This window comes from Pelodiscus sinensis, chromosome 24, assembly GCF_049634645.1.
Source record: "Pelodiscus sinensis isolate JC-2024 chromosome 24, ASM4963464v1, whole genome shotgun sequence".
NCBI lineage: Eukaryota > Metazoa > Chordata > Testudines > Trionychidae > Pelodiscus > Pelodiscus sinensis.
The window spans coordinates 16,578,332-16,719,417 of record NC_134734.1 but is presented as its reverse complement, the minus strand read 5'-3'; the positions used below and the strand labels follow the sequence as shown (position 1 = coordinate 16,719,417).

The window sequence follows — 141,086 nt, the reverse complement described above, 5'->3', positions numbered from 1 at the left end:
TGCCTCCAATGCCAGCTGTGGAAGGGAATGCCTGGCTGGTCCAGGTTCTGACCATGGCTTGGGCAGTGGATTCTGCCTCCCTTCCAAGCCCTGTGCACATGGGAGTTAATAAATGCATCTCTCAGAGACCATTATTATTATGTTCCCTGTCTTTCCTTCTCTGATTTCCTTCCAGCAATGGGCTCATCCCACCAGACATCCAGGCTCAGTGCTGACAAGACAGGAGAGGAAGCAACCCTATGTACCTGGCCAGCTGATTTGTCCTAAAACCAGGCACTCCAGGGAAAAAGCCAGTGTTCCAGGAACTCAGAATCTTGTCCCTTTTAAAGTCCACAGCCCACATAGCCTGGGGTTGAATCCTTAATTAGGTTCTCTGCATAGCAACGGGCACGACCACAGCTCAAGTGCGGTTTACAGCATGTAACTGGCTCTTTAAGGGCATATTAACAGTTCCCATGGAACACGCACACTCACCAAGCACAAGTTTATTTCCGGGAATGTCTATCATTTAAAATGGATCCACTCCTCCCGGCCCCAAATTAAACCACTTTGCAAACAGTGCTACAAACAGTCAAATAAAAATACATGGGACTTGATTCTCATTTACACCAAGATCCTTTTACACTGTACTGGCGGTGTAAAGGAGTCTTAAAGTGGGCATAAATTGCACTACCAAAAGTGTGCAAAGAAGCCTTGTGTACACATTTTTAATAAGTTGCACTTTGGCAGCTGGGAGAAGATTTTTTTTTTTTTTAAAAAGATAAATAAATTGCAAAATTTCTTGGAACAATGTCAAGTTTAAAAGAAAAAAAGAGGTTTTAAAGAAAAACCCTGAAACAAGTTTTTTTTTAAATTGTATATTCATATCTATTTTCCATACATTTTTATCTCCTGATCCTCAGAAAGCAATCATTCCCCTTTAATGTATCATGGGCTTGCATTGGCTTCATGCTCTCTATTAAACAAGGGACCTCATTTATAATCTTCATGCAGTGGGTTCTCTAGAGACTCTGGGCAGGCCTTTCAAAAAAAAACAACAAAAAAACCCAGCACCCATTCACCTAATTGAAGTGGCCAGGTTCTCAAAAGTGCATAGCACCCACCTGCCCCCCCCCCCCCCCCCCGGTGTCCTCAAAGGATGCTCAGTCGTTTCTTTTGGAAACCTAACCCCCACCTTCCAAACATTAAACAAACCCCAAAGGCATAACATTAAGCCAGAAAGAAAGAAGGATCCCCCATTCCTCAGCTGGCGTAAATCAGTGTGGTTGCACAGACTTTAATGGAGCAAAACTGATTTAAACCAGCTGAAAATGTGTTGACTCTAGATGGTGCAACGCTGATTTACCCCAGTTGGGAATCCAGCCCATGGCTACTTACCAGATTCCCAGACATTGGAAGCAACCCACCCTGCCTCCCCGCAGGCAAAACCCCTAGTGGGAGAACTGCAGCAGGTTTCTGTGTTTCCTTCCATCACTCCATTCACAACACTCACACTGCTGCATACAAAACAAATCAAAACACACCCCTTTTAGAGTTTGGGTCAGCGATGCTACCCAGACAGAAAACAACACCGGCCTCTTTCTGGCATCGTGTAACATCTCCAGTTTTGATTCGGCCTAACAAATCTCTCTCTTTTTTTAACTTTATTAAACAAAGGGGGCCTGATTCTTTATTATCGGGCACCTTGTGCAAACACTATGCTGCTGACCGTGCCCACTCTGTTCTGATAAAAATGACTGCACATGGTGCAGGGCAACTGAGGATCAGACCCAGGGAGATCTTCTTTCATACCAGTATGGACTCCCCCCCCCCCCATCCCCATTCCTTCTATTCACAAAGATACTGAGCCAGATCCCAGCTTGGTGGTATGAATCCAGAATGAAATCCCTTGACTTTAATGGAATAGCCCTAAGTTTACACAGAAACCAGACTCTGAGGCAATTTTGCCCTGTCCGGGCACCTCACTGATGGCAAAAGGCCTAACACGCGGGAGAAAGTCAAACCCGGGAAGGCCCTATTGTTCCAATACATGTTCCAGTTACCCATGCACAACCATTAGTCAGTCATATTTTTCCCTCTTCTCATCACCCTCCCTGATCCCCCCCCTACCGCTCTGGGAGCATCAATCTCAAGAAATGACCCCCTTTGCCTTCCCTCTCTACCCCCATCTGTCAAACAGCAAAACTCCCCGCTAATGCAATTTTGACTCACAACCCAAGAGGAGGCATTTGGGGGTTGAACTGCAGTTTTTAATCAGTCACACTTCCAGAGCATCAAGTTACTTGTTTAGAAAAAAAAAATCCTGCTTAGCCACATCCCCCCCCCCCCAACATAAAACTTCTCTCTGCCAGCCGTATTAATTTTAACCCTGCATTGGCACAGACTGATGGCTTCCAGCTATTCCCTCTACTTGGAAGACTGGAAGGAAAGGGGATGGGGGGGATGGACGACTTAGGAGTGGGTGTGGTATATATATAATTTTTTTAAGCCCTCCTCCATTCTACCTCGCTTCGAATGGAGCCCGTAAAGAGAACAAAAGCATCACTGTCAAAGAGCTTCTGGTCAGCTCTAGGGGGGGGGACTGAAAGGGGGGTAGAAAAAGAGGATGGAAATAAAGAATAAGGCACAAGCAGGATTGTTAAATTCCAAACCCTCCAGTCACATGATTCCAGAAAGAGTTCAACTTTCATTCATCTGTTATTTGAATCCTTGATAGGCCTTAAGAACGCCTCCCCCCCCCACCCCGCCGCACTACCCCTCGACTCGCAGCCCAACAAAGGGGATTTCGCCTCGCCTCGCCTGGCCCCCGCGGAAAGGGAGCGCACACGAGCGAGTCCCCAGCCGGGAGGCAGAGCTGTATTTCCCACCAGGAAAGTAGCAAACGGGCGCACGCACATTCCTCCAGATCCCAGCCGGCCGGATTTTAGTCCCAGCAAACAAACAAACAAACAAACAAACTCTGGGCCCTCCCTCGCTCGCTTCCCGCAGCTTCACCCTGGGGCCACGGGGAAGCAGGACCAGTAGCGAGTTTTAATCCCCCCCCCCCGGGAGTGGGGGAAGCAGGGGGCGGAACCTCCAGCTATTCCCCCCCCCCTTTGTTTCTTGGCATTATGAAACACTTGGGAAGGTAACGAGGGGGAAGGAGAAGAGACATGGGGGGGGGGCATTCCCTCCCCCTGCCATTGGGGGGGGGGGCATTCCCCTCCCCCTGCAGTGGCCATTATTCATAACCGGAGCGGGTGGGTGGAAATAACCCTAATAGATGGACCCAGTTGATAACAATGGAAGAAGAGGCCTCGGAATGGGGGGGGAGCGAAAGTGCACGCTATTTAACTTTGAAACCCACTTCCAGCCCCCCCCCCCGACATCATAAAGATGGGGGCAGTCACGTTGGGGGGGGGGTTTCCAACTGAGCGGGTGGTTCAACTTTTACCACTTCCAGGCATCCCCTTCCCCCCCCATCTGAACAAAAGAAATAGGAGGGATGCTAGAGGGCGAAGTTGGGGGGGAAGTGGCAGAGCAACGAGGGGGTGTCCCGTGGGGGTGTGTCTGGGAAGAATCAGGCATGGAGGTGCGGGGGAAGCAGGTGAAGAAAGGGGGGTGCTCGGTGGAGGGGTGCACGCTCGGGGCACAGACAAAAGCCCCCCATTACCACCCCCCCCAGCCCACGCGTACCTTGCCTGCCCACTATCTCCGCCACGTGCTCCGAGCTAGGCACCGGGACGCACTCGGTGGTGTTGGAGCTGCTCTTGAGCCGCAGCTCAGCCTCCTTGTACAAGGCGCACAACTTGCTCTCGGCAGCCCCGGCGGGGGACACGGAGGAGGTTTTCGGGGCCGGCGGGGGCGGCGGTGGCGGCGGCGGCTGCTGCTGCTGCGGCGGCGGCTGGCTCTGGGGCGGCTGCTGGGCCGGCGGCGGCGGCGGGTTATTGTTGTTGTTGTTGCTGTCCTCCGCGCCCACCACGGCGGAGGAGGAGGAGGAGGAGGACGGCGGCTCCCCCAGCCCGAGCAGGCACAGCTGATCCAGGGCGAGCTGCAGAGCTCGGTCATCCTCCAGCAGCGCCCTGTCCTTGCTGCTCCCGCCGAAGCAGCCAAGCTCGCCGAAAGCCCCGTTCCTTTCCATTATCCCTGATACTACCAGGCTAGGCATGGCTAACAAAGACTTGAGAGGGGGGCTGGGTGGTGGTGGTGGGTTGGGGAGGGTGTGTGTGGTGGTGGCGGGGGGGGGGGAGGGTGTGAGAGAGGAGGGGAGTCGGGGGGGAACAAAGAGCCTGGGAGAGAGAGAGAGAAAGAGGAGGGGGGGGAAAGGCAGAGGGAGAGAAACAGACAGAGGGAGAGAGAGAAAGGGACCCTCCGCCCACCTCCCCTGTCACTGGCCAAGCCCCTTTCTTTCTGTCTCTCCCTGCTCCTTTCTGTAACCTGATCTCCCTCTCGCTCTCCTTCCCTCCCGGACCCTCCCACCTCTGCACAGCAAAGATTCCCCTTTGGCAGACCCCGCCTGGCTTTCAGGGGTGTGTGTGGAGGGAGAGGCGCAAGAAACAGCCGCCGCCAGCGTATGCAAAAGGAGGGAGACGAGACTGGGGGGGGGGGGTCTCTTTTGTTTTAAATTCCCTGGCTGCAGCATGAAACTGACACGCCGGAGGGCCCCGCAGGCTGCTGGGGGATGTAGTTTCCCACACAGGCGCACACACCCCCTTTTGCGGCTGCTTCTGCAGGCTAGGGAAGAGGAGAGGCAGAGGGGGAAGGAGGGAGGCATGGGTGAAAGACGATGGAGCCTGGTCTTGTGGGCAAGGCACTAGCGAGCTCTTCCTTCGGCCCCTGGTTCCCCTTGTGACCTTGAGCCAGGCTGCACCCCAGGATGCTGTAAGGAAGTCCAGAGCTACGGCAGTGAGGACAGGAAACTAGAGCCAGAAAACGGGACTGGAGTAAGGGGGAGAGGGGACTGCTCTTTTTTAAACCTGGGCAAATCGGGACTGACTCTGCTGAGATCGGGGAGAAGAAGTCCCGGCAGCTGGAAGGAGAGGTGGGGGAAAAAAGAGGCTAGCTGGGAAGGGGAAGGAAGGCTTCTGCTTCAGCAACAGGGCTACATGTGGATGCTCTGTGTTTGCACGGACCCTAATTGACTTCAGAGGGGAGCTGCAGCTGACCAAGGACTGGGCACATTCCTTGCAGGATCGGGTCCGGTAGAGAAAGCCACACACAAACTATTGACCACGCATCTTGGTAGATTCTCCAGCGCTGACAATTTTCCAGTCGAGATGGGATGCTTTTCTAGATGACCTGCTCTAGAAATTATTTTGGGGAAGTCCTGTGGCCTATGTTATCCCAGCCAGACTGGATGGTTACAATGGTCCTTTCTGGCCTTACAAATCTGTGAATCTAGTGCAAAACACTACCAGATCAGAATGCTCCCACTCCCTGAGGGGGTAAATAACCACTCAAGTTGCAGGGCAACAGTGAATCGGCCCATGGAGAGAAAGAGGCTAGAGATGGGGGAGGAGCAGGGCTGAGTCTTCACTGCCTAGTGCTTTAGTCCTTTGTACTACTCTGGTAGCACCAGTATAAATACAGCACAAGGTGCAGCGGAATGGGGAATTGAGCCTACTAAGAGGTACCAGACCATTTCAGATAAGATTTTTTTTAAACCTCTTACTGGACAGAGTCCCAGCCCTCCCACCTACCCACCCACCCAAAAAAAATCTTTCATCATCGACCAAAAGAAGTGAGATCCATGGAAAGAAAAGACAAACAACCCTGCTTTCAGATGACTCCCCGATGAAGGATTCCCTACATGAGCCAGACTTGGCAGAGCTGCTAGGTTGGGGGATGGGGGCAAAGGAACTCACGTGCTGTTTGCTCCATGCAGGAAAAAAAGAAACCCCTTCTATTGATTGCAATAACCCAACCGCCCCCTCCCCCATATCTAGAGATGGGGGTGGAAATACAGTGGTCCCTTTTCTTATTGAAATGAGGGGTGACTTGCTGGAAGGGGAGCATTGAAAATCGCTTTTCAGCTCCAAGTCTGCAAAGCTGGTTTCCTCCCTCCTTCCCCTTTCTTCTCTTTGAATCAAACCAGATGTCTCTCCCATGAAATGAGATTGCATGAGCTCACACTTAAGAGAGACAATGCAGAAAGAGGCAAGACCCCCATGGAGCCACATTACACTGCAGCTTTGGCAGAGGGGACGGAGGTCTGCCTCTCTGGCTGGGGGGAATAGTGGGTGGGTGGGGGCGGGGGTAGCCTTCTTATTGATTCAGGAATTTGCTCCCCCCACTGTATTTTGCACGATTTCCTCTCTCTCCCTCTGTTTCTCAGATCCTTGCAAGTAGGTCTCTCTCTCTTTCTGGTTCTGCTGCAGCAGAAGATCTCAGCTTGCAAATGAACTAAGCAGATGAGGGATACTGCACAAGGAAATGTCTCATCCAGTGACTCACAAGGTAAGGTGTTGCTGAAGCTTTCTTTGCAACTTTGCCTGGACAGTTTGGGAGTGGGTATTTTGCTTCTTTTCCAGCCAACCTTCCTGATCTGTAACAAAAAAGTCAGCCAAATGCTGAAACACTATCAGCTCAGACAGCCCAGCATGTTATGTTTTGCTTCAACATAGGAAATTAATCCGATTTTTGTTTCAATATTCTCTGTTTGTGGTGTGATCATAAAATCCCCAAATATTACAAGAACAAAAAAGCCACCATGTCATATTTAATGACTCTTGTTTTGACCATGGTTTTAGAATTGTGTTTTTAAGTATATGTATTCATATACATGATGTTCACATATAAAACACACATCAAACACACACTGTAAACAACGCATGCTCATGTAAGACATATGTATATTATATATATATGTGCATTTAATAGCTATAGATATTCCTACACACATTATCACACATGCACATACACATCTGATATGTATCAATGGCACAAATGCATATATAGATATAGAGAGAATGAAGTATCTGTGTGTGCATGTATTGTGCATATGTATGTATAATATGTACGTATATTTGTGTGTGTGTGTAAAATAGTGCATGGGTGTACTTAGTGTGTACATTTTTGGGTAAAGTATGCATGCACATAATACATATATATCATTGTGTGCACACACACACTATAGGTTTTGGGGTGAGTGACAGAACACACATTTTTGAGAAGCAAGGTACTCATTTTCTAAATTAAAGCACTAAATAATTGTTTTTCACTTGGTCAAGGTTTGATCTCTTTAGATCGATGCCTTATCTTTAGGTATCATTTCATTTAGGGAGACAGTTTCTCTTCAGAGCCCCATTTTATGATCCACCCTGTAACTTCAGGAACAGAACGGTGCCCCCTAAAGCAATGAAAGCGGAGGAAAAAAAGAAAGTAGCACCGTTGCCAACTTGCAAGTGTTCAAAAATCACGAGGCCTTGCTCCAAAAGCTCAGAATTGGCTTAAAAACAATTTACTGATCTGTCTATTTGCCTTCTGGTGTCTGAGCCTTTAGGATCACACTCGGGTAATGTTTTCAGGCTATTCTGTGCAGCAATGCGATCTAGAAACCGGCTTGGTCTACACTTGGAGCTTATACTGGCATAGCTGGGTTGATCGTGATGTGAAAAAATCCCACCCTTGATCAACATAGCTATGCTGACAAAACCATGGGTAGACCTAGCTATGCCAACAGAAGAGTGTTTCTATTGGTACAGGTGACTTCGTTTAGCATTCCCATGCCTTCAGAAAAGCTAGTTTGGTCACTGTATGCTGCATCTCTGCTAGGGGGTTATGTCGTTATAGGCTCTGCAGTGGAGATGTAATCATGACCTTACTTTTGAAAAATGTCCGGTGAGAGTCTCACATGTTCCCATGAATCCAGGAACTGGGGCTTTCAGACACACACATCGAGACTTGTGGCAAAATCCCAAGCATTGACAATACTGTATGAATCATTCTGATGCTTATCGGCTCAGTCCTGCAAATACTAGCCCACTCAGTCGTTACTCAGGCAAATAGCCCCATTTGTGTCAGAGGGGCAACTTGCTTAGGACTTGCTGGTTACTTACTCTGAGTAAGTGTGTGTGTAATGAAGTGTTTATTTACTCCTTCACATGACAACGAGAACCAGGGGTCACCCAATCAAACTCATAGGCAGCACGTTTAATCTTCCTTCACTCAGCACACGGTCAGTCTGAAGAACTCATAGAGGGTATTGTGAAGGCCAGTACTATAACGGGGTTCAAAAAAGAGCTAGAGAAGTTCATGGATGGTAGATTCATCAGCGACTATTAGCCGGCATGGGCAGGGATGCAACTCCATGCTCTGGGCAGGACAGTCCCTGTGGGGGGAGGGGCCTGGGGCAACTGCCCTCAGTGCTCCAGATGTGGAGCCCAGGGCAACCCCACTACCGCAAGCCCTGTTCCCACCCTGGTTCTACTCTGCCCGTCCTGCTCTACCTCTTCCCCCTTCCTCTAAACCTCGCCTCTCTCCTTCCCGCCCCTGCTCTGCCACCTTGCCCCAAGCCCCTTCTCCCGAGCAACACAAGATGGCCTCCCTCACACTCTCTGTGATGGCAGGAGCTGGAGCGACCCAGCAGCCAGCTCCATTCCGCCCAACTTGCTGCGATCCGCTTCTCCATGGTGGCGGGAAATGGAACGCCCTGGGCAGGGTCCGGGGCATTCTGCTTCCTGCTGTCACGGTGAAGCAGATCACAGCAGGCTGGGAGAGGGTGGCGGGGCAGGGTGAGGTGGAGCATGCTGACGGGTCATTCTCGTTCCTGCCGCCACGGTGGATGTGGCGGGGAGGGGCCATTCCCAACTAGGGATGTAAATGAGACGTGAGCTAGCCAAATAACAGATAAGCCTAGGCTTATCCGTTAGTTGAGTCGACTACTCTACATTTCCCTCCCACTTGCTGCCTCTGTATTAGGGAGAGCTGCCTCTGTAATCAGTGCTGGGGAGAGCTGGCTTAAAAGCCGGTTTCCCCCCAGTACAGGCAGCCCCCGGGTTACGTACAAGATAGGGACTGTAGGTTTGTTCTTAAGTTGAATCTGTATGTAAGTCGGAACTGGCGTCCAGATTCAGCCGCTGCTGAAACTGATCAGTTTCAACAGCGGCTGAATCTGGACGCCAGTTCTGACTTACATACAGATTCAACTTAAGAACCCCAGGCATCCCCAAGTCAGCTGCTGCTGAAACTGATCAGCGGCTGATTTCAGGAAGCACGGGGCAGGGGCTTCCTGTAGTCAGCGCTGGTCAGTTTCAGCAGCGGCTGACTTGGGGACGCCTGGGGCAGAGCAGCTGGGGTGCTGCTGGGTTGGTCCAGTAGCGCCGCCGCTCCTCGGCGCTACTGGACCAACCCAGCAGCACCCAAGCTGCTCTGCCCCAGGCGTGCTGAAACTGACCAGCAGTGGCTGAATCAGGACGCCTGGGGCAGAGCAGCTGGAGTGCTGCCGGGTTGGTCCAGTAGCGCCCAGAGCGGCGCTACAGGACCAACCGGCAGCGCCCCAGCTGCTGTACCACAGGCGACCGGAGCAAAGCCGCGGAGCACGGGGGCAGCGGGACAGCCCAGACGCGCCGTGGCTGTCCTGCTGCCCTCGGGCTTTGCGGCTTTGTTCTGCTTTGCTCCCCGTCTCCCTGGTCTGCAGACCAGGGGGACGGGGAGCAAAGTGGCGGAACATGCGGGCAGCGGACAGCCCAGACACGCTTTGCTTCTTCTCCCTGGTCTGCTGGAGACCAGGGAGACGGGCTCCGTTCGTAACTGCGGATCCGACATAAGTCGGATCCGCGTAACTCGGGGACTGCCTGTACTGTCTCCGCGGTGCTGCCTACCACCCTTCCACATGTTGCTGCCTCTATCAGCAAAGCCACATAACAATACGTTTCCCTCCCCTGGGGGAAGACCCACACAAACAAAGGCCTCCCGTCCTGGAACACAGCAGTGCAGGCATCTGCCAACGTACGTGTAGCATCTGAGCAAGTTCACCATATTTAATAGACGTGTCCTCCTGTAAGGGGGAGCAGTGTTGCTATTCCCAGTTTACAGAGAGGGAACTTGTCAAAGGTGAGGTTTACTAGTTCTGATTAACTAGTAGGGGCTGGAGCAGCTCCCCACACGCCCTGGGCAGGGGGCTGCCTCAGCCCCTCAGGACCCACTGGAGCAGCTCCTGTCCATGGTGGACCCGGCTGGGACCTGGCCCCTGCCACAGGTTTCCCGCTGGCTCCCTGGGAGCAGGGCTGGCAGGAGCTGCCGGCCCTGCTCCCGGGAAGCCAGCAGCAGAGCCCAGAAGAAGCCTCCCCAGCAGCAAAGCTGGCAGCAACCTCCCAGGTAGGCTTTGCGGTGGGCTCTGCAGTATGAAGTTTATTTAAGCGCTATACTGCAGAGCCCGCAGGGCGGATTACCATGCAACTACTAGGACTTTTAGCAGTTACACGGTTACATTTTTTATCCCATTTGTACATCCGTAGTGTGGACATGCCTATGCTGCACACGAACAGTCGCACCACAATCTTTTCCCTCTAAGCGGAGTCGTCCTGCCCATCGGATGGTTCGGGGTGCCTGCTCACGCCCTGCACTTTGCGGCAGCCACCCCAACTCTCCTGTGGATGGGACAGTCTCTCATATGGTGGTTAGCCCAGTGAGCCCAGGGCAGCCTGGGGGACCTGGGGCTGGCAGCTGGGGTCAGGCCCCACACTCATCCCAGTGGCAGGTGCCATGGGAAGCCTGCTCTGCTTCACTGTTATTTCCTGGCTGGGTTGCTCCATGCAGGGCTCGGGGGAGCAGGCTGGTGCCGGGGTGCTCCACTTCCTGCTGCTACGATGAAGCGGAGCGACCCGGCTAGGAGATGGCCGCAAAGTGGGGCTGGCTGCTGGGTGCATCCTTCCACTTCCTGCAGGTCCTGCCACCACAGTGAGTGCGAGGGGGCCTGACCCCTGCTGCTGCCCTGCACCGGCCCCTCCTGGTAATGCCCGCATCTCTCAGGGAAGGGATGGAATCAAGAAGATTGCTTGAGAAACACTGATCTAGATAACCGTTACTTCCTGTAAGTAGTATGCTCATCTTGTGCATTTATGTATTTTAATGCTCTGCTTTTTCTTAATTTCTTGCCCCTTGTGGCAGAATAATTTGTATTTAAAAAAAACCCTCCATCTGCTCATATTTAAACTGCATTAGCTCCTTTCGGAAGATACTTTATTTGGTCCTTTCAGGCAGGGATGCTGTGGCGGGCATTTGGTGGAGGCTGGTTTTAGTCACCCGGTAGAGGCTGCAACGAAGTATCATGGCTTTCTTGCTGTTTTGGGTTGGCACAGGGCCCAGCATAAAGGGATTCAGGCTGCTCCAAAGTGCTACAGCAATAGTAAATAAACAATAACTAATAGCAATATTAATTAGTGTCGGTTCATCATGGTATTACTTGCTAATATTGATAATAGTGATTAGTGACTGTTGGTGAGTAATTAACCATTATCCAGGAACAGCCCCCCACCTGCGGCCGGTCCCCCGGCCTGCATGGGCTCATGAACTGGGAGTCAGCCGCCCAGTGCAGGGTTGGAAGCTAGAACAGCCCCTGCCCATGGTGCGGGAGCTGCTCCAATCTGGCCACAGTCCCCCCCACCTGCCCCCGTTTAATCAGTTAATGTTTAACTGGTTAACTAATTAAATGGGATTTTACATCCCTAATGCGTTTTGGCTGAAAATGTTCAAAATCAGCCTCAACCTTGACCCTAGGTGACCCCCCATCTCTAAGGACAGTCAAGTTCTCTGGTCCTTTCATTCCTCAGATTCTGCACTGAGACAGCTAATAAGCCACACAGGTCATGCCTGTTGTTTTGAAGGGTCTGGAGCATTTGTCTGCTAGGAGCTGGGCTGGGACCCAGCAAACTCATTTCAGAGAAGCTCCTGATGTGGAGCTGTCAGGTCGTGCCTGGAGCTGGTAGGCGACGTGGCACAGAGGTCCCCGAAATGAGCATCAGAAACGCAGCAACATGATGGCGATGAGCCTGGTTTTTACCGTTAATTTCAACCCCTGACTGTGGAGTTCGTTGGCCAGAGCTACCCAAGGACAACCTGTTAAAAAGACGTGCTTTGGTTTTGCATGGGCAAGCTTTGTTTGTTTGTTTTCAGAAACGATGAAGCTGTTGGGCATATGGAAAAATGGCCAAGATTAACATTGTGCAGCATCCTCGCATGAAACGTTTTCACGCTGCATGTTCCTAATTGTCAAAATATCGTAGAAGTAATTGTGATAGTTTTCTGTGTTTTCAGTTGAGATTTGCTGGCCGGATCAGCTTCCCAGTGAAGAGCATGCACCAATTTCAGTAGCTTGCAGGCCCATGGTTTGCACTGCATAGTGGGTAGATATAAATGGAGGTGAATTTCTATTGTGATGCATCTCCATATGTAAGCTTTTGTATATGCAATGCAGCATCTAGTCCAGTGGGTTTCAAATGACGTGTCGCGCCCCAGGACTGGGGGTGGAATGTCAGGGCCTGGGTCTCGTGGCTGCAGGGGGATCAGGTGAGCAGTGGGGGAGCTAAGGCAGCTTCCTGCCTGTCCCGGCACCACAGACTGCGCTGTGCCCCAGAAGTGGCCGGCAGCAGGCCCAGCTCCTAGGTGGGGGCAGAAGCTGCGTGCACTGCCCCTACCCTGAGCACTCCCATTGGCTACAACCTGCTGCGGGCCATTTATGATGCACTCGTCCTGCCATATATTTTGTATTGCACATGCATTACCAGGATGTGACTCTGTGTCACCCATATTTGCTATTGGGGAGAAAACCCGTATTTAATATTGTCAATAGAAAGGGAACCTTCAGATTCAGAGTTCTTGCCAAATTAAGAGAGATTGCTGGACAAGCTGAAGTTTGTACAGCAAGGAGATTGGTCGCAGCACTGTGTGACAGAGCAGGAAAGAAAAGGAGACCCGCAGTGATCTGATTTGTTTGCACCTGAAATTAGTCAGCAAAAGGGACAAGTCACTGGGCAAATGCCTCCCTTATGAGGACAGTTTTGAAGAGCATGTGGTAAGGCCATCTTGGCAAACACAGAGTTGGATGCAGGACTGTCCCTTGAGGGGTGCGGGGCCTGGGGCAGCCCCCTTCCCAGAGTCTTAGGACTGAGAACCAGGGCAAATCCTCAACCCCACCCCGCCGTAGGCCCTACCCCACCCTGCCTCTGCTCTGTCCTGCTCCCGCTCCACCCCTCCCCCTATGCCCTGCCCCACCCCCTTGCCCAAAGACCCCTCCCTCAAGCAACACAAGCCAGGGCATTACTGGGGGCCTAGCACAGGGCAGCATCAGAGGGTTGGACCCTCCCTTCCACACTCGCTATGGTGGTAGGAACGGGAGCAAGCCGAGAGCCTGCTCAGTGAGGGACAAAAAGGTATCTTTTAAGAAGTAGAAGTCCAATCCTAGTGAGATAAATAGAAAAAAACAAACACTGTCAAATCAAGTGTAAAAATTTAATAAGAAAAGCAAAAAAAGATTTTGAGGAACAGCTAGCCAAAAACTCAAAAAGAAATAACAAAATGTTTTTTAAGTACATTAGAAACAGGAAGCCTGCTAAAAAATCTGTGGGTCCCCTAGATGATCGAGCTATAAAAGGAGCAATCAAGGACGATAAAGCCATTGCGGAGAAACTAAATGATTTCTTTGCTTCAGTCTTCACGGCTGAGGACGTTGGGGAGATTCCTGAATCTGCACCGTCCTTTGTGGGTGATGAATCTGAGGAACTGTCCCAGATTGAAGTGTCATTAGAGGAGGTTTTGGAACAAATAGAAAAACTTAATGTTAACAAATCTCTGGGACCGGATGGCATTCATCCAAGGGTTCTAAAAGAGCTAAAATGGGAAATTGCTGAGCTATTATCTGTGGTTTGTAACCTATCCTTTAAATCGGCTTCCGTACCTAATGACTGGAAGGTAGCCAATGTGACACCAATATTTAAAAAGGGCTGTAGAGGCGATCCTGGCAATTACAGACCGGTAAATCTAACTTCAGTACTGGGCAAATTAGTCGAAACAATAGTAAAGAATAAAATTGTGAAGCATGTAGAAGAACATAATTTCTTGGACAAAAGTCAACATGGTTTCTGTAAAGGGAAATCCTGTCTTACTAATCTGTTAGAGTTCTTTGAAGGGGTTAAACATGCATACAAGGGGGATCCAGTAGATATAGTATCCTTAGATTTTCAGAAAGCCTTTGACAAGGTCCCTCACCAAAGGCTCTTGTGTAAATGACATGGCCATGGGAAAAGAGGGAAGGTCCTTTCTTGGATTGAGAACTGGTTAAAAGACAGGAAACAAAGGGTAGGAATAAATGGTAAATTTTCAGAGTGGAGAGGTGTAACTAGTGGTGTCCCCCAAGGGTCAGTCCTGGGACCAATCCTTTTTAACTTATTCATAAATGATCTGGAGAAAGGGGTAAGCAGTGAGGTAGTAAAGTTTGCAGATGATACAAAACTGTTTAGGATAGTCAAGACAGAAGCAGACTGTGAGGGACTCCAAAAAGATCTCACCAAACTGAGTGATTGGGCAACAAAATGGCAAATGAAATTTAATGTGGATAAGTGTAAAGTAATGCACATCGGGGAAAATAACCCCAAGTATACGTACAGTATGATGGGGGCTAATTTGGCTACGACAGATCAGGAAAGAGATCTTGGAGTTATCGTGGACAGTTCTCTGAAAACTTCCACACAGTGTACAGCGGCGGTCAAAAAGGCAAATAGGATGCAAGGAATTATTAGGAAAGGGATAGAAAATAAGACACAGAATATCTTACTGCCCCTGTATAAAACTATGGTACACCCACATCTTGAATACTGTGTACAGATGTGGTCTCCTCACCTCAAAAAAGATATTTTGGCCTTGGAAAGGGTTCAGAAAAGGGCAACTAAAATGATTAGGGGTTTGGAACGGGTCCCATATGAGGAGAGGTTAAAGCGACTGGGACTTTTCAGTTTAGAAAAGAGGAGACTGAGGGGGGATATGATAGAGGTATATAAAATCATGAGTGGTGTGGAGAGGGCCGATAAAGAAAAGTTATTTATTAGTTCCCTAAATAGAAGAACTAGAGGACACCAAATGACATTAATGGGGAGTAGGTTTAAAACTAATAAAAGAAAGTTCTTCTTCACACAGCGTGTAGTCAACCTGTGGAACTCCTTGCCAGAGGAGGCTGTGAAGGCTAGGACTATAATAGAGTTTAAAGAGAAGCTAGATAATTTCATGGAGGTTAGGTCCATAAAAGGCTATTAGCCAGGGGATAAAATGGTGTCCTTGGCCTCTGTTTGTCAGAGGCTGGAGAGGGATGGCAGGAGACAAATCGCTTGATCGTTGTCTTCGGTCCACCCTCTGTGGGGCACCTGGTGTTGGCCACTGTCGGCAGACAGGATACTGGGCTAGATGGACCTTTGGTCTGACCCAGTACAGCCGTTCTTATGTTCTTATGTTCTTACGCTCCGCTCTGCCCCCTCCCAGCCCTCTGTGCCCCACTGCAGTGGTGGGAAGTGGAGTGCACTGAGACCAGGGTGCTGCTTCCTGCTGCTGCGGTGAAGTGGAGCACAGGTGGGGCAGAGTGGAGCTGGGTTGCTCCAGCTTCCACTGCCGTGGTGAGTACCCCCCGTTACCACCCCACTCCAGGCCCCAGTAATCCCCTGGGCTGCCTGGATGGTTCCCAACCTTTTTTATACTGCGGACTGGCAAACCCATTCACAATTTTTGGCGGGCTGGTAACATTTATTTGCGTATTTGCATATTCATTATGCAAATAATGGATAATCAAATATGTAAATAAAACGTTGCAGGTCCACTTAGCGCCAACCCAGCCCCTTGCTTCCCAGTGCCTAACATGCTTTGACCCCATCCCTATGCCCTGTGCCCTTTGACCCTTTAACCTCTGACCCCTACTGACCATGCCAACACCCTCTTGCCCTGTGACCCCACCACGCCCTCACTCTACACCACTTTGCCCCCACCCCACCCCCACACTCCCCAGAGGGAGGCTGCCACCCGAGGGAACATGGCCATTGCTGCCATTTGGGCAGAGGGAACATCTGTTGGTGGCACACGTGCTTCCTCCTCTTTCGTCCCCCCTCCCTCCCAAAGCATGTCTTGCGCCCCCATGAGTGGGGGTGGGAGCGCAGAGCCCCAGCCAGGCCGCCATTACCAAGGGGAAAGGAGGAAAGGAGGCACCTCCTGTTCCACCTCCTCCTGCCGCTGCCTCAGCCCTGGTGCAAAAATCAGCCACCACAGCTGCCGGAACTGAGTCGCCACAAACAGCTGGTTTAAGTTCCAGCAGCTTTGGTGGCCTGGCAGCCAGCGGTTCCCGGACCAGCACCAGTCTGTGGCCCAGCAGTTGGGAACTGCTGATTTAGGTGGCTGCCATGGAGCCTCACAAAGCGCAGGGTCTGGGGAAGCCACCCCGAACAATTGTGGATGGGAAAGCTGGGGTTAGATGTTTTCGCACATTTGGAAACCAAATATTGGATCCTGATTGCAAGATGGATGAAAAAATGTGGGTGAGGAACAACTTTCTGTGTATTTCCAGGTCCCATTGGGATCTGAGTTCAACAAGACCTTATTTGTGTCTGTACCGGTATGGCCGGCTGACTGTGTACATGCCACGGCCATGAAGCCTGCGGCAACCCGCTCACTCTCGACAGAGAGTAGAACGATGAACAAGAAGTTGAGTAGCAATGTCACCAGCGTTCCTACAGTTCAATGATACGTCTCGGGGGCTACGTCTAGACTGGCATGATTTTCCGGAAATGCTTTTAACGGAAAACTTTTCCGTTAAAAGCATTTTCGGAAAAGCACATCTAGATTGGCAGGACGCTTTTCCGCAAAAGCACTTTTTGCGGAAAAGCGTCTGTGGCCAATCTAGATGCGCTTTTCCGCAAAAAAGCCCCAATCGCCATTTTCGCAATCGGGGCTTTTTTGCAGAAAACAAATCTCAGCTGTCTACACTGGCCCTTTTGCGCAAAAGTTTTTCAGAAAAAGACTTTTGCCCGAACGGAAGCAGCATAGTATTTCCGCAGAAACACTGACAATCTTACATGAGATCGTCAGTGCTTTTGCGGAAATTCAAGCGGCCAGTGTAGACAGCTGGCAAGTTTTTCCGGAAAAGTGGCTGCTTTTCCGGAAAAAGTGGCCGGTCTAGACACAGTCCATATGTATAATCAGATTTTGTTTTACTCTTTCAGTTGGTGCTGAGGTCACAAAGAAATCTAATTTTATGTCTTGAAATAATCCAGAGTCATTGAACATACTGGAACAAATGTGACTATTTCAAAGTGGTCTATTGGACATCTTGGTGGGGTCATTGTTTACCCTTGTTTCTAGGGTAATCACTTGAGAACTTCACATCATACCTCCTTTTAGAAGACATGCGTTCAAATTATGTATCTCGTGTACGTGTATTTGAAAGCTTGTGATGCAGAGTGTGTGTGTGTGTAAGTACAGAGGAAGCATTAAGTTGACCAAACCGGTACTGTCTGCTACTCATAGATGTGTAGCTACATTAACGAGGATTCCAATGGAAGTTACCTAATGCTTGAAAAGTCTAAGCCATTTATCGAAGGGAGAGAATTGTTTGAAAGCATTTTGTTCCAGGCAGATCAAGCCAGCAGTTACAGCATGCAGCTTCCTGGGAAATTCCCCTGCCCCACTTTCTATCAGGAGCAGGGCTGGGATGTGTCCCCAGAGCTCCCCCCTCTCTCATTTACAACCGGCCAAGGGGCCAACACAATGGATATATTTCATGGGCTAGTCACAGCGGCAGCAGACTCTCCAATTTCAGAGCTTATTGCTGATCATTGGGGAAATGGAAAGCAAATGGGCCTGATGTGTCTCGGATGTCAGTGGGGAGTGGGGCAATTAGCAAAACAGGTTTAACTGCTGGGAGAGCCCAGAACATACGAGTTACCATTCTGTTAGACTTGGGGTCTGCCTGCCTAGCCCAATATCCTGGACCTCGGCAGCAGAAGGTGTAAGAACCCCTTCGCCTCTGGGGTGACATGGCCTGAGGGGAGGCTTCCTCTTGACCCCACCTGTTAGAGGAAGGGATGTAAAATCCTGGTTAAAAAGTTAGCTGGTTAAACTTAATGTTTTAATGGGTTCACCGTGATCGTGCGCCAGGGGCTACTCTAGCCTGGCCAGGGCTTCTGCAGCCTGAGCAAGCCCACGGAATCATGGGCTGCTCCAGCCAGGCCAGGCTCAGCCGGAGCAGCCCCCCACCAGTTAATTGTTTACCCTGGTAAGCATGCCAGTAAGGGTCATGCTTACCCAGTAACCAGTTAACCCTTTACATCCCTAGTTAGAGGTTGGTTTATGCCCTGACGCAGCAAGATTTTCAACCCTTCTCTAATTCTTTGTATCTCCCAGTCATTTACGCCAGTGCATTTCACACTCACTTTGCACTAATGTCAGTGACCGTGCAAGACTCTGGGCAAGGTAGAATCAGGCCCTGAGTTGAGTCCAGCCGGGGATGAATCTAAATGTTCTTATTATCCAGATAAATGTCTGATTCCTTCCAATGTTCCCTTCCATCTTTTTCAGCCACGTGCAGACTTTTTCCATCCAGGTGTGGTATAAATATTATGTGCACCGAGGCCATGTGCACCACCACTATAATAAAAAACCCAGATGTGGGAGCTCTGCTAATCAGCTGGGCAGCATTTGAATCTCTCCTGAGTAGCCACACAAATGCCCAGCTTACATGGAACACCAATCCCTTCTGATTCCTGCTACTCTCTGGCCTTCAAAGGCTCTGAGGGTGGGCAGCGGCCACCCTGCCCCTATGCTCCCGTTTGGATGTGCCATTCTGCCCCAGCATGCACATCCCTGCACCAGATGAGCCGATCTCTGGCTGCTGCTGCTGCTAAATATGTTCCTATTTGCCATTATTTCTATTTTTAACCAATTATTAATTATTTGGGTCATTATTATTTAATTAATCATTTTAGTTAGTGTTTGCTGTTTCTGTATGTGATTCCATCACAACGTAAGGATGACGGTAAATTTTCAGACACATAAAACAGACAAGCTCCCTGCTCCCCAAAAATGCCGACCGGTTGGGTGTGAACTGGCCCTTTCAGAATGCTGGGGCTCCGCTGTGTCCATGCGAAACCTCAGATACAGGCAGGGGTGGCCTGTGACTATAGGCCAACCTGGCCATCACCTAGGGCACTGCCTTCAATGGGGCGCCCAGGGCGCCCGATGATGATGTCACAGGGCGTCCGGGCGTCCGATGATGACGTCACTCCATTGACGGCCATGCAGGCGGGGTCGCCGATCGTGTGTTCCACCTGGGGCGCCAGCTACCGCAGCCCACCTCGGGCTGCTCATGGATACAGGGGGAGGAAAAGATGCCAGCTAAGGGCAAAGGGCCAGACATTGGCCTGTCACAGACACCCATTGCTGTACCATCTGGGCATGTCCAAAGCTCATGGGGTCCACTCTGGGATCTGCAGGACGGGGGAGCAATCAGCTGACAAAATCCTGTGCCTTTGTATCAGCTTCTCTTTCCCCACACACATGCACACCCGTGGATAACTTTGCTACATTTCATCCATGTTTCCAGAACATGCTGCAACGGTACTGGGGCTGTTGGGAGCAGGGAGGGCTCAGACTAGTGGGGAACCCCTCCCGAAAGTTTTAGCATGGGACATTTGGAAGGTGATTTTGTTTTAGTTTCAGTAGGGGTGTAAAATAACATTTAAAAAGTTAACCGGTTAAACATTACATTTACTCAGCTAACCAGCTGACCCAATAAGCATGCTGGTTAGGATGATGCTTACCAGGTAACCGGTTAACCTTTTACATCCCTCGTTTCAGGATTTTGTGCATTCACCATAAAACAGTGTGGTCTAAGGTTCAACACAAGGTGACTTTGGGGTTCTGTTGTCTCATGCAAGCACTGCTGGAATACTGTGTCCACTTCTGGTGTCCAGAATTCGGGAAGAGTGCTGATAAATTGGCGCGGGGTCAGAGAAGAGCCACGAGAACGATTAAAGGAATAGAAAATAGGCTTCATGGTGATAGACACAAAAAGCTCAGCCTAAGCGAGGGGGTTAAGGGGTGACTTGCTCACAGTCTGCAAGTATCTATGTGGGGAACAAATATTTAATAACAGAGGAAGATCTAACACGATCCAATGGCTGGAAGTGGAAACTAGATAAATTCAGAGTGGAAATAAGGTGTAATTTTGTAATGGTGAGAACAATGATCCGTTGGAACAATTTATCCAGGGTCATGGTAGATTCTCCATTGTTGAAAAATTGAGATGGGATGGTTTTTTCCCAAAAGATTTGCTTTAGAAATTATTTTGGGGAAGTTCTGGAGCCTATGTTATCCAGGAGGTCAGACCAGATGGTTATATTGGGTCCCTTCTGGCCTTGGAATCTACGAATCATTTCCGGCCTACTCCAGAGCAGTGGGAAGTAGTGGCTAGAACATGAGGCATAGGGGTTGGGGGCTCTTTGTTCTATTTTTGGCCCTGGTGTGGAAACCATGGTCTATTGATTAGAGCAGTCAAGGGGGAGTCAGGACTCCTTGGATCTATGCCTTGTTCTGCTTCTAACTCTGCTTTGTGCCTTTGTTTACCCATCTCTGAAGTGGAGATAATCATACCTAGCAGGATAGTTTGTAGTGTAGGGAGAGAGTCTTTTGGTTTGGTGTTCATAAGCATCTTGTGCTATGGGATCCTGATCCATAAGTGGAGTGCTGTGGTGCTACTGTAACAGAAATAATTCATAATAAAAAATAACAGTAAAAAAGTGCAATGTCTATCCTGGAACACAAGCCGCTGCTGTTCGCTATGTTCTTGTTCATAATTAGTATGGGAGCCTTCCAAGCTTTTTAACGGAGTGTTTCTGTCTCCCTTCTATTTTCTGCTCTGTTGCAAAAGGGGAAGGCAGATCCCAGGAGCAAATGCTCAGCAATTTGGAGCATCCAGCAATTCCTGGGACCCACGATGGTGCTTGACGCTGATACAAAGATTTTCAGCGAGATGGTGCGAAGATACCCATCGTGTCCTGGTTGCTCTCATGCAGAGAGAACTCAGATCCTCCTGCTTCTGTTGGATGGGGGCCAGACAGACACCCAGCAGCTGCCGAGACCATGGGGGTCTGCACTGAGACAGAGCATCAGCTGTTGGTAGAAGAGTTCATGCCAGCTCCGTGGTCCCAGATGGTGGTACAAGTTCTGTATCGCAGGTAGGCTCACAGCAGGGCTGGGGGAGGGATGCTTTGTATGAGGGAGGGTGTTGGAAATGGAGCTGTTTTGTGCAAGGCAGTTTGGGTGGAACTGGGCATAAAACCCAGGCCCCTGCTCAAACGACCGCTGAACCCCCATCCCAGAGCTGGGAATAGAACCCAGGAGTCCTGACTCCCGCTTGCCTTGCACATGAGATTAGGATCAGTAGGTCTCTTTATGTCTCCGATTCTGCAATTTACATTTATTCCTATTTAGAACCTGATGTCCCATGGGGCCTGATTCTCCATTGTTCTGAACTTGGCATAACCATTTACACCAGTGCAAAGTGAGTGTAAAATGCTGAGACCAGTGAGTCTAGGAAAGACACATTCGGCCTGGGATGTGAATTCAAGACAGCTCAATACAGCGACTGGGAAGGAGCAGTGGAGAGGCTGGATGGGGCCATAGCTAGCAAAGGAGCAGAGAAAACCAATACAGGGCTGGAAAGGACCCGAGTAGGTGATCTAGTCGAGTCCCCTGCACTGAGGCAGAACTAAATACTGTCTAGACCAAGGGTGGGCAATAACTTTTCATGGGTGGGGGGGCATCCCAAGATTTTGGTAAGTGGTCGAGAACCACATTTTTCTATGCAGGGGATGCAGGTCTGGGATGAAGGCTGAGTGTAGAAAGGACCATGCATGACTCTGTATGGCATGCCATTGGTGGGGGGGAGGGGCTTCGTCACTCGCTTGCCTCCACAAGCATGGCTTCCAGCCAATGGGAGCTGCAAGGATTGTGCTGGGGGCGGGAGCAGCATGCAGAGCCTCTCTCCCCCTCTCCCATGTGGCATGTGCTGTGCAGAGACGCACAGGCTGGCCCCAGCAGCTGGCTGCTTTGAGCCACAGGTGGGGCGCGGCCGGCAGGGAGCCTGCCTCAGACTCTCCCTGGGCTGTTGGACATTGATAGCCCAGAGGACTGTGATGGATCAGATCCAAAGCTTTTGCCCGCTGCTGATTTAAACCATGTCTGGCTGATGTTTGTCTAACATGCTCTAAAAAGCCTCCACAGCCTCAGTAGGCATGTGTTCTAGTGCCTAACTATCCTGCCACGGGAAGGTTTTCCTAATGTCCAATCAAAACCTCTCATGCTTGCGATTTAGGTCCATTGCTTCTTGTCCTATCCTCAGTGGATAAAAGAACAATTGATCACTCTCTGATTGGTTTTGTTGCTCTTCTCTGGACCTTCTCCTGTTTGTCCACATCTTTCCTGAAATGTAGTGCCCAGAACTGGGCACAAGACTCCAGTTAAGGCCTTATGAATGCTGAGTAGAGGGAAAAATTACTTCTCATGTCTTGCTTGCAACATGCCTACTAATGCATCCCAGAATGGTGTTTGGGGATTTGGGGTTTTTTTGGTAGCAGCGTTCCATTGTTGATTCGTATTTAGTTTGTGATCCGCTATAATCCCGAGACCCTGGTCTGCAGTACCGCTTCCTTGGCAGTCACTTCCCATGTGATATTTGAGCAATTGATTATTCCTTGCTAAGTGTAGTACTTTGCTTTTGTCCTTCTTGAATTTCATCCTTCCCCCTCAATGCAAATGTAGCATATTGTAGATTCTTGAACTTCTTTAATTTGGCAATCCTGGGAAACAGGGTCTGCCGGATTAAAGATGTTGCCGGGCCAGGGAGGTAGGGTTGCCAGGTGTCCGGTTTTCGCCTGGACAGTCTGGTAATTGCGTCTTCTGTCCTGTAAAACCTCCCAGAAAATACCTGTATTTTCTGTTTCTCAGATGGAAGACTGGTGGGGACATTTTTCCCTTGCTGTGTCTGGGCAGGGGTGGGTGGAACGAGAAGCACAGGAATTTAAAGGCGCAGCAACCTTTTTTTTTTTTTTTTTTCCTTTCTTGTTGTTGAACCAATTTTTGTCCCGCCATGTTCTGGATTTTTTGTGCAAGTATCTGGCAACCCTACAGGGAGGACATGGTGGGTTCTGGGTATGAGTTGGTGCACTTACCCAGTGCCCTGCTCCCAGGGGCACAAGTGGATCTGTGCTCCTGCTACTCCCAGGCCTCGGGAGCATGCTGCATGCTGGTGGGGATCGGCCTCCTTCTCCGTACCACGGATTAGGGATACCCGGAGTAAGGAGGTGCAGGTGCATTATTACATAGTTATTACTAGTGTCCTGTACCTATCCAGTTCCTTTTCACCCCAGGGTTTAGGGTGACAGGGGTTGTGGGCCACCTTAAGGGATTAAGGTGCATGAAGCTCGCTGGCTGAGCTTTTAAAGGAGACTCAGTGGTGTGAGACACCTCGGTGGGGGGTGCAGAGCATTAGATACAAGCAGCAAAGGGGAACTTGAACAGCTGATCATGCCACCCAGTCCTGGGCAGTGGGGGTGGGAAAGGAAACCAGCCCCCTCCCCCCGCCACCCTAGGATCATTAAAACAAAACCTTTGCATGGTGGATTACTCACAAACAAGGTGTGGCACTAATTGGCACCTTGGCCTGGTGCTGAGGGGACCATGGAGAATAGCTCCTCGCATGCGCCCGCCTGGAGGGGGTCCCTCTGGGGCAGGAGTGAGACAGGCTGGCGGGGTGACATGCTGGCAGAAGCAGCTTCCCGGGTTGCGTGCCTGCTGGGTGTGAAAGCAGCTATTCCTGTCGGGGGAGGAGAGAGTCAGTGTGGCACCAAGAGCTGACAGTATATTCATGGGGCAAGTGCACAAGACAGGAACAAGAGCGGGTGCAGGCTGGTACATGCATCAGGATGCCAAAAGCAGCCAGTGCCATCACTCATTGATTGGGGCGGAGTCTCCTTTACACCGAGACCCCTCTGCACCATCCTAGAACCACACAAGGGTCTCAATTACACGTCCACCCGCTTCTCACCAGGGCAGTGTGGTGCAAAGGGGCCGTATTCATAGCATTTATGGCCAGAAAGGCCACCCCCGTGAGTAGGACACGGCATTACATTTCACCCTGTTATCGAGCACTCCAACTCAGGGGAAGAATCTCTTCCAGACAGGTGGACAGTCTTGATTTGAAGACCCCAAGAGATGGAGACCCTCATGGGTTCCCACTGTAGACTGGGCCAGTGGGTAATGCCCCTTGTGGAGAAGCTCTGTGTCCAATCTGAATTCGCCTGAGGCTGTGTCTTTCCTGCCAGAAAAGTACTAGTTTGTCTGGAGAGGGCTACCTATCTCGATGTAAAATCCTGGAGTGGAGACAAGGGACAGGTGATTGCTGAGGTCTACGGCCTTATCAAATTCACAGCCATGCAAAACATGACACAGGCCGTGAAATCTGGTGTCTTCCCATAAAATCAGGATTTTGTGCGCCTTGTCTCTATACTATACAGATTTATAATAATATATGGCGATATACCATCTCATAGAGCCAGAAGGGACCTTGAGACATCATTGAGTCCAGTCTCCTGCTGTCACAGCAGGACCAAGTACTCTCCCTGACAAATTTGCCCCAGATTCCTAAATGGCCCCCTCAAGGATTGAGCTCACAAACTTGGGTTTAGTGGGCCAATCCACAAACCACTGAGCGCTCCCTCCTCCCACAGGGAGGCCAGCATCTCGCAAATTGGGGGTCCTGACCCCAAAGGGAGTTGCAGGGGGATCACAAGGTTATTTTAGGAGGGTCACGGCGTTGCCACCCTTACTTCTGTGTTGCCGTCAGTGCTGGGCAGCTGGAGAGCAGTGGTTGTAATGTTGGCCGGGTGCCCCGCTCTGAAGGCAGCGCCCCACAACAGCAGCGCAGAAGTCAGGGTGGCAACATCCTACCCATGTCGTTCTGACTGCTGTGCTGCTGCTTTCAGCGCTGGGCACCCGGGGAGCTCTGCTGCTGACAGAGGTCCCAGCTCTTCAGGCAGCAGTGCAGTAATAAGGGTGGTAATACCATCCCATCCTTACTTCTGTGCCGCTGCTGGTGGTAGCGCTGCCTTCTGAGCTGGGCTCCGGGCCAGCAGCTACCGCTCTCCGGCTGCCCAGCTTGGAAGGCTGCACCGCTGCCAACAGCAGCGCAGAAATAACCCCCCTGCCATAACCTTCCAGCCTTAACATAGCTCCTTTGTGGGTCAGGCCCCCGGCCATGGCAACACCGTGACATTTCAGACTGAAATATCTGGACTCATGAAATTTACCATTTAAAAAAATCCTATGAAGGTGAAATTGACCAAAATGGACTGTGAATTTGGTAGGGCCCTATTGATACAGCGAGACAAAACTACACCTCAGGTGGTGTTGCGGCCTGGGGGTGATCTTGATTAGCTAGGGTAAAGTCAGGAGCGGCCTGAGGTGGGCTGTGGCAGCAGGCACCCCAGGTGGAAGGCGCGATTGGCGCCCCTGCCTGCACGGCTGTCAATGGGGTGACATCATCGTCGGGCGCCGTTGAAGGTGGCGCCCTAGGTGATGGCTGAGTCAGCCTGTAGCCATGGGCCACCCCTGGGTAAAGTAAACAACAACCTCTGCTTCCTCTCCAGTGGGATAGTGCGTCCCTATTGCTACCTCCATGTCCAACACAGACCATTTTTGTAGTGAAGACAAAGCCAGACTTCTATTAAACCAGCCCGCTTTCTCATCTAGTCAAGGGTTCAGATCAGAACCTGCCCTAAACTGAGCTGTGTCTCTAGCCCTCTGGCTATGTCTACCCTGGAACCGGGGGAGTAATTTGCAGCATGTGTCGGCCTGCCCGTGCTCACTTTCATCCAGCTACCGTGGCTAGAAATAGCAGTGGCAAGGCAGCAGTGCAAGGGATACCCCTGGGTCCCAGGCCAGCGTGGGCCACCCAGCCTGACGCTTGCATGGCCACGTGCTCCCTGTGATTGGTAGTGCGCTCGCGAGATCAAAGCTGTCATGGGTACATCTGCGTGAGTGGCACTCACGCCTCTAGTGGCAAGATAGATGAGCTTAGCCTAGGCCGCCCCCTCCCCTCCTGCTCTAGTCCTTGTCCCCCCACAGCACGCCTCCTCATCACTAATTCATGGCGCTTGCAGCCTGCTCCATTAGGGAGCAAGCCGCTGACCTCCAGCTGCATGTTACTGACCTGCCTTCCCCTCCCCTCTGCGGCTTGTCGCTTCCTTTCCTCTCCCCAAAGCATTTAACTCCATTAAGCGCCCCTCCCCCTCCAGCCAAGGATCTCTTAAGAGTCCCTTTCCCCGGCACCATCCATGCATCTCCTCTTAGTCCAAGAGGGGCATGTGGCCAGATGTTCGGAACATCTGGAGGGACGCCATGGTTTGGAGGGCCCAGTCCCGCCAGTGCCCAGCCTACTTCCCACTGTGGCCTGCTGCCCCCCTCCAGTGTGGCCACTGGCCCTTGCCCCCGAGCCCAGCAAGGAAGAGCACAGCAGTGTGCCCCAGCAACGCCGCTCCAGCCACCCTGACCATGCCTGCCGGCTGAACGCCTTACCAGGAAGTCCCCGCCTCCCGCAGAGCCAAGCCGCCTGCCCCAGCATCTGGGGCTCCGCAGCAGGCTGCAGGAGGAGCTCTTGGGGTCTCCGGTGGAGCCTGGGAGGGGCCAGGTGAGGCAGTTTGGGAAGGCAGTGCCTTCCCCGGCCTAGGATGGACACCACTGGGAACACACAAAGCAAGGCATCCCTAGTTGAAGCAGGCCTGCCAGATCACCACGAGAGGGTCTCGCCCAGGCCTGCAAATCTGCGCCTGCCCTAAGCAAGGTGAAGATTCTGGTGACAATCGTACAGAAGGGCCTGATCTGGCAAATAACCCTCCTGGAGTGAGTGGGAACGCAGGAGCCTAATCCACCCCCGAGTCGGGAGCGGAACCCAGGGGTCCTGGCTCCCAATCCATTCCCACTGCTACATCGCACATTCCTGCTGGACTTAGGAAAAGAACCCTGACTCTCAGTCCCCTGTTCTAACCAGTAGACGCCCCCCCCCCACCCCGTCCCCTGTTCTAACTAGTAGACACCCCCCCCCGTCCCCTGTTCTAATCAGTAGACGCCCCCCCTCCACCCCGTCCCCTGTTCTAACCAGTAGACCCCCCCCCTCCACCCCGTCCCCTGTTCTAATCAGTAGACGCCCCCCCTCCACCCCGTTCCCTGTTCTAACCAGTAGACGCCCCCCCCACTCCCGTCCCCTGTTCTAAATCAGTAGACGCCCTCCCCACCCCGTCCCCTGTTCTAATCAGTAGACGCCCTCCCCTCACCCCCGTCCCCTGTTCTAACCAATAGACGCCCCCCCCACCCCGTCCCCTGTTCTAACCAATAGACGCCCCCCCCCACCCCGTCCCCTGTTCTAACCAATAGACGCCCCTCCTCCACCCCGTCCCCTGTTCTAACCAATAGACGCCCCCCGCCCCGTGTCAAATAGAATTTTGCAGAGATTGATTAAAAGGGCCTGATTCTCAGTCTCATTAGACCCCTCCAGTGGGTAGAAATGGCCCTCTGAGTATCATCACCGGGGGGGGGGGGTCTCCTATCTGGTGGGGGGGAAAGGGGAGCGGGGCAGATGTTAGAGTTCTGTACTCATCCCACTCCCAACCCCGGCATAGAAGCAGGTTGGGGGATTGCCAGAGCACACTGCACCATGGGAATTCTTGGCTTCCCAAGGTTCATAGGGTGCCATGGAAGCAGAGTGTAAATTCGAGCAGCCTGTAGGCTGCCCTAACTGACGTTGGGTACTGGGCAGGGCCCCAGAATACAGAGAGCACAAAGGTTGTTTAAAGTGCCCTGTAACCCCTCTATCCCTGCCCCCCAGTGCAGGAATAGAGTAACTGAGAATCAACTCCATCGATGCAAGGCTGGATCTCAGCCAGCGTAAACTGGTGTGAGTCCATTAACTTCACCACAGCAAGGGCAATTCACACCAGCTGGGAATACAGCCCAAGTTCTAACTTCTACCAGTCTAGGATAGATTTTTCTCAGGTTCCCAGTGGGGGGGGGGGGGAGGAAATGATAAACCAACCCCCCCCCCCCCCCGGCTGCATTCCCCAATAAATCTGATCTCCACCAGCTGCTCGGAGGGGAGAAATGCTATCGACAGGTGTTTGAAGGGAGCCCGGGACAAAGGCCTTTATTTCCACATGTACCCCCCCCTCCCGCTGCCCGGCTCCTGGGGGATGCAGGCTTGGGGGGGGGGGGCGGGGTTGGGTTCACTGTTTCCTTTGCTTGCTGAGAAGTCAGGTGCATGCAATTATTGTCTAGACGAGTCTCGCTGGGGAGCGCGGTGGCGTAATGGTCCCACAGGGACACCCGCCCGGCTCCTTGCTGCACAAAAGCTGCCTTGAGAGCCCGCGCCTCCCCCTGCCACTCAGCAAAGTGGAGAAACACAAAAGAAAGAGGCGGGGAGGAGGTTGGAAGAGGGGCGGGAGAGATCCCCAGCCCCACCCCTCATGCCCAGCCGCTCATGCTGGCTTCGCTTTAAGAGGGGTCTCGAATAATAAGTGGCGTTGGGGCTGGCTGGAATTTTTGATTCATTTCAGAACAAAGCCATGGGCCTTTGGATCCTGTGAGAGCTCTCCAAAGGCACGATCCTCAGCTGGTGACAACGGGCCACCTGGCTTGAATTACACCTCGGCTGGTGCAATGCAGTTCTGCCGCCTTCAGCAGTGCTAGGCCCAGCTGAGGGGGCGGGGGGGGGGGGGGGGAAGAACTTGCTCTTTTCAGATCTCGTCTGGAAGTTGCTGCTCTTTCCCACCCCTCACCCCTCCAGATTTCCCTGGCCTGGCGCGTATGCGGGTCCAAGCATGCAGGGCCAGGCGAATGCGGCAGGGCAGCCACCCGCTTCACATAGGAAAGGCTAGGAGCCAGAGCGAGAAAGTTTTCAGGGAACTTGGAGCCACAGTTCAACGGCTCCAGCTTCCTCATGTGCTGGTGGCATGTGACTGCCACCGCGCCTCAACTGTGCGCCAGTCTGAGTGAGGGAGTAAAATCCCGTTTAATCGGTTAACCGTTCGGTTTAACTGATTGAGCTGGATTCCGGGTGGGGGAGTGCTCCAGCCTGTGGGGCTCCCGCTCCTGCTCCTTCCCCCCCCGCTCCTGCTCCTTCCCCCCCCCGCAGGGTTGCCGACTTTGCTGGTTCCACGTGGTGCTACCAGCTCCTAGCCTGTGCGGGGCTCCTGCTTCCGGCCCCATGCAGGGCTGTGTCTGTGGGTCTCTTAGGGGGCTGCTGGCCTCCACCCTGACCCACAGCATGGTCATGATGGGCCACAGGTGGGGGGCTGCTCCCAGGCACAGGTTAACTGTTACCCAGTAAGAATCACCCTATAAGGGGATGTTTACTGGGTAACCAGTTACACATTCACATCCCTGATCTGAGTGTTGGGAAGGCTGTGGACTGGCACCCAGGACACCTGGATTTCCTGCAGAACCATCGGCAAATTGCTTAGAACTCACTTCTCATTTACACTTTACATTGCTCTGGCATTAGAAAGGGCCCTTCGTGTTACTGGAGAATGGGGCCTCAGTTTCCCAACTGTAAAATGGGGATAATATTTCCCCCCCGCTTGCTGGAATTGCAGGTGCCTTGGGGCAGGGACTGACTCTCACTATGGCTACGTCTACACTGGCATGATTTTCCGGAAATGCTTTTAACGGAAAAGTTTTCCGTTAAAAGCATTTTCGGAAAATTGCGTCTAGATTGGCAGGACGCTTTTCCGCAAAAGCACTTTTTGCGGAAAAGCGTCCGTGGCCAATGTAGACGCTGTTTTGCGCAAGAAAGCTCCAATCGCCATTTTAGCCATCAGGGCTTTTTTGCACAAAACAGTACTGTGCTGTTTACATTGGCTGTGAGGGGGTCACTCACCACCGTAGCAGGGGTCCATCATCTGTCCCCGGAATCAGTCCATTCCGCCCGCACAGGCCTCCGCTCACGGGGCGTTTCCCCTCTGGAATCCTCCAATCACGTTGTTCTCTTCGCCACACTGCCCTCCGGCAGTGCCCAAGTCACTCGCTCTGAGCCCCCCTTCCGGGGGTTGGTGTCTCTCCAGCAGGCCTTGCCACAGGCCTAGCAGGCTGGCCGGTTGGCTGGCTGTCCGAGCGCCCTGGCCCAGCCTGACTCTCTAGCCCTGCCCTAGCTCCAGGGAGCATCCTGCTCCCTCTGCAGCCAGGCTCACACTGCCTTTGCTGAAGCAGCCCTTCCCTTTTATATCTCCCAGCTGGGCCTTAATTGGCCAACGCCGCCCAGCTGGGCTGAACTCCCCGGCCCTGCTCCAGGCTGGGGTTTGGCTCCTAAAGGGCCAGTACAGGGCAGCTGCCCTGCTACATTGGCCCTCTTGCACAAATGATTTGTGCAAGAGGGCTTTTGCCCGAACGGGAGCAGCACAGTATTTCCGCAAGAACACTGACCATCTTACATGAGATCGTCAGTGTTCTTGCGGAAATTCAAGCGGCCAGTGTAGACAGCTGGCAAGTTTTTCCGGAAAATCAGATGATTTTGCGGAAAAACTTGCCAGTCTAGACACAGCCTATGTGTACAGGCAGTGCCTGACACGATGAGGCCCTGCTTTCGGTTTCTCCAGGGGCTAACGCATGATTGAAGGGGATAACTGAGAGGATTCTCGGGACGGGAGGGCAGTGGCCGTAGTGGGGAATATGGCAGAGGGTAGAAGGTTGGGCAAACCGTGGGCAAATTGTTGTGGGCAATCGGGTTTTCTCCCAGCTCCTCCGAGGACTGAGAGCGTCTCTCCCCATGGTGTGTCTGAGCTTTGGTAATAAATCACGCTCTGGTCGGCCTTACTGCCTCATAAATGGAGGGTGAAGTTCGTGCTCCTGCCTTTACGCTCCCTTCCCAGCGGGAGGATGCCAGGAACTCAGCTCTTCCTGGCTCTCCCTGGCCTGCGGGCTTTTATGGCTTTCTTCCTGGCATGTGCCACCCCTTGGAAAGCAGCCACCTGCCCAGCTGCTCCTTGTGCCTGTGGCTTTCAGGATGTGTGGTTCTCCTTCCCCCGCCCAGCACGGGTGTGAAGCTGGCTTTGCACCCGCCTCGCTCCTGGTGATTCAAGCGGTTGGCTGAAATGCAGCGCGGTTGCTCTCTGATCCCTGTGGCCCGTAGAGAGCTGAGCGTAAGCTAGAGCTACCCCAAGGCTGTGCTGTTTGACAGCAGCAAGCAGGAGTCGTTGGGCAGAGCCCAGAATACCAGGGTTGCCATGGTGGCTTAAAATTTGCTTCCCTCCAGAAGCCTGCAGCAAAGATAGGGGGCGAGGCCCCTGTCTGGGTCAGAGGACAAGGCGTGGTTGTGGGTGCTAATCCCAGGGGGCTGGCTCCTTCTTGTGTGCTCCAGAAAGAGGAGGACGAGGCTCCTGGAGCAGAGCCGACGGTCAGATCGCCAGCCCCTTTGCCCGTGACAGCCCCCTTCCATCACAGGGCTCACAACCTGCTTTTGCAGCTGCAGGCGGGAACGCGGGGTAGGGAGAGAAAGGGGGCGGTGGCAGGGGAGAGAGCAGAGTGACCAGAGCTAATTCAGCTCCTCCTCTCCGCAAGCGTCCCCGTTGTGGTGCCCAGCCGGCCCCTTGCTATTGCTACCTGCTGGACCACGTGAGGCCCAGGAGGGGATGAAACGATCGAGGCCTGCCAGACCGAGGGGCAGCTGGCTCCCATCTGTGTGTGAATGGTGCTGCTTTGATGACACTCAAAACCCGATCCCCCCCTCCCCCTCCTTGGCTGCTCTCTCCTGGCTTCGTTACCAGAGAGCCTCCTGGGCAGGAGCCAGCCGCGTGCCACTCGTGGCGCCTGCCAGGTGGTGGCTGGGCCGGCCTGCCTCCCCGGAGATCATATTTCCTCCCTCGGAGGGGTCGAAAGCAGAGAGCCCTGGATCCTGCCCCACGCCTGCTCAGTGAAAAGGGACGTGCCCTGGTCCCCACGGAGCAGCCTGTTGCCGCGCTGCCGGCCCAGTAACTGGCCACGTTGAGGCCTCCTCGTGGCTCCTGCCTTGGGAGCAGTAACATCCCGGTGCCAGGGCACGCTGGGGTTGGGGCTGAGCAGAGGAAAGGGGCAGGGTGTGGGCAGCTGTCGTGGGGGAACAGTGAGGATGGGGAGCCCTTCAGGCACAGGCTGGGCACATGTTAATCCATCGGCTTTTGTGGCCATGGGGAAACCCCACTTCGATTTTTCCCTTGTGGGACCTGATTCTCACTTAACCTCAGGCCCCTGCCAGTCACTCCGGCAGCACAACGATGCCTGAGAGGGGGTGGAACTGGCCACCTGAGACTCTCCCCCCCACCCCCCCAGCACAGGTGTGAGGCTGGCCTAATGAGCACGGCGTGAGCAGAGGGCAACTGAGAGCCACCCCGAGGCTGTGCTACTTGACACAGAGAAGGGGCCGGGTAAAGCCCAGAAAATGAAGATTGCAATGGTGGCTTAAAATGTGCTTCCCCCATCCACCTCCCAGCCCCGTCTGAAGCTGAAGCACAGCATTAACTGTGAAGTAAGCCTGTAGGCTCTGGCTACGACTGTAGTGTCTCCAGAGAGCACAGGAACCAGCCCCTGCCACCTGCCCCCTATGCAGGGGGTCTCCCAAGCTGGGGTGGAGCTGGCATGAGGGCCCTGAACCCACACTGTTCCCAGACCCCAGTGCAGAGGGCAGATTGGTGGTGCACTGCACTGCGGCTACTCTCTGCTCCCCATAGCATATGTTACAGCAGCCCCGAGGTTGCTCTTCCTTGCAATGGAAATGGCAGGGCTCTGTGAGGCCCCACAGTCTGGGGGGTAGAAAAGTCACTTTAAAGCACCGTAACCCCCTCTGTCCCTGTGCCACGTGCAGGGGTGCAATAACTGAGAATCAGGCCCTGTTGTTTCCTCACCCGCCAGTGGCATGAACAAGCTTGGGGCTAGCACCTTCCCAGCCTTTAGGGAGTTCACAGAGCTGTGGGAATTACCGCCTTCCCCCCGCCCCGTATCCTGCAAAGAAAGTGGGACGAGAAACCTGCTTGGTGGAGGAAAATCTGAGCCCCCTGAGGGAGATGCCAGCTGGACTGAGTCCGAAGCTGCTGTCCGGCACTAGGGGGCACTGCCAGCCACTGGAAGGAAGCATGGAGGAAATAATTGTGTGGCTGTGTGTTTTATGGGGGATCCCTGGGGTTCAAACACAGGAAGCTCCCTTCCCATCTCCGTCGCGTCCCCCTCGCCGGTGCAGCCCTCGCCTGCAGCCCATTACACGGCCCATGGTTTATCGCCACGCTTTGCTGAGCTAACGAGGAGCAATTTTCCAGCCCTGGCACCGTGCCCATTAAAATGAATATGGACGTAGAGGCCTTTGCAGGCCCGACCTTTCCCCATAGACTGTCACGCTGCAGAGCAACAAGGCAGGAGCTTGTGGAGAGAAGGGCCTGGACCCCAGAGCAGCCCTGAAGTCTCATCCTCCACATGGGTCAGTTTGGAAATGTGGGCACAGAAGCCACTTACAGTGCGAGGAAGCACGTGGTGCTGCAGAGAATCAGCAAGAAGGCTGGCGTGAGTCTAAGGAAGGATGAGCTAGTGATCCAGCCACAGGGTCCTCGGAACTGTCTGCTAGTTCTAATCCCATCTCTGGCTCCTGCGAGCAAGTCCTTTTTTTCGTTGCCTCAGTTTCTCCGCCTGCAGACCACTAGGGGCCTGTGGATCACTGGAGAAAATCCACTGGACTAGATCAGAGCCTCTCGGCTTTTCCAGGCGACTGTACCCCTTTCAGGAGTCTGATTTGTCTTGCGTATCCCCCAAGTTTCCCCTCACTTAAAAACGACTTGCGAATAAAATCAGTCCTAAAAATACAACAGTCTCGCTGCACGCTATTCTTAAAACACTGCTGACTTTCTTGGTTGTACCATCTACTATATATTTTAGAGAGTTTGTGCATCTGTCTGTCTGTGTTAGGGATGTTAAGTAGCTGTTAATACACTAATCAAGTAGTGCATGGAATTTCCATTGACTACTCGATTAGGGTATGTCTACACTACCCCCTTAGTTCGAACTAGGGGGGGTAATGTAGTCATACGGAGTTGCAAATGAAGCCCGGGATTTGAATTTCCCGGGCTTCATTTGCATAAAGCCGGCCGGCGCCATTTTTAAATGCCGGCTAGGTCGGACCCCGTGCCGCGTGGCTACACGCGGCACGGACTGGCTAGTTCGGATTAGGCTTCCTATCTGAACTAGCTGTACGCCACACGCGGCACGGGGTCCGACCTAGCCAGCATTTAAAAATGGCGCCGGCCGGCTTTATGCAAATGAAGCCCGGGAAATTCAAATCCCGGGCTTCATTTGCAACTCCGTATGACTACATTACCCCCCTAGTTTGAACTAGTCAGTAAGGGTATGTCTACACTACAGCACTAATTCGAACTAACTTAATTTGAATTAGTTAATTCAAACTAAGCTAATTCGAACTTGTGCATCTAGAGCTAAAAACTAGTTCGAATTAGCGTTTTGCTAATTCGAATTAGCATGTCCACATTGAGTGGACCCTGAACCGAGGTTAAGGATGGCTGGAAGCAGTGCCGGCAGGGCATCAGGTTAGGACTTAGAGCGTGGAGCTGCTGTCTCAGGCTAGCCGAGGGCTGTGCTTAAAGGGACCCGACCCCCACCCCGGACAGACAGTTCTCAGGGGTTCCCTGTTTGCAAAGCAGTCCTGGCTTGGATTGCCCTGAGTGCCCACACTGGGCACATCACAGCACTTGGCCATCAGCCCAGCTGCACTTGCCGCAGACTGCCATCCGGGGGGGGGTTCAATCAGGGGGCTGCAGGAGAGCTTCCACCCTGAGGAGCCCGCAGAGCCACCCCAGTCCTCCCCATCGGGGGCTAATACCCCATTCCTCCCTCACCTCCTTCCACTTACCCTCCCTAGCCCCCCTTCCTGATGTACAAAATAAAGGACACGTGTGTTCAAAAATAGAAACTCTCTTTATTGAACAAAACTCAGGGAGACTGGGAAAAGGAGGTGGGAGAGGGGAAGAGAGAGGGTGGGAGAGGGGAGGGCAACTAAAATGATCAGGGGTTTGGAACAGGTCCCATATGAAGAGAGGCTAAAGAGATTGGGACTTTTCAGCTTAGAAAAGAGGAGACTGGGGGGGGGGATATGATAGAGGTCTATAAAAGCATGAGTGGTGTGGAAAGGGTGCATAAAGAAAAGTTTTTCATTAGATCCCATAATAGAAGGACTAGAGGACACCAAATGAAATGAATGGGTAGCAGGCGTCAAACTAATAACAGAAAGTTCTTCTTCACAAAGCAAATAGTCAACCTGTGGAACTCCTTGCTGCAGGAAGCTGTGAAGGCTAGAATTATAACAGAGTTTAAAGAGAAGTTAGATCAATTCATGGAGGTTGGGTCCATGGAGTGGTATTAGCCAGGGGGTAGAAATCCCTAGTGTGTGTGTCCGTCTGTCCATCTGTGAGTTTCTATTTCAAGAACTCTTCCTAAACAGTAAAAGTTAGGACCACCAAATTTAGCACACAGTTTCCTCTTATCATAACTTAAAGCAAGATCAGGGCATGTTTACATTAGGAAATTATTTCAAAATATCTTATTTCTAAATAATAACTCCCAAAATAATAATTTTGAAATAGCATGTCCATATTAAGGGGACACTTCGAAATTAGTCCAAGGCAGGCTTTGTTAATGCGAATGCGCTACCTCGACTTAGAGCCGTAGAACGCACTGGGGAGTAATTAGTTTGAATTACTTTGGGGAGTTGATATTTCAAAATACAGCCTCTCCCCGAGTTACGAACGAGTTACGGACCAAACGCTTGGCCGTAACTCGATCTGTTCGTGACTCGGACCCCATTGAGTTATATAGCGACCGTACTGTTCGTAAGCGCGGGTCGCATTTGTAACTCAGGGACCGCCTTTACGACCACTCCATGGGAGCTTTGGTCATAAATGCGAATGGTTGTAACTCAACCGTTTGCAACTTGGGGACTGGCTGTAGTGGCACTGGGGCATTCACACTATCACTGCTTCGAAATAACTCTTTCAAAATAAGTGTTATTCCTTGTGGAAAGCAGGAGTACAGATTTCACAATAATCAGCCCGTTATCTCGAAATAAACGGGCTTGGTAGTATGGACGCTCTGCTTGTTATTTCAAAATAAGGGGAGTTATTTCGAAATAACTCCTAAGTGTAGACCAGGGCATAGGCTTAGGGTGTGCCAGCATAATGGGATGTGCATAGAATGCAATTGTTTCTAATCTGGCTATGTCTACACTACAGAGTTTTTCCAATCCTGGAAAAACTCTGCCGGGTCCAGGGAACACGTCCGCTTTTTCGGAATACATCCGTTCTTTCAGAAGCCCTCTTTTTCTCATTGTATGAGGAATAAGGGATCTTCTGAAAGAGGAGGTTTTTCCCACATTTGGCCCCGTATAGACAAGCCAAATGTTGGAAAAGCCTCTTCTGAAAAAAGAAAGTGGAAAAAGGTACACAAATTGTGGTTCACAATTTGCATATCTTTTTCCGGAAAAAGCACACAGTGTAGACATCGTCTCAGAGAGGGGTATGACAGCAGGGACTGTTATACCCCAGAATGACCACAAGGGGAGCAAGTGCCCTGGCTCCCAGGAGCAGCCTGAAGCTGGGCCACATGGTTCCCACTGCCCTGGACCAGCCCTGGGGAAAAGTATCCCCATCAGCCCAAGACTAATCCTGGGGAGAAGCTGCTGGCTTCCCCCAACTCTTGCTCTGAGACCACCAGCCCTTCCCTTGAGCTCCCCCACACCTCCCAACCCCCCAATCTCCTGCCCTGAGCCCCTCTTCACTCTCCAAACCTGACTCCTGCACACCCCCTCTTCAGCCCCCTGCCCTGAAGGAACCAAGCAATGCTCAGCAAGCTTCTATTGTACGTATAAAAGAAATCAATTGGAATATAAATCTTGAACTTACATTTTAGTGTGTAGTATAGAGGACATGTCACTCTATGAAATTTTAGTGTGTATTGACTTCACTTGTGTTTTTCCTGGAGCCTGCTGTAAAACTAGGCAAGGGCCTAGGTGAGTAGATGTATCTCCTGGAAGACCTCTGCATGCTAGGGATGTTAAATATCGGTTAATTGACTAGACAATTAACCTCATGAATTCTTATCGGTTAGTCAACTATTCGATAGTCCCCGGGAGTGGAGCCAGCAGCCCGTGCGCTCTGGCCCTACTGCCGAGGATCCCCCTGCCTCTCCACGCTGATGCCCCTGTATTTGAGGCAGCAGTGCGGGGTGCCAGGTGGGAGCTGGTCTGCAAGAGAAGCCAGTTTAAAAACCAGCTCTCCTCATGGACCGGCTGCCTGTCAATCCACGCTGCTGCCTCTGATACAGAAGCAGCAGCGCAGGGGTGGCAGCAGCCCATGTCCGATGGGAGTCTGAGCTCCCTGACCCGTCACAAACCAGAACTGAGCCGGGCTGCCTGCCTGCCTGGCTCCTAATTCACTTTAAATGCAGAGTCGCAGCAGGGGGAGGTCCTGGATATTGCACAAGCCAGGACTGAATCAGGCTGCCTGCCCACTCAGTTTAAATGCAGAGCCACAGTGGGGGTAGATCCTGGACCTGGTGCAAGCCAGGACTGAGCCAGGCTGCTGGCCAGCCTGCTAAAAAATGTACTGGCGGTAGGGAGGGAAATGTGTGTAGTCTATAGCATTAACCTATATGCGTTTGCTTATCAGTTAATCGGTTAATAGACTACACTATTACACCCCTGCTGCCTACACGTGCCCCCGGTTGAGGACCCCTGGACTAGATGATTAGAATGGCCCTTTTGAGCCTCAAAACCTAGGCTAAATCAGGCTTCAGGTGAGCACCTGGAAAAAGTTATGCACTCGACGTTAGGAGCTGCCGCGGAAGATTTCACCCTGAGTGCCAGCCGTTCCTCTAGTGCATCGTTTGCGTTATACACTAGGTGGCGCGGTTACTCACTCTTGTGTGGGTGGCTACAGCAGTGCTCAGCCTGGGGAAGATTGGGCAGCTCAGCTTCTGGGATGTGGGTGGGAGACGGCGGTTGGTTTGGAGCGAGAGGTTCTGGCCCTCCGAAGGCGTCTGTCCTGGATGCCAGATCTAGACCATAATGGGCTGCTTGTCCGGCTGCTTGCTTTCTCAGCAGTGCCTGGCGCCATCTCCTGGGTGCAAGGAAGGGGCCGCTGGTGTTAATCGTAGATTTGGGGGCTTCATCTGGCACCCGAGAGATCTGGCTTTTCCCAGGAACAGGAGGCCCAATTCTCTCCTGACGCTGCTGATGAAAGTGCAGTGGCCATTCTGTGGGTGAATGGAGAGTTGCGCCTTGGGACCTTGGGAGTGTGAGTCCATGCGGTCAAACCGGGGGTGTGTGTCTGCGGGAATGGACGTGCATGTGTGTGAGCACAAGTGCACAGCTGCAGCTGGGGAGATGTGGGCATGTGTGATTGTGTGCAGCTGATGCAGGATTGTGTACACATGCGTGCGTGCAGAGTCAGGTGATTGTGTGGCTCTCTGTGTGTGCATGCACGACTGTGCAGCTAAGGGTGATCGGCGTGGGGGGTGGGAAGCATGAGTCCGCGCCTGTAGACCCAGGAGGTCTGGGTGTGCATCTCCAGGTGTGATTGTGTGGCAGTATTTGCAGCTGGGTGGCCTGTTGGGGACAGTGGTGCGGTGAAGGAAGGTGGAAGTGGGCATGTGCATGTGAGTCTGTGTAAGTTTGTGGGGTGCGTGCACAAGCACAGCAGGGGGAGATATGGGGAAGAGCGTGCGTGCATGTAGTGCCAAGACTGGGACTCAGCGTGTGTGCAGCAGGAAAAGGGGGTGATGCGTTTGGGGGAGACGCCCCTGCCTGCCCGCAGGTGGGTGACTGTCGCATGGACATGCATGCGGTGGGCAGGTGAGCATGCGGCAGCTGAATCCAAGCAGGGTGGGAGGGAGGGCAGAGCAGGAGAAGCGTGCGATGCTCTCGCACGTGTAGTGGGTGCGTCCTCTTCGCTCTGCAGCTGCAGGCCCCCATGGGATTTGGGGTGCGGATTGGCACGCCTTTGTCCACTGTTGGGTTGGGAAGCTGGGATGGTTTCTAGGGGTCCAAATAGTTTTCCTCCCTGCTGCAGGATCAGCCGGCTCATGGCCAGCAGGCTTGGTAAATGATCTCTCCCTTGTGCACAAAGGCCATGGCAAGCCCCGCCCTGCAGGGGGTGCACTTGTGAGCCATAAAATGCAACGGAGCCCATTAATGAAATCGCTCCAGACACCTTCTGCAGCAGCCAGGCGAACGCCTAGACTGCAGCACTTTTCCAGGATACCGGAGTTATCTCGGAAAAGCAATGCCACGTCCAAGGAACGCGCCCACTTTTCCAAAAACATTTTTGGAAAAGCGGACGCGTTCTTTCGCCGTCCCCCTAAACCTCGTTGTACGAGGAAATAGGGATGGCTCGAAAGAGCAGCTTTTTCCGAAATTTGGCACCGTGTAGACGCGCCAAATTTCGGAAAAGCCTCTTTCGAAAGAAAAGCGGAGAAAGATAGGCAATTTGCTTATCTTTTTCCGACTTTTCTTTGTGGTCTAGATGTAACCCAACCTATGCCCATCCATGCCTTGCTTCAACATGCTATAGTAATGGCCGATTCATTAGCATTTTGTCATGTGAGCTTACACAACCTATCTCAACTGGTATGAAGCAATGTATCCAAACACCTATGAAACAAGCAGAACTTAAAATATAAATCAGTCCAGGTGGCTTTTAATCTTACGAAAATAGGTAGAATCTCTTTGGCCTGCACAAGGTTGGGCTTAGGTTTATGTGGCCATTCTGTATAATAAGTCTGGGCACCAATGGCTAACAGCGGTGCTCTCCAAAAATGGCTTTAGACCTCAGACAGGGCTTTTTACTTGGCTCCTGTTTTATCAGCACCCCCAAAGTTAACAGGTTGCTCAATTGAACTGTTCTGCTTTTGGCCCAGTGCTCATGTTGACAGTACAAGCCAGCCTGTGCCTTGTAGAGTACTGTGCATTAGTGATCATACAGTCCTTACAGGGTGTAGGGACCAATATAGAGTTCGTGGGTTCTGCGGACTTTATACAGTGTGTGGGACTGTGCAAACCATTACAGATCATAGGAAACATGCATCATCGGGTGTACAGGCTGCACAGACCATGCATTATAGGGTGTATGGACTGTACGGACCATGCATTATAGCGCAGATGGGCTGTACAGACTGCCCATCCCCCAAAACCCCTTTGCAATGCCATAGCAGCCCAGAGAATGAAACCCGGCGGGTAGAGGTGGTTAGTAGCTGTACCTGAAAGCTGCAGGGAGGAGACCAGGGTTCCCTGTAAGCTGGGTGCTTGTGCAGCCACTCAGGACAGATTCCAATGCCGCTCAGCTGATTAGCAGAGTGCCCACAGCTAGGTTTGTGTTTCTACTGGTGGTGCACATCTGCACATACCTTGATGCACATAACAAAATTTAATCCACACATGGATGGAAAAATCCGCCCTTGGATGGAAGAGATCAGAAGGAACACTGGAGGAGACTGCTCCCAGCACTGGAGGCAAAAGCAGTGTCTGCTGAGGACGAGCATTCCTTGGTCGGAAAGACGGTCCGGTGAGGCAGCAGGGACGCACACAGTCCCACTGTGATTCCTAGGGGTGTTGCAGTGATCCAGATCACAGCTTTCCTCCCAACCTCAGCTAACTCCCGAGACGGTCTGCTCTTGGCTCTGTACTCCACCCTTTGAGTGGCTCTTCCTCAGCTACTGAAGCACACGTGGGTTGGTGGGGAGGAGGAACGGGGAGTCAAACCAGGGTGTGACTCCATTTGCATCCGTGCCCTTGTTTGCCCCAGCTCAGAGCTTGGCCTCCACGCTGCACGTTGCCTGCTTTGGCTGCGGTCGCAGGCGTCTAAGCAGCCAGCGGGGACCTGATTTGGAAAGGTCGCTTGGCTGAGGCACCTGGAATGCTCTTTTCCTGCTCATTGCCAGGGCTCTGCGACAGCGATTTAATGAGGGGGTGCTCCTGCCTTCCTCGCCTGGTAAGTATCACGCTCGTTACTTTAACGAGGGGGTCTGCTCCTCAGAGTCTTTCCCCCACTGAACTGTTAGTCTCTGCATTTCCTTGCAATAGAACCGATACTGGAGATGCTGTTGGATATGGAAGATTCCCCGCCCCCCCGGAGATGACAGGCATATAGGAGCTAGCATAGCCACTCCAGTCCATTTGTCTGGCTAGCTCAGTGGCCTGCCTCCAGCCTGGCTGGAATCCGCCTTTTCTTCAGTCTAGTGGGGTTACCCTGCGGATTCAGCCACTTTCCAATGCAGCCACCTCTGGGGTGGAACGCACCAGCTGTTGCAGCCGCACCCAGCAGAACTGCACAGGGATCGCATACCCAACAGCCATAACAAGGTGCACCCTGACTAAGCCCCCAATCTCTCTTCCCCCCCACACACACACTGAGGGGCTGGTGCACACCCCACACACCGGTGCTGCAGAGGCTCCTTGTGTGAGGGGGAGAGGACATCAGTAGGTTGTTTCCACCCAATCCAATGTGAGCCTTTGCTGCCCGGGTGGCATAAAGGGGCATCTGCATGGCTGAGAACCAAGCTTAGAAAGTATCAGAGGGGGAGCCGTGTTAGTCTGAATCTGCAAAAGCGGTGAGGAGTCCTGTGGCACCTTATAGACTAACTGAAGTGTAGGAGCATAAGCTTAGAAAGTGCAAGCAAATGAGAACAACCCTGAAAACAGCAGGCTTTAAAAACCTGCCTCTGACGTCTCCTCGGGCTCTGGCTCAGAGGGCCCTGTTCAGACTACTAGAGTCCATTGGTTTCTACTGCTCCTTGTAATGTTCTGGCCTCGCTCCCGCAGCTCAGCCATCCCAGTGTGTGCCGTGTGGTTTGGGGCTATTTTTATCCTTCTCGGCGTTGCTAAGACGCTGTGTTAAAGCCAGTCAAACCCAGCACTGAAAATCACAAACTTTCGATGTAAGAGGAACTACTGATGGAGATGGAGAGCATGTTGCTGGTAGTCACCGCTGCAAAGGAAAATGAATGAAGCACAGCTGCTTACGCGCAAGTCTGGGACTGGCCCGAGTGTTTTGGCAACAGGGCTCCGGCGTTGTTAGGTTACAGGGAACGGTGATTCATCTCCAAGAGGCACTGAAGAAGGGAGTGAGATGACTGCTGGCTGCTGTAGCATGTCCCCGCAGTCCACAACCGGGATGGGTGAGAGATATGAATAGATCAGTAGCAATTTGAGTCTGCCAGTGAACAGTAGAGGAGGGGGGTTATTCCTCCCTTGCCTTGCACCTCGTGTGCTCTTGTACAGCATTGCCAAGTGTTTGTGAAATGCACCCGGTCTCATCTAGCAGGGTGTGTCACCCGGTTAACATTCACTTCTGGGGTTTACCTCAGCGTGCTATCCCATAGCAATGCTGCAAGCTGCTTTGACTTCACTTACCTTGTGTTAGCTAGCAAGAGGGAAGAACACACCCTTGTAGAGCGAGAACACACCCAGGGCTAATCCCATGCAGTTTTGAATGTCTAGACCAAGCCTGTAAAGCAGTGGTCCCCAACCCAGTGCCCGTGGGTGCCATGGCGACCACCGGGCCATTTCTTTGTGCCCGCCAAGTGATCAGGGCCAGCCCCGCCCCCGTCCCAAGGAGGCCCCTGGGCACGTGTACGGGCGGCCTCGCCCCCAGGTGCACGGCCCATGGGTGCTGCCGGCTCCTGGGCATACAGCGTATTGGCGTCCCCACCCCTGGGCGTGCGGCACAGGAGCAGCGCCAGCTCCAGGAGTGCAGCGCATGGGTGGCGCCAGCACCGGGCATGTGGTGTATGAGTGGTCCCACCCCCAGGCGCGTGTGCGGCCCCGCCCTTGGGTGCCCGGCGTGTGAGTGGCCCCGCACCTGGGCGCCCAGCAGCCCCAAAAAGTTGGGGACCACTGCTGTAAAGCAGTAAGAACCCAATTCCCATTTACTCTTGATTTCAATTAGGGATGTGAAAGTTTAACCGGTTACCCAGCTAACTGGTAAGCATCACCCTAAAGCGGTAATGCTTAAGGGTGTGTCTACACTTGCAACCCTATCTTGAAATAAGGATGCAAATGAAGACATTCGAAATTGCAAATTAAGCCAGGATTTAAATATTCTGTGCTCCATTTGCATATTCGCATTCTGGCGCTCTTTCGAAATAACAGATGCTGTTAAGACACGGTTATTTCGAGAGAAAACCCTTCTCTCGAAATAACCCTTATTCCTCATACAATAAGGTTTACCAGTTATTTCGAGAGAAGGGCTTTCTCTCGAAATAACGCTTCTACACAGTGCATTTTATTTCAAAATAGCACCATAACGTGATTATGCAAATGAAGCACGGGATATTTAAATCCCGGCTTCATTTGCATTTCGAATGTCTTCATTTGCATCCCTATTTCGAAATAGGGTGCAAATGTAGACACACCCTAAGTTACTGGTTCCTGTTAACTGCAGGGCCTGAGGCAGCTCCCCACCCACCACAGGCAGGGACTGCTCTGGCCAGCTGGCTGGAGCAGCCCCTATCCATGGAGGGGCCACCTCCCTCCCCCCTCGCCACAGGTTATGTGCTGGCTTCCCACGGGTACAGCCATTTTTCCGACAAAATTTGAGGAACGTCCGCACTGCAATCACGTTCTTCCACAAGAAAATCGAAAGAACGGGTTTTTCCGGCATTGGTAATCCTCATTCTACGAGGAAGAAGCCTTTTTCTGAAAGAGCTCTTTCGCCAAAAGGCGTGTGTGGACAGGAAAGAGGGAGTTCTTTCGGAAGACGAGGAAAGAGGAAAAAGCACAGGTGCCCTGATGGCCACTCTGTCCATAGCTATCACAGCTGACATGCGAGAGCGCGTCCATTCAGTCTGGACACTCTTTCAGAAAAGCAGATCACTTTTTTGATGCGCTTTCGTGTGTGGACGCTCTCTTTCAGAAGACTTTTTTGGAAGATCTCTTCTGAAAAAAAGCTTCATCCGAAAGAAGCTTGTGGTCTAGACGTAGCCCAGGAGCAGGGCCGAGAGAGGCTGCCAGCCCTGCTCCCGGAGAGCCGGCTGCAGAGCCCACAGCAAAGCCTCCCCGAGCTCCGCTTCTCTTCCATCCCTGGCTCCGCTCCTGGGGAAGTGACTTTGCTGTGGCAGCATCCTGCCGGCCCCGCTCCTGGGGAGGTCTGAGTCCAAAACTCCCTGGCTGCAAATTAAGCCCATTACTTCTTGTTTTTTTGTTACTCTCCTTTGGGATCTCTCCAAATCGTCCACGTCTTTCCTGAAGTACAGTGCCCAGAACTGGACACAGTGCTCCATCCGAGGCCTCACCAGGGCTGAGTAGATGGGGACAAATTAGCTCCCGTATCTTACCCGGAACACTCTGGTTCATACACCTCAGAGTGATTCCAGCCTTTTTTGCCACGGTGTCGCACTGATAACTCATCCTCAGTTTGTGATCCATTCGAATTCCCAGATCCCTTTCGGCAGTTCTGCCGCCTCGCCCACTTTGTGGCTGTGCAGATGGACTTTGAACTAGTCATTATTCGGTTTTATCGTGTTGATTTTAGGGATGTGAAAGGTTAACCAGCAAGCCTCATGGGTGATGCTTACCGGTTCCGGTTAACCGGTGAGGGCTGTGATAAGCCTAGGGGGGCTGCAAGCCGAGGCTGCTCTGGCCCTCTTGCTCCCCATTTAATCAGTTAACTAGTTAAACACTATGTTAAACCGGTAAACCAATTAAATGGGATTTTACATCCCTAGCTGATTTCTGACCGATTCTCCACTTTCTCAAGGTCCTGTGTGATTCTTGACCCCACTTCACTCATAAGACCTAGTGGCCTCAGGCATTTATTGAATCTATTCTTGCCTGCTATCTTCAGCTGGCATCAGACTGTCCACTAGCAATCCTACAGGTTTCACCTCCAGAATCCAGGACTCTCTGGTCCAGCTACATCGGTGGTTCGACAAGGATGTGGATGTTGCTGGCCAGAGAGCCCCAGAGGTTGGGAGTGGGGCTATTGGGAGTCCAGTAGCAGGGGGGGCCGGCAGTGACTGGGCTGGCTGCAGAGGGGGCAGCAGCAGCCAGGAAACCCCCAGCTGGACTGGTCAGCCCGGGCGCAGGGGCCAGGAAGTCACAGCCAGGAGCGCCGGCTGGCCCTGGAAAGCGCAACCCCAGTGGCAGGAGAGCCAGCAGCCGGGAGCTCTGCTGGATGGGGGGGCGCTCACTGGGCTGGCGGCCCAGAGTGGGCCAGTGGCCAGCAGAGGAACATTGACCTCCCCTGGTCCAGCAAACTCCTTGGTCTGGGATAGCTCAGGTCCCGAGGGTGCCGGACCAGGGAGGTCCCACCTGTGCGCTAGCGTTAATCACAGCTCAGAGGCTTGAGGCTAGCTATGGAGGGTGCCTGGCTGCCTCGCAGGGGTCAGCCTGAGTGGGCTGTGGCCCCACCCGGTTCTCAGCCAGTCCCCCTCCCCACAGTCCCAACTCTGCTCTGGCCCCAGTGCTGGCCCTGCTCTGACGCTCCTCCCCCCCACACCCAGTGCTCCTGTCGGGGACTGGGCACTCAAGGGTCTTGCCCTGCTCTCTATGTCCGCAGCTCCAGCCTCGGAGTCGGGTTGGGGGCTTACTCCGTTCAGGGAGCCTGGAGAGCCGGAACAGGGCAAGCCCCAAGCACCAACCCTGCTCCCTGGGGGAAGGGCTGGGCAGATGGAGGGGGACAAGCCTCTGATCCCACTCCTCGACTGGAGGGCCTGACAAAGAGGGGCACGCCCCCAACCAGTGCTCCTTGGGCTGCTGCCCAGGAGAGATTCAGGTGCCAGCCAGATGATTAGCAGAACCTGTGTCTCTACTGGTGGTGCACATCTGCACAAGCCTTAGTGCACAGAACAACATTTATTCTGCCCATGGATGGAAAAAAATTAGAGGGAACTCTGCCCCCCATCGTACTCCCTGGCTGCAGTGCTGGGCAGAGGGACAGTGCAGGTGGGGTGCACATTTTTTCAGTCCCCCTCTCCCCCCTGTTTTCCCAGGGCCCCTGGCCAGAGTATCTATCATCCCTCAGGCACCAGAGGGGAGAGAGGTGGGCCTGATGGATCCTACCCTGCCCTCCTGTCATGGCCCGCCCACCCTAAATCAGGACCCAGCCAAGCGTCGCCATCTGCCTACACTGCTGCGGTGCTGCCAGGGTGAATACTTTTAATGGGTGCCCTTTGCCAACAAGGCTTAGCAGAACTCCGAGAGCGTGGGAGGAATTGATTTGACTCTGTGGTGTCGTCTCGAGAGGGTTTTCGCCCGCAGTGTGACGTGTGGTCCCCCTGCCGCCCACACACTCAGGGAAGCATGCGGAGGGGTGCACCAGAAACCACAGGCGTTGGGGTTTCCCTCTTGTCACTACGGAAACCAGCCCAAGGAACAACACAGCCTTCAGACTGTTGCTTCTGAGTCACTGCCGCCTGGGCTGAATTCGGATACAATCTGCCCTGCTGGGCTGCAGAAGTGGAGGCCAAGTAGTGTCTGCCGGGTGCCCCGGGGGACCTCGCAGAGTTGCCTCCCCCAGAATCATGTCCTTGGAGGCGTTTGCTCCAGAGAACCAGGCACACAAGGGGAGGGCTGGACATCAGCCTAGAAGCCAAAATGGGCATCTCACTGCTGGGGTGCACATACGCTGAAGTCCGTGCACCACATTGGCTTTAATCTGGGTAGCTGGGGCACCCAAGATGTGGAAGCTGCAGCAGCACAGCCAGCCTGCGTGAGACGCTGGGCAGGCCGCACTGAACACACGGCTCCTGGTACCGCGGGCGGGGGGTGTGTGTTTGCACACGCTACAGTCACACCTTAAGACTGAAATCCTGACAGTCCCGAAGGCGCTGGCACAGTGTCAAAGGGCCTTAGGGTGTGCCAGGAGGGGGGGCCCAGACAGACCAGGTGTTTGGCCCATGGGAGGGTCGCTGCAGTGGGCCCTAGAGATTCCTACAGCAAAACGATTCTAAGCAGCTAACAGACTTTTCCCCACGGATGCTCTTTGGCCCCTCACTTGAGCCCATGTGGGCTAACGGCCCCCATCATTCCATGGGCGGGGGGTTGTTTCCTTTGCACCGAATACTAGAACTGGAGGGACTTAAAAACCCAGCAGATGGTCCTACAGCACCTTAGAGACTAACAAAAAATGCAGGTGGTAACATGAGCTTGCGTGGGCACAAACCACTTCTTCAGATGAATGGAGCAAGGGGTGCAGAGGTACAAATAAATAGCAGAAAAAGAGGGGAAATAGGAAGGGAACTGGAAGGGACCTCAAGATGGCATCGGGTCCAGTCACCATGGAGAAGCCTCACACACATCTGGTGGCCTGGCCTCTGATCCCCCCAACTCCATTCCACTCCTCTGCACGGACCCTGCACCCCCTCTCGGAGAACCCGTTGGAGGCTCCTGTGGGGACATAGAGCCCTGAGAGTTTGCCTGGAGGGGCTGAGGTCCACTCCACACCACGGTCTGGTATCGGCTCCCCAGTGACTCCAGACTCACTCCTTTGGTTTAAATCAGGGGAGGGGATCCTCGGGCCTGGGGCGGGATGAGGCCCCCAGCTTGCCTGGCTCCAGCCTCCGAGGCCCAGGACTCTGCTCCAGCATTGGGGAACCGCACTGGCACTCCAGTCCCCCCGCCGCACACAAATTCTACTTGTCTGGGCCCCCCTGGGCTCCAATGTGCAAGGAGCATGTGGGGAGTGTCTTCCTCCTTTTCAGTCGGAGGCTACACCAGTGCGGGTTGGTTGGTTTCTCACTTGTGTGCGACTCCCGACTGATTTTTCGATGGGTCAGCAGCCCCAACCCAAAAAAGGTTCCCTACGCCTGGTTTAAAGGAAGTCACTCCGAATTGCCACTAGTAGAAATGAGATCGTAACCAATGTGCCTCTCTGCCTGTATTAGTCTCTGTGATAAACCCTGCCTCCCCATGGAGAAGTTCTGCCATTCAGTAGGGCCAGTATTTGGCCTGTAAAGCAGGCGAGGGTTTACCCATCCGCAGGTTAACGCCGGGTTTCCTGCCAGCACTTTCATCTGCAGCCACAAATGCCAGGGGAAGGCTGAGCACCATTAACACCCTGGACTGGTTCCAGCTCCGTCCTGCACAAACACTTCCCCCTGTGCCCTTCCACTTGGGCTGGTAGGAAATTGATAAGATGCAGCCTGGTGACTCACGCTGAATATCTCTGGCCTGAGACGGCCGGGCGGCAGCACCAGATCCTGCTCACAGTGTCTGGTGAAGGAGCCAGCGAGTGTGTGAACTAATGGTCGCACGAGGGTTTTGAGCACCAGGGTCAGAACTTGCACGTGTCACGTTTGCGTGTGACACGTACACGCTCTGATCTGCATCTGCAGAGATAGGGGTTGGTCTGGGAGCTGCTGGTGATGCTGCCAACCAGGGAGCCAGCCAGTGCCTCTTGCCTTAGCAGGCTCTGTGAAGCAGACTCGTGATCTCCTACAATATCTCCCTGCTAACCACCAAACCGCCGGCATAAGCTTGTAACCCCCCAGGCTGTGTGTGGTGAGCTAGAGGTGAAAGAGTCCAGAATGGCTTATCCTGGATTCGGGAACGATGAGACATATGAGGAGCCAGCGATTTAATACACGCTCCAAGTATCCCCAGCCTGAGGCATCCTCCGAGCCTGGTGCCCTTGAGCCAGCTCCAGATTCTTTGCTCCCCACTCCTGCCTTTCGAGCAGAGATGGAGGCAGCAAGGGGAAGGCAGCATTGAGCCTACCTCCAGGATTATGGGCCCATGCAGGAACCGGTGTGTGTTGGAGTAGCCTCGGGGCTGCTCTGATTTACTCTCTGTAGCCATTAGCTCCTGGGGAGTGTGGTCTGCTCCAGCTGCACCCCTGATCCATGCCCTGTGCTAGGGGTTGGGAGCAGGGCTGGGTAAGGCCCTTATGCCAACTCCTCCTCAGCTGGGGTGGCCCCCTGCTTGGGGGGCTCTAGGAGGCTGTTTCCCTACTTTAAGGCCCCTTTGTGCTGACAGAGTGCCTGAGACTCAAGGCCAAGGTGTCATTCGGGGACGACAAATCCTCTTCCTGGTCACGTGACTTTCCCCCTCTTGCTTCTTCTCCGTGATCTGTAATTTACAAGGGAACCATGGGCCTCTCCCAGAGCTGCCCGCAAACCGCAGTGCTGCCATTCCGGCAGGGAGATGAAAGGGCGGGAGCCTTAGCTAGAAAGGCGCCGTGCCAGGTCCCACCCTGCACGGGGCTCACAAGCCTGTCCAAGAATTGTCAGCTTGGGAGGAGTGGCGGCTCTCTGCTTGCAGCCCTCGTGCAGAACATGGTGCCAACAGAAGCCGCTTAGGGACTGCCGGGTTGTATCGGAACATGTTGTCTTTCCCAGCAGTTAAAGGGCCGTGGGGGGGCATGTAGGGAAGTGGGAGGGGGGGAGAGGAATCTTCATTAAAGGGCCAGAATAAAACTTTGGATCTTGCACTGGGGGAAAAGAATCATGTTAGAAAATGGGGTAACAAACAGGGTGTGAAACACTGCTCAGCATGGGATGAATCATATTTAAAAGCCTGTTAGCTAGCAGCACAAAGGGCCCGGATAGGGAGGTACAAGTAGCCCCAAGGCAATTTCCTTCCATTCAGAGTAGATGTGGCAGAAGAACCCAGTGCCCAGTGTAGAGGGTAGATTGAGAGTGTGGCTAAAACCAGTGTTCCCTCTAAGATATGCGTTTGGGTGGCCACCCAAGAGAGGTTCAGTTGCCACCCGGCTGATTAGTAGAGTGCCCACAGCTGGCCACATCTGTTTTATTGGTGGTGCACATCTGCACATGCCTTGCTTCATGTAACAACATTTATCCCGCACATAGATGGAAACAATGAGAGGGAACACTGGCCAGAACACACTGTTCTGTGGGTATTCTCTGTTTCCCAGGGTGCAGACACCAGAGTGCACGTTAGAAGCACTGGGAGGCAGAGCTGGATACCTGCAGTCACACATGGGCGAGCTTTACGCTCACTAGCGTGGGTCCTAGAACCGCGAAGCCGCAGCTGTTCAAGATTCAGCGTGGGCTGCACAAACCGGCCTGGAACCCTGGGTTCCAGGCTTGTGGGGCCAACCCTTGCCAATTTCTACGCTGATACGGCTACGCTGTGCCAGGACCTGAGCTCGTAGCTAGATCAAAGCTAGCTCATGTATTGCCTGCACGTGCTGTGATCTCACCCTTGAGCAAGCAGCACAGATGTAGCATGAGAATCAGCCCCTTTAGGGCTTCGCTTTATCTACAGGAAGCCAAATGTGTACCTAGAAAAACCTCTAAGGTTGGCATTTTGTATGGCACATCCTGGGCCAGGAGGCCTGCTTCCCACTGCCCCCCTCCCTCATGCACAGATCCAGAGCCAACTCATTGTATTTGAATTTTCCTGAGGTCTCCAAATTTGCTCCCTTGGCAGGCACAGAGGAAAAAACTGTGCAGTGAAATGTGAACTTAACCCCAGCCCACCGGCATTCCTGGCATAGGGAGGGAGGAGGGAATTTGGCTTGGTTAGGCATCTTCACCAGGAAACTGGCTTAAGTGAAACAAGGTGGTGTTGAGAGTGGAGAAGGCGGGCGGAGCTGGGTGTGATTGGTTCCTTTTCTCCACCCCCCTGGCACTGGCGCCACTGGTATGAATTAGTCATAAGCCCTTAGGGCTATTGGCTTTCTGAGCTGGGGCCTGATCCAACAGCTGGTCAAGATAATGGCGCCGAAGGAGAAAAGGGAGAAGAGAAGCCGTTGGCTGAGGATGGGAGCAGGGACAGTTCGTGGCTCCTAGTGAATGGCTGGAATTGGGGCTCCAAGGCAAAAGATTCAGCAAATTTTCCTTTAAAAAAAGCTCCCAAGGAGAAGGCGGCGAGGGTGATCCAAGAATGAGGTGTGGTTTCCGTTAGACGGCCTGGAATGGCCTATACCCCCCTGGGGCGTGGCTGCATTTGCCCGGCACCAGCCCGTGTGTGTTTTATGAGAACCCGGCACATCCACAAGAGACAAGGTCTCTGATCCCAGCCCCTTTCCCTGTACGCACACGGACGCTGCATTCTGCCCCGTTATGCACAGGATCCCTGCAGCTTGATCCGTTATCCATAACATCTTTTAGCTACAGGTCCCTGCATTCCAGTCCCTGTCCCCTTTGTCTCTTGATCCCTACCCCTTAAACTACAGGTCGGATCTCCCTGGCCTGGCACCCTTGGGACCTGAGTGTCCCAAACAAGGGAGTGCGCCGGACCAGGGAGGTCAGATCTCCCTGTTCCCACTCACCGGCCTGCTGACTGAGCTTTCTGCCTCCAGCCCACTGGTCCTGAAGGCTACAAAGCTGCTGGAAACCTCTGCTGGACCACGGATGTTGCCAGACCAGAGAGTCCTGGACCACAGAAGTTCAACTTGTATAAAATTCCTGCACCCCTTTATGCACAGGGTCCCTGCAAGATGCTCCCGTCCCTTTACTGACAGAGTCCCTGCCCCATGATACGGAAATGGCGAGGAGAGACGATCCTCTGGCCCCAGGTGTGGTTTTGCAGACGCCGCATTCCCCAAGATCTGCTCCCGCGTGTTGCTCTAATTCCCTTTAATTGCTCTCAGTTGTTCCAACCTGTTCACTTGGAAGGTCTCTCTCCTCTGCAGAGCTGTGATCCGTGACCCTCCTCCCACCGAACCAACAGAGCCCAGACGTGCCGGTAACCTGGGCACGTTTGCTGTGCACTCCCTGTCCCAGCCGAGCAGAAAAAAACTCCATGTGCCTCTGCTTCTGTCTCTGTGTGACTCCCCCACCCCATGCAGAACTCCGCCATTGCTGGCCCATGTCACTGCTCCTTTTGCTCAAAGGGCATCAGGAGGGAAAGTCACAGTCTGGAGAAGTTGCTTAGGAGAGGCTGATTCATGTACGAACAATGTCTGGGCCAAGCTGCCTCCCCCTCCCCCTCCACGCACGCTATTCCATATGGAAACAACCGGAGATTGACTTCACAGGGTGCTTGGTTTGCGGGAGGAGCAGGGCTTGTGTTTTGTTGTTTTGTTCTTGTTTTTCTGATTTGTTTTGCCTCTGTAGCTGCAAGAACAGCCGTTGTTTTTGGTAGGACCTACCCAAACTAGTGCTTTATCTTGTGGTGGATATTGGTGGATGATACACCGCACTGGCCCCTGACTCGCTAGCTTGCTGCTGCTGCAGAGACAGCCGTGTTTGTGGTCAGGTCCTATCAGAATTGTTGCTGTGGTGGGTTTTTCCCTTTTCCTGGCTAAATATTTTGAGCCAAGATTTTCAAGGACACCCCAGGGATTTGGACCACTGGGTTCCTGAAATCTCAGCCTGGCAGCGTAGAGGGTTATCTGAATAATTTGGCCATGCAAACTCAAAGGTGGATGGTTTATCCTGCCTGCCGCTGCTTGCCTTGCTTTGGGAGCAAGCAAAAGCCTGAAGTGGGAAAGGCACAGTGAAAAAGAACAGCTGCGAGGACAGACACCAAACAGCTGTGTCTGCGTTCCCTCCCCACCACGCAATAGGTTTTGGTAAGACCTCAAGGAGGCGGAGCTTCTGCCTCTTGCCAGGAAGCCCTGCCTTCCACCTGGCTCTCCATCAAAGGCCTCGCTTGCCTTGGTTACACTCTGATCAATCCATGGCCGCTCAGAACTTGGTGGAGCTAAAACTCAGCTCCTCCTGCTCCAAAAGCCCATTAGAGCTAGAGGCGAATCTCCACTAGCTGTTAAGGGTAATGGAGGAGGAGTGGGGTCTGGGATGGAGGTGGGGTGCAGAAGGGCACTGGACTGGCCAACTGCTCATTAGATGATTTAAAGTAACTTTCATTCAGAGAAGTGGCTGAGTGGACAAATGAGGGGCTGTGGGTTTCTGACCACTGAGAGCACTTGCAGATATGGGTGCAGGAGAGGGACAGAGGGTTTGGGTATGTGGAGTAGGGGTGCAGAGTGTTGCAGAAGGGAGGGGGCGGGGTGCCAGTGGCAGGCTCTGGTTGGGAGACTTACCTGCGAGACTCCCGACCAGCAGCCCTGCACGTTTCTCAGGCAGGCAGGGAGCCTGCCCCACCCCCACACAGGCTACAGGGCCATTGTGCGTGTGTGAATAACTACAAGCTGGAGGGAAGGGTAGGGGAGCATAGTCCTCTGTCTGCTGCCTGTTATTCAAACAGGCAGCTCCCATTGGCTGGTTTCTGGCCAGAAACTAGCCAATGAGATTGTGCTGGGGGCAGAGACGGTACCTGAAGCCTTCCTCCCTCCCCTCTGGGCTCACAGTTTTTAAAGAGAAACGGCCTGGAAGCCACTTTTCTGAGCAGCGTGCGGGTGGGGTGAGGCAAGCATGGAAGCCTGCATGGGGCTCCCCACAGCATCCGCGGGCCGGATCCAGTGGCTCGGCAGGCCGGATGGGCCATATTTTGTCCAAGCCTGCTATAGGGTCTATGATACACAGCTGAGCCTGTCTAATTCAATTCAGTAGAAGGCGGTGGTCTCAAAAAAGTATCCTACCCCTCCCACACAATCACTTCACTGGAATATTTTCCCTTCTGCTGAAGGATCTCAAAGCACTTTGTACAAGTGGATGAGTTCAACCAGTGAAGTGGGTAGGGATTATGGGAGGTGAGTGGGAATAATTGGGGGAACGTGAATCAAAATACCTTTAAACTAAGGATCAAACATGTCTATTGTAGCCTGCATTGGTGCTGAAGGATCCTGGCCTGAAAGCCAGTTACCCTTCCTGTCTCTGGGCATCAGGGATTGTCTGCATTTGGAAATTAATCTGGATTAAGACAGGGTGTAAATTTAAAGCATAATAGCTATTCCTGAATAACTCCATGTGTGGACAGTCTTATCCTGGTAAAAGTGCCTTGTTCTGGTTTCTTTAACCCACGAAGCTACTCCTGAATAAACCCATGTTTAGACTACACCCCAAGAGGGAAATCCCTAAAGAAATGCAAAGTGTTATCAAAGCCGGATCAGCTGTGGAATTGAAAAAGGATCCACAGCGCTCTGGGTGGTGGGAGGTGAGATCGATAGAGGAATAGATGCCCTGAGTTCTAGGCCTCCCATTACAGAAAGGATATGGACACACTGGAAGAGAGTCCAGTGGAAGGCCACAAAAATGATGAGGGGGCTGGAGCACATGACTTATGAGCAGAGGCTGAGCTTTTTTAGTCTACAGAAGAGAAGAGTGAGGGGGGATTTGATAGCAGCCTTTAACTCACTGAGAGGGGCTTCCAACGAGGATGGAGAGAGGCTGTTTGCAGTGGTGGCAGATGACAGAACGAGGAGCAACGTGGCAGTGGGGGCAGGTCTAAGTTGGATATTAGGACGAACTACGCCACTAGGAGCATGGTGAAGCCCTGGGATGGGTTCCCTAGGGAGGGGATGGAATATCCATCCCTAGAGGTTTTTAAGTCCCAGCTTGACCAAGCCCTGGCTGGGTTGATTTAGTGGGGTTGGTCCTACTTTGGGCAGGGGGCTGGACTCTGACTCCTGAGGTCTCTTCTTGTCCCAATATTGTATGAATCTAAGTTCCGGGAGAGGAAGTTCCATGGCAGAGTTATTTAAGGAGCAGCCTGGGCCATTCCGTGGGTGGCTGCATTCCTCCTTTCTCATGTGGAGGCGGAGGAGGTAGGGTGGGAAGGGCAGGTCGGAGTGGATGCGGGTGGACATGAAAGCTTGCACACAAGACCATCCTGGGAACAAATCCAGCTGCTGCTGGTTGGACCCTCTGGATTAATTAGGAAGGAACAATCAGTTCCATACATACAAGATGGGAAGCGACTGTCTAGGAAGGAGCATGGCAGAAAGGGATCTAGGGGTCATAGTGGACCACAAGTTGAATATGAGTCAACAGTGTGATGCTGTTGCCAAAAAAGCAAATATGATTCTAGGTTGTATCAACAGGTGTGTTGTAAGCAAAACTCGTGAAGTCATTCTGCCGCTCTACTCTGCACTAGTTAGGCCTCAGCTGGAGTACTGTGTCCAGTTCTGGGCGTCACATTTCAAGAAAGATGTGGAGAAATTGGAAAGGGTACAGAGAAGAGCGACAAGAATGATTAAAGGTCTAGAGAACATGACCTATGAAGCCAGGCTTCATGAACTGGGCTTGTTTAGTTTGGAAAAAAGAAGATTAAGGGGGGACATGATAGCGGTTTTCAAATATCTAAAAGGGTGTCACAAGGAGGAAGGAGAAAATTTGTTCCTCTTGGTTTCTGAGAACAGGACAAGGAGTAATGGGCTTAAAGTGCAGCAGGGGAGGTTTAGATTGGACATTAGGAAAAAATTCCTAACTGTCAGGGTGGTCAAATATTGGAATAAATTGCCAAGGGAGGTGGTGGAATCTCCCTCTCTGGAGATATTTAAGAACAGGTTAGATAGACATCTGTCAGGGATGGTGTAGGTGGAGCTTGGTCCTGCCTTGAGGGCGGGGGGCTGGACTAGATGACCTCTTGAGGTCCCTTCCAGTCCTATGATTCTATGATTCTATGAATGGCTTCTCAGAGACGGGACAAAGGGGTGGGGCATTGCAACAGGATTGTCACTGTCCTTAGGGAAAGGAAAGATTGTTCACTGCTGCTAAATGTGACGGGAAAGCACATTGCGTGGGGCAAACATCAGTGTGCAGAGACCTTATGGATAAAGGACCAGGGATCCGTGTACAGGGATCCGATGGGTAAAGTGGTAGGGAGCAGTGTATAGGAATCAAATAGCTCATGGGGCCAGGATTAGGGTGCAAGATTCCTATAGCTAAAAGGGGCATAAAGACAGATAAAGAGATAAGGATTCTATAGATAAAGAGGCAGGGACACAGTAGAGAGACCCTGGCTATAGATACCCTATGGCTGTGTCTAGGTTGGCCAGTTTTTCCAGAAAATCAGCTGCTTTTCCAGAAAAACTTGCCAGCTGTCTACACTGGCCGCTTGAATTTCCGCAAAAGCACTGACTTCCTACTGTAAGAAATCAGTGCTTTTTGCGGAAATACTATGCTGCTCCCGTTCGGGCAAAAGTCCTTTTACGGCCAGTGTAGACAGCTGAGATTTGTTTTGCGCAAAAAAGCCCCGATCGCGAACATGGCGATCGGGGCTTTTTTGTGCAAAAGCGCGTCTAGATTGGCCACGGACACTTTTCCACAAAAAATGCTTTTGCGGAAAAGCGTCCGTGCCAATCTAGACGTGCTTTTCCGAAAATGCTTTTAACGGAAAACTTTTCCGTTAAAAGTATTTCCGGAAAATCATGCCAGTCTAGACGTAGCCACTAGGTAGATCAGAGGGAAGGGATAATATCGATAAAGGGAAACTGAAATCTATATGCAGGGATCCCATGGATAAAGGGGCAGGAAGGCCTTATGCTGGATAGTACGGACTAGGGAGCCAGTGTTATATAACACTGTTGAACACTATAACAGAGTTTAAAGAGAAGCTAGTTAATTTCATGGAGGTTAGGTCCATAAAAGGCTATTAGCCAGGGGATAAAATGGTGTCCCTGGCCTCTGTTTGTCAGAGGCTGGAGAAGGATGGCAGGAGAAAAATCGCTTGATCATTGTCTTCGGTCCACCCTCTCTGGGGCACCTGGTACTGGCCAGACAGGATACTGGGCTAGATGGACCTTTGGTCTGGCCCAGTACGGCCGTTCCTATGTTCTTATGTTCAGTGTCTTAGGGTACGTCTACACTGCTGTTAAGATTCAGGGCTGGTCCGGGCCAGCTGACTCGGCCCTTGCTCTTAGAGTCGTTTTAATTGCCTTACCAAGGTTCCCATTTATGCTGCAGCCTGAGTTCTGGGACCCTCCCATCTCGCCGCCCAAACTACACTGCCCTGAAGGTCTAACCATGCTCCGCGAGCCCCCGTCAGCCAGCCCAGGCCTGCCCTGGATTTTTAATGGCACTGTCGTCACATTTCTTAGCGCTCCTGTTCAAAATCCCTCTTGGGGCAGCAGTGCCTCCTAAGCGCTCGCTTCTAAGCATGGGGCGGGTGGCCAAAAGCTTGCTCCCAATGGGCAGCCAAGCACCACTAATCCTGGCCTCCACCGTCGAGTCTTAGCAGAGACCAAATGGACTGTGGAGCCCAGAGCAGGAGAGGGTGTGCTGAAAGCATGCCCGGTAGGGATGTGAACGGGTAACTAGGTAAGTGGTGCCCAAGAGCAGATCCTTGCCTGCAGCCTGCCATGGGCAGAAGGCTGGCCCAGTCTCATGGGGAGTGGGAGACAGCCCCCCTCCACATGTGGGGTGGAAGGGCAGGAGCAGAAGCCAGTCGCCCCACATGATGACCCGCCAGCTCTTGCTGCTAGGTGTGGGAGGGCCTGCAGTTGCTGCTGGCAGCCCGGCGCATGGGAGGGAGGGGGTGGGAGTGGGATCCTGCTTAATTGATTAACTGGTTTAACCAGTTAACAGATTAAGCGGGATTTTACATTCCTATTGCCCTGTGCCTGCCCTTTGTGGTTGGAACAGCAGCTCCTTGCCACCCCATTGAGGTAGGTGCTGTACGGACACAGGCCTGCCCCAAAGGGTTTAGAGTATCAGTAGACAAGGCAGACAAATAAAATATTGCTGTGCAGCTGGGAAACAGTGTCACCCATCACCCAGCAATTAAGGCCTGGTCATCACCTAACTCCCACGTGTCTAAACCCCCTCCTGGATCTGGGCCTAAGTGATTTGCCCAAGGTCATACGGGGAGTTTGTAGCAGAGCAAGAAAGTAAACCCAGGTCTGCTGAGTTCCAGCTAGCTCCTCAACTTCAACAACAGCCCTGGCATCTGTAGCATGTTTCTCCAGCCTTTGACCCCTGCACGCAACTGGCATGTTGGCTTTGGTTTGCTTTATCTGTGATTTCTGTGCTTGGCTCAGGTGGCTGGGACTTTAATTGGATTCCTTGTTGAATTAGCCACGGTCTCGCTGTCACGTTCTCACTTCCGCTAGCACAAGCGTCTCCAAGCAGACGCTTAGACAGCCGTCCCGACGGCTGCTGCTGGCTGGAAGTTTCAGCTCTCTCTCAATAAATACAAATGGTAAATCTATTAATTTCACAGTGCTAATTGATGTATTGCTGTAATTACCTTTTATAACAAGGCAATTAAGCCCTAGTAAAGATTATTAGCTAATTAAAGCTCTTCTATACATGCACATGCACACAAGCCCCTTATGTTCCCAGGCTGTTAGTGGATAGAATTAAAAGTCCGCCAAAGCAAGATGAAGAGTACATTGGTCATCACGGCAGCTATCCTCAGCCTGGCCATGGCATCACGGGGAGAGCACGGGACGGGAAATTGGGAGGTCTGGGTTAAATTTCTGGCTGGGTGGGATCTTTTCCAGTTCTCCATCTGAGTAAAGCGGCTAACATTCAGTTTGTCGGCCCTGCCTATTCAGATTATAAGTACTTCAGGGGAAGAGAGTGACTCTTACCGGAGGCTTCTCTATATGATGCTTCGTTTATGGGAAGCCGGGACGTAAATCTGCCTTGAGCTAACTTGTGGCATGCTGGCTGGCTGTGTAGCCCTTGCTGTCCCCACTTAAACTTCCATGGTGCACTTGGATCTGCCCCATAGTGAAGGTGGAGGAGATTGAAGCAGAGGGGTAGATTTACATCCCAGCAGGCCATGAACTAAGTGCTAAGGTCCAGTGCATGTGTACAGCTGCTAGTGCAACAGGGTTCTGATGGGTGTGGGGCCTTTTAGGCTCTCCAGTTAGCCATGGGATGAGATTGGGGTGGGGGTGAAAGGTGTAACGGGGGTTGGAGGGCAGCGATTGGAGTTTTGGATCCTGGTTTTGCTGCGACCTTGGAGAGTGTCTTGTTCCATTCAGCGGTGAAAGGGGGAATGGCCGGCCCTGTTCTGCCACTAGAGTCTGCTCTGGATCCCACCCCTCTGTCCAAACTCGGACTGGCCGGTAGCTCATTCCTGGATTCACCCACCCACTGGAAAAGGCGCTGAACATTCCCAGCCTGGGTGTTGCTGGAATGACGCCCGCTAGGGCTACTGTGCTGGGGTTGCTTCTGGATGGAAGCCAGTGGAAAATGTCGAAGCAGCAAACACTCCCGGGCATCCCACCCACTCCACTGTCTCCAAGGCAGCAGTGATCGCTGGGGGACTTGTGATGTTGGGGGACTGCTGCAAACATTCGAGGCTGGGCCAGCAGTGGGGTTGTCCAGGGAATCCTCTCCCGGGTTGGGTCTTTCTCCTCCACTTCCCGCCCCAGCAGGCGGGGAAAGCACCTCAGTGAAATCAGTCCCTTCAGTCAGCATCCTGACAGACCTGATCAGCCTCCCCCAGCCCTGGGACTCTCAGGTCCCCCGCGTTGCAGGAGCTTTGCTTTTGTGCTTGGAATAGCTGCACAGAGGGTTGGCTCCAGTGCTTAATCTGTAAGGAGAAAGGTGCCGGCGATTTTTGTACATTTATAACTGAAGAAGCACGCCCAGAGGTGCCAGGCTCTGAACAGCCAGGCCCAGAGGTGCCGGGGCTCTGAACGGCCAGGCCCAGAGGTGCCGGGGCTCTGAGCTGCCAGGCCCAGAGGTGCCAGGCTCTGAGCTGCCAGGCCCAGAGGTGCCGGGGCTCTGAGCTGCCAGGCCCAGAGGTGCCAGGCTCTGAACAGCCAGGCCCAGAGGTGCCAGGCTCTAAGCTGCCAGGCCTGGAAGTGCCGGGCTCTGAGCTGCCAGGCCTAAAGGCGCAGGGGCTCTGAACGGCCAGGACCAGACATATGAGGCTCCGAGGTGCTGGGCTCTGAGCTACCAGGCCCAGAAGTACCAGGCTGTGAGCTGCCAGGCCCTGAGGTGCTGGGGTTCAGCCCTAAGCATTCTTGACTCCCCAGAAGAGCAAGAATGGATGGAGCAAGTTCCTGCTCTGCAGCCTGTCCAGAACCCTGGAGCCTACAGGGGGACCCCCCCCCCACACTCTGTCAGCAGAGAAGCCCGGGGGCCAGGGCGTGGCTGCATGGGCAGCATGATCCCTGAGGATGGGAGCAGGGGGGCCTGCATACAAAAGGGAAAGAACTGCCCAGCCTGGGGTCCGGTTGCTTGGCTCTTGGTTTGCTTTGTGCTCACTGGAGATGGGTCTGGGCTGCACGCCGGCTGGGGTTTAGACAGTGGGATTCTTGGGCAGGATGACACAACGTTGGCATGTCAGTGGAAACCCCGGGGTGCGGGGAGGGTCGTTTAGTGGGCGGCTGATCCCAACAGCCCAGCAGGGCGTGAGGGGGCTGCTGTTTTGCAGGGGGAGAGATGGGGGGCTCTGTCAGGGGGGCTCTGCCCACGGAGAGCTGACGCCAGGGGCGCTGTGCTGCAGGAGGGGGGTGGAGTGACAGTAAAAGGCACACCCCTCTGAATCTGCGCTAACCCCAACACCTCAGCACCGTGTCTGGGGGGGGGGGTCGGACTGCAGGTTTGCAGCTGGGCAGGGAGGCTCTCTGGATAAAACACTCAACCCCCCCCCCTCCCCGAATACCCATGAGAACAGTCATTCACTGCCCCTCCTCACTGAGCAACAGCCGTAACATTGGCTTGCATGGCTCTTGGGTGGTGCCCCAGAGGCAGCTGCATGGCAGTGGTTGGGGGGCGATGAGCGTGGGGCAGCTTTTAGCCATGCTCAGCTCTTCGGGGCTGAAGAGCGAGTTAGAAACAGCAGAAGGCTATTAATACCATGGAAATGACTTGTTTTCCTTCTGAGTCACCAGGGTTTGGCTGGGAACAGCTCTTTGACAGGCCTGTTTGGAAGAGGGGGAGAGGAGTTTGAAAGCAAAATCCAGCTTTCATCTTCCTGCAGCGGGCTGGGCTCACCCCTCGGACTGTTTCACCCCCCAGCTCCCCGCTCTCCCGGCGTTTTAAGAGCTAGGAAGGCAGGAACAAATCCCCTGGCCCCGCAGGAATTGGCCTGCTCTGGGGAGTTATGTAGGTCTCTGTTCTGACTCACCCAGGCCAGGCTGCTTTGAGGGGGCTGGTTTGCCTGCTGGAGGAGCTGGCAAGGCAGGGGAGAGGGCGTGGCGCAAGGAGCTTGTCCTCATGTCCCAGGGAACGTGATGCATGTGATTCGCCTGGCCTCATCTGCTTCGCATTACCCACTAAGTACAGCTCCTGCATGTGAACGATAAAAGCTTCGTGTTGTTCCCCCCCCCCCGCCCCGCTCTGGAGTCCTGGGTCCAACCATCGTAAAAAGCTGGGGCCCTGCTCTGCTCTGCTCTTGTTTTGCAATCGATGTTTTGCTGAGCCAAGCCTGGTCCCACGTAACTTTCCCATGTGGACAAGTCCTAGAGGTTTGCCCCGACTTGCTCCGTGCCTCAGTTTCCCCACCTATAACATGGGGACGATAGCCCTCAGCTGCCTGCAGTGTTGTGAGGATCAATAGCTTCCTGATGGTGTGCCCAGACAGTACGATATACGATCCTTAGCCAGAATCACCAAAGCCTCCTAGTGCCATCGCCCATCACCAGACCGTCTTGGCTGCAAGGTCAGACAGGACCTTCCCCAAAGCAGCTTGACTGTCACTGGCCACCCAGCAGTGTTGTCTAGTGGGTTCTGCACTGGACTGGGACTCATGACACTTGAGTCTTGTTCCTGCCTGTGTCGCTGGCCTGCTGGGTGACCTTGGATCAGTTCCTTCCCCCTTCTCTGCCTCAGTTTCCCCATTTGTACAGTGGGGATGATGATACTGCTCTCCTTTGCAATGTGGTCTGAGATCTACTGATGGACAGTGCTTGAGTATTATTTCAATGAAAAGACCTCTCCTGGTAACTGAGTGTAGACTTTTTGTCTGTAGCATCACCCGTAGTGGTGCCCCGTGCCTCAGTTTCCCCACTCACCACATGGGAACATGCTTACTCCACCTAAATTCATGTCTCCAGAGGGCTGGGAAATCTTTGTCTGAGCAGTGGTACGCAGTGGCCATGCAGGAGTAGAACTGTCTCTCTCGGTTCCCTCTCCATTTAGGAAAAGAAACAAAACAAAACCAAACCCCAGCAGCTCTGAAAACCAAACTTTTAACATCCTGTAATACTCCGCCACCTTAACTTGGTGCTGAATTCTTGGCAGTGCCGCTCAGGGCCCCGCCCCTCTCCGCAAACAGGGGCCACTTTCCGTGGGTGATGGGGGGGGAGGGGAGCATTTCCTTGCGCTGCAGGGAAATTTGATCCAGAGTAAACCAGTCCTGAGCTGGCAGAGAGCCGCGTCTGCTGGCTAAAGGTGCTGCCACGTTACCGGCAACAATGGTGGGGCTGCTAGGATCCCAGCCTACCACATGGGGAAACCGGCTCAGGGAGCGGAAAAAAAAGGTGCCCATCATGGCAGACTGATCCCAGCTGATGGGGGAGGAATGAGCTGGTGTGAGGTTCGGTGCTGCAAGGGACTGCGTGCTCAGAGCCCCACGCAAGAGGCAGCTGCAAGGCCGTTATCTTAATAGAAGGAGAGAATGAATGGAAGGCCAGGAGAAAAGAGCAAATAAGGAAGGAGTAAAAGAACACAAAAGGCAGGAAGCAAAGAGATGTGTGAGAGAGGAAGAAAGAACGTGATAGCGTCCAGGAGAGAGGAAGCGCCGAACTGGGGAGACTGTACAGTCCAGCCAGCCAACTACCAGCCGTGCTGGTGCATCCGGAGCTGATGGAATGAGATAACTCTAAAGCCGCCGAGCTAGCCACAGGACTGCAGGCTGCTGCCCCACTGGGCTGGGGGAGCTTTGGGCCCTGCTCCTCGGTGCCCTGCACCCCAAGGAGTCCTTTACGCCAGCACACAGACAATGGCCAGATTCCCATTACACTCAGGCCGGGGGACACTGAATTGGCGGAAAGCTCCGGGAAAGTGGGTGGACATGGCACAGATGCCAAATCTAAGGCCCGTGTGTGCTGCCAGGGTGGTGTAAAGGGGCCTTAGGGCAAATGACAGTCTGATCCACTGGGTTAAACTGGAGATGAGCATTTTGCAGCCACTGTGCATGGCAGGGCAGCAGGGACTCAGGCCAGCTGTGAGCAGAAGGTGGGACAAATGGGTATGTGTGTGGGTGACCGCTGAGAGGCAGTGGAACCTAATGGCTAGCTCACTCAGGAGCTTTGGGGGTGGGGGTCTGTTCTGTGCCCTGCCACTGGCCTGCTGGGTGACCTTGGGCAAATCACTTTGCCCTCTCTTCTGCCTCAGTGTCGCCACCTGTGAAATGGGGACAGTGATGCTGCCCTCCCCTCACCCCCTCTCTTGGGATCATGCTGCATGATCCACCTGGCCAGTACTGGTCAGAAAGCCCCCTCCAGTGATGACTACATCCCTCCCACTGTTCAGTGAACCCCAAAATGTTTCCATGCTGGGATGCTTCCCCCTGCACCCTAGTTAATTACAGGCTCTGTGGCCACATACTGGAGCAAGGGGGGCTTTTGGCATGTGAATGGATAGGCTGTGGGAGAAGCTTAGAAACTGCTGAATAAAAGATGTGGGGGAGAGACGCCCCAGCTGATGGGTGTGTGGGTAAATTCCCTCCCACCTGCCCCCCAACAGGCTGTCAGACCTCAGACCCGCTGGCCCCCTCTCCATGGTGCCTGGGGCTGCAGAACTTTCTGATTTACTGGGGAATTCCCTCCCGCAGCTGAGCAAAGCTGCCGGGATTCCCCCCCCCCCCCCCCCCACACACACACTACTCCACCTTCCCTGGGAAGGGCTGCCATCGGCTCTCCCATTCTGCTCTCAGGCAAATCCAAGGGCTTGGGAGGAGTCGTTGCAGATTGACACCACGCTGCCGTAGGTCTTTGGCCATGCATTGCAGCCCAGCTCCCTGCCAGGCCCAGTTGGCAGCTGGAGCCACCTGCTCTCATGCTGGTAGGTGGGGAGATACCAGCCTGGCACACAGCAGCCAATGGTTAGATGGATTGCATGCAAAGGGCAGCTTTGCAGCCCTCTCCGCCTCCCAATAAACCATGCCAAAGGCTGCCCCCTTTGCCCCCTGCAGCTGAGTATCCCGTACATAGGAATTTCGGGGGGGGGGTGCTTTTTTTGGACATGTGGACCGCAAGGGTGCAAACACATCCCCCATGGTCCCCAAAGTAAGCATGCTCTAGCCGGCCAGGGGAAAGCTTGGGTTCATTTCCCCTGCCTCCCTAGGAGCGAGGCCAGGGGCAGGGCTGGGCCTCTCTCCGGTAGTGGGGGGGTGGGGTGGGGGAATGAGCCCCAGCCTTCGCCCAGCACGCACCTCTCCTTGCTTTCCCTGGCTGGAGCACGCTTACTTGAGGGCCCATGCGGAGTGCGGGGTTTTGCACCCTTCACACTCCCTCTGCATACGGGCCTGAACCCATGGACAAGCCCTTGGACGTCGGCACTAGACAACAATCCCGCATCGGCCAGAGTAACCTGTTGGAACTTGCTTGTCTGCAAGCCGGCGTTTGTGAGACGAAAGCTGCCTGGCTCATCACCCCTCCTCGAGCTGTGCCAGGCCCGTGGCTGTGGTGTCAAACCCACGTGGCTTCCCGGCCTCAAACTGTTGGTTTTTGAAAGTTGGACCTTTGATCTTTGCTCGGATTGTGGCAATTCTCCGCTCTGCCGAGAGCAAACCCCCCCCCCCCCCCCACACACGCCACCCCCCACTTCTGTTTGTTGACAATCCGTGACTCACTGTTGCCATGATGGAGGGAAATCAGATTACTTATTCATAAAAAATGGACTGTGTGTCCGTTGCCGTGGCTGCAGGAGTGAGTCACTCCCGGCTGCCAGGGAAACCAGTGAGTTTGGCTTCTTTTTCAGTGGTTTGGGAGGGAGTTCTGTGTAATCGCTCGTGCCAGATTGAATCAGGGCTCCTGGAAATAACCCACATGCAGCTCTGCCAGTGCCCCTCAGGCTTGACATGCAGGTCCCCCTGCTCCCCACATGGCGGGAGCCCCTCAATCCCCACCCCCAGCTGCCCCACGATTGGGCTTCTCCCCCCCCCCCCGATCCCATCGTGCAGCACCCACCCGACTGTTTCAGCCCCGAGCCTCCTTTCTGCCACGTGGCGTCGTGGAGCAGGTGAATCCACCGGATCTGACGCGGGGTGGGCGCCGCAGAGGGGAGAGGGGGAATGTGCCACAGCCCACCCCCGGGACATGACGTGCCCAACGCTGCAGCCATTCTGGGACCACCGTGGTGGCGTGAATGGCACAGCTCCATTTGACCAGCTGTGGATCTGCCCCTCCCCTTCCCTAGCACGGCACGCTGCCTGCCAGCTGGGGAATGGCCAGTGGCATTGGGAAACAGGCCAACGGGAGCTGCAAGATCGTGCTGGGGGCGGGGCTGGTGTGTGGAGCCCCATCTTCCCTGCACCTCACAGACAAACAGGGCCCCGCTGCCGGCTTTTCGGAGCGGCATGCAGGGGCGGGGCAGGCAGGGAGCCTGACTGAGGCTCGTGCTGTGCCCACAGGCCGGGTCCAGTGGCTTGGCAAGCCAGATCTGGGCTACAGACCGTATTTTGCCTGGCCCTCATCTAGATGGGGCTTGGTCCTGCCGTGAGGGCAGGGAACTGGACTTGATGTCTTCTTGAGGTCCCTTCAGTTCTAGGATTCTATGATCTTCTAGTGCAAATAATAAATAATACTCATGTTTTCCAGTTTGCAACGCCCCTCCCCTCCCATAGAGTCTCCCCTAATCACAGGCCTCCAGGAGCTGGGTCCTTAAGAGAAATGCCAATGACACGAGGCTGGTGACCACAAGTGTTGTATTTTTTTCGAATTATAATAAGCCCTCCCGCTAACCTAGCACGTTTCATCCAAAGCTCTCAAAGCACTTTACAGAGAGAGTCGGAGTCATCGCCTTCGTTTTACTGACGGGGAAACTGAGGCACCGAGCGGTGCTGTGATTTGCTGACGATCACCCCGCAGGATGGTGGCAACACTAGCAACAGAATCCAGTTTTCTTGAGTCCTAGCACTAGGCTGTATGGCTTCTTAGGGGGAAGTCAAATACAAGCTGGCGTTTATGAGTCCCTGGTCACGTGGCTTGGGGGACGGCCTCCCCTCTACCCCCACCGCCTCGCAATGCTGCACGCATACAGATGTGCAGGTGTGAGCCAGCTGTAAACATCTGCCACGGGGAGTAGCACAGTCCCACTCCAGCTTCGCTCTCTGGGGAGCTTGGCATCAACTGGGAGATGGCTGTACCTACAGGCAGCCTGCTTCTACCCTTCCCAACCTGTAGCCCCAAAAGCACCCTCTGTCGGGCACACCCACAGATCCCCCTGCCTGGGGGGTGAAGAACTTGCAACTGGGGGCAAGTTACACGAGTCGCCTGTACCCTGGCGGCCGTGGGAGAAGCGGATCAGCGTTCCCTGTAAGCTGAGCACTTGGGCAGCCACTCAGAAGTGATTCAGTGCCGCCCAGCTGATTAGCAGCGCACCCACAGCTGGCAATGGGTGTTTCTACTGGTGGTGCACATCTACCATGCCTTGGAGCACACAACAAAATTTATTCCACACATGGATGGAAAAAATTAGCGTGAACATTGACTGGGATCCTTTCCCACTGCAGAGACACCCTCCCCCACTAGCACCCCTGAAGCCCAGGCAGTGATGCAGTGAGGTCCCCCAACCTCACATCGCAGCAATTTCAGCAGACACTGATGGTGCAGCTGCAGTATAATCATGGGGTGTGACAGCACCTCGAGGTAGCTGTGAGCTAGCTGGCGAGGATACTGCTAGCCATGCAACTGCAGCCTTGTGGCCTGTCCGAGCCCCACTGAAGCCCTGGGTTGTTCCTCCACTGGCAAGTCCCCTCCACTGGAGCCAGGGCTGGTGCCGGTAAATCCACACCTGCTGCAGTCACACCGGTGTCTTTGTGTAGACAAGAGCTAGGTATTGGCCTTCCTGGGTAGGGAGAGGTGGCTGCTCCTTGGAAATCCAGGCCCAGTGTTATTCATTTAGCTCCCATCCCTAAAAGGCGCCTCTGTCTGGTGCTGGGAGGGAGGGATATGACTGGCCAGAGCACCCAGGCATCTTCCTGTTACAACTGCCCTGTGCTATGGGACAGCTTCCTGGGGCTGACATGAGGAAGGGGGATGCCTGTTTTCCAAAGGGCCTAGATGGGAGAGCAAAGGCAACACCTGAGAGACCCTGGGTAGCTAAGGGGCAGAGGGGACGCCTTGGAGGTCGGATGAGAATCCCCAAACTTATCTCACTTATGGACTTATGGCCAGGCCTGCCCCCTTACCCATTAGGGGTTCATGCACCTCCGGGCTACACAGGGGTCTTCCTGGGGGTGCATCGACTCATCTAGATGTTGGCCTAGATTTACCACAGGCTGCATAAAAAGCATTAGCCAAGTCTGTACAAACTAGTTACATACAGCGATTTGTTTATGCTGCTGTATAGACTAGACACCGAAAGGGAAGTACGATATTTATATCCCAATTCAAATTCAGAGTAAAACCGAGAAAGCCAGCAATTCGTCAGTAATAGCGTGGCGGTGTCGCTTCTGGGGGTGTCTGATTTGGTAAGCCAGTCGTTTTTAAGTGAGGTGAAACCTGGGGATACGCCAGACAAATCCGACTCCTGAAGGGGAAAAGGTTGGGAGCCGCTGCTTTAGGGTATGTCTACACAATACAAATTGGACCTCCCTGAGCTGGCACTCTGGGGACCTGACCGGTCCCAGATGAGGGATTTTGCTGGACCAGGGGAGGTCATTTCTGGCCCTCCTGCCACGGGCCCCTCTAGCCCTGGCCTGGCTGCTGGCCAGAGCCTGCCATTGGCCCTGCTGGCCCCAGTGGGCTTCCTGGCCCCACTGGAGTATGCCAGGAAGCCCAGCTGAAGTGTGCTGGGCTTCTGGCCTGCTGAGCAGGCCTGCTGGGATACACCAAGCTCCCAGCCCCTCTGGCAGCTTGTTGCCAGCAGCCCACTGCCCTGTCAGCCCTCCACTGGGACTCTCTGGCCCTGGAACCTTTGCCAGACGAGAGACAGAGTCCCGGTTTAGAGAGCTTCAACCTGTATCTCAGGGTAGGCTTCTTGGAGTGTGCTGACAGCCACGTGCTACGGCACTAAACAGAGCTGGGTGGCTGTGGCAGCACCCACTTTGGCCCCGTCTAGCCATCCAGCTCACACCCACCCTATTCCCTGGCTCCGGGCCTGACTGCCTCGTCCAAACCTCCACCAGTGCCACACCACTATTGTCCTGTTGGGAGGTTCACACAGGCTGCAGTGTAGACGTACCCCCAGAACAGCCAGTCTCCTCCACTGAGCCAGGCTGCTGCCTTCAACTCCCACCCCAGCACCCTTTAAGTCACTGTGCGAGTCACAGAAGGCAGCTTTTCTAGCCCGTCTTTTGTGCCTCCCTCTGAGAGGCAATTGCTCACCTCCCAGGCTCTTTTATCAGCCGCCTCCAGATTGCAAACCACCTCTCTCGGTGACAGGCACCCTGTGGCCCAAGGCCCACATGCGGCCCACTGGAGTTCCACGTGTGGCCCGCGATATGCTTTGTGGACCAGTACCCAGGGCTGCCAGGTTCTGCTGCTTTCTATGCATGTAGCTTTTTGCCTATTGTTATTATGGAAAGAGGCCGCATTGGTGACCACAGGCTTGCAGCCCACTGAGACGGCTCCCTCCCGAGCCCCTCTCGAGACTGGCCACTCGCTAGCCTGGGCGGCCCATCGCGGGTCCATGTGGCATCAGGGCCAGCGAATCAGCAGGCAGAGCCCCCCCAACACTCATGAGGCTGGCGTGGCACCCAGGAAAGGTCTGTCTTGCTTGTGTCACACTATTTACACTTTTGCAGAGAGCGAAGTCTCCTGATGGGGAAGCCAGTTCCATAAAGGCTGCTTCCCAGCTCCCAGTGTGTCTTGGCCATCTGTTTTGGGGGGGGCTGGGGGGGCTGCCTGCTTCATGCTTCCAGCTTTTTCTCTGCCCCCAGGAGCGCTGGGATTTGAAACACAACAGCGGCCCCGCTCTGGCACCTGGCTCCCAGGCGAGCCAGGGGAAAGCGGAGTGTGGGAGAAATACAGGGGGGGGGGGCAGGGGGAAACAGAGGTAGAGTGACAACCCAACCAACCAATGAGAGGCGAGAAGGAATCGTGGCGTCATCGGCACTCATTGATGCCAGAGAGCGCAAGGGGCTGGGCGCAGGAGTGGAGGAGTTTAACCCCTTCGGCGCCGGCAGTGCTGCGCAGCTGCTGCGGATAAAGGGGTGAGCCAGGCGCGGTGGGGCAAGGAGGCAGGCTGTGGGGGGAGCGCTGGGTGGGGTAAGTATCGCTCAGCGGTGGCCTGGGGGGGGGGGGAGCTCTGCCTCTGCAGACGAGAGAAGCTGTGACCAAAGGCTCCCTCCTCCCCCACGGCTGCAGGGGGGCCCTGCCCCACGCCAAGCCCCCACCGCGGGAAGGGGGACAGGCCCGCTCCTTTCTGCCCCCCCCCACAAGCCAGCCCCTCCCTGCCTCCCACAGCCCCTCTGCCCAGCTTGGGGCAGCGCTGCTGCTGTGTGGAGCCCCCTCCCCATCTCCCCCTAGGGCTTCACACGCCCCACGCCCTGCCACACCCTTGCTGGCCATGGCCCTCTGGGCTGCAGCAGTGTCCAGGGACCCCAGTTGCAAACCCAGGACCTCAGGGTGCTAGGTGCTGTACAGAACAAAATAGTCCATGGCCCCCAATCCCACCTGTGTAACACTGAGCTTCCTTTGCTTCCCCCTGACCCCAGCTAACCTCCTGCCACCCCTGCGCTTCCGTGTTTAGTGGAGGAGGGGCGGCTCCACGCTTCCCAGATGCCTGAATCTGAGAGGGGCTTTGTTCAAGCTGGGGGGGGAGGGGTGTGATGTAGAAGAGGTCGCTCCCTGACTCTTTATGGGGGTGTTCAGGGGCAGGAACTTGGGAGATGCCTGTTCCAGTTCTGGATCAGAGCAGCGCAATGTTCCGTCTAATCGTGTCCATCCAAGTGCAGAATAAATTTTGTTATGGGCACTGAGGCATCTGTGACTGTGCACCACCAGTAGAAACCCAAACCTAGCTGCTAATCAGCTGGGCGGCATTGGACTCTCTCCTGTGTGGCTGCAGGAGGGCACAGCTCACAGGCCCCACTGGAGCTGTGGTCTTGCAGGCTCCTCGTTTGCCTTTCATTCCATGCTGGTAGTAGCCTGGTGTCTCCCCTCCCTCTGGGGCAAGGCAAAGCCCCACCTGGCTAACTCTGGTGCATTCCCCCACCCCCTTTGCTCTTCTGCAGTATCCCTGGGCAAGGCTTGCACTGAGCTGCCTACACAGCTGTGAATAGATCTGACCTAGCTAAACCCACCTCCTCTGTGGCAGACCCAGTCCAGAGGTGCTGAAACAACGTGCAGAATAGGGGTGCTGAGAGCTGTTGAGCTGTGTATAATGGAAACCACTTCAGCCCTCCCTCCCCCCAGTTCCAGCACCTATCACCAGGGGGATTACTGGAAGCAGCTGGATAGAACCGATTTAGCAACAAACCTGCCTGTCTGCACTGGTGCATGCTGGGGCAGTGCCTGCTTGGCTTGATCATGGACAGTGCAGGAGGGCTTCAGTAAACCTGCCCTTTTTTCATGTGGGGGCCTTTCTAAGTGGTTAGAGCCATAGCCTGGGTGTCTGTCAAGGGGTCCTGTCTTCTATTCCTGGTTACAGAACGGGGTCTGGTCTAGTAGCTAGAGCTGGGGACTATTCCCAGCTCTGCCACTGATTCATTGTGTGAGCTTAAGCAAGTCACTGCACCTCCCTGACTTAAAAAGTACACTGGCCTGGGAGCTGGGCATGCCCTGATGCCCTTGGGGCAATCCTTTCTAGAGGTAGGAGCTAGCTGGGTAGTTATGCCTGAGTCTGATCCTGCAGCCAGTGGGAGAGGAAAGAGGGGCGGGGCGGGATGGGAATCCTGTTGTCCTCCATCAGGTAACCATTGTAATGCGCTGTGAGAGCTGGGAGAGAGGAATGATGAGCCAGTGGTCCAGGCACTAGCCTGGGACTCAAGAAACTGCAGCTCAATTCCCTGCTATGCCTTAGTGTCCCTGTGTGATGGGGGATTTAGTTTCTCTGTGCCTCAGTTTCCCCATTTGTACACTGGGGATATAAGCACTACCCTGCTGCACAGAGTGAGAATAAATATGTGGCAGATGGGGAGGCACTGGCAGTGATGTGGACCTGATAGTATAATTTATTACTTGTCCTGGGGTGGCACATGGGAGCCCCGCTCGAGCTCCAGGCTGCTAGGGGCTGTCTAGACACAGCCCATAAAGAGAACAACCTCATCTGGCTGCTAGCCAGATCTCGGTTAAAAGAAGTGCTATCAACAAGTGCTTCTCAATCCTGCCAGGCTACTGTACCCCTTTCAGGAGTCTGCTTTGCCTTGCCTCCCATCAGGTTTCCCCTCACTTAAAAAGTACTTGCTTACAGAATCGGATATCAGAATACACAATTGGCACCCCACGCAATCCTTTGCAAATTGCCAAACTGCTGACTTTCTCATTTTTACCATGCATCGTGTTGCTAAAAGTCAGACAGGGTAAATACTGTTTGTTGCCCACCAAAAGCTTTCAACCCCTCGCACCAAGAGCAGCATTTTGCTCTGTGGGCAGAAGAGGTGTTGACACGAGTACTAAGGTACTAAATATTCTTATCGGCTTCATCGAGCATGGATACGTTGATAATTTTTCCTCTTTTTTTCCTTTTTCCTCCTCTTCCCGCCCCACATTCCCCCCTCCCCTGTGCTATTTATTTGAAAACTGGTCCCCCCTTAAACAGCATTCATCTGAAGAAGTGGGTTGTGCCCAGGAAAGCTCATGATACCATCCACATGTTTTGTTCGTCTCTAAGGTGCTACAAGACTTAATTCGTTGGTTTTTTTTTAAGTTTTTACCCTAGCACTTGTCAGGGCAAAGTGGGTTTTTTTTGTCACGGGGTGGGTGGGAGGTTTAAGCAGCTGTGAACGACAAAAGTTGTCGCACAATTGCCAGTGTAGACCAAGCCAGATCTTGCACTTACATTCCAGTGTAAACAAATCACTGTTTGTATGAAATTTAGTTTGTGCTGGTTTTTACGAGGCCTGTTATGAAATTAGGCAGATCTCTAGATCAGTTGATGTACCCCCGGACAAGCTCTGTGCCCCCCTACAGCTACACATGGTAGATACCCCTCTGCAACAGTGGTTATTACACTCGTAAGCTGATGAGCAAAGACTTCCAATAAGCTGGGGGGCTGACTGGGGAGAGGGGGAATCAATGAAGAACGTTGGGCACCCGCTTCCTGTGCTAGAAAGGTTTGGACAACGCTGTGTCTGTGTCGCCTTTGGCCTAACAGTGCCCTGGCCTCCTCGGAGTTGCTGCTGCATAAATAAAGCTAAGGAACACTGGCCTGGGAGCTGGGCAGTTTCCTGATGCCCTTGGGCAGGGGTAGGGGGGGGCAGTCCTTTCTAGGGGTAGGAGGTGGCTGGGTAGTTATGTCCGATTCTGCTCCTGCGGCCAGTGGGAGAGGAAAGGGGGGAGGTCCCATTGTCCCTAGTGACAAACCACACCCCCCCTGCCGCCAGCTCTCAGCCGCATGCGCACACAGCTGTTTGCTCTGTCAGGACATTGGGCTGTCCTTGGCAGGCAGGCTCAGGGCTCAGCTGAGTGTCAGCAGGCTGAGGCCATGCAGTGTGTTGCTGGCCTGCTGTTTCCGTCCCGCGGAGCCGGATGGGATTGGGATCCAGAAGCCATCACATAAGCACTGTCTGCTGCAAGCAGCTTGGGCCATATCTGAATGGCAGCAGGAGATGGGGAGGAAAATGTCCTCTCTCTCTCCCCTCTCCCCACCATCATCTGGAGCAAACATGCTGGCCCGCCACCTGGCCGGGATGTATATAGAGACCGCAATCAGATCCACTCTCAGCCCACGCTTTGCCAGGCTCAACAGCCAAACTCTCATAGTGTCCTCTTGTAAGACTGATTTTCTGTTCCCTGGAGTAGCGAGGCGTGTGTGTACCCCTGTGGGTACGCAGAAGTCTTCCGGGGGTACAACTACACAAGTTGGTATTTGCCTAGCTTTACAGCAGGCTGTCTAAAGAGCACGTGCGAAGTCAGTACAAACTAAAATTCCATGCATGTTTATGCCGTTCTGTATATTCAACACTAAAATGTTAAGTCTCAGAGGGGTCGCTGGACCAGATGCATCAGATGAAGTAGGTTTTACCTGCGGAAACTTATGCCCAAATAAATGTTAGTCTTTAAGGTGCCACAGGACACTTTGATGTTTTTACTAAGATGTAAGTATAATTATAGTCCAGTGTATTTATTGTGTAAGGTAAAAATGGGAAAGAGCCATTTTTCAATAACTGGGCACTGTGACTGCATATTTCAATGTCTGATTTGGTATTTCTATGTCTGATTTTTAAGTGAGGTGACACTGGGGGCTATGCAACAGAAACCAGACTCCTGGAAGGGGCACAGTGGTCTGGAAAGGTTATCACAGAACACGAGAACTGGAAGGGGCCTTGAGAGGTCGTCGAGTCCAGTCCCCTACCCTCATGGCAGGTCCAAGCACTGTCATCCCTGATAGATGTCTGTCTAACCTGCTCTTAAATATCTCCAGTGATGGAGATTTCACAGCTACCCTAGGCAATTTATTCCAGTGTTTGACAGGAAGTTTTTCCTAATGTCCAACCTAAACCTCCCTTGCTGCAGTATAAGCCCATTGCTTCTTGTCCTATCCTCTGAGGCCAAGGAGAACAATTTCTCTTCCCTCCTCCTTGTAACGCCCTTTTAGATACCTGATAAATTGAGTGTCTCTGCCCTGGAGCATGCTCACTTCCCGTCTATGTGGCTGCTCCTGTTTGAATTTGGTCCCGAGTCCCTTCTGTTCTTACCACTAGACTACACTCCTCACCTGGATCCGAGCCCCCTGCTCGAATGAGTGGCTTCAGATCCTGCAGCTGCAAAGCTGTAGTCCTGATGATATTACCTGTGCCGATGGGAGCGCTTCTCCTGCCCGGATACTTAATCCACCCTTCTGAGGGAGGAATTCCCCCTTGATCTACAGCTCATCCCCCAGCAATGAAGCTACATCAACCTAATTTCCTAGTGTAGACATGGCCTACTAGGCCACACTCCCACCTAGCACTTGGAGGAGAATGCAGGAGTTCTGAATCCATGAAGCTGCCGAGGCTGGGCAGGAGAACCCTTGAGTCTTGATGTGCGTTACCCACTGGGCCATGTGCTGCTTATTCCAACGTGGATTAAAAGCTACTTACATTCATGTGTTTTGTTAATTTGGATAAACTTTCCTGGGCCTCCCACTGTAGGCAAGGCCTTCTTCTGGAATAAAAATACCCTCCCGGGTAGCCAGTCTGGTCAGTTACCCTAATCTGAACTCCCAGGCTGTGTCTAGACTGGCAAGTTTTTCCGCAAAATCATCTGCTTTTGCGGAAAAACTTGCCAGCTGTCTACACTGGCCGCTTGAATTTCCGCAAGAACACCGACGATCTCATGTAAGATTGTCAGTGTTCTTGCGGAAATACTGTGCTGCTCCCGTTCGGGCAAAAGCCCTCTTGCGCAGATCATTTGTGCAAGAGGGCCAGTGTAGACAGCACAGTGCTGTTTTGCGCAAAAAAGCCCCGATGGCTAAAATGGCGATCGGGGCTTTTTTGTGCAAAAGTGCGTCTAGATTGGCACAGATGCTTTTCCACAAAAAGTGCTTTTGTGGAAAAGCGTCCATGCCAATCTAAATGCTCTTTTCCAAAAATGCTTTTAACGGAAAATGTTTCCGTTAAAAGCATTTCCGGAAAATCATGCCAGTGTAGACGTAGCCCCAGTGGGAATACTCTTATTCCGGAGGCAGTGTGTTGTAGGGGATAGATCACTGCCCTGGGACTAGAGGGAGGTCTGGCTTTGCCGCTGCATGACCCTGCAAGTCATTTCCCAGCTGACTGCCTTGGTTTTCCCATCTGTAAAATGGAGATCGTGCTCCTGATCTCCTTCGTTAAGGGCTTTGAGATCTACTGATAAAAAGGGGCTCTGGAAGAGCTGGGACGAGAGTGGCACTTCGCAGTTCAATTTAAATCCCTCCCAAAGCAGCATACATTAAAATGCAAAATTGCTCAGGGTCCACAATATCCATATGGGGATGATGCTGCTATCTTCAGTTGTCAGAGGTGCTGGGAGTGGGGGAGGGGCTGCAGCACTCCCTGCTTTGAAGGGGTTTCCATTATCCAGGGTTTACAATTTGGCTCAGTGGCTCCCAGCAACCCCTCCCCCGCTAGCTGTTGAAATTTACATCTGAGCATATCTTTCCCATGTGAACAAGCCCTTATTTTAAAAGCAGCCTCTGCTCCTTTAATCAAGGGAGGGGGAGGCGGTCCTATTTTGCGTGGCCCCGCCCACTTCCCCGTCTCCTACTTTCCAAGGATATTTGAGCTGAGGTCCGTGACTCAGACTGTCAGTACCCGCGAGGCAGACACGGGGAGGGCAGCTCCAGAGATCTGAGTCCCTGGCCCGTGCTTCTGTCTCTCTGCCAGGCTGTGAACCGCGATGGAAACCCCGTCTCAGAAGAGGACCACCCGGAGCGGTGCGGGTGGCACCCCGCTCTCTCCAACCCGCATCACCCGCCTGCAGGAGAAGGAGGATCTGCAGGAGCTCAACGACCGGCTGGCCGTCTACATCGACCGGGTGCGCTCCTTGGAGTCGGAGAATGCCGGGCTCCGGCTGCGCATCACCGAGTCCGAGGAGGTGGTGAGCCGCGAGGTGTCCGGCATCAAGTCGGCCTACGAATCGGAGCTGGCGGATGCCCGCAAGACCTTGGATTCGGTGGCCAAGGAGAGGGCACGACTGCAGCTGGAGCTGAGCAAAGTGCGGGAGGAGTTCAAGGAGCTGAAGGCACGGTAAGCACCCTGCGCAGTGCCCACAAAAGCTGCAGCCATGTTAAGCCCTGGGGTAGCTGGTAGTGGAAGAATTCCCCCCTCTCCCCCCACTTCCAAGGATGGGGCAGTCCCTAGAAGCTGGAGTGGGAACAGCCGGGGCTGGCAGTCTTGGGATAGAAGCCACAAATATCCCGAGGCCATGGGCCAAGCGAATAGCGTGTTGTAATAGGCTTGGCAAATGGTGAGGGACGTGAAGAGGGGGAAAACCCGATCCGGAGGAGGAAGGGAAATATCTGTGCCCTGGCTGGGGTGTTACAGAGGCAGTGGGTGTAAGGGGGGTGTGATTCTTGGCTTCCCCTATCTCCTGGCAATATACTGCTACATGGACGGCGCAGGGTGCTTGGGACCCGGCGCTGTCCTTGTGGGGGGGGGGGGAGGGGCGGGGGAACTGTCTCCGCAGCTGTCGGCTAGTGCGTAGAGCTCCTGGTGAAAGTGCCTTTAGTAACGTGATGTCGAATCAGCAAGGGATCTGATCCAAATTCCCAGGCTTCAGAGGGAGCGGAGCCGGGTGCAGGATCTCAACTCTGCGTCTGGCCTCCAGTTCTCTAATAGGCTGGATCCAATGTCCCATGTCCAGACGCCCCCGAATTTGCATCTCGAGACCTACCTCTGCAGACTGTCTCTGAGGCTGTCCAGTAAGCCAGGCGACAGCTGATCTAGCTGGCCCCGGCTCCCCTGTCTGCAGATTTTGCTTGCCTGGCACATTCGCCCGCCTCCACCTTTGCTAGCCAGTTAAAAACGTGCTTCGTGTGAGCGAAGGTGTCCCCAGTGCAGACAGCATGGGGGCTTTCCTGTGCGTTGTCCTGCCAGGTGCCGTGCGGGAAGATCTTTGGGAAGGGGCTGGAGCACAGATCCACAGCTCTGTCGAGCCTCTTTCTGTTCCCCTGCGTCTCATTGGAATCTAGTCGGAGCCTGCGCAGCCAAACAGGATTCAGAGGCTGGGTTTGGGGGGAGCTCTTGGCACAGACCCTCCTTCCCATTGCTACACTCTGGGGTGTGATTGGGGGGGGGGGCAGTTCTGTCTGTTTGGTAGCTTCAAATTCTCTCCCCCTTCATGTACTGTGTTTTATTTTCCCCTGCTGCTATCAAGTTTGCCTAGCCCCGCTGTCCTTTCTTTCCCCACACACACACCTCCCTGCCATGCTCATGTTGGCACCAGGGAGCTTGGTTAGCACACGTGGTGGCAGTCTGCCCATCCCATGCTTTGCACCTGGCACCCAACCAGGCAGGATTCCCCAGGGACTTGGGTTTTCCTATTCTGTGGCTCCTCAGCCCATATGGCAGGGGTGCTATGTTTTTCCCCCCACGCGTGGTGGTGAGGGTCAGAGAGATCCGAGGGGCTCCTGTACTTGGAAAGCTTCAGAGCTCTGCTGCTTTGCCCAGCGGTTCTGGTCCAAAAGTGGTGGACACCTGTTGACTTTGGATCAGGACAATACCCTGTAGGGATGCAACTCTGGTTTCTGCTGAGACCCGATTCCTGCTAAGCACCAGGAGATGCTCCCATAGGGTGGAAGTCTGCTGCCTCCATCCCACTCTCGCCCACAATCGGTTCTGAGCAGGATTTGAACCCAGGTTTGCCGGATGGCAAACACAGCCCGTCTTCCATTCCTGCGCTAGAGCTGCCGCGTCCTACCTCCCTGGCATTGCGTGTTTGTTTTCCCCCCGAAAGGGACGTCCTGCCATAAATAACGAACCCGCCTGGAAAAAAAGAAGAACATTTCATAGAGATCTTTAAAAGCTGCCCAGGATTTTATATTTAGTGTCCTCTCTCCAGCTGTGAATCTGTCTGTAGATAGCTCCGTGGTCATCTCTGCACTAGAACTGCTGCTAAGTCTACATTTAGATCCTAGGGGCTCATTGCTATTTGGAGAGGATTTGGAACGTGGCTTTCTCTGGGCTGAGTGTCCGGGTCTGTTCTCTCTTGGCAATGTGGGCATGTTGTAACGGGGGAAGTTTTTGGAGAGTGTAGGGAGGACAAGATTTTACTCCTACATCAGGGGCCATGTCATGTAGGGGGGTTTTGCAGCCTTACATTTTAAAACAATCTCCTTGAACTTGTTCGCAAGCCATCCATTATAAGAGCAGCCAGCTCCTGCTGCTGCATGGCTGTTGCATAGCTGCCCTGCTCCTCTCCAGAGGTGGCTGCATTGCAGGGATCCCTCTATCATCTGTGTGATCTATGGCTTACTGGAATGGAATGTGCAGTCTTGCAAACTGGGTGATCTTGCCCGTCTCTGACACAACAGCCCCGCCTGGGAAAAGCTCCCTTCCCCGAGGGGTTTCCCAAATCACAGCTCCTGTCCTGAGCCTTGTCATTAACAGTGACTCTGGGTGACTCAGGCCATTTATCTTGAAATCTCTGCTCCTGCCTTGCCTTGTGCTTGGAGAGGTGGTGGTTACCAAGAGAGACCAAAGGGTTGTGATGTCTCAAACTGAGACCCCGTGACTCAGCAGCGAGAGTGAAGAGAGTTTATTATTTCCCCGGCTGTCAATATTGAATTATTCATTTGCTTTTCGGAGAGTGACTCTACTGGTAACCGCGAGCGTGCATTCTGGGAAGAGCCAACCAGTGTCGGGGTAGGTGTGCGTGGAGGAGTTGTGTTGGGTTTCAGGAAACTTTCTGATCTGAAAAGCCCTTGTTAGGGACTTTCCCCCTTGTAATGAGCAGGCTGGGTTGCATTCTGCTCTGATTGCTTCCTCGGGGCTCACAAGATGTGCAGAGTTGGGCACAAGCCACATTCATCAGAACGTAACTCGGCTTTGGGGGGCATTCCAGTAGAAATAGCTGTCCGTGCCTCGCTCTCAAAGCACTTTCGACACGCGCTCCCTGCAAGGTAGGAGCCACTAGACTCGCTTTACACAGGCGCACAGACCCTGGCACGGCGCTGACGTGGTCTGGTTCGAGGGCTTTCCCCGCGCTGGGAATGGAGTCCTGACTCTCACCAGCTGGTTCTAGCCACAGGCATTGTCCAGCGTTGGAAGGAGCCTTTTGTGGCTGGAGTTCTGGATTGGGCAGTCAAGGTTGCTGGTCCCTGCTGGGGTGCTGTGACCTATGGAGCACAGCCCATCCCCTCTTTGTTGCTCAGTTTCCCCCTTGCAAAAGGTGAGGAGGCAGTAATGTTTACCCAGATCCTATAGGGGCTGTGAGCAGGGCAGTGGAGTCGGGCCCCTCTTCCAGTCACTTATCCCATTGCTAAAGGGCTGGGGCTGGGGGTCAGGACCCATTGGCTGTGAAATGCTTCAAGGGAAGCTGCTGTAGGAACCCGCCTCACCCAGACCACGTGCACTTTCGGTTTTGCATCTAGCGCCTAGGCAGGAACGTTTCCTTCGTATCTTCCCCCACCAGGATCCCCGACCTCCTGCGCGTGCCTTATCTGGGCCGAGCAGCCGCTGTTCTATTGCACAGGCTGGTCCGATGTCATTGCTGCCGTGCGGCAGATGCTAAGAGCAAACCAAGTGTCTACACTTTCAGGCTACTGGGTGACAGCCCCCGGCGTTCCTTGAACCTGAACTCTGCTGGCCAAGTCATTCGTGTGCCTGGGTCCACCCTGCAGGGCATGGGAGGAGAAGGGAAGCGATGCTGCTACTCCTAGCGCTTGGCTCTGTTTCTGGAAACGCTGGCTTGGTGATATTTTGGGGCTGAGGACGCTGGTGCCCTCAACAGAGATGCCCTCCCCCTGCCGTCGCTAGAGCTCTGCCTCCTTCCAGGGGTGGTGTTGCTAGTTCTTGCTGGTTTCATTAACACTGGTGAATGGGCCATGCTGACCCAGGCCAGGGGCTGAATGCTAACTTAGTGCTGCTCTCTAGCTCCCTTCCTCAAGCGTGGTGGCTTGGCAACGGTTCACTGAGCCTCCCGGCAACTTTGTGCAGAAGGAGAGATGTTATTGGACCCATTTTAGAGATGGGAAAACTGAGGCAGAATGCAGCTCTGTGATTTGTCCAAGCGCACAGTGCCTGGTTGGAACAGGACCTGTAAGTTCTGACTCCCCTATTCATCCCTCTGCCCTGGCACTGATCATTAGATCACACTCCCCTCCCCGAGATGGGGAACTGGGCCCAGGAGTCCTCCAAGTCCTCTGCTGTAACTGGTAGGCAACACGGAAGGCATTCCAGATGCTTATTTGCTGAATCCGCCCAGTGCAGGCCGTGAGAGTATAAAACCAGGTCTACCCTAAGAAGTTAAGTCAACCCAGCTACATTAAAATGAGGTGTGAAAAAGCCACACCCCCAATTGACAAAGTTAGGCAAACCTTATCCCCAGTGTAGTCCGGGCTAGGTCACCAGGAGTTTCGGGAAGATGAAATGACTAGGGAGAAGGAAGAACCCCGCCCGTAGGTTGAGTAAGTGTCTCCCGGTGCTCGCCAATGTGCTACTGCCCTGCCTGTCTAGGCCCTAGGGTATGGTGTCTCCTTAGCCCGTTCTGCCCTGGGGACGTCGCTCTCACGTCAGCACGTTCCATATGGTCCAGTCCCCATGCCCTGACTTAGTGGCTTGTCACTTGGCTTCCAGCAACACCCAGCCCTGACTTCACTCCCCGCCCTCCCCTTGGGCAGAGTGCCCAGGCGATCTCCGTGCCAGGTCGGGCTCGCCCAGCGTGACTGACGGTGTCAGACGGGCACGAGGCTCCTTCTGCGTGGGGTCGGCTACCAGAGCTGATCCCCGGTGGTGGGCAGCAGCCTAACGCCGCCCTTGCAGGAGAAGGCGCCTCTTGTGCACCTGCTTGGCTGGGCGGGCGGCAGGGAGGTGAAAGGTGGTGATACAAGAGACCGAGTGCAGTGCGGCCTAGGTTATGATTAACTAGCCTGCTCAGGGCTCAGCTCACTTTGCCAGGGCCTGCCTCCTCCCAGGCAGCTACACCAGCAGGAGTCCTCCAGGGGACCGAGCAGGGGCATCTTGTTCCCGACTCGCTCAGGTCTGAGCAGGGCTGGGTGGCGGGACGGTAAAGACGTCCGGGCCCAGAGGGGCTGTTCCGAGTGGCCGGGGCTGCCCCTGCTCGAGCAGCACGGTGGGGTATGGAGAGCATAAGGCACAGGTCTCTGCTCCCAGCCCTTCCCATGTGTGCAGAGCCGGCTCTGGGGAGGGGCGAGCCGCACGTGTCCCTACCAGCCGGGTTTGCCCCGCCCTAGCAGCCAGCATTTTTCCAGCAGGCCAGTCGCACACCAGAGCATTCCCTGGCAGCTTGTAATTGGCTGGCGGCGTGGTAGCCCGCGGGCGTTCTCGTTGGGCACGAGGGCGTGGCAATGCCGGGACGGCCCTGGGTCTGACTCACATCTGCAGGCGGCAGCCAACGCCCTTCTCCTCCAGCTTCACAAGGCCTGGGACTCAAAGGGGAAGCCGGGCCTTGCCTCCGAGACACAGCCATGCTGGAGGGATTGCAGCCCCAAACACACACCTGCCTGGTGCCCTTCAGATTCCCCCTCCCCGCTCCCGGTGCTACGTCATAGCCGTTTCCCTGCACCGTGGTCCCTGCCCCTTTTCCCCAGCCCCGCTCTGTCGGCTCGCCCGGGCCTCCACAGGATAGCTGCCTCTGCACTGGTGCATCCTGGGGAAACCGGGGCGGCTCTCCCAGCCTGCCTTGGCTGCCGGTGGAGAGGGTTGTGGGTCTGTGGTTAGCCAGATCAAGCGAGCGGCTGTGGGCTGCCCTCCCACGTGGAGCTGGGGTGGGAGCAGGCTGAGGGAGGTTGGTGGTCCCCGTGCGAAGCTCTGAATGGCAGCATCTTTGGGACTCATGAAAGGCAAGCCAACCCGGCTCCTCCAGGAGGTGACTGACAGCCGCCTGGGACACGTCACTGGGGGAATAGGTTTGGCAAACCTGGCCACGGCGGAGCCTGTCCTCTCCATGGTTCTCGGCTCTTCCACCAGCACGTCTCAGCCTGGCCTGCCTGCTCCTTCATCTCCCCCTTTCCCAGAGCGGTGCGGGGTTCTGCCTTCTGGGGAGGGGGAGCCAAAGTCTGCACGGGCCATTGCTGAAAGGCGGGAGAAGGGCTGGGCGGGAACCCTGCCTTGGGTTTACTTTGCAGAGGTGCCTTAGCTACAAATGTTGCTCCCGGTTTTGTTCTCCCTTCCCTGCCACCCCCCTCCCCCCCCAAAGCCACACGGGAGGCAAGGTGGCGCATGCTGGGTATAGCTCTCTTCCCTGCCTTAATTGGATCCAGCTGCTGGGTTTAAACCCCCTTTGGCGTGGCCCTCTCAGCACCCCTGGTCTGCCAGTAGCAGACCCCAGCTGGGTGGCCCGGAGCCTCCCTCGGGAGCTAGCCACTCATGCTGTGCACCCTTCCCTCCAGAGCTAGCCACTCATGCTGTGCACCCCTGGCTGCCTTGTGTTGGGCAGAGATGGTCTGGCTATTTCCGGGACCCCCATGGGAATGGATCTGGACACGTGGCTCTAGGAGGCATTTTCCTCTGCTGAGCGAGGGGCTGTGTGGCCAGAGGAATGGGCTGGTCCGCTCACTCTTGTGCAGGTGAATTAGCCCCTTGAAAACAAACAAAAGGAAGTTTTTCTTCATGCAGCGCACAGTCAACCTGTGGAACTCCTTGCCAGAGGAGGCTGTTAAGGCTAGCACTTGAACAGGGTTCAAGAAAGAGCTAGATAGATTAATGGAGGTTAGGTCCATCCATGGCTATTAGCCACGATGGGTAGGAATGGTGCCTCTTGCCTCTGTTTGTCAGGGGCTGGGAATGGATGATGGTGGAGGGATCACTTGATGGTTCCCTGTTCTGTTCACTCCCTCTGGGGCACCTGGCATTGGCCACTGTCAGCAGACAGGACACTAGGCAGGATGGACTTTTGGTCTCACCCAGTGTGGCCATTCTGATTTTCTTATGGTTCCCCGAAATCTGAAGCCCCTGAACTGTTCATCCCACGCATCTGGGCTAATAGTGAGCTAGTTCCATTCCCGCCCCTGCGGGGGGTTTTGCTAAGAGCCCGATGGGAGATGAGGGAAGATAGAGGGTTTGGGGTTTTTCTCCCCCTCCTGTTCCTTCTGCAAAACAGGAACCAGACCCTGCTGGTTAGAAGATTGTCTGAGCGATTGCTTCCTGAATTACAGCCCTTAACCTGATTAAGCCAGTAGCTCAGGATCTCCGTATCGATTTTTCTCTCCCTCTCCGGCCCAGTCCTCCTCCTCCTCCTTGATGAAGAATAGTCTCTCGGCCTTAGAAAGCTGCATGGACGTGGAGCAACCAAGCAGCTGCCCCTCCCTGGCTGCGAGTAAGGGGTGTTTAGTAAACACCCAGAACCGATCTCCCCCTCCCTGCCAGACCTGAGCTGCAGCACTTCAAGTTGGTTACTGGTGGGTCTTTGTCTGCTGGGGATTTATTGGGAGACTTTCAAAAGAGAAAGCAGTTGAAGAAGGGGGCTGGGTTGCCACTGCTGGAGAAGGGGCAGCTGCTAATTTTCACGGAACATGCTGGCAACCATGGGGCAAGCTGGCCCACTTCTTGCGTGGCTTACCGGGACCGCCTGCCATCATGGAGGTGAGGAGTTCAGTCTCCAGTGCTCTGACCTCTCCGCCAAGTGATATTGGTTTGTGCCAGGAAACACTTTTGCTTTTTGAGTGCCATGGACACTGGCTCTGTCCACTAGGAAATCCACGGAGCCCCTACCAGACTCATTCCACACAGTGGGTCCCCAGAGCTCCCTCCGGTGTTTGATCCCCACTACGCTCATTTGGACTCGAGCAGGCAAACTAGAGAGTCCAGGCCCTGCAGCACATGGCCAACGCCCCGGGCTGGCCAGTTCCTTGGAACTTCCACTTTGACTTGTATAGAGAAAATTACGTGGCGTGTGTGTGCTGGGGAGGGGGAGGGTGTTTAATCTGAGGACTCTTTTTCTTTGTCTAATCTAGGGATGTGAATGCTTCACCAGTTCACCAGCAGCCCCCCGCCCACTCCAGTGGAAGCAGTTAACCGTTTAAACAGAACGTTTAATTGGTGAGCTGATTAAACAGGATTTTACATCCCTAGTTTAAACAGCCAGTCTCAGCCTTGATCCTAGATTCACTTCCTAGTTCTGGAAGGGGAGCGTAATCCAGTGGGTAAAGCAAGGCAAAAGCAGTAAGGACTCCTCGGTTCTGGTCCCCTGCTCTGGGAAGGGAGTGGGATCCAATGGTTAGAGCAGGGGAGCATGAAAGTCAGGACTCCTGGGTTCTGATCCCAGTTTGCTACTGACGTTGTGTGACCTTGTGCAAGTCCTAGTGCTGCTTCCTGCCTCAGTTTCCCCATCTGGGGATATGAGACTTAAAGTTCCCAGAGTGCTTTGAGAGCCTGGTGTATAGAAGCTAAAAAAATCCCCATTCTTGGAAATGATTTTGCCTCTTCCATTCATCCTGCCAAAGCTGGGCCAGCCCCTTTCGGAAATGCTCCCCCATGATAATGATGATGTGGTTTCACTGGAACGTTGCGCGTGGGGAGAAAAATTTGATCTTTATGGAACATTCCTCCCCCAACCCCCCCCCCTCCCCACCCGCTTTATAAAAGAGGAAAAACCGTTTTTCTTAGGGGAAGATCTGCCCTTTTGGGGACGAACAAAGAGCAGATTGTACAGTTAGGCAGGACTTCAAAGCGCGGCTGTGGAGGAATCACAAGAGCGGCCTGCTACCAGTACAGTACATTGGGCGGGGGAACTTGCTAATTTCATTGCCACTGGGCCTGATTCTCATTCCTACGTGGTCCCCTTTTCACTCCTCTGGCAGCTGTAGAGCGGGTGTCAATGCGAATCGAGCCCAGGGTGTGAGTTACAAGCCCCATTCAGTCACTGACCCTCCAGCCTGGGCCCTACAAATGGGAATTGGCCAGGCTGGGTATGAACGAAGGTCCATGGAGTACAGGATCCCATATCTGACGGGTTTAGCGGCGCCTGCTGCTCCTAAGGAAGGTGCAAAAAACCCGGCAGGGAGGGGGTAACCCACAGGCTACTTATTGTGCAGATAAGGCCAAATCCAGCTTTTCGTTCTTACGGCAGCAGCCCTGACTCATCTCAGCTGGCACTGTTGGTGCTGTGTACCGAATGAAGACTCCGGCTTGCTCCCCCAAAGCTTCCAGATGCACGGGGACTATAGTTCCCCTGTCTCAGACAAATCTGACCCACACCCAGACAGGGAGATGGGATGCAAAGTTAGGAGAGAGGCTCCTTTTTCATGCAGCCTGTGAGCTCTTCGGCACAGGGACATATTTTGTTCTGTTTGTGCAGGCACCTAGCGCCATCGGGGTCTGTGTGCCGCCACCACGAAATAACAGGGTAACCTTTTCAAAAGCACAGAAACCACATTGACCTGTAATAGAACTTAGGTTCCTAAGTCACTTAGCGCCATTGTAGTCAGAAAATCACCGTAGGATAATGAGGGACTGAATGAGAAGGTGGTGGGAGCAGGCGGGCGAGGTTGCATGTGGTCCAGGGGTGAGGTTTGAATTCCCACTGTGGGTTTCTTAAAGAGCCATCAGCAGCCAAGAGGCGAGTCTGGGAAGCAAAGCTACCTTGGCTTGATTCTAAACTGGGTGTGGCAGAGATGTGGCTCCTGGATTGGAGGAGAGTCGAGAGGCTTCCTAGATATTTGCAACTGGACAAGACTTTGAATTCTATTATACCAGAGTCGAGAGGTCCTAAATGAGAGCCAGGCCCCATTGCGCTATGTGCTGTACATAGACACAGTCAGAGTGAATGGACAAAAGAGTTCATGATGCGACGAAAAGGGGGAAACTGAGGCACGGAGAGAGTAATTTGGCCACCATTGCCAAGTAGGTCACAGGGGGCGTGTCTACACTGCACCCTTAGCTCGAAATAAGCAACGCAATTTGAGCTATGCAAATTGCATCGCTTATTTGAGTGCATTTCGAAATAGCTTTAGTCATTTTGGTGCCAAATTTCGAAATAAACCGCTAATCGGAAATGTCCCTTAATCCTTGTGGAAGGAGGTTTACGGGGACACCGGAATAGCCCGCCCTTTATTTTGAAAGCTGTTTCGAAATAATGGGCGTGCTGTCAAGACTTGGAATAGCTGTGTTGGGATCCCGGAAGTATCCTGAAATAGCACCGCAGTGTAGACGCTATAATGCAGCCCTGGGAATGGAAGCTTGTCTCAGTCCCCCTGGCCCTACCCGCTGGGCTATGCCCCCATACTGATTGGACAGGGTTCCAGCAATGCATTCCCTTCTGCCGAGCTTGCTCCCGTCGCTCGCGTTTCCTGCTCCTCGTTGCCTGGCCGGGATCTTGTGTCCCTGAAATACCCGGCACTACGACAGGCGCTTTAAAAGACTCTATACATAGCCCCTGTCAATCTGACCCTAGCCTCGTCACTAACCAGGGAGTGGGGACTGATTGTCCACCTGTCCTTGTGTTCTCTCCCTCCCCAGCACGCGCTCAATAGCCCCAGTGTGAGGCTAAACAACTGGTGGGCAGACAACTGCGGTGGGGGCAGGGAAGGGGAACCGGGAGGCAGGGGGGTTAAAGAGGATCCAGTGACGAAGCGGGCAATCTGTCTCCGTTTCACATCCACAGTTGTAGTGGAATGCAGCAGCCTCTCTCCAAGTAAGGCCGGGTAGCTGGGCTCAGAAGAGCAGTGTGTGATGATCTCAGGATCAGGGCTCCGTTCGCCACTGCCCTGGTACGTGCACACTCATACGCACCAGTGCTGATTTAGTACCACTTTGCACTGGTGTGAGGGAGAGCACCAGGACAGCAGGGCAGTGGAGAGTCAGCCCGCATGGCGTTGTCCTGCAGGCCCTAACGACTCTCCGTAGCAGGCTCAAAACATAGCTACAGCTTTGCATTTATTAGAACAGGGACACACACAGATCCTGGGAAAATACCTCACTGGAGTTGGGAGCCCTCGTAGCGTGGCTGTGTACCACTCCATGTGGCATTGAACTGAACTAAACACATGCCATGCCAAACTGCACTGCGATCTTGGAATTGTCTGTGGTTGTAACACACTTCTGCCCCATTGAACACTGCAAGAGCAACTGTTCTGAAGGTATCTGTGTGGATATCTGTGTTGCTAATGCTCTCCCGCATGGTACGTTCTGTAGTAATGCTGTTTGGTGGTAGGTTGTAAAATAACTGCCTGGCTGGCAGAACAGCTATTGGAGAGCACTTGTTAGCCACCCTTTTCCTAGGGAGGATGATCTTGTGGTTAAGCACCAACCTGGGATTTGGAGACCTGCCTTCAATTTCCTGCTCTGCTACAGACTCACTTGGTGACCTTAGTCAAGCCACTTAATCACTCCATGCCTCAGTTTCCCCAGATGTAAACTGATAGATGATTCGGACCTTTGTAAAGTGCTTTGAGACTTACTGATGAAAAGCACCATAGCAGAGCTATGGATTATTATTTATTTGCCTTGACTAGGTAGACTGTTTGAGGCAGGGATGGTCTCTTACCGTGTGTATGCACAGTACCTAGAACAATGGGGGTCTTGATTGAAATTGGAGCCTGTAGCCATTGCTGTTATACCAACAGAACTGTCCTTGGAACAGTGTTGCTAACACCGTTCCGTCTATAGAGGGAACAGACTCTTATTATCTACGGTGACGAGGGCCGTTGGTTTTTGTTTAAAAATTGTCAGCACCATTAGCATATCAGCTGGAGCAAAGTCCTCTGGGGAACCAGAGGTGCAAGAGATTAAACACTCCCACCTGGAGATCAACATAGGCAGGTGTCAGATTGGAGCTGTTGCACTTTGCCCTGTTGTATTACCTGATTCTAGGTGTTCCTGCTTTATTTTGCAAGAGCATAAAGTGTAGTAACAGCCCGCATGAGGTGGTGGAGTTTGTAGCAGAGAATAGCTGGAAAGTATGACCTCTAAAGGCTCAGAAACTGGAAGGTTAAAAACCCAGTTACGCACATTTAAAACGCAGCCTTCATGATTTGTAGGCCAATTTAGTGGGGTTTTTGATCCCTTATGGTGGCAGTAGTGAACTTTCATTGTAAGCTCTGTCCCTCTCCAGCCCTCCTGGTACATGTCCCACATTCGATTCCTTAAGATCATCACCCGAAAGCAGCAATCCCCATTCAGGCTCTGCTCACAAAATCTCCTTCCTCCCCCCGGTGTTTTGTCTTGGCTTCCTACAAGGGAAGGAAACCCCTGGGAATGAACAGCGCGGGGGCTGATGCCAGACTCTGTGACAGCAGCCGCAAAAGAGACTTGGGAAGCCCTTTGCTCATTAAGGGGTGTGGAGCGGAGTGCTCCTCTCCCCCCATCCTGCTTTGAACGTGCTGAATGCATTGATCTTAGTCGCTGCCAACCCTCAGAAGAACCATCCTGGATTGGGCCAGCTTGTGATGCTGTAGGCACAAGACAGTAACAATTCTCCCTCACCCTCCTGTATGACATGGTGCCTGGAGACTTCAGTTGAGCTGGGTGCTCCACTGCTAAAGCTTACGATTGAGACGCGACAAAGGGTGGCAGGGGAAACTGAGGCACGGGGAGAGGGGCGCGGATGACTTGCTCAAGGTCCCTCTGAGTTTGTCTCTGCAGCAGTAGCTCTGCATTGACTCGTTTACCCACACAAGCCTGAATCCATCCAGCGCGAGGGAGAATCGCAGCCAAGACGCAGCAGTGATCAAACCCGGAGGCATGGCCAGCTTGCCAGCCTGTGGCCAGACCAGCACTTCATTACTCTTGTGACTCGTGCTGGCAGGAGTCAGGCTGGTTCCCGCCGGCTGGCTCTTGCACGCCGATTGCTGGGTAGATAACCCGCACATCTGGGGCCAAGCAAGGAACTGACCCGGGACTCCCAGTCCCGGTGTGTGCCCACTGGGCTGTGCAAAATGGAGTGGCCCCAGGAGCTAGTGGGAAAGGTGAGAGGAACCTAGGAAAGTCTGTGCTCTGGGGTGGTAAAAGCAGCATGGAGGGTGATTCATGTTCAGCTGCCTGTGAGCAGAAGCTATCTAGGGTGTGGCTGCTATCTAGGCCTGGCCCAGCGGGTAGTGATCAACGGCTCGATGTCAGGATGGCGGTCGGTTTCTAGCAGAGTGCCCCAAGGTTCGGTTCTAGGACCGGTTTTGTTCAGTATCTTTATTAATGATCTGGATGAGGGGATGGATTGCACCCTCAGCAAGTTTGCGGATGACACTAAGCTGGGGGGAGAGGTAGATACGCTTAAGGGCAGAGATAGGGTCCAGAGTGACTTAGACAAATTGGAGGATTGGGCCACAAGAAATCTGATGAGGTTCAACAAAGACAAGTGTAGAGTCCTGCACTTGGGACGGAAGAATCCCAAGCATTGTTACAAGCTGGGGACCAACCGGTTAAGTAGTAGTTCTGCAGAAAAGGACCTGGGGGTTACAGTGGATGAGAAGCTAGATATGAGTCAGCAGTGTGCCCTTGTAGCCAAGAAGGCTAATGGCATATTAGGTTGCATTAAGAGGAGCATTGCCAGCAGATCCAGAGATGTCATCATTCCCCTTTATTCGGCTTTGGTGAGGCCGCATCTGGAGTATTGTATCCAGTTCTGGGCCCCCCACTACAAAAAGGATGTGGATGCATTGGAGAGGGTCCAGCGGAGGGCAACCAAAATGATTAGGGAGCTGGAGCATATGAATTATGAGGAGAGGCTGAGGGACTTGGGTCTGTTTAGTCTGCAGAAGCGAAGAGTGAGGGGGGATTTGATAGCAGCCTTCAACTTCCTGAAGGGAGGTTCCAAAGAGGATGGAGAGAGGCTGTTCTCAGCAGTGACAGATGGCAGAACAAGGAGCAATGGTCTCAAGTTGTGGTGGGAGAGGTCCGGGTTGGATATTAGGAAAAACTATTTCACTAGGAGGGTGGTGAAGCACTGGGATGGGTTACCTAGGGAAGTAGTGGAGTCTCCATCCCTAGAGGTGTTTAAGTCTCGGCTTGACAAAGCCCTGGCTGGGTTTATTTAGTTGGAATTGGTCCTGCCTAGAACAGGGGGCTGGACTTGATGACCTTCTGAGGTCTCTTCCAGTTCTATGATTCTATGCTGCAGGAGGGAGGCATAAAACCTGAATGAGAAAGTGGTTCCCCCAGCCCCTCCCCACACACACTGTTGTTTCCTTCCTTAAATATTGCAGGAGCCAACACAATGCGCCTCAGTGAAAACATGATCTAACTAGCGGGCCACTCACAGGAGCGTCTCTCTGGCAATCCAAGCCGCTCTGGCTACTGGCTGCTCAGATGCTGGGTTTTGATTTCAACGGTTTGTGCCCCTGCAGCTGCCCCCTGTGATGGAGGGGGTTTGCCGGGGCACGAATCTGGCTGCACCAGGGTGAACAGGCAGCGCAGCATAAACCAGAGCCCAGGGCGTGGCTCGCTGGAGAGCCTGCAAAGGGCTGTCGGAATGTTGTGGCCAGCTGTGAGCGAGCTGTTCCGGCGTAGGAGGCAGAATTGCCAGTCTAAGGTCATTGTGTTTTGAGCTAGTAAAGCAACCTGCTCCGTCGCTCGGGGGGGGGGGGGGGGGGTTAGGAGCCCTCAGCCAGCCAAAATTGCCCCGTTGGGCTGAGTCCCTCTCCTCTCTTATGTCACAGCAGCCAAGCACTTTGCCTTCCCCCAGTGCAGCCCAGCTTGCTTTGTCCTTTCTGGCAGGAGGAGGCTCTGAATTCCAGAGCCCCGCCCTGCCCTGCCCTGGGGGGCTACTCCCACGCTGGACACACAGTATAGGCAGCCCAATGAGGGCAGTTGGATTCCGGGCTGCAGGGCGTGAGAGGATAATTCAGTGAATCAGAATTTCCCCTTCTGGTCCCCCTGCTCCCAGGCTGGAATTCAGGACTCCTGGAGGAGGGGAAGGGAGTCAGATGTTGCTGGGGGTTCTAGTCCCAGCTCTGCTGGTAGTTTTCTGTGAGCCTGAGAGGGGCTAGGCCTGAACGTCTAATGTTATGTAGCAGGCTTGGGAACACGTGGAGGCTGATTTTCAGCAGAACCGTGGTGCTAGAAATTGGGCCCGGGTTCCCCAAAGTGAGAGGGGATGCTTCTGTAAATGGAGACGGCTAAGACTTGATGCCTCTGTTTTCCCATCTGTGAAATGGGAACACTGGTTCCCCTTCCCCCACCTTTATGGCAATTGGCGAAGGTGTATAGGTCCCCAAACTCACTTTCCTCTGTTGGGCATTGGCGCTGCTTATTGCCGGCTTTGGTCGTGAAGAGAATCAGAAACCTTAAGGAACTTGTTTGAAGTCAACCTCGAGCCATTAACATTGCTCCGAGGGCTGGCTCCTGCCCACTCTGCTTAGAACATTACCCAGGCTCTGCCAAGAGATGCCTGGAAAGGCAGGGTTGGCTGCCGCTGGAATGGGGCAAAAAATAATCACAAGAGAAATCCGTGGTGCTGTCATGTCTCCCCTGGGTTAGCCCCGCCTCCAGCAGACATGTCCGAGAATTCGATTGTTCTGCGCTGCACGAGTCGCGGTAGCCCAGCCTGGCTGCGTTCCCTGTGCTTTCGGTTCTCTCCCGCCAATCTTTGCCCCATTCGTAAAGCAAGGTGCTGTTCATAGTCCTCCAACGGCTCTAGGCGACTGCACCCGGAGTGCACAAAGGTCGCTGCAGCGCTGTTGACTAGTCTGTTCCTGTACATACAGCAGAGCCAAGTGCTGCGCAAACAGCCCCAATCGCGCCTCCTTGTGGCGTGCGCCCCACCAAAGAGCCGCGGTAATGAAGGCCGGAGCATGTTGGGAGCACCTGCCGTTTTCTGTAGGTGCAGAGGGCAGAGCCGGTTTGACCCCAGCACAGTCCATGGAACGAAGGATGGGCTGGTGGGTGGGACTCAGGACACTGAAGTTCTCCCCTGGCTCTGCAAGACCCCCTGTAAAACCAAATCCCCCTTGCCTGTGAAATGGAATAACCCTTCTCTGTCACCCCCAGGGAGATAGGGAAGATAAGACACCATCATGACACCTAGCTCTTTTCAGCACTTTAAGAGCAGTCCCCCTTGTTTATGAAAGGGGAAACTGAGACGCCAGGAGGGGCTGTGACTTGCCAGAACTCAGATCTCCTGAGTCCCAAAGCCCCAGCTCTCTATCCATTAGGTCACACTACCTCCGTGGACCATTATGCCAGGTGAGATGCCTGCATTGTTGAGGGCTGTGTTAGTACCTAGCCAAAAATTAATTCTTTCTCTCCCCTCCTCCTCTTTTTCATTCCCTCTTTTTCCCCCCTGCCTTTGCTTGCTTCTGGATGTACCGGCCTCATTTCTGCAGCAGCCGTTACTGTCCGCCCCACAATGCCATGTTAATAGACACAACAGCCGCGGAGAGCTCGCTTTTAAAGGGGAATGACTCATCCACAGACTATCCCGAAATGGGCAAACAAGCAGGCTTCTCCCTCTTCTGCTGGCACTGGCTTCTGTCGGGCCTTTCTTCCCCTGCTGCTGCTGCTCCGTCTCATGCAAAACAAATGCCTCCGCCTTGTGTAAATGCAAATAATTCTCCTGCATTTATCTGCCTCTTTCCCTGCCAGCCAAAATATAAAACCCCTTTTGTTCCAGCAAGGCCGGTTGTGGCTTCTCTTTAAACACACTCCAACCCTGCTCCCCCCAAACCGATATTACCGACTGGAAGTTTGCCTTTGAAGATCTATGCGGAAGGGGGAGGGAGGAGAGTTTGTCTTTTATTGCAGCTTGATGATGAGCTAGAAGTGGGGTTCCTACATCTAGCCAGGAGCTGCCTCTCCCCATTTCCCAGGCTGATCGTTGCCATCCTTTGAAGCCTTTCTGGCAAGTGTCCCCAGTTCAGAACTCCTCCCTCATGGTAGAATTTCAGGTCTTGTCCACTCTGCTCCCAGATGACCCCTGGAGACCCAGAGGAGCTCTGGTTATAGAACCAGTGTCCTGGATCCTGTCTAAAGGTGAGTTGCTTCATGGACGAATTAACTTCGGCTGCGTCAGAGGGGTGGCTGAGTTAGTCTGTAACTGGAAAAACTTAAAAAAACAATGAATAGTCTTGCAGCACCTTGGGGTGTGTCCACACAGGAGGGCTTAACTTGAAATAAGCTACCTAAATTGAGCTACATCAATGGTGTCGCTTATTTCCAAATTGGGAGCGTCTACACAGCACTTATTTGGAAATAGAGCACTCTTCCTCCGACTTCCCCTACTCCTCGTACAATGAGGGTTACAGGACTCTGAGTAAGAAGTCCTCCACCTTGACAGTATTTCGACAGTATTTTGAAATAACTTAGTTTGCATCTACACAGCAGGTGGTTATTTTGAAATAACGTTGCTGTGTAGACGTACCCTTGCAGTGGTCCCCAACGTGGTGCCTGTGGGTGCCATGGTGCCCGCCAGGGCATTTATGTGCGCCCACCAAGTGACCAGGGCTGGCCCAAAGCATTCATGCAAAAGATTGGGGACCACTGCCTTAGAGACTAACAAAACAGTTCGTTGTGCCCACGAAAGCTCATGATACCATCTACTTGTTTTGTTAGTTTCCAAGGTGCTGCAACACTATTTGTTGTTTTTTATCTTTGGTGGTGCACATCTGCATATGTCTTGGTGCACACAACAAAATTTATTCTCTGTGGCTTATAAAAATTAGAGGGACCATTGCTGGGCTCTGCAAAGATCCCTAGGGAGGGACAGTCCCTGCCCCAGAGAAAGCACCATCTACAGACCAGATGGTGCCAGAAAGGAAGGATTAAGTTCTCATTTTAGGACTGGGAATACAAAGTCATAGAAGGACATGATTTGACCAATAGCACCCAAGGAGTTTGTGGCAGTGCTGAGATTCAAACCCAGCTCTTCAAAGTCTCAGATCAGTGTCTGGGTTACTACGGAGGATTCTTTGCCAGGTATCTGCTTGGTGGATCTCCCCCAGGTGCTCAGGGTCTAACTGATTGCTGCAATTGGCGTGGGGAAGGAATCTCCCCGCCCCGATCAGTTTGGCAGAGACTCTGGAGAGGTTTTCACCTTTGTTCGAAGCATGGTAAGTGGGTCAGCTGCAGGTTTAAACTAGTGTAAATGGTGAATTTGCTGTAACTCAGGGTGAGGGTTAGGATTTGAGGCCGTTAGTAACTCAGCAGAGGTCTGGCATGGAAGTCACTATTACAGCTCCCTTCCCACTCCCGCTTGATCTCGTCTCTCATGCTCCTTTACTGGGTGTCTCTGGTCTTCTGAGTTTTCTTGTAAAAGGGATCACAAGACCTCGGTGGCCAGGCTGTCCTAAATCTGACAGCTTCAAAGATCACACTCCGCTGTGTGACCTGCATGACAAACCCCAGCAAATGCAGGCTGTGTGCAGAGAGGCGTGTAGCCGGAGTAAACTACTGCTCTTCCCCTCGCACTCGCTTTGTTGCGCCGCGTGAGAGATGATCAGTGGCTAGCCAGTGACGGGCACGTTAGCCGAGCACATCTTTTGTCTGATAAATCCATGTCTGCCAAAGCCTTTGCATCTGGAGTTGTGCTGCATGTTGGGACTCCAGCAAGAGTGGGGATCTGGTCTAAAATCACCTGGGCTACAAGAGAATCCCCGTTACCATTACAGGGGATATGAAACATGGTTGGGCAATTCTGATTCCACCCAGGAGAGGGCAGCAGTTGTACCTTATCTTAAAACCTGGCATGAGATGGATAAATTAGCTGGGAGGTTTGAGAACTGCCTTGTTTCTCAGCTACCCTGCTCCTGTGCTCAAAGCTAGAATGGAGCACTTCCTGTATTCTGGGCCCTGCCTGGTATGCTGGGGGCTTCTGGGATGCAGAGAACAGATGTAGAGTGGTGTGCTCCAGTGGGGCCGCAGTGTAACTGTGAATCAGACCCATGACCTCTGAGCTAACCTGTAAGCCCCGTCTGTTACATGTGTGCCCCTCACCTCTCCTGGGAGCCATGTGTGGGCGATGGTGGGAGTGGAAGCAGGGGATGGTCTGTCTCCCTTTTTTGCTTCAGGAACATGGAGTCAAGACTGAGAGAGGGTCGGGTTCTCCGTTTCAGTGCCTCTGTGTTGACTGTACTAGACGGGTTCTCTGGTATGTGCCCAGCTGTTCTGTATTTTCAAGGCAAGGCACTGGAAAGAGGGGCTAACCCACAGCGTTTGCATGTTGGAAGTAAGTTTTGTTTACTGCAGGGCCATCTGTCCTCAAGGGGGTTGGATGAGGCTTCTGCATTCTGGCGTTTAAAGGATTGGTATTTAGTCGTTAATATTTTTTGCCAAGCTGTCAGTCTGTAAGGTTTGGAGTTTTTCGGCTCTTACGATTTGAGTCTGTGAGGTTTGGAGTTTTGCGTTCTGTTCCAGATGCTGGAGTTGTGATTGTATGTCAATCTCAGTTTTTTTTTTTTTTTTTAATGTAGTTTTCCAGCTTTCCTGGTTACAGAGGGAAATGAGAAAACATGACTCCTAGAGGCTCAAAACTCTTTAGCCGATGTAGGGGTGTCTTGGGGTGTGACTCCGGATTGTCAAATCCTTGAGGTTCGCAGAGCCGAGTTAATGACCCCTCAGCATTTACACTGATTTGATCTTCTATTTGCTGCATTTGGCTTTTTACTGCCACATAGATTCTAAGGCCAGAAGGGACTACTTGGATCATCTCATCTGAACTCTGGCTCTTGATGGCTTTGTAAGGAGAAGGACTGTTTGAGCTCTCAAGCTACCGTCCCTCAAACAGCTATGTTGTGGGGAGCAGAATTACTAGGACTTCAGTTTCCTTTTAGGGCTTATTAGTCTCACACACTGCATCAGTTTAGCTCCAGCCTTGTCTATATGAGGAAACTGACCGGCATGTACAAAGTGGAATATTTATCTGGCATAAAACTGCTTTCATGCTGGAATAGCATCTATAGAGGGGAAGTTAGTCCACAAGACCTTAATAATAATCCACAATAAAAGTCTGAGGGGTAGCTGTGTTAGTCTGTAACAAAACAAAAAAACCTACAAAACAACAATGGTCTTGTGGCACCTTAGAGACTAACCAAAATATATAAATAGTATCATGAGCTTTCGTAGGCACAACCCAATTCTTCAGATGACAAATATGGAGGAAGGGGCACAGATGTTGACATTTTGTAATCTGGATTAGTTATGCTGGCCAGTTTGCCATGTGTAGACAGGGCCTGAAATCTTTGGTTTTTAAACTGATTTAGATAAACCTGTGTAGTCTCTTTTGTGGACTCTGATTTCACTTTAAGAGCACTTTATTTTGATTTCGCTTAAACCTGTCCCTAATCGATTTAAACTGCCCTGAAATAAACTTTCTATAAACTGCAATAGTGGGGTCTGGTCCAAAAGGCTGCCTGTTAATTGATCAGTTTTGGGTCACACACTGGTGTAAATTTAAAAGAATTCTACATGTGGACTACCTTTTAGCTTGGGTGCAACTTAAACCCTCGTCTGTCTTCAGAATTATGTCTGCTGCCTTAGAGATGCACTTTGAGTTAAACCAAATCAGTGTAAACAGGTTTGAATCCGATTAAGTGCATCCACACAGGGATTTGCAATAATGATCACCCCTAAATCTCAAAGCACTGGACAGAGGCAGACAGTATTATTATCCCCATTTGACAGATGGAGAAACTGAGGCACAGATAAGCGGCACTGATATGCCCAAGACCACCCAACGGGCCGGTGGGACTAGAACCCTTAAGTCGACACCTACTTAAGTCGACCCTTAAGTCGACGCCTACTTAAGTTGACCATTACTCCGTCTTTCCCCTCCTTTAACCTTGCAAGGGTGGGAAATGAGGCAGGGCATAGGAGGCAGATTGTGAAGGGCTTGGCTGTGTGCAGTGTGGGCGCACTACGTGTTGGGAGCGATAGCAAGTCTGACGCTGAGCCAGCGAGCCGGTATGTGTGGGGTGGAGGCCTGCGAGCTGCCGGCCGAACTGTACATAAAAAATTGCCTTGTCTTCAGTAACTCGTGGAAGCAGGAGGAAAGCCGGGGGGAGGAGTTTGAAGCTCCTGTCTGGCGGCTGGCACATGTTCTCTCTGGCTGGCACGGCTCTGCGAGAATAGAGAAGCCCATTGACAAGGCGGGAGCCTGGTGGGGGTTCTGTGCCTGCTTTGGCGCAGGCGGGAGAAGGTCGTAGCGCAGGGAGGGGAAGGCTCCTTTGCAGCCAGATTGCCTTGGGAAGGCCATTGGCCTGGGCGTGTGAATGCTCAGTTTGTCTGCCGGGGGCAATCCCAGGGAAGCTGGAGGGCGGGTTTGCACCGGCTGGGCTCTGGGCCTCTCTGTGAATCTGGAGGAGCTCCGTACATCACTGGGCTCTGCCGTATAACTGAAATGGGGGTCAATCAGTAGAGTGACACTGGATTTACAGCACCAGAGATCAGAGCCTACCTGTGCATGGCTGGCTTTCCCCTCGGTTGCTCCCAGATGCCGTGCGGACTTCAGGGAAGTCGCATGGGGTGAACAGAACTCGGGTGTCCGGGCGCTCGCTGGCTAGAACCACTGGGCTATGTTGTCTCCCCTGCTGTGTAGATAAGCGCAGGCGTTTAGTATTCCCTGTGTGCTTTGCTGCGTGTAGGCTGCTGAACTGTGGGGCACGGCCAGGGCTGGCTGCCGCACTCAGGCCGAGTGAGCTGCAGCGTTGGGCAGCAAAATGTCCCAGGCCAGTCACAATGTCCAGTTGTACAATGGCCAGTGGGAAGGTCAGGGGTTTCCACTTGACCTGGAGAAGCAGCGTTGTCTGTTGGCATTTTAATGAAGGGCTGGGAACGTTGTCTAGCAGTAGAACTGGGCTTTGGGTGGCTCTGATTCTATTCCCAACTTTGCCACAGGCTTCCTTTGAGACTTGGGGCAAGTCACTTCCCCTTCTCCCACCCACTGCCTCAGTTTCCCTGTCTGTGAAAAGGGGTATCAGTATCTAGCTGACCCTGGGGCTGAGGGAAGCTGGTTCGATAGTGAAACGCTCCCAGATCCCCTGTGACAAGGTGCTCCATGGGCACAGACGAGTGGAAGCCTGTCTCAGCATCTCCGCTAGCTTGTTCTTTCGTCTCTCTCTCCTGGTGGCATGCCGCGATTTGCATACATCTGGCTCCAAAGACTCACCACATCCTGCCAAAGCCAAAAAAAGCCGCTAAACGGGTTCCCTGGGCATTGAGCTGTCTGATAGACCGTGACAAGGAAAGAGGAAACTGTGTTACTCCTGGAGTCCATTGATACCTGTATGCTGGAAACCAGGCCTGATCCTCTGTCGCTTGTGCCTTGTGTAGTTGTTCCCACCGGACCGGCAGGGTCGTGTTCTGAACCCACCTAGCACTAGGGATGTAAACGGGTAACTGATTAACCAGCGCCCGGGCTGGCCACCCATAGCACGCTGCAGACGGGGGCTGCTCCAGCCCAGCCGGCCCTGCCAGTTAACCGTGGAGCAGACAGAATTATTGGTTCCATGGATAATATTTGTATATGTATTTTTACATCCACCATTAGCACTAGTGTGAATGGTCGGACTAAGCTTCTTGTCTGTGCTAGGAGCAATGTTCTGCCCCCTTGCCTCTTAGCTGCCGCGTGGGAGGCAGAGGTCCGGTGTCTTTTTTCCCCTCAAAACCGTCCCAGCATAGCTGGGTGCTTGCTCATGCTTAAAACTCTGCGAAACGGTTACAGTTCAGTCCGTCGTGGCCGACTCCTGACACAACCCAGCTCAGGTCTCTTCCCCGTCCCTATCACCATCCGCCCTGCAGCAATTCCTTACCACAGCCAAAGCCACTCTGTTGCTAGGGGCACAGCCCAAACAGCGGCAAACCCTAGTGACTCGGGATTTCCATTTCTGGCCTTATGGACGCACATTAAGCGGCTGGGATGACTCATCAGTGTGGGTGTGGCAGTGCCGGGACGGGTGATAGAAACAGGATCCTTTCCAGCTACTGGTCTGTGGCTTTTTTATTTTTAATGTAGTATTTGTTTTAAAATCCTGTTTCTTGTTCTTACGTGACTGAAAAAAGCTCAGCTGCTCTGTGCTCACAGATTCTGATCTGTCGCAGCAGCGACTGGTTCCAGTAATTAGTCGCGCAGTAAGATTTGTTGAAGGCAGCTGTGTTGAGGGTGCGTGCAGATGTCTTATGTTGGGGAAGGAGGAAGGATGGTGCAGTGGTGAGGGGGATTAGACTGGACTTGGGAAATCCAGGTGCAGTGTCTTCTGTGCCACATACTTCCTCTTTGACCTTGGGCAAGTCACTTAGTCTCCATGTCGCAGTTTCCCATCTGGGGTCCCAGCCCAGTCCTGACTCATAGGGGAATTAAAAAAAAAAAAAAAAAGTCTGGCGCTCAGAAGCGACATTAGCCTGCCAAGTACCGAAGTTTATAGGAAAAACAGCAGATCAGACACATGACTTTGGGCATCTCCTGAGTGCTGTGCTGGCATCTGGAAGCCCCGATTGAAATCAGAGCTCCAATCCTCCGCAAAAGACAGGCCCTGTAAGGTTCATTCTGTGCTGGGTTTGATCGCTAGTAAATTCCACCAAAAAGTTTTAAAAAGCGAGAAGCTGTTTTCATTTGGCATCTTTAGAAAGGGGACGTGCCTCCTGCTACTTGAAGCTTAAGATTTTCCCCTCAGCTCCTTTTCTCTCCCTCCTCTCCCCCCCATTTTGTCACTGAATAGGGGCGAGGCAGGAATGTGTTAAGGGAAACACGAGTGGCTGGCACCCAACGCAATGGCTTTGTTTCCCCGTTTCCTTTGAAATCTTCCTTCATTTAAAAAAAAAACAACCCCAAAACCCAAAAGCTTTGCTTGCGATGTAAGGAAATGGGGAACGCCGCTAATGTTGGGGGAGGAAGCTGCTGTTTGAATGGGAAAATGGCTTGTTCAAAACATTTCCATCAGCCCTGCCAACGAGCCGGTTGCATCCTGTGAGAGCCACACACAAATCCCTGTCTCGTTGTAATGAAACACACATGCCTATAGGTGCCGCTTGGGCGTGGTCCACGGGTGCCTGGCATGGAAGCTGCTTTCAGCTCCGGGTGGGCACCTCGGGTGCCCTACGTGGGTGAGTCTGGTTCTAGAAGACATGGTTGCTCAGCAGCCTCTGATCCCAGGGTGGCTTAAAATTGGGGCTGGGTTTGCTGCCCCGGCAGGATGCTCCCACTGTACAAACGAGGCACTCCTTGGATACCGGCGTCTGTTTACCCAGGCGATTGGTAACGTCTCTGCCAAGCTGAACGGGATGGATGAGTCAGAAGCCCAGAGAAGTGGTTTCTCCCCATTCCCCACTGCACGCTGTAACGCTTCCCATTCCACCCTTTCCTGCTTTCCTTATTGTTCTCCGAGCCGAACGACATGGTGACAGGGACTCTGCGCCCCAGGGAGCCCTTCCAGCTTCCCAAACTGCTTCCCGCTGGTTTCCCTCAAAATCAAATTGGAACTTAGGCACCGTGTGCTCTTATAGGAGGAAGCCGGCCTGGCCCACAACATTTTGGCACCTGAGGCGAGGAGCTCAAATGATGCCCCCATGTCTCCTTACTTGGGCCAAAACTTTGAAAGGTCTCAATTCTCTGGGTCCTAGTGCTCCCCTTTCCCCAGTCTGGTACCTGAGGCAGCCGCCTCAGTTCACCTCATGGTAAGGCCAGCCCTGGGGAAATGTGGCTAGAAGCAGGACTCTCCCGGTTTCTGATCCCAGCTCTGGAAGAGAAACACGCTCTAGAAGCGAGAGCAGGTAGGGATGAAGAATCGGGACATACGAATATTAGAATAGCCAGACTGGGTCAGACCAAAGACCCATTTGGCCCAGTATCCTGCCTTCCAAAAGTGGCTAATGCCGGATGCCCCAGAGGGAGTGAACAGAACAGGGAATCATCAAGTGATCCCTCCCCTGTCATCCATTCACAGTTTCTGTCAAACAGAGGTTAGGGACTCCATTCCTACCCATCCTGGCTAATAAGTGATGAACCTAACTGCCATGAAGTTATCTAGTTCTTTTTTGAACCCTGTGAAAGTCCTGGTCTTCACAACATCCTCTGGCAAGGAGTTCCACAGATTGACTGACTGCGCACTGCATGAAGAAAAACTTCCCCTGGCTTTTATTAACAGATCTGGGCAAATTATAGTTGCTTCTCTCTGTTAGTTGTCTGATCTGTAAAAGTCTCGTAAGCTTGTCTGGTGGTGTAAGGAGAAGCGACTTTTTTCCCACTGGACCTCTGGGGAGCTAGGATACAAACTTCATTGTGGTGTGTGTGTAGAGAACCACAAGGCTCACACACAGAAACTAGGTGGCGGGCTGGCTCGGCATGAGTATCCGTCGGTTCTTCCAGCCCAGGTTAATTCTGCATGAGCAGGCATTGCGCGTGACGCGGCGTGGATAGGGATTGAGAAACCACTGTGGGAAAGCAGTACCCACATTACCACGGGTTAAACCCAACCTGATTCAATGCCAGCTTTGCAACTTGGGAAACAAACCCCCAGTTCACCCCCTCTCCAGGACCCTAAATAGACACGGGTGTTCCCTAACAGGCAGCCTTGTGACTAGGAGGTGAAGGCTGGTGATTTATTTATAATAGGCGCATTGGGGAGGTGTCGCTTCCTTAATCGAGTCTAGTGGGAAACCTGCGGCTGGCGTGTCTTGCAGAAGCAAACCATGAGTAGGCAGGGCGCGGCCAGTGGCTCTGAAGAGCCCGGTAGCATTCCAGAGCTTTCTCTCTGCTACAGCAAACCCTCGATTGTGACTGCTTTTCACCTGAGCGCCTTCCGCGTTCCCCCTCTCGTGCCTCTAAGCCAAGCCCTGCTGCAAACATTCCTTAGGTTCTTTCCATGTTGTCTTTGCCCTCCAGCCTCGCTGGGGTGTCTTGCTCGCAGGTCCGATCTGCCCGAACATTGTCGTTCAAAGTAGGGATGTTAAATATCGGTTAACTGAATAGTCGATTAACCTCATGAATTCTTATCCGTTACTCGACTGTTCTATAGTCCTTGCAGGTCAGGATTCTAAATCGTTGATCATTTTGGTTGCTCTTGTCTGGACTTGCTCCAGTTTGTCTGCATTCTTCCTCAGGTGTGGTGCCCAGAGCTGGACATGGGACTCCAGCTGAGGCCTCAACAGTGCCAAGTGGAGCAGTCAGACACCTCCCATCTCTTACTTGTGACGCTCCTGTTAATACACCCCAGAATGACACTGGTGTGTTTCGCACCTGTATCACCTTGTTGACTTTACATTGGGTTTGTGATCCACTCGCTGCTCTTTTTCAGCTGGACTGCTGCCTGCCTAGCCAGTTTCCCCCTTTTGTTCCATCACTTGCTCATTTTGTAGTGACCAGGCATTTGACCGGGTCGAGGGGCTATACCTGCCTTCTTGCTCACATGGGGTATCTCTAAAGATCAGGATTATGGCTCGATGGCTGGGCGGTGTGACTGGGATGCTTGCCCCATGTGGTACCTGCACTGTGGATAAACAGGATTTTGTTCTATACTATTTAATCTGACATGGCTTGATTTATGAGGAGTGTGGGGGCTGCAAATTTGGGCACGTCACTTCCCTTGTCTTTCTGCCCCCTGGGAGGGGGATAACAAGAGCCTCTTCTCTGTGTGTCTTGTGCTTTTAGATTGTAAGCTCCTTGGAGCAAGGACTCTCTCCTTATGTCTGTACAGCACCTGGCACAATGGGGCCCTGAACTCCTCCATCTCTCTGATGTGATACAGTATCTTATTGGCCCAAACTGCTCCCTTTGTATGGGCTGCTCTTGTCTGTCCCCTTGGAGCTCATGCTGTCTGTTCTGAGCCAGAGTATAATTTCTCCCTCCCACCATCAGATTAGAAGGTTTTTCTCCGACTTCTTAAGCAGCTGCCTTTATTTGCAGCAGCATGTGCCTGGAAGCTGCTTTTTTTCCCCCTTCTGTACTAAAGTAATGGAAACTTGGACTTGATCTAACTGTAAAGTTTGGATTCTCTCCCAGCTCAACCATGTTCTGTTTTTTTTTCTGTTGAAAAACTAAAAATAAACACGCCGTCTTGAGGCCCTTTTTTTCCCCTCCTCTTTCATATTTTCTCTTGTGACTTTTCCTTCCTGAGGATTTGATGCATCAGTTGCATTTTTGTTGCTGATCCTGATAAAAGCCTTTTTATAAAATCTATATTTAGATGCAATAGGGCCTTGATCCGGCGAGACACTGAACTATGAAACGCTGAGCAAGTTCAGGAGTGCTGTGAACCCAGCCGCTCCTGGAAAAGGGCACTCAGCCCCCTGCAGAATTGGTTCCTGCTCTGTAATGAAATGAGAACTAAACTCATAGGTGGAGCAGAAGGATTGTCTGGTGACAGGGCACTAGTTCAGCTTCAATATCCTGTTCCAGCAGACTCCTTGTGTGAACAAAGACAATTTACAGACCCTTGCCACGCCTCAGTTTCCCCACTGTTGCGTCTTGTGATGCCTCAGTTTCCCCACCTGTAAAAAGGAGATAATGGTCCTACTCTACCTTGCAGAAGGGATGTGAGGATAAAAGCTCATGGAGGTGGTCAGATGCTACATAAGGGGCCAGATAATTATCTCAGATACAAAGCCTTGATTGCCTATCCAGCATTCTCAAAAAACATGAGCCAGATTCCTTCCCCCGAGATTAAAAAAAAATAAATCCTTCTGATTTTTGAGTGTGGGGAGTGCGCCCTGCACATTTTCACATTTTCTCAATGCCCCTAAGAGCTAAAAATGTATCTGGTTAGAAGGGGGAGTGGAGATTCTCCCCTGACTCCAGGAGCTGGTGCTTTACGAAAACTGTCAACTATCACACGAGTGGGCAACTCTGCAAAACCCTTCCTAAGCTGATGCTAAAATGGTGCCCTGAAGTCCTAATCAGAACAACACTCAGTCCGAGCAGCCGTAGCGCCCCTAAGAGCCATTCTGGGGCAGCGGTTCTCAAGTGCCGGTCCACTGGCTGCTGGCCCACAGTGGCTGTGGGAGCTCAAGCCGGCTGTTCGCAGCAGCTCCGCTCTGGCAGCCAGGGTGGCTGATTTTTAAGCTGGGGCTGAGGCAGCATCAGGAGGAGGGGGAGCCGGGGTTTGCACTCCCCCTCCCCCATGTCCATGGAGCCACAAGATGCACTTGGGGAGGGAGGGGGCACGAAGAAGAGGGAGCACGTGCACCACCAATGGCTGTTCTCCCTGCCCATGCAGCAGTAATGGCCACACTCCCTGGGGGGGGGGAGGGCAGCCTCGCTTTGGGGAAGTGTGGGGGTGGGGTGGGGACACAGGGGTGTTGGTATGGACAGTAGGGGTCAGAGGTTAAAGGATCAAAGGGCACAGGGCCTAGGGGTGGGGATCAAAGGGCATTAGGCACTGGGGAGCAAAGGGCTGGGTTGGGGCTAGGTGGACAGGCAGCATTTGATTTGCATATTCATTATTTGCATAAGGATATGCAAATATGTAAATAAAATGTTGCCGAGCTGCCAAAAGTTTGGGAATGGGTTTGCCGGTCCATGGTATAAAAAAGACTGGGAACCACTGTTCTGGGGGATTGATTCTTCACCATCCTGCCTCTACTATGGAACTGTTTGGATCCGAGATTAACTCATGTCTGTAGCGCTGCAAAGCCAGCCGGGACCACTGTGATTACACAGTCTGACCTTTTGCACAGCACAGACCAGAGTATCCCGCCCCCGGGATCCTGCAACAAGCCCAGACGTGTTTACTTGGACAAGAACAAGTTCCCTTGCTAGCCAGTGGGATTGATGCTCCCAAACCATTTTAAGTGCTTTGAAAAACCCCACCCTAGCCAGATGCTCAGGGACAGCTTCCAACTTTGAAAGTGATCCCTTTGAAAACAACCAGTGGTTCCGTGGCACCGTAGAGACTCACCAAAATCATGAGCTTTCCTGGGTAAAACCCACTTCCTCCGATTGAATCCATCCCTTGACACCCTTTTCCAATGGCTAACTCCCCTCCCGGTTAGCATGTAGCTGTCTTCATGCAAGTGACATTAGAAAGGGAAGTTAACCCTGAGGCAATTGGTTTAGTCCTGAAGGGAGGGGTGGGGGAGATTTAGCCAGGGAGAAGTGGAAAAAGTGTGGGAGCATCCTAGTTCACTAGGGCTTCTGAGCCCTCCTCCCCCAGGTGGGAATAGCCCAGCTCCTGTCACTGGTGGAAGCTTGGCACAGGCTAGAAGGCAAAGGGGATGTATATGGAAGCAAAAGGCCGACATAGGCAGGGATAGATGGTGCAAGCTTCTTCATTTTTCTTTGGTAACAGAGAGCTTCTGAAACGAGCTCCCTGACAAAGTTGCTAAAGTCAATGGCTGAGATCCCCTGGCAAAACGGCGCCAGTGCCACGCTCGGGCTTCTGATGCACATGCTGAAATCAGAGGGAGCAGAGGTGCGAGTGTTCAGGGTCTGACATTTGGCACCGCGTGTCCGTTTTGTCTGTAGGCTGCTTCCTCTCAAGGGCTCTAATAGGGCTGGGCTTTGAATTGGCCGCTTGCCTGATACGGGCCTGTGCAGTGGGTTGAGATCCGACAGGGTGCATCCCCCAGGAATCTTTGGTACCTTAGGTCAGTCTCTCTCGGGGCTTATACAGCCGCTATCACTCCATTGCTGGTTCGTGGTCCTCCACTGCCTTGCTCCGTACACCGTCACAATAGCAAATCAGAGTGCGCTGGTGTCATCGAGGGCGCAAGGTACAGGCCGATGCGGAACCAGGCACTTTGTGGCAGTAGACCCGGGCTTGACTCCTACTCAGTCTCACATTAAATCAGCCACGACTAGATGCTCTTGAGGTAGGAGATGCAAGTCGACAGTAGCAGCAGGCGAATCCGTCAAAGCCGTGACGTTTTCCATACCCGCCAGCCAGCCGAAACGGCCCAGACCATCTTGAAACGTGGCTATTTCTTTCCAGGCATCCTTCCCCAGATGGCTTTTTGGAAAGCGTGTCCTGCAGCCAGTTCTCTGTGCTAAGCTTATGCGGTGATGACTCTCTGCTCCTATGTCTTGGCCTCATTTTTTCCCTCTCCGTCACCACCGCTTCCCACTCCTGACGCACTCAGTGAAGGGCTGTGAGCATTTGAATGGAAAAGGCTCTTTCCATGCAGTGTGTTATCCCCATCCTGATTGAAAAAGACCTCAAATTAATACAGCCTCTGGGCTTCAAAGAACCTGGGACTGGCTTAGAAATTCTTCAGATACTTGGGGGAGGTGGGAGGTTATCTGCTTTTGGTTTTGAAGCTTTTTCAAGCTTTTTTCTGGACCCACGAGAGCTAGAAACTTTGGAAGCTGAAATTCTCACAAGCCGCCAGACTCACGAGAGGATTACCATGAATAGCAGCACTGCTGTGCTATTCAGTTCAACCAATAGCTACTCCAGAGCATGTACCGCATGTGTCTGACGAAGAGGCAGACGACAATATAATATTCTAGCACTTTTCATCAGTAGATCTTAAAGTGCTTCAGTCTTTAATGTATTTGTCTGCTCAGCAGCCTTCTGGGGCAGGGCAATGTGATCATCCGTATTTTACAGAGGGGAAACTGAGGCACAGAGAGGCCAAATGAGATGGCCAAGGCCAAAGGGACAGTCTTTGGCAGAGCAAGGAATTTAACCGCAGGACCCCCAAATATCAGGCTATTGTCGTAAGCACTGGACCTTCCTCAGGGTGGGGTGTAAGTGTCAGTGTAAAACCAACACTTTATGGCAGTAGTTCTAGAGAAACCTACAAGGAGGAGGCAGGACTGTGCCAGTGCCCGAGAGATGAGTGGCAGCGTTGTGAGGATCAGCAGCCGGCTTTTAGAGCGTGTGGGAGGAAAATGCCTGGCACTCAGCCTTTTTGATTTCTGTTTAGTCTCTCATCCCAGTGTTACACACGCACTTTCCTTCGGTGAAGACCTCCTCCAGATCCCAGTGAGCGAATCCAGAATCTCTCCTCCTGCTGTTGAGGAGCAGCCGCAGTGCTGTAGGAGGCACAGGCCAAAGGAGAATGAAGCTGTTGAACAGGCCGAGAATTGCCCAGTGCTTAATGTCGATTTGAAAAACATGGAAGAGCCATAAAAGTTGTTTGGGTTTAGTGCGTCTGAGTTTTAAAATTAAATTCCAGAGAGGAAGGCTGGTTCGGGTGCTCACCTGGGATCAATGGTCCCTCTAATTTTTTTTCCATGTATGTGCGGAATAAATTGTGTGATGTGCACCATGGCGTGCTGTTGTGCACCATCAATAGAAACACATGCTGCTGGCTATGGGCAGCTGGGGGCATTCTGCTAATCGTTTGGGCAGCATTGGAACCTCTCTTAAGCGGCTGCCCGAGCACACAGCTTATAGGGAACACGGCCTAGGATGTGGGTCTCCTGCGTTCAGTTCCCTGTTCTGCCATAGACTCTACATGTGACCTTGGGTTAGTCCCTGAGCCAGCTGTACCCCAGCTTCCCATCTGTATAATGGGGTAATAGCCCTGCCTCGCCAGGAGCGGGGCTGGGAGGGGGAATCCACCAGAGCCTGCGAGGCTCCCAGGCAATAGGGGATAACCATGTCATGACGCTTGTTTCTATTGCCTGGCTGCTTGTGGCTGCATCCTTTGCTCCTCCCCGAACAGTGAGTTCTAGGGAAGGACCTTGTCCCAGCCGGACCAGCATGCTGACCCCCATTGCCATATAAAGAGTACCAGAAGGGCCAGGCATCCTCTGCTCCTGCTGATGCCAATGGAGACTGGGGGTGTTCAGAGCCTCTGCCACAGGACTGGATGCAAAGGGCCTGATTCTCAATTACACTAAACCGGCTGCGTGCTGCTCTGTCCGCTTGGAGATTGGCCCCACTGAGAAATCACACGCACACCTGCACAGGGGCTTCCCCAGCTGATGGCAAGAGAGACCAGCTCCTGGCATAGGTGGGTATGCCAGGGCAGGGCGTGGGGGAGTGGACAGGGGCATAATACCTACATTACAGCTCTCCCCTCCTTCCCAGGAGTATGAGACACAGGCTATGTCTAGACTGCAAGCCTCTTTCGAAAGAGAGCGTCTAGACTGCACGTTGAACTTTCGAAAAAGCGGCTTGCTTTTTCGAAAGAAAGCATCCAGTGAGTCTGGATGCTCTCTTTCGAAGAAGCCCTATTTACATTGAAGAACGCCTTCTTTCGAAAGAGGAACTTTCGAAGGAAGGCGTTCTTCCTCGTGAAATGAGGTTTACCGCCATCGAAAGAAAAGCCGCGTTCTTTCGATTTAATTTCGAAAGAACGCGGCTTGAGTCTGGACGCAGGTGAAGTTTTTTCGAAAAAACCCCTGAGTCTGGACACAGCCACAGAGGCTACGTCTAGACTGGCATGATTTTCCGCAAATGCTTTTAACGGAAAAGTTTTCCGTTAAAAGCATTTGCGGAAAAGAGCATCTAGATTGGCACGGACGCTTTTCTGCAAAAGCACTTTTTGCGGAAAAGTGTCCGTGCCAATCTAGACCCGCTTTTGCACAAAATAAGCCCCGATCGCCATTTTAGCCATCGGGGCTTTTTTGCGCAAAACAGCACTGTGCTGTCTACACTGGCATTCTTGTGCAAATGATTTGCGCAAGAGGGCTTTTGCCCGAATGGGAGCAGCACAGTATTTCCACAAGAAGCACTGATTTCAGACAGTAAGAAGTCAGTGTTCTTGCGGAAATTCAAGCGGCCAGCGTAGACAGCTGGCAAGTTTTTCTGCAAAAGCAGCTGATTTTGCGGAAAAACTTGCCAGTCTAGACACGGCCAGAGTGTACCTGAGAGCTGTAGGAGAACGAAAGAAAGAGCCTGAAGTATGGTCCTGGTTCTTGAACCAAAGTGAGCAAGAGTTATACTATGAATAACAGACAGGCCGGATCAAAAGCAGATGTTTGCCTGCAAGTCCGTGTCTCTCGGTGCTAGAACTGCTAGCACTGTGAAAAGCACATGAAGTGTGTAAATTCATTCCTCCAGGACAGTACAGGGACACCCTGCTGAGTACATGATAAAACAGTTTGAAACAACAAGCATGAAAGCTGAACAAGGGGCAGTGACTGCTCTGGAGGAAAGTACAAAGGGAGGTACCAATCGTGTCTTTAGTGCCTAAGATAATACGTCCGGTGGGTATCCTAGATGGTTCATTTCGGTCTATAAACATTGGGGTACCTCCGCTTAACTCTTCAGCTGGCCCAGGGGGCAATAGTGAAATCCATGCTATTAATTAAACACATAGGGGCTCAGAAGCCCTCTGGCTACCGATGACTATTAATGTACTTTGTTCAACAATAAACTTGACCCGGGTGCCTTCGTATCTTATCGGAGTCTGGTCTTTGGGGGCTCTCCTGAAGTCTATTATGTTAGCTATCTGTGCAGAGCTGGCATGATATACTGAGGGAGTGTACAGAATCGCACGCAGCTGAACGTTTATCATCACTGACAGAGCAGGAGACCTGTCATGACGCCACACCAGTGAATCCTGAATTTACTGTATCGTTGTCCTGAACTACTACGAGAGCAGCCTCTGGGTTGCTCTGACCCACAGTAGGGACTGGGCAGGTCCCCAGCTGCCCCAGAAGGTACCTGCCAAACCGGGGATTTGTGGAGTATTGTTTCTCTGGGTCATAAAAGCTGCTCTTGCCAAATCCAGCTGGGTTTGTGTTGCCGTCAGAACTGGACGGGTCTGTTCAGCCTCTCGCCTCCGTGCTCAGTGATGCGCTGGGTTTGGTGCCATCGCTTCCCCAGCAGATGTTAACAGATGCAGGCGCCTGCTGGAGCAAATTGGATTGTCCTCTTAGTTCCTCTGTGCATCATCATCAGCAAATGAATCACCAAAGGTTTTAAGGAACTTGGCGTGGATTCTCTTTCCTCGGAAGAAAAGCGCACGCCACAGAGCGAAAGCCTTCCCCCTCTGCCCCCAGCTGTGCGCTGGGCCGCTCACGTTGCGGTTCCTCGTTGGAACAGCAGCGCAGGCTCATTGCACGAGCACAGTCGCTGTGTGAGGCACACACAGGACTGATCTTAGCCCTAGTGGCTTCTCCGAGGCTATTTGGACTAAATGAGTTAATTGGGGACGTGGCATTTGTTGATTGCTGAAAGCCGCGGCCTGCCAATTTGGCTGCCCCCTTCCCAGTCATTCACATGGGAACAGCCCATCCGGATCCCCTTCGCAATTCTCTGCCTTCTAACCTGGCCGGCACTCTTTGAGGAATCTTTGCAAAAAATGTCCCCCTGTGCCAGATTCAGGTCAGCTCCTCAGTTATTCGAAATGTTGGGAGAGGAAGGCTCCCGGGGGCAAAGCACTGGACTGAGGCTTCAGTTCAATTTTTCTCTCTGCCGCAGGCTCCCTTTGTGACATTCGGTAAGTCACCCCGTGCCTCAGTTTCCCCACCTACACTGCCGGGTGAAGGTGTGACGGCGCGTTGGGGTCCCCCGCCTCCTGCACCCCCGAAATGGCACAAACAGACTGCACCAGCCAGTGGAATTGAGGGTGGTTTATTGCTCCTCCAGCACAGCGCAGCACAGATGTAATCTGGTTACAGGAACTGGGGGCTAAGAGGTCTCAATGCCCCCCTTGAGATAGGGGAGTCCCAGCCCCCTCCCCAGCTCCTTCTTCTCTGCCTTCCAGCCAGCAACCAACTAACCCTCTTCCAGCCCTGCCCCCCAGCCAGGGCAGCATCCACCTTCCTTTGTTCCTTTCCATGGGGGGTGTCTGGCCACTGGTTCAACAAGTCTGGCATTACCTCTGCCTAGTGAGGCTTTCCCTGCTGGGTCTTGCTCCAGACAGCAGGGGTCACCACAGCCCAGCAAGTACCCCCACTACATCACAGAAGGATACTCCTGTGCATTGCATCTTCCCAGGGAGCTATCATTCCACTTTCCAAATGACTGTCCCCATGTCCAAGGGACAAACTAAGGCAGAGAGAGCGTGTGGGCTTTACAATGCCAAGAATAGAGCGGAGCAGTCCTTGCTTTAACTGTTAGACTACACTCCCTCCCGCACCTGAGAGGTTAGACTGACTGTGCCGTGCCAGCCCAGCCTTCGCCGAGCCAGTCTCATTCGGACCCTGACTCCTAGACAGGAGTGGCCAGGCACTGTGCCCCCTTCACGTGCCTTGTCTGCATCTAGGAATGACAGCTGCATCTTCTCTGATAGCCACATGGGGCTTTGGCTTCTGGCAACTCCCCCATTCGTGGAGCCGGAGGTCTGTGGAAAACCCCCCTGCATGGGCAGAAACACAAGGCCTAGCCTTCAGATGCTGAGGAGGGGAATAAAGAGGAAGGCAGGAAACCACCCAGTGCAGCCGGCTTATCTCTCTTCCCCATTCCTTTACTGTTCGCTAGTATTTCTAGCACCCTCCTAGAGTCTGGCGGTGTTCAGAGCAGGCTGAGCTGCGGTCTGGAGCTTTACAGCAGCTTGCAGAGGCCCGAGCTGAGATCAGGACTCCCCTGGTGCTGTATAGACACGCAGTAATGCAGTCCCTGTCCCACACAGCATGCAGCCTAAAGGGACAAGGCAAAGGAAGGATTATTCTCCCCATTTTACAGATGGAGGAACTGAGGCTCCGAGAGACTGTCAGTGGGGGGCAACCTGCGGGCTGCATGCGGCCCCCTGGAGTTCCACCGGTGGCCTTCGCACCCCCTGCATACCCCACATGCCTCTCGGGCACTGGAACCTCGCACTTCCGAATGCTCCCCTCCCTCCCAGCACTTTTGGAGCACCAAGAATCGGCTGATTCATGCTCCGTTCCTCCCCTTTTCTCCCAGAATCTGAATGCCATGAATTGTCTCTGGGAGGGAGGGGGACGGAGCGGGAATCAGCCGATTCTTGGTGCTCCAAAAGTGCTGGGAGAGAAGGGGAGGAGTAGGAAGCGTCCCAGTCCATGAGAGGTGTGGGGCGGGGGCGCAAAAGGAGGTGCACAGGCCACAGGTTGCCCACCACTGACCATCATGTGGCCCACTGCCACCAAGGAGGGCCACTCATGCAGCCCACGTTAGTCTTGGCTGCCCATCGCTGGACTAGGTGCACGGGCTCAGGCTCCATCGCTGCCCAGTGTTTTACACGTACGGCTGCCCAGGATGGATTTGATGTAACTCAAATAGAATGGGATACGCTGCTCAAACAGTTTCACTTTTGTTTCTCCTGCCTGCCCCCTCCCTTCTCATGTTTATCTCCAGACTTCTCCTTGTCCAGATCTATTCCGCCCCCAGCAATCTTCTAGTCATTGAACTTTTTGAAACTTTGCACTTTTAGAGAGAGGTAAGCCGGGGTGGGGAACCTTTTTTGGGCCGGGGGCCGCTGACTCACAGAAAAATCAGTCGGGGGGCTGCATACAAGTGAGACACGCAAAAAAAAAAACCCCAAACCCTCCACAAACCCTCACTGACATGGCCCCTGACCAAGAAGCAAAAAGACTCTCCCAACACACATCAGAACTTAGGGGTGCCCAGGCTAGTAGATTTTCTGTGTTCCAGCCCCACGGCGGGGGGTCTGCAGCGCCAGTGCAGGATCCCCAGTGCTGGGAGGATCTGGCCCCTGGGCCTGACGTTCCCCACCCGTGGAGGTAAGGGATTGACTCTGTGTACACACCTTTGTAGAGGGACAATAGGGTTGAGACCTGTTACTATCAAAACATTTTTGCTGTTAACAAGCATGTTAGCTCTGGAGACACAACTCCTGCAAAACTAAGCATCTCTGATGGTAGCTTCTAGACCAGCGGTGAGCAATAATCTTTGTCCGGGGGCCACTTCAAAAATGTAAGTAGCCCTGGGCCACCCCAGAAGGGGCGGGGCCTAAACAAGAAGGGGCGGGACCTAAATGGGAAGGGACAGGGCTACCCCACCCCCAGCTCCTGATTGGCCTCGGGGTGCGGGAAAGTGCAAAGCCTCCTCCGCTCTCCCCCACCCCGCCCTGAGAGCGGAGAAGGCGTCGGGCGCTCGCCGGCCCGCAGAGGCCCTTTTGCCCACCCCGTTCTAGACTGAGCACTGAGGCCTGTTGGGTAGATAGAAAGATGAACCTAAATAATCTATACAGACGCCTCTGGAACCCCATGAGATATGCAGGTCCCTTTCCTCAAGCATTACAGGAATAGGTCTCATAGGATCAAATCAGAATTTGTAATCCCTATTCCATGATGAGAGGTCTTTGAGCTCTAATGTATCTTAACTACAGCCATCTTTAGAGTTCTCTTTTCCCCTCAAAAAGCATTTTTCCAAAAGCCTGATTGAAAGAAGAAGGATTAAAAAAATGCATTGATTTTTATGCGCCCTTCCTCACCGCTGCTTGGAGGAGAGGGTGGGGCTGAAAGGAGTGAGCAGGAAGAAGTAGCAGCCCTGCCACAAATGTCATATTGCTGACACCCAAGCTACAGGAATAGGCCCTCGGCGCTCGCTGTGTCTGCCACTCTGAGACACGGCCGCGGTGTGCTCCGTTCCCTGCTCCGGCCGGCGGTATGTCTGTTGTCAGCGCTCTGCTGCTGGCTGAGTACATGGCAGGGGCTTATAGCAACAGGCCTGGGGCAGGTGATGCTGCCTATTAGGCCCACCCCAATGTCAGCCCAGAGCCGCTCCAGCGGTCGGCACCTGGCCTGGCGTTGATAGGACAGCGGCGTTCCCTGGCATCCCCTTGCTGCCAGGCTGATCAGAGCCGAGGGGCGTGTCTTGCAATCCAGCGAAGGGTCTGTTAATGACCTTCTCTGTGGGTACCCCAGCCATGGGCCCTACAGACACGGAACAGAGATGGGCTAGTGATCGTGATGGTCCTCCACCTCACGTAGCACAGAGTGGGTGCGAATCGCTGCCTGGTCTAAAGCCCACCCGAGGGGCAGGCCAGGGACTTTGGGGCTGCCGCTTTATTCCTGGGTGGTTCTCAGTCCCGTGGTTCCACCCCAGCTGTAAGAGTTGCCTTTCTCCATTGGAAAGACATGGGGCAGCTTCACGCCGGCAGCTGGGAGTCTGGGACTTCCCATGTCTCTGAACCTTCAAAAGAGTCGCTCTTTGGCCTTTGGGGCCAGGGTTTCATTTGCACTCCGGGTTTTGGGTCTGGGGTTCTGATTTAGGCCCATCGCTGGGCACTGAGGCTGTGCTGGTTGGAGAGCCATCCATGAACTTGCCTAGCCTCTGGCGATGGTGTGGTGTGCAATGACCTCTGCTTTCCTGGTGCCTGGGCTAGCAGGAATCCTTCCTCCCTGGCAGCCACCCTCTGGGAGGCAGAGTTGCCTAGTGGTTAGAGGAAAGCGGGATTATGGACCAGGAAACCTGACACTATTAAAATCTGAGGCTGACTGTGCCACTGATTCACTCTGTGGCATTGGGCAAGTCATTTCCCAGTCTGTAACACTAGCAAAAACTTGTAAAACAACCAATAGTCTAGCAGCACCTTAAAGACCAACAAAACACGAAGATGAGGATCATGAGCTTTCGTGGGTACAAACCACTTGTCAGATGACTGGGGTATTAGAGGTCCCGATCCAAGAATGAATAAGGGAAGGCGGCAGGAGGGGGGGGAAAAGAGGAGAAAAAAGTGAATTGGATTGTTCAAGCGACAAGAGGCTGATGAGAACAATTTGCACTCCAGTGGTTGCTGTGTCACTTGGGGAGGCTGTCTTAGGCTTGGCATGCTGAGACCCGACCCAGCTCTTCAGTATTGTCGGTCTCCCAGCATGTCTGAACCAGGCCGGAGAGGCAAGAGTTAAGGGAGGGAATATCCAGAGAGAGAACTAAGTGGTGGGCAATCATCAAAGGCCAGGGGGATTAAGGAAGGAAGAGGCTGTTGCCAAATGAAGCTAATTCAGCAGGAGGGTGTTTGTAAGAAGCCAGAGAAGCTCTGGGAATGCTCGTGTTGGCATTTCCTTCTCTGAGTCACTGATGTGGATGGAGCGTAGGGCTCTGCTGGCCGTGCCTGGAGAGCCGGGGAGGTGGGGTCGGGTCCGCCGCCGAAACTGTCTCTGCGGTGGGCGGGTGTGTTTTGGCTAGTTCGGATCTGCCCACATGCCTCTGGAGGGGACCGTCCAGGCCCACCTCTAGCGGGAAGCTGCTTGCAGGGCTGTTGCAGCCCTTTTGGACCCAGAACGGGAGCAAGACAAGGTACGGGAGGGACTGTCTCGTCTGGCGGAGGGAGACGTCTGCCGGCCACCCGAAGAAGAGGTGCATGGAGCTCCAAAGCTTGTCCCTCCCTCCGCCAGAAGTAGGTCCAGCAAAAAATATTCCCTCGCCTGCCTTGTGTGGCTGATGGGCAGGAATTCTGACCACAAGGGACGTCCCTTTGGGGCTCTGTCCGATAATCCAAATGCCAAATCCTCGGGTGGTGTAAACTGGGGAGGCCTCGTGTGTAGAGGAGTGTGGAGCTGGCTGTTCCCAGAAAAGCCTGATTCTCTCTCTCTGGCCCGTCTGCAGCTTATTAATCAGGCAGCTACTGTGTTAGGCTGCAGGCTCTGGGCCTAGCCCCAGACTGGGAGCGCTGAAAGGGCCTTGGTTGGACCAGCTGCTGGGGATTTCAGTGGGAGCTCTGCGTGTGTGACGACTACAGAGCTCCGTCCGATGCTGCCAGGTGCCGAGCACCCCGTGGGGCACTGTGTAGTCCCAGGGACACACCCTGCAGGAGCAGGCAGTGTTAGGGCCTGGGCTCAGCAGCCACTGGGGGGCATGCTCCAGGTCCCCACGTCAGTCCGACAACTCAGGGAGTCGGTGGCGCTTGTAGCCGGGCATTGAGAAAGGCCGACAGGCTGTGCACAAAGCAAGCCGGCTCCCGGCCCAGAGCCTCAGCCTTAACCACCCCCTCCCTAATATTTTTACCCATGATCTAATGCGCCAGGAGTTTGCGCCCGCCCCCGGCCTGTTCTGCCGGCGGAATGTAGACACCGTGTGCAGCTTGGCAGCAAGTCAGCTTGGCAGCCTCCCAAAACTCTGCCCTGCACTCTGGTGTCAGTTGCTGCAACAGTGGCAACGTGGTTTCTTAGGGCACTGAATGGGTGAGGCCAGTGGTCTGGGACTCCTGGCTTCTTGCCCTGACATGGTGATGAGATTTGCCAGGTGACCTTGGGTAAGTCATGCCACCTGCCTCGGTTTCCCCAACTATAGAATGGAGAGGCTGGTAGCTGAGATGAGTATGAAACAAAGTCCCCCTGGCGCACACGTTTGGGTCTCTCTCTGTAAAAATCACCTGCCCATTCTGCACAGCCAGAGCCCCAGAGATCCCCATGGATCCCCTGGTTATGAGAGCTGAGCCAACAGCATCTGATGGAAACAGCTGAAACGGATGTTGCTCGCTGAGGTTAACAGACTTACCTAGATCATCCTCTTCTTTTATTTTCACTTGAGGGTTGACCCCACACTGGATGTTTCCAGCACAGTTTTGGGAAATAGGATCAGGGGAGCATCACTTTTTTTTTTTTTTTTTATAGTTCCTACCAAAATAGAAGCAGACAGTGTTTGATTGGTTTTGGTCTAGCAACCTCCCTGGAACCTGAATAAAGATCAGCAGGAGCAGCATCCGGTATGGAAAGTAGCCTTGATGCGGTCTGCTTGTGGCCTAGGTAGCCAGGCAGGCTGCTGCTACCTGCCCAAAGCGAAGAGCAGCAATTAGAGCGTAATGGATTTTGTGGGTGGGAATGCCAGGGTGGAACCTCAGTCTTGGGTGGAACCTCAAACCTTGCAAAATGTCCAGAAAGCAGGAAACCCCCATTTCGGTCGCATCCCAGATGTAGGTAAAGAATTTGCTCACCTAAAAAGCTCTCTTAGACTTTTACGTTGAGTAACCCGACTTAGCAGCGGCTCCTTGGCCCTTATGAGACTTCCCATTGCTTTCCCAATGGGTTAGCTCCTGTCAGCTGAGGATTTTGAAGCAATTCACAAATGCCAAGTGAGCCTCACAAAGCCGATGCCAGGTGGGGAAACTGAGGCCCAGAGAGGCCAGGCTGCAAAGCTGGGAATAGAACCTCGGCGATGTGATCTAGAATGACCTGCTGTGATCATGGCCCGGTAGCAGAGCTTGGAATTCAATCCAGGAGTTCTGAGCCTCAGTCTCCGGCCGAGAGTGCAGCACTCCCCATCTGCGGGCTGGCTATATTTTTGTAAAGGAATCTGGGTCCAGTTCATTCTAGCTCTTTCCTTAGGCAGATGTGGCTCTGGGGCGTTAGCAGGGGTAGCAAGTGATAGAGCCTGCATCGACAAGGGCAACAGACAGCTGAGCTGCTGGCATTTGGCACGCTCTCTCTGCGGGCCTTATGCGGAACATGCCACGGGAGAGACCTGAAGCAGATGAGTGGTCTTGATGACGCACTCTGGATGCCCCCCACAGGAGGGCCTGCGTGATGTTTATACTGCTCTGCCAGACCAGATGGAAACCAGCAACCCTCCCGTCAGCTCTGAGTCTCTGCGAGAAGGAATCCATCTGTCCCAGCTCCCTGTGGGAGAGAGAGTTCTTGCAAGGGTCTCTGCCGTTTGGGTCACATTCTCGGATGCTTCTGAGCTTCCATTTCTCTCCTTCATGCCTGTGCAAGAGGCTGGTTCACATTGCTGGCCCTGATCAAGATGAGGAACAAACCACGTGGGTTTATTTTAGGTAGATCTTCATCCCGATGCATCTTCTGCTACTGGAGTCTGGGCACTTCCCTGCCTCACCTGGTCTGTCTTGTTGGTGTAGACTGTAAGCTCCGTGGGGCAGAGACTCTCTTGCTCTGTGTGCGTAGCGTGGAGCAGTGATCTCCATTGGGGCCTCTAGACGCTACTGCCAGTGCACTCCCATCAATCGGCATGAGGGAAGAGATGATAATCAAGTTGTCCTACCCTCCAGTGCTGCCGTTCTGCCTGGTGTCAAAGTCCATATTAACCAGGGAGTGTATTTTTCAAACCTTCTGCAGATCTAACTCGGGTTCCGTGCAGCCTGACCCTCCCGCCCCCTTTGTCTCCTGTTGTGTGCCAGGGTTCACGCCCCACTTGGAGCTCTGTGCAGCGCACAGCAACATCTAGAGGGCACACAGTATATTGCGAGCCAACACCGTGTCCACCAGCAGGAGACGGATCACTCTGAAGTCTGGTTTTAAACTCCCCGAGCAGCAAAGCTTGTGGTGTTTGCAGTGGAGTAGGAGACGCTTCCTGATGCTCAACCTGCAACTGTGTTCTGCTTCATCTCCTCAGAGCTGAACAGTTCCCTTCCCTTCCCTCCATTGGGGGTCTAAGTCCTTCAGACACCCCCACTCTCCTTGGGCTGAGCTGTAAATACTTCTCCTGGAAATCTCATGGTCTTTCCTTATCCATCAGTCCCTTATAATGAACCTCTGAAATCCGGCGCACTCTGGTGCAGCAACATTCATGATTGCATGGATATTACTGGCCCAGAGAGCCCACCTGAGAGCAGAGATGGCCAGGATTCAGGTGCAAAGTCCTGGCCAGCGGCAACGGGTCCAGTGGCTAAGAGCCCCTGCCGGGCCAGTGGCGGGGAGCAAGCCCCAGCCAGGCTGGGAACAGAAGCCAGGACTGGCACGCCAGAGGGGCTGACAGCTGGGAGGGTCCCCAGGGTGCTAGCCAGGGAGGTCCAACCTGTATTCTTGAAGACCTCGCGTTTCAGAAGCAGCTCACTACTTTGGGGTACCCCATTTTTCAGAGCTCTACCTGAATCCTCTTTTCTAAAGGGGCCTGCCTTGGAAACAGAACTAGGCACTGTCCCGTTGGAAACCAAGCGCCTTCCCATGGTCCCAAGTCTGGCGCCAAAAATCACGAGCCACCAGAAAATTCCCACCCAAATCCCCGCCCGTCTTCTCCCATCTCCAGGATGTAAAATGTTACTGAAACGTGCTGTGGCTCCCAGTCATCTTCAGTAGGTCGTGTGGAGTAAGATGGGTGCTTAGTGGGCTGGTCTCTGGGAACAGGCAGGGACTGTCGTTTTGTGGTGTGTTGGTTCAGCCCCTGACTCGGTGGGTTCCTAGCTCCTGATGGGGAGGCCCAGAAGAGGGGGAGTGAGTGAGTGAGTGAGTGAGTGAGTGAGTGAGTGAGTGAGTGAGTGTGTGTGTGTGTTCTGACATGCTGTAAAAGGGATCCTGGCTTTGATACCCCAAAGAATCGCTTGCCAAGTCCTTCATCAGCAGGTGTTGGATTTTTAAACACCCCCGTGCCACTCTGAATCACCAGCCGATAAACACCAGCAGGGCTGGGCCCAGAACTTGGGCTGTTGCCATCGCTGCTTTCAAGGCCCGTCGCCCAGTGATGCGGGGAATGGGAAGCTGGGTGCCCCAGGAGATCAGAGACTTGTCAATTTTGTAGCAGGATAGCTATGGCAAGCGGCATGGGGCGGATGGTTCTGCGCCAGCATGAAAGGGAGCTTGCTGCTCCAGTGTCACTTCCCTGAGTTGTGAAGCATCACTCCCTGCACGGGTGTAAAACCCCTCCTAAAATCACAGACTCCTAGGGCTGGAAGAGACCTCAGGAGTCATCAGTCCAGCCCCCTGCCCGAAGCAGGACCAAGCCCAACTCAACCATCCCAGCCAGGGCTTGGTCAAGCTGGGACATAAAAACCTCTAGGGATGGAGATTCCACCCCCTCCCTAGGGAACCCATTCCAGTGTTTTCCCCACCCTCCTAGTGAAATGGTTTTCCCTAATATCCAACCTAGACCTCCCCCACTGCAGCATGAGACATTGCTCCTTGTTCTGCCATCTGGCACCACCGAGAACAGCCTCTCTCCGTCCTCCTTGGAACCTCTCTTCAGGTAGCTGAAGGCTGCTATCAAATCCCCCCTCACACTTCTGCAGACTAAACAAGCCCAAATCCCTCAGCTTCCCCTCGTTAGTCACGTGCTCCAGCCCCCCCTAATCATTTTTGTTGCCGTCCGCTGGACATGCCCCCCGTCCGTTTACATCCCAAGCTGGGGACAGTCGCTGACTGGTCCAGGCAAAACAGCAGGATTTGGGCAATCAGGGCCTGTTCTGGGGCCATGTGAAGCACTCGGGCTGTTAGTCTGGCATGTGGAATTCACCCAGGCCTTTGGGATTGGGGGTCTGAGCTCTCCCCTGGGGCTGGGGCGTGTTTGGGCCCAGCAGTTGTGCTGTGGGCCCCTATGGGGTAGGGGGTTCTCCCAAGCACATCACTGGAGCCGTTTGCTGGCTGTCTTCCAGGAATGCCAAGAAGGAAGGGGACCTGCTGGCTGCCCAGGCGCGCCTCAAAGACCTGGAGGCCCTGCTCAACTCAAAGGAAGCTGCACTCACCACCGCCCTGGGGGAGAAGAGGAACCTGGAGAACGAAATCCGGGACCTGAGGGCACAAGTGTCCAAGGTGAGCAGCAGGCCCTGACGCCTGCCCTGGGACGCCCCCCTGGCATCCTCTGCAGTGCCAGAGATGATGGCATTCCCCAGGCACGTCCTGCCCCCATGGCGCCGAGTCGCCCGCAGCTCTGGGCAGTTCATAGTCCCAGCTAGGTCTCAGCTAGGCAGGACGGTGGGGAGGGTGATGGGCAGGCGACCCCTAAGCATCACCTAAGAGAGGCGCGGTCCCAGGGTGTGGCTGTTGTCGGGGGGAGTCGGGGAGGCTGCAGTTCTAGTCCTGCTGCTGTCGCTGACTTGCGAGCTGTGGCGTCGCTTTGCTGAGGGGAGAGGCGAGGCGAGAGCCTCGGCCCCCTCCTGCTGCAGAGGGGGATGATGGCGGCTGACCCATGGACTGGCTGTGCCGACTGCCGGCCATGGTCCCGTTTGCTGCCTGGGCAGACTAGAAGAGTCCTGTCCAGCTGCCCAAATGGGCCTGGAGACCCACTATTTGGAAGGTCCATTCCTGGGCAGCTGGGGAGAGCCACTGACCTGCGGGAGGTGGGGGCGAAGGGGCTGGAGGGAGTGGGTGTGACAGGCGTGAGTTCTGTATTGGGGAGAGGGGAGAATTGATGGGCTTAGCTCTGATTCTGTTTATGCAAATGAGGCAGTGAATATGGATATTATGCAAATAGATCAATCACAGTTGGCATAAAGTCTCCAGAAGTGTAGGGCTCAGCAGCTGCCTGCCTAGGCACCTCGCTGGAGACCCCACCCCAGGCACCTTGCTAGAGACCCCCTCCCCTCCGCCCCCATCTGGGTCTGGGACTCTCCGCCTAGCTGCGCTCACATCCCCCATCCCCCTTCCCCCTCCACAGCTGGAAGCTGCCCTGGGTGAGGTGAAGAAGCAGCTTCAGGACGAGATGCTGCGACGGGTGGACGCCGAGAACCGGCTGCAGACGCTGAAGGAGGAACTCGACTTCCAGAAGAACATTTACAGCGAGGTGAGCGCTGCCCCATAGCAAACCCCCTTTCCTCGGTGCAGCCTTGTACACTGTACAACCGGTGATTTGTCACACACACACACACACACACACACACACACACACACACACACACACACACACACACACACACACACACACACACACACACACACACACACACACACACACACACACACACACACACACACACACACACACACACACAGCTTGTGGCGAGGGGCCCTGATCACACACACACACACACACACACACACACACACACACACACACACACACAGCTTGTGGCGAGGGGCCCTGCCGGTGTCAGGGGATCCATTTAGCTCTATTCGCAAGCCCCCACCTCCCTCACTTCCGGGGAGATGGGGGAAACTCCACACCTCAGGGCAGCTTAGCTCCGCCGCACAAAGCCCCCCTAGAGACGACAGTAGGTTGACAGAGGAATTGTTCGGTCAGCTGTGCGGCTGGAGCAGATCAAGTGTAGAAAAGCCCTGAGCCTCCACCCCCAGGGGCAGGTAAATTCCACCCGGAGAAATTCCCTTTTGAGCCTGGCTCGTCCCAGCTCCCCACAGGACAGGGGAGTCGCAGCTGGTACCAGTGAGGGCCCACTCTCAAGGCTGACAGCTGCCTGCTGCCCTGTGCTGGTGAGCGCTATCCCTGAACTCCATGGCTCAGACACCCCCTCCTTGCTATGCCCCCCCACCCCCCAGGAGCTTCGCGAGACCAAGCGTCGGCATGAGACCCGTCTGGTGGAGATCGACAACGGCCGCCAGCGGGAGTTTGAGAGCAAGCTGGCTGATGCCCTGCAGGACATGCGAGCCCAGCACGAATCCCAGGTCAAGCTGTACAAGGAGGAGCTGGAGAAGACCTATGGCTCCAAGGTAACGTAGTGCACGGGGCCAGGGATCTGAGATGGCAGCCTGCTGGGCCTGGGGCGCAGGCCTTGGAGCCAGGACCCCTGGGTTCTGTTCCTGCCTCTGCCCCTGGGCCTTTAAGTAGGTCACGTGAACCCAAATTTTCACCAGCAGCCTGTGATCTCTCAGAGCTCAGCGCGCAACTCCCTGGAGCTCTGATTTCCACCAGCCCAGAGAGGCCTCCCCTCTGTGTGAAACCAGCCGGTCAGGCTGAGCTGCCACTAAAGCTGGGCACTGGAAGGAGGTTGGGGGGCTCGTCCCTCTCTTTGGGCCCCACCTGTGAAATGCAGAGAAGCAGCCTCCTCTGCAGCTAACGGCTCCCACTGAGCAGCCCGGTCGGTGCCATTGTCTCTGGCGAGGGGCTGGTGAGAGCTCACCCTCGCGGGAATCTGTGACCAGCCCCACCCTGGGCCGTCGTCCTCCCTCCCCGCTGGGGCGCGCGTAGCCGCTGCCCCTCTGCAGCGCTAACCTGCCTGGCCCTTGGGCTGCAGCTGGAGAACGCCAAGCAGTCAGCAGAGAGGAACAGCAACATGGTGGGGGCTGCCCACGAGGAACTGCAGCAGTCGAGGATCCGCATCGACAGCCTGTCGGCCCAGCTCAGCCAGCTGCAGAAGCAGGTGAGCAGGAGACACCCGCGAGAGCCTGGCCCAGCCCTCTGCCCCTCCTTTCGCCAGCCCCCTCCTGGCTACCCCAGGCCTTTGCCCCAAGCCAACCACCTGTCCTGGGGAACTCCAGTCAGCGCATCAAGACACCTGTGATCAGCGCCAGGTGCTGCTCGCTAGCCACAGTGCTGGGCAGCGCAGGGGTCCGTGAGATGGAGGGGAACTGGCTGGTTGCCAGGAGCAACACATCACCTCATTGGCATGACTACAGGGCATGGAGGAATGGTGGGGAGATGGGCAGGTTTGGGGGGCACATGCATAACGCCCCCAGCCTTCCTCACTCCTTGGGTTAGCACTGGGCTGTCAGAGCCATGTCCTTCCTGGGCAAACATCCCCAGCAGTGGCTATGAGAGGCGCATTCGCCCGCTGCCCTCACATGGGGCAGAGCAGGGGGCTGCATGCACCACTGCTGGGTTCACCCCTTAATTAGTCTTAGATCTTCTAGTCGCTCATCATAACTAGAGAGGGGCCAGGCCCAGAGCACTGGTTGTGGGTCCGGTAACATCTCGGGATGTTAGAATGCGGCTAATTGTGGGAACGTGTAACCGCTGTGTTTTTCAGCAGTTACACGCACCTGCAGCCGGCTCCCTGGCAGCCAGTGTGCCCCACTCCCAGAGAGCCGGGTGCCAGGCTGCGCTGCTACTTCGGCATCAGAGGCAGCAGCGCGGGGCAGAAGGCGGCTCCCCCGGAGCAGGCAGGAACCTGTGTGTAACCATGAACATTAACCCATAGGCCCAGGCTTCTCGGTTAACTGTTTACCTGGTTATACGCTCACAACCCTTGTAGCATCCCAAGGGTGGGAGACCTGCAGGGCTCAGTTCTCCACTGGGAGCTGTTCTGTCAAGGGCTGTTCATGCCAGCCGAGGAGTTGACTCTGACTGTCCAGCTCCAATCCCACCCCGACAGCTCTAGGCCACTCCAGGTTCCACAGGGGCCTCTTATCCACCTCCACTCCAGCCGCAGCTTGACGACTATCTAAGGGACGCACGCTGGCAGGACCTTGGGCAGGCCCTGGCCCTGATTCTGCAGCCCCGGGCCAGACCCCAGACAGGCTTAGGACCAATAGGTCCTCATGGACCCACTGAAGCGAAAGGCCACCACAGACCAGGTCTAATAACAGCCCAGGGCAAGCTGCGTAATGGCTCAGTGGCCCTGGAGATTCACCCCAAGGGAAGGCACCGTGTCTATGCCTAGGGTGCCCATAGCCCTGGTAGCCAGGGGCACCCTCTGCTGCTTGTGCTCTGCCTCACCCCCTCCCTCTGGTGTGTCCCCTCTGCTCCCAGCTGTCTGCCAAGGAGTCGAAGCTGCGGGACCTGGAGGACGCGCTGGCCCGGGAGCGGGAGACCAGCCGCCGCATCCTGTCCGACAAGGAGCGGGAGATGGCGGACATGCGAGCCAGGATGCAGCAGCAGCTGGACGAGTACCAGGAGCTGCTGGACATCAAGCTGGCCCTGGACATGGAGATCCATGCCTACCGCAAGCTGCTGGAGGGCGAGGAGGAGAGGTGGGTGCAGAGAGAGGCTCCTTCGTGGGCTGAAAGAGGAGCCTGCTGGGGTCGTGGCTGAGGGAGGGGCCTGGTGGGAGGGAGGATGTGCCAATGGGGGCAGAGCGAGGAAAGGACACGCCTCATGTGGGTGGGCTGGGAACACAGGCCTGGTTGCACTGACCTGACGTGAAAGTGAAAGGGTCGGTGCTGCAGTGATGGGTGAGTGAGCTGGAATGTGGACCCAAGCTACTGACCTGGTCCCACCTGCCCTGTGGGAGGAGCTGTGTGGTTATGAGTCAGGTGCAGAGCCTAGATGCAGGCAGCCATGGGGAGTTCGGGGCACTGGTGAAGAAAGTGGGCAGGCGGACAGCTTGTAGCCAGACCCGATGGGCTGGCCAGGAATGGAGACTGGCTCAGTGATGCTTCCCACAGTTGCGCTGGGGTCTGAATCGGGCAGCTGGTTCCTGCCGCTCCAGTCTGTGGTTATCGTAAGCACCCTGGCGGCTGAACTCCGTCTCTGGAAACAGGCGGCATCCGGGCAGGCTGGGCCTCCCAGCTCCATGGCTCATCCACTGTAGCCAGTTCAGCCTTGGCACCTCTGCCAAAGAGTGGGGCGGGGGAGATGTGGGGGCGATGCTGTGACGGAGACGTGTCCTTCGGGGGATGTCCCATGGGGAAATGGCCTCTGCCTGCAGGTCCCCCAGTAGCCATGCGATCGTATCCCCTCTCTCAGTAGAGAATCCAGGCCCTGAGTCCAGCCCGCACTCACCCCCTCTCGCCCTCTTTCCCAGGCTGAGGCTGTCTCCAAGCCCCAGCTCCCAGAAGGGAGGCTCCAGGATCCATGTGAGCCATTCCTCCACCACGCCGGGCTCCTCCAAGAAGAGGAAGCTGGAGGATGGGGAGCGCCGGACGAGCTTCTCCCAGCATGCCAGGACCAGCGGCCGCGTGGCTGTGGAAGAGGTTGATTTGGAAGGGAAATTTGTCCGTCTCAGGAACAAGTCCAACGAGGTAGATCTCCTGGTGGGGATGCCGGTCGTGCGTGAGCAGGGTCAGGATGGGTCCATGGCTGGAAGGAAAATTGTGTAGTTCTCGGTGTGCCCTTCCCTCTGGTCGGCTGTAAAACCACCGTGCACACAAAAGGAGCTGCCATCTCTGTAGGAGACTTAAAATGTAGAGTCAATTCCTACAGGTTGAACTTCTCTAGTCCAGCATCCAGGACCCAATCGGTGCCGAACCAGAGAATTAGCCAGACCTCGGGGGGATCAATATCGTCTAGCAGCATTACCCACGCTTCCACTGGGCTCTGAGAAGAGATTTAGGGGTATATTAGAGCTAAGTAAGAACACAGGAGAGAGCCAGGACTGGTGGTGGTTAAACTTTATGGGACCACGGGAAACCTGGCCACACCCATGAGAAGCGGACATCCGGCTAACTAAAATCATGCTGGACTAGAGAGGTTCAGCCTGTAGTGTGAATTGGTGTTGCTCTGTTCTGTGTGGTGCTAGACAGACAGAGGTGGAGGCATTTCAGCAGGTGCTGTTGTGTGGGGCTTGAAAATTGCTTTGAGATGCTTCAGAACAAAAGCAGGTCTCAAATCTCTTGACAAGGATGTCAGTATCATTAACCTCCCCCCTTTACAAATGGGGAAACTGAGGCATAGAGGCAGGGAAGTGCCTTGGCCGAGGTCATCCCGTAGACTAGTGCTGGAGCTGGGATTTGAATCCTGATCTCCTGAGTCTAGTCCAGTGCTGGGTCCACTGGGCCACGCTGTACTGGGAGCAGTGCATGCCCAGAGTGACAGATGGTCCCTGCCCCCAAAATTATTGTGTCTATAGAGAAGACAGACAAAGGGCGGGGAAAGGGCTACAAGTGAAAGATGGGGAAACTGAGGCCGGGGAGGTGAAGTGACTTGCAGAAGGTGAGAGGGTCTGTGGCAGGGTCCCTTGACCTCAGGACTTGTAGCCAAGAGAAGGTAAAACCAGAATAACCTTGAGGGCTGGTTTCTCACGGCTGCTGCCTTCTGTGTCGCAGGACCAGGCTCTGGGGAACTGGCAGATCAAGCGTCAGAATGGAGACGAGGCCCCTGTCACCTATCGCTTCCCTCCCAAGTTCACCCTGAAGGCCGGCCAGGTGGTCACGGTGAGTGGCAGACGGCTCGCGCGCAGGCTAGGGAAGGCTGGATGCTCTGGGGAACTGGTCTGTTCTCCCTGGGCACTTCTCACCCCGGACCCCATTCTCCTGAAGGGGGCAGAGAAAATCCAGCCCCTTGGAGCCGGTGCATCTTCTCATTAGCAGCCCCCTCGTGCGAGGGGCCGCGGGGCTCCCCCTTGGGGACACCTGGGGGATTGCAGTTCCTGGGGCTGTGGATCTCAAAGGAAGACCAGGCTGATCTCCCTGTTGTGTGCCGGGAGCGCCTGCCTTGGCAGGTCCCAGCCTGGAAAGGCAGCAGTCACCCTGCCAACAGCCCTAGCGCGATTCCTGCCCTTTGGGGCTGACGTGCTGCTGCATTTTGGCATCTCGCGCTCCAAATCGGGGCCCCGGCATTAGCAGAAGCCAGTTGCAGCATCAAACTTCCCCCTCCCCCAGCGTTTTAAGCTCCTGCCTGCATCTTTCTCAGCCCATCTCCCTCGCCTCTGGTCCTTGGAGCTGAGTGTGTCGTGAGCCCCTCCCCTCAGCAGTCCAGCATGGGGGTCTGACCCTGGAACCTACAGCATCCACAGCACGAAACTCCCCCTGTTGAGCTGTCAGAGCAGCTCCTCTGTAGCAGACTCCCATGCGGGGCAGCCGCCGGACAGGGGCAGCACCCCAGTGGGCAGTGAGGGGTTGGTTGCTCTGCCAGTGGGAGGTGCTACCGATCTCTGTGTTTCCTCTTTAGATCTGGGCCTCCGGCGCCGGCGCCACCCACAGCCCTCCCACCGACATGGTGTGGAAGGCCCAAAGCTCCTGGGGCTCTGGAGACAGCCTGCGCACCGCCCTGATCAGCTCCAACGGAGAGGTGAGGCTCCTGCCCCGGTCCGCTGGGCAGTCCAGGTCTGGGGGCTGCATGTTCCGGCCGGGTGCCAGAGAGGGATGGGCAAGGGGCGGAGGACGGTGGGGTGGGGTCGGATTCGTGTGGTGCCGTTGTCTGCGGGAGTCGCTGTCTCATGAGCCGTAGAGTAAAAGGGGGGTCTCTGTAAGTGTAGCTGACTCTGCCTTCCCTCCCGCCCAGGAGGTGGCCATGAGGAAGCTGGTGCGCACGGTGATCATCAATGACGAGGAGGAGGATGACGATGACGAAGTCAGCGTCCACCACCGTCACCACCACGTAAGCACCCTGCTCTGTCGGGCACAGGCGGTGGGAGCCAGTGGGGCGGGGGCTCGAAACCTGGTTCTGCCGCTTTGCCCGCTGGGTGGCCTCAGGCAAGTCCCCCTCCTGCTGCACTGGCCCTGCACTTCCCGGGGTGCTGGGAGCAGCGATGATGGGGGGAGGGTATTACGTGTCTGGCTGGAACCAAGCCCCGTGTCTGGGAAGCAAACTCCCATCCATTGGCTGCGTGAGGTGGTCTCTGCACGGGGAGATGCTCCCAGCATCCTGGACCGAGCAGACGATGTGGCTTCCTTTGGAGCATCTCGCACGAAAGGCACTCTGGTCATTCCCCTGGAGGAGAGGGTGAATCTGCTTCCAAGCTGGCCCCGTGAAGATCCGCTCGGCCTGGAGCCCGCAGGACAATGCAGGCTTCAGTGGAAGCCGAGCTGTAGAGATGGCTGCTGCAATGGATGCCCTGCATTTAGCAAGGTGGCTGCTGAAATGCATCCACGGATCCCAATGGTGGCTCCGGTTTTAGCCCCCCATCCGGTGCCTTCTTGGACTTGCGCACTTCTTCCCTGCACAGCTAAAAGTGCCCTTCCTAATCTGGGGCCAGCAACAGGTGCTTTGTTACACAGCGATCGGGCCGGTGCCCAGTTAGAAACGTGCTCAGTTCTTCCCGCCCCTGACCTAAATGGGCATGAGAGTGAGGCACCTCCAGTGCAGATCAGACGGGAAGATCGAGGGCTCGGTACCTCCACTTCCGCAGTGGTGCCAGAGGCAGCTCTCAGCAGCTTTGATTGGGGCAGCTGGGGGCTCTGTCGTGCCTGATCCTCTTCTTTTCATTGCTCGGGCTCCGAACAGCCGTGTAAGAGTGAATGTTGATGAGAAATGAGCCAGGATCTCCTTCTCCCATTTGTTGTGAGGGTTGAATTCCTCCCAGGAGTGAGCTTCCGACATAAACCCAGTCCCTGTGGGGTCCTTGGTACAGAGGGCGTTAGCTGTTCGGGTCTGGCCTGGGAGAAGTTTTTATTCAAGCCCATCTCCAGAATAGCCAGTAGAGACAGGGCTGGGGAATAGATCGGCCTGGCTAGTACAGTGCTACCTACAGGCAAACCACTGGTGAAACGGCCCTCCGTGTCTTCAAAGCATCGAATCGCCCAGAGCATTGATCCGGAAGAACCAGGCATGACTAGGATAGGAAGCAAGCAACGGATCTGACAGTAAACCGGCTGCATTTCCTCACTCGGGATGGTCATACTGCTGCCGAGTGGCTCTGTAGGCGGACCTGGCTGAAAACGCCAGGACTCTGAAGCCGCATGGATGGGCCCCCACTGAGTGGAACAGACACCAAACAATCCCTCCCAGATCAGAATCTTACTTCCTGAGGCCTATCGGTTATTCTAGGGTTCTGCATATGGCGTGGTCCGAAGTGTGACTGACTCGACTCGGGGACCACGCCACTTCATTACGTCCTAGGTGATCTTGATGTGAAATTTGAGACAGACTTCTGGCTCCCGTGCTGCTGTTCCCCTGGCACAGAGGGCTTTACTGGCTTAAGGGAGACGCAATTCCCTTCTTCATGCCCAAAGGCAGCTCCCGTCGCTGTCAGCTGGAGTCGGGGATATGTGGGACAAGAGGGCGCAGCGCCAGGGGGTAGGACAGACTGCAGGGGTTCCCCACGCAACCCACCGCCTGCTCTTTCGGAGGCCCGTTTGCCCACTGTGGTGTGAGTTGCTCCCTTTGGCTTCAGTAAGAGTCCATCCGTTCCAGAGGTGGTTCTTTACCATGCGCTGAGTGCTGTCTGGGCAGTACCTTCTGCTCCCACATTCAGCAATATGCGGGTGACAGGGAGCTCGCAACCCCCAGGTAGAGAACCCCCCGTGACACGTTCTGGTCGAGTTAGGATTTTCTAATGCACCCGTCACTCAGGGCTCCGGTTTCTGAGCACCCTGCAATGGCAGAACATCCGCTGGGGCCCGATGCCCCAAAGCACCGATCGCAAGACTAGGCTGGGGTTGGGCAGGCACAATCCAACCCTGCCAGGGCAAGGAGGTTCTTGGCCAGCTCCTCCGCTCAGGGACCCTCTGCAGCCTTGGGGCTCCGCGGGTGTCGCTTGAGAGGAGCTGTCGGCCTCAGTCTCTGGAGCGCTCACTAAACCCTCGAGCCGGGCCTGGGATCTTTCCCACTGTCCTCACTATGCTGTCTGGTACTCAAGGCCCCTTGTTTCTCTTTCCACCCCTCCAGGCCCACTGTGGCGGCTCGGGTGATCCCGGCGAGTACAACCTGCGCTCCCGCACCGTGGTGTGTGGCACCTGCGGGCAGCCGGCAGAGAAAGCCGGCGGGGCCCAGAACGCCGCGGCCGGCTCCATGTCCTCGGAATCATCCGCCTCTAGCCTCACCATCACCCGGAGCTACCGCTCCATGGGGGGTGCTGGTGGGGGCAGCAGCAGCCTGGGAGAAAACCTGGTGACCAGGTCCTACATCCTGGGTAACTCCAACCCACGCAGTCAGGTCAGTGCATGAGCAGAGAGGCCCTTCTCCTCGGGGGCCAGGGAATCCTGCGAGAAGGGGACTCGGGGTGTCCAAGCACAGCATGAACTCCAGGCTGATGGATCTCACTCATCTGCAGGGCCCAGTGGAAATTGGGGCTGGTGGAACCCCATGGTAGTTTGGGTTTCCCTCATGGCCGCTGCTTAGGGCAGGGCAGTTTCCGGACCGACGTGCTCTACAGACAAGCCGGTCCCCCACTCGATAAGCCAAAATCCAGCTTGCAGATCCTGCTACAAACACAAGTTGTTTGAGAGAGGGGATCCAGGTGAAAGCTCCTCTCTCTGCAGCTCTCCGACTTGGACAGCCTGTGGAATGGGTGCCAGGGGGGCGGGTGCACATCACTTGATGGTTCCCTGTTCTGTTAGTTCAGCAGCATTGTCCCCTGGCTGTAGACCGGACACCGGGCTCCATGGACCTTTGGTCTGACTCAGGGTGGCCATTATGTTCTTACGATTTACTGGCCCCGATTTACCTCCCCAGTCAATCCGCATGTGTGCCTCTTTCCTGCGGCCGGTGGCTCCCCAGGCTGGAGTGTGCCCGCCCGGACCCCCCGCTACCCCCAACCCTGGGGTTCTCACTTGGGCCACACTCCCACCCGAGCAAAGAGGAGCCGTTGGAGTGAGGGCAGCAGGGTTTGCGTGCCGTGTGTGCAGTGCTGGAGAGTGGAGATGGAAGGTTCCTCCGTCGCCACTCACCAGAGTCCCACAGTCCTCCTGGGGGAGGCTGCATTGTTTGGGTCTGCCACAGAAAACTCAGAACCGAGCTGCTCCGCCTGGGGCGGGAGCCTGGGATAACGAGGCAACAGCCAAACGACCGGCTGCCGGTGGGGTCCCCCGATTAGCTCTGCGTGCCCTGCAGCAGAATCAAACTGTAGCCGTCTAGGCCTGAGCTCCCCCCAGATTGGCCCAGCTGTCCATAACCAGACTGCCCGAGGGGAGTTCTGAGCCTTTGGGTTCCCACGGGTGCACCTCACTGGGACCCAAACTAGTGACCCATCTGAAGCAGCAGCAAGTCCCCTCCGCTGGCCAGTGATTTCAGATTAATTAAGAGCCCCCCAGTGGAAAACGATGGAATTGCTGCCCATGGGGGGGAACGTGTTTCTTCCTTCCCCAGGCAGCTAGTGACTGGCTCATGCCTTGAAGCATGATGGTTTGTGCCTTGTACATGGGTGGTGATGTTGATTATACCCAGAACATTGGAGATAAGGACCCTATTTGTAGGTTAACGCCCTTCCTTCCAGTTCCTGGCTACTCTCGATTTTGGTTTGCTGATGTGTGGCCTGGGCTGTTTTACTGGCCAGTCAGGCAGCCAGTGGTTCAGATCTCTGGGCTGGAAGCTGGTGAAAAGCCTCCCAACCCCACGCCGGCCGCTGAGCATCCCAGAGGCAGCGTTGCCACAGCACAGCCAGGAGTTGGCGTTCCCATTTTAACGTTAGCTGGACTCTGAAGTGGGGGGAAAACCTGCACAGAGACCTCAACTGGCTCTGCTCAGCTGAGTGAGAAACCCATCCCCCCAATTCCTGGGAAGCAACCCTTGTAACCCTCAATTGTTGTCCTAAGAGGGATGATCTTCCGTCTCCTGCTTTGGGCTCCTTTTCCCACTTCTCTCCCCTTTTCTCCATCTCCTGGCTGCTTCTACTTCCCTTCTGACATTGACCTGCCCACATCTTCCCTCACCCCCCTTGGCTCCCTCCTGGCAGCCTTCTCTTGACTAAACACGTGGTCCAGGCGTCCTTCTACTGACTGTCTTTGATGCAAGGTGATTCTCCTAGGGAAACGTACACGCATCTGTGTCCCTCTCCGTCTCAGGACAGAGTCCAGGCACCAGACATCCATCCTTAGTGCCCAGACAGTAACAGGGTTCAGAAAAGAGCTAGATAGATTCATAGAGGTTAGGTCCATCAATGGTGATTAGCCTGGAGGGGCAGGGATGGTGTCCCTGGCCTCTGTTTGTCAGAGGCTCTGAGTGGACAACAGGGGAGGGACCACTTGATGGTTCCCTGTTCTGTTCATTCCTTCTGGGACACCTGGTATTGGTCACTGTCAGCAGACAGGACACTGGGCTAGATGGACCTTTGGTCCGACCCAGTCTGGCCGTTCTTATGTAAGAAGAAAAATTCATTAGCTTAACCAGGGAAGAGGAAACTCATGGTCCTATCCCCTACTCTGTCCATGTCTTTCTGCATGACCTTGGCACATAACTTAGCCTCTCTGTGCCAGTGTCCCAGCTATGCAGCTGGTTTAATAGCACTGCCGTGCCTGTCTGTCTGTAAGGAACATCCTTGGATGTTCTAGTACGGAAGCGCCATATGAGTGGTGTGTAACTACTCACGCTCTGAGGGTGGATTACACAAAAGCCCCCTTTATCCAGCGCACCATCATCCTGTTCTCCAAAAATAACCAGTGCTCGCCGATCCAGAAGCAGGCAGTCTCCCCTGTGGCTGTTAGATGGCGCCACAGCCTCCCGCTTTCCCATTCTCCAGATTTCCTAAGTACCCAATATGGTCCCGGCCCACTTAGATCAGATAAATAGGATTCTGGTGTATTGTTAATATTCTAATGCTAATTCATAGTACACACTGAACCTCTCTAGTCTGGCACTCCCTTGTCTGGCAACATCCGTGGTCTGGCATGATTTTAGTTAGCCGGATGTCCACTTCCCATGGGTCCCATAAAGTTTGTTTACAGTCATCGCTCCTGGCTCTCAGGACTCTGTGCTGTTCTTTAGCTCTGATTGACCCCTACATGTGTTCTAAGAGCCCAGCAAGCGGTGGAAGTGTTGCTAATGCTGCTAGAGCCGTGGTTCCCAAACTTTTTGGCATCATGCCCACCTTTTGATTTTTTGAGAAACCCTCACGCCCCCCCCCTCCCAAAAAATAGCAGCAAAACTTGGAGTGGGATTGACGGGGGGGGGGTGGCTGGGTCACCTCGTGCCCCCCCTGGAATTTTTTCACACACCCCCAGGGGGGCACACCCCACAGTTTGGGAACCCATGTGCTAGACAGTATTGACCTCCCGTATCCAGCAAATTCTGATTCAGCATCTGTCAGGTCCCAAAGGTGCCAGACTAGAGAGGTGCAACCTGTGCTTCCATTTATAATACTCCAACCCTAAATGTTCGTGCTTTAGTATCTAGTATTGTAATACTCCAGCGTTAGCTCATGATTAGTAGTAGTACCATTTTAATAATTGGTATTAGTTTTAGATTAATACTATTCTAACCAGTTTTCTTCTAATTCTCAAACTAGATTCTTGTATTCTTCTGATTTTCAACTTTATAGATATTCCATCTATAAAATAGGGAGAATGATTTTATATGACTGTAGTGCACTTTAAGATATGGATGAAAAGCACTAATAATCACTATTGTCATTGCTTACTTGTGCTACCATAGCACTCTGAAAACTCACTCGTCAGTCAGGATTCCATGGTACTTGGTGCTGGTCAAATTAAAAACAAAAAGATTGCTCCTGACCATAAAAGGTCACAATCTGATATCTGAGCTGAGTATTCTGTAATACTAACGGGATTGTTCAAGTACTCTGTAATACTAATGGGATTGTTCCAGTACTCTAACACTACTTAGAAATAGATTTTTCTGACCGCTACTACTGTTCCGCTTTAATCAGGGACACAAGCGACTACTCCAGTAGTCAACTACCCAAACAGCTTAGGGTTATCTAGCAGCCTAGTCACTACTCGACTGCTTCTTCTCCCTCCCCATTTTCCCCCGCCGCCTCTGTATCAGAGGAAGCAAGGTGGGGAGGAGGAAGCTGGAGCCGGTGCTGGGTGGAGCCAGTTCCCACAGCAACATTTCTGCGGTGCATGACGGGGATAGCTGCAGCGATTCCAGAGCCGGTGTGAGCTGGAACTGCTCAGTCCCAGCTCGCGCTGGCTCCGGGAGTTACCCGCACTGCAGCTCTGCGTTTTAAATGTAATCCGAGTCACCTGGCTCTTTAAAAGGCAGCTGCAACAGGGCCCCTTATCGACGCGTTGTGTCCTCAATACAAATGGTATCCGAATACACAATTAGCCAGGTACCCACTTCAACATCCTTCACTTTTGCTTCAGTTAAAGGAATTAATGTTTATTTTCTCTTTTCTCTCTAGGGGCCGCAAAATTGCAGCATCATGTAAACAGCAGAGGGCGCTCTCGCTTACCAAATGCCATACCATGCTTTTTCTCTCCAAAGCAAGAGAACCATTTCCCCTTCCCCCGAAGGGTTTTTTTTTTTTTTTTTTCTTTTTGGTGTTTTTTCTACAGCAGAAATTTTATATATACATATATATAAAAATGCTAAAAGATGCTTTGATTTTTTTTAAAGAAAAAAAACTATTTCTATAAAAAAATAGCTTTTCAGCTTCAAAATTTTTTTAAAAATCTAAAACCAAAGAAGTTGCAGAATCATGGTTACCAAAAAAAGAGGAAAAAAAGACTGTAGTTTAATAGCTCTTTAGATACATATCTATATATATTTGCCAAAGCTTTTTATATAGGGCTAGCAGCCGCCAGGGCATCAAAGCTGAGCGTTGACTGTTGATTCCCAGCAGGGGCCCTATTGCTATCACAGCCAGGCCATGCCTTTGCACTTAGACCCTACGGCAAAGCTCACTTGAAGTCAGTGAGTTTGGTTCAGGCCCAGAATCCTTGAGTAGGAGGATCAGATCATCGGGCCCGTTTCTCATCTACACCAAGGCCTTTTTACGTCGCGCTCAGTCGAAAGTGGCCTTAAAGTGGACAGGACTGTAACTGATGAGCACAGCGACAAAAAGAACCTTGGGGAAATTCACCCAGTGGGCCTGATTCTCCCTGACAGCACCGTGTCAGCTTTAGACGCTGTTTAATCGCCCGGGGGCATTAGCTTATGCTCTCCCCTTTTGTCCCATTTCCTCTGCTTCACTGCCATTCCCTGCTAGCTGCTGCACTGCCATAGCCAGGGGGACACTGCTGGGGTCAGTTCTCGTATTGTACTTGTGGGGTTACTCAACACTTTTTTTTTTTTTTTTTTAAGGCAGCCAAGTTGTGCCTTAGTGGGTGATGCTGATGGGTGGAGCTTAATGAGAAAGGGAGAGGAAGGAGGAGTCCTGTTTAGAGAGCCGGGTAGCCTAGGGATCCAAGGACGGAGCCATAAGGGAACGAAACCGGTTTCAAGCCTGGGACCAGATGTCGACACCAGCCCTGACCAGAGCGACCTTTATGGTCACCAAGAGGCTGAGCAAAGCAAGTTGGGTGCTGGGGGGGGGTTGTTCTCAGTTAATAGGCGCCACATCCTCAGCTGGGGTGGAACCTTCTTTCCCCGCCGTGGCCTTAGCAGAGCTTACTGACACCAGCTGATGCTCTGGCTCTGCATGCTTACAGCTGCACTAGCTGCTGCTTCTCCCCTGCGTCCCACCCCACTTGTCTGCGGACTTCAGGGAGTCTTTGCAGGGACGGAGGCAGCAGGATTGGGCCTCAAGTCCGCTAAGGAACAGGGAATAGACAAGGGTGGCAGGACAGGACACTGTTACACTAACTGATTTGTTTTGGAGGCCTGTCTGGGCCCTGGATGGATCCGGACTGCAAAGTCCATCCTGTCCATTTGCCCTGTCGTGCTCAGTGGCTTTTGTCTTCATGTGCGACGCTGCTTGAGGAAGCCCCCTGCACACCCCTCCTCCTTCGTAGCTAGGTGAGGGAGTCAAGGGCAGCTCAGAGCAAAGTCAGCGTAGAATTGTCCAGTCCATGCCATATTGGCAAAGTATTTGCCTTTCTTTTTGGTGCAAAAATCCAACACTAAACTAAAAGCACCCTGGTCCCCCTGTCTATTGATCTTATTGTCTTGGAGACTACCGCTGGCCAAGGCTGGTACCCACCACCATGCCAGTCCTCTGCCCCACCTCCTGCCTTCAGCATCACTCACCTCGGTCCATTCTGTTGGGTGCTGCTCTGCGGAGGACCTCCCTGCCTTGTCACCGTTAAAGTTTGGTCACGGTGGGTGGATCTGGCAAGGCCTTGTACTGTTAATTGGAAATGTTACAATATTTCTGTATGCCGAAATCAATACACCAGGGAACCTACCCAGCCTGTGTCCTCTCGTTATTTCAGCCGCCGTTTGTAATGCACGGGACACCTCAACCATCCCCCACCACGTGGGCAGGCGAGGGTAGCACGCTGTTTGCCATAGCTCAGTGCCACAGCACTGGGCTTCGCCTTCCGTGTGGAGCTTCAGCTCTGGATTTCACGCTCCTCATTTGCCACCTCTCTTGGGTGGAGACCTGTGTGTCTCTCCCTCCTGTTCAGAGTATTTCCAGGCTACAGGGCAACTTGCTGGACACGGAGTTCCCCAGCGAGTCAGCTGGCCTATGCGGGCCTGCTTTGCTTTCTCCCTCTCAGCCAGCAAGTTTCAAACTTCTTTTTCTCACGACCCAGTTGAAAAAAAAATCATTGATTCCCATGACGCAACAGAATTTGGCTAGAGTGTGGGCTCTGTGGTGGGGCTGAGGATGGGAGCTTTGGGCTGTAGGAGGGGGCTCTGGCTTTGGGTTGGGGGGTCAGGGCTAGGGCAGGAAGGGCTTCCCTTGAACAGCTCCTAGTCAGCGGTGCAGGGGGAATGTTAAGGCAGTTTCCTGACTGCCCTGGCACTGCAGATCATGCTGCCCCCAAAAGCGGCCAATGCGGTTCCCAGCCAATGCGGATGCAGAGCTACTGCTCAGGGCAGGGGCAATGCAAGGAGCCCTGGGCGCTCTCCCCCTCTCTCCTAGGAGCCAGACCTGCTGCCGGCCGCTTCTGGGGTGCAGCGCAGTCTGCAGTGCCGGGTCAGGCAGGGAGTTGCCTTAGCCCCCCCCCCCCCCAACTGCTCACCTGATCCCCCCTGCAGCCACAAGACCCAGGGCCTGACATTCCACCCCCCAGTCCTGGGTCGCAACCCCTCGCTGGAAACCCACTGGTCTAGTTCATCTGTCCCCTCTAGTGGCAGAAGTTAGGCCAACAGACTAATTCTGCACTGGCCTGGCAGTGTCTACCTTGGGTTTTTAGGCTGGCTTTTAACTACATCTCAGAGGTGTGATGCGCACCCTACATTCTAGGTCTCAGAGGGGCCGCCGTGTTAGTCTGGATCTGTGAAAACAACAAGGAATCTTGTGGTGCCTTAAAGACTCAGATTTTTTTGGGCATCCGCTTTTGTGGGTAAAATTTCATGGCTACGTTTCACAAGTAAAAAACGTAGTGGCTAAATTTCAGGTGTAGAGCCGCTGCAGGGTCCTCCCATAAACACGGCTTTTCAGAAGCTGGCAAATTCTTTCTGCTTCCAGGATGGGTGGCAGAGGGGCACCCCCAAAACTGTGTGGGATCTTAAAACAAGGGTTGGTTCCTGTAGCCATAACGTTTGTACTTGTGACGTTTTACCAGTGAGGCCTTGGCTTCCCTTTCAAGGCCCTTCATGACTTACTCCACCCTCTCTATCATCCCTCCTTGGGTATTGAAAGATAGATCCCTGACTCCCTCAACCCATGCTCTCAGGCTCCGGTGCCCACTTGCTCCATCTTCTAACAAGCCCCTTTGTGTTCTCTCCCCTGCCATGTGGGACAAACTCTCTAACTGCCCGCAGACCTACCCACCATCTTCCTTCAACACCCTCCTAAAGATCTCCTTTGCCAGGAAGCCTGCAAAGACATTGGAGGTCCGGCTGGTGGGGGTCTAGGAGCACTGCCTGCCATGCTCACCCTACTGGCTCATTGTTCCCTTAGGCTCCCTCACCTGGTGGTTCCCACCTGGCCCCTCTTCCATTCTGCTTTGAAAGTTGGATTGGAAGCTCCTTGGGGCAGGCCCAGTTCTGTGCTGGACAGCAGGAGATGGTAGATTTCAGGATCCTGACAGAAAGAAGAAAGGAACGCAGCAAAATACACACCCAGGACTCCAGAAAAGCAGATCTTGACTCCGTCAGAGAACTGATGGGCAGGCTTCCTTGGGATGCTACCATGAAGGGGAAAGGAGTCCGTCCAGAGGTGAGTCTACACTGCAGGGCTTAATTCAAATTGAGCTACATCAATTGCATATCTTATTTCGAAATAGGGAGTGTCTACACAACACTTATTTTGAAGTAGAGCACTCTTCCCCTGAATTCCCTTACTCCTTGTACAATGAGGGGTACAGGAATCAAGAGTAAGAAGTCCTCCAGCTTGACAGTATTTTGACGCTATTTCAAAATAACTGCCTGCTGTGTAGACACAGACTAAGTTATTTCAGAATAGCCCTAGTTATTTTGAAATAGTGTTTCAGTACAGACGTACCCCAGGAGAGCTGGCAGCATTTTAAAGAAGCCTGATTGAAGGCACAGAAAGAAACCATCCCAATGTGCAGTAAGAAAAGCAAATACAGTAGGCAACCAGCTTGGCTCACCAGGGAAATCCTTGGTGAGCGTAAACACAAAAAGGAAGCTTATAAGAAGTGGAAGCTTGGACAGATGACTAGGGCGGGGTATAAATATATTGCTCTAGAATACATGGAAATAATCAGGAAGGCGAAAGCACAATTGGAATTGCAGGTAGCAAGGGATGCAAAGGGTAACAAGAAAGGCAAGTTAGCAATTAGAGAGTGATCAGAGAGGGTGTGGGACCCTTACTGGATGTGGAAGGTAACCTAGTGACACATGATGTGGAAAAAGCTGAAGTATCATAGAACTATACAGCTGAAAGAGACCTCAGAAGGTCATCAAGTCCAGCCCCCTGCCCTAGGCAGGACCAATCCCAACTAAATCAACCCAGCCAGGGCTTTATCAAGCTGAGACTTAAAAATCTCTAGGGACGGAGACTCCACTACTTCCCTAGGTAATCCATTCCAGTACTTCACCATTCTCCTAGTGAAATATTTTTTTCCTAATATCCAACCTGGACCTCTCCCACTGCAACTTGAGACCATTGCTCCTTGTTCTGCCATCTGTCACTACTGAGAACAGCCTTTCTCCAGTCTCATATAGAAAAGGAGCAAATAATAGAATGATGTTGGAGTTCATATTTACCTCTGCTTCTCCAAGGAGGGTTAAACCAACCCCATTGGAATCCACCAGGAGGCTCCTCCTGTCAGGAAATTTTTCCCATTTGATCCCTTTCCCCCACAAAAACAATGTTGAAAACCAAAAACATTCAGCCCACGCCTGCTGAAAGAACTGGACATTTCAGGTTGAATGCTTTCGGACTTTCTGGCTTCCCAAGAAAAGGTAGAACTTTGTGAGGGAAGCAGATGCTCTCCATCAAAAATGGTTGGGAATGCAAGTTTGTGCTGAAAAGTGTTTGACAGGAAGTTTTCAACCATTCCTACTTCCTGCACCAAATTCAGGCCTAAACAACCTGTTCCTCTCTCTCCCTGGGCTCCTTCTCTAACTCTCCCTGTGTTGTTCAAGCCCTACAATAACTGTAAGGTAAACTGAGGCAGTCCATGGTATTTTGTTAAGAACCCCTATTCAAATTCTGAAGTCCTGTATAGGCTCTAACCTCGAAACCTGTAAACCTCACAGACAGACCGCTAGCCTGAGGAGAGAGACCTTGGGAAGGCACAGTCGCCCTGGCAACAACATTCCAAGGGGCTACACCAGCTGATACCAAAACATCTCAAGGTCCCTTCCAGTCCTAGTATTCTATGATCTTTGCTAACATGTTTTGCTCTAATCCTAGATAACGGGCCCATAAACTCATGGATCACATCCGCACGAGGCGCCATCACAGACACATCATAATTTAACTAGACAAAAGTTGCCATTTAAGGAAGCCTGTTAAGGAAAACTACTTGTATTGGAGATAAGGTGTGTGTGTGACGATGGGCGGAGAGGCTATGTAATCTTTCTTAGCTTATTGGCTTACGTGTTCATTTCCTCTTGCTGCTAGAACCTATTGAATTGTTTCCCCGTCTGCCCATCAGCCCCTTATATAATGCCTTGTAATGTTTTGCTTAAGCAGTGTTAACCAGCTTAACCCCTGGTAGCACTCCACCAGTGCTGTGTGAGATAAATCCTCTTGCCTGTTTTTGTTGGAGGCAAAGGAGGAGCAGGGGGAAGAGTTGTTAGTCTTTAAAGTGCTACATTGTCCTGCATTTTGCTTCAACTACCCCAGACTAACACGGCTACATTTCTATCATCTTTCTCACCTGTTAATGATGTTATTTGGTTCCCTAAACGGTTAAAAGTGTTATCTGTTTACTCCCATCACAGTGATCTCCAACCTTTTTACGCTCAAGATCTCTTTTTAATTGTCAAAACAAGCCAAGATCTACTGCCCCATCCTTCCCCCAAGACCACACCCCTTTCTTCAAGCCCCGCCCTCTCTGTTCTCATCCTCTCCATCACTTACTATCTCCAGACCTTATACACATTAAGACTGTGTCTACACTGGCCCCCTTTTGCGGAAAAGGGATGCAGATGAGACAAGTCAGAATTGCAAATGCAGCAGGGTTTTAAATTTTCCCCGCTCCATTTGCATGAACATGGCTGCCGCTTTTTTCCGGCTCGGGGCTTTGCCGGAAAAAAGTGCCAGTCTAGACAGGGATCTTTCGGAAAATAAAGCCTTTTCTGAAAGGTCCCTTATTCCTGATTTTAAGAGGAATAAGGGACCTTTCGGAAAAGGCTTTATTTTCCGAAAGATCCCGGTCTAGACTGGCGCTTCTTTCCGGCAAAGCCCCGAGCCGGAAAAAAGCAGCAGCCATGTTCATGCAAATGGAGCAGCGAAAATTTAAATCCCCGCTGCATTTGCAATTCCGACTTGTCTCATCTGCATCCCTTTTCCGGAAAAGGGGTCCAATGTAGACACAGCCTCAGGGTATGGCTACACTGCCACTTTTTTTTAATTCTTCTGTAGGAAGAGGTTTTGTCTACATTTGGCCTGTGTAGACTGGGCCAAATGTCAGAAAAATCCCTTCTTTCGGAATCCCCCTTATTCCTCATGGAACGAGGAATATAGGGGTTACCAAAAGATTATGTTTGCTCTTCCGTTAAAAAAGCAGAAGAAAAAATTACATCTCTGGATGTGGAAGAGTTTTTCTGGGATACCTCTGGAATCCCTGAAAAACTCCTGCTGTCTAGCTGTACCCTCACTGGGTTGAGACAGGATGTGTGGGCTCTGGAGTGGGAATGAGGGATTTGGATGTGGGAAGAGGTGAGAGGTGCAAGCTCTGGGGCTACGTCTACACTGGCACCCTTTTCCGGAAATGCTTAAAACGGAACAGTTTTCCGTTATAAGTATTTCCGGAAAAAGCACGTCTATATTGGCAGGATGCTTTTCCGGAAAAGCACTTTTTCCGGAAAAGCGTCCATGGCCAATGTAGACGCACTTTTCCGGAAAAAAGCCCCGATCGTCATTTTCGCGATCGGGGCTTTTTTCCGGAAAAGACTACTGTGCTGTCTACACTGGCCCTTTTCCGGAACAGTTTTTCCGGAAAAGGACTTTTGCCCGAATGGGAGCAGCATAG

The 141,086-nt window shown here is 53.4% G+C and overlaps 2 protein-coding genes across 4 annotated transcripts in view; one reads left to right on the top strand and one right to left on the bottom strand.

Annotated features, from left to right (window-relative positions):
• Nucleotides 1–4,561, bottom strand: part of MEX3A (mex-3 RNA binding family member A) — a 26,189-nt gene extending 21,628 nt beyond the window's left edge. The window contains exon 1 of the mRNA XM_075907264.1: nt 3,676–4,561. Within this exon, the coding sequence (XP_075763379.1) occupies nt 3,676–4,147 (472 nt within the window). The 5' untranslated portion in view covers nt 4,148–4,561. The remainder of the gene's footprint in view (nt 1–3,675) is intronic.
• A 16,603-nt stretch (nt 4,562–21,164) lies between these two features.
• On the top strand, nt 21,165–135,710 carry LOC102443460 (prelamin-A/C). Of its 3 annotated transcripts, none has more exons than XM_075907263.1 (13): nt 21,165–21,182; nt 75,398–75,760; nt 119,630–119,786; nt 120,631–120,756; nt 121,467–121,637; nt 122,162–122,287; nt 123,616–123,836; nt 124,610–124,826; nt 125,850–125,957; nt 126,694–126,813; nt 127,027–127,122; nt 129,352–129,618; nt 133,766–135,710. In XM_075907263.1, exons 2-13 carry the CDS (start codon nt 75,411–75,413, stop codon nt 133,790–133,792), a joined length of 1,986 nt encoding a protein of 661 aa, XP_075763378.1. In that variant the 5' UTR covers nt 21,165–21,182; nt 75,398–75,410; the 3' UTR covers nt 133,793–135,710. The 3 variants fall into 3 exon arrangements, with proteins under 3 accessions (XP_075763378.1, XP_075763377.1, XP_014424436.2); XM_075907262.1 differs by lacking the exon at nt 21,165–21,182 and adding an exon at nt 68,999–69,103; XM_014568950.3 differs by lacking the exon at nt 21,165–21,182 and having other exon boundaries at nt 75,307–75,760.
• Nucleotides 135,711–141,086: the final 5,376 nt, after the last annotated feature.

Excerpts from the sequence above, each read along its gene's own strand:
- LOC102443460 (XM_075907263.1), top strand. The coding sequence starts at position 75,411 with ATGGAAACCCCGTCTCAGAAGAGGACCACCCGGAGCGGTGCGGGTGGC. Across the intron at positions 124,827-125,849 it reads TCAGGAACAAGTCCAACGAG|GACCAGGCTCTGGGGAACTG; the intron begins GTAGATCTCCTG and ends TCTGTGTCGCAG. Across the intron at positions 127,123-129,351 it reads TCCACCACCGTCACCACCAC|GCCCACTGTGGCGGCTCGGG; the intron begins GTAAGCACCCTG and ends CCACCCCTCCAG.